The sequence below is a fragment of the Ylistrum balloti genome, unplaced genomic scaffold (assembly GCF_031769215.1).
Source record: "Ylistrum balloti isolate Yb309-2 unplaced genomic scaffold, AGI_CSIRO_Ybal_v1 Utg370632, whole genome shotgun sequence".
Classification (NCBI taxonomy): Eukaryota; Metazoa; Mollusca; class Bivalvia; order Pectinida; family Pectinidae; genus Ylistrum; species Ylistrum balloti.
Genome location: NW_026782386.1, coordinates 164,019 through 308,197, shown reverse-complemented (window position 1 = coordinate 308,197; position 144,179 = coordinate 164,019). Strand labels below are relative to the sequence as shown.

Genomic DNA, 144,179 nt, shown 5'->3' with positions numbered 1-144,179 from the left:
GCAGATAGAGGGAGTGAAATAAAAACGAAGTTGCCGACAGCAAAGGGAAATAGCAAGTCAGTTAACAGACAAAAAAGTAATTCCAGAAAGAAGGGAGATTATAAAAACTACAAAATACCTGAGAACAAAATACAACTTGCAGGTACCCCCAAGTCATGTAAAATTAAAATTCAAAACCAGTGGCTTAGGGCACTTGTAGATTCTGAAGCAGAAGTATCATTAATGCATCGGGGAATTTATAAAACTTTGAAACAGAAACAAAAATTAAGCAAGAAAAGGATTAATCTACAATCAGTTAATGGCAATAGTATTTACATAGACGGACTTGTAAACATGAAATTTCCTATAGGCATGGTGGAGTGTTGTCATTCATTCTTTGTTGTTTCAGGAATTAACTGGAGCATTATTTTAGGTCAGGATTGGTTAGTGAATAACAGTGTCAGACTTTATTATGATTTAGGATGTTTGAGGGTGAAAAATACCTATGTTTCGCTCGAAAATGATATTCATGTGACCTCTGTAAGACAGGCATCAAAAACCATTATAAAACTTCAAACAGCACAAGTGTGCCTGGGCAAATTTAAACTGAGTGCAGGTTTAGATAATAGATATAGGTGAAATTGCTGTAGAACCCGGCTTAATGACATCTAGGTCCGTAGCTAAACTCCAGAGTAACTGTAAAATTCCTATTTTTATTGTTAATAGCACCAACAAAACTTTCCAGTTGAAAAAAGGAACTGTTCTTGCCCTGATAAATTCACTAGATGAACAAAGTGTAGTGACCATTAATGCACGTAGTGTTAGAAACCCTCAGGAGTTGACTCGGTAAACATGACTGAAAATAGGAATACCTGAAAGCAATCATGGTAAAATTCAAAATTTAATAACAAATAATAGAGATTTATTTGCAGAAAAAGATATTAAATTAGGCCATACAGATACAATAGAGATGAAAATTGGCACAGGTGACAATAGGCCAGTTAAGTTTAGACCCTGTAGGACACCACTGACTCCGAGGACAGTTATTGACAAGACAGTTGACGACTTGTTTCAAGCAGGAATAATTAGTAGATCTAAATCACCATGGGTGGAGGAGACGGTCACATGGTTCAGAGTGGTGGTCAGGTTTTTTGTGAGCTCGGCAAAATATCTGGATTTTACTGTGCCTTTATTAGATAGATATCCACCAAATTTGTCATAGATATCAAGTGTTATGTAATCGATCACTATACAGACTTTTCTGTGGAAATTTCGGAGGTAAAATACGTTTTAGGACTATGATTACTCTGGGTATGGCTCGAGTTGACCACAGTGACCGCTACTCACTACGCTACCCAAGCAACATACTTGAGGGAAACTTTACCTTTGTCTCTGACAGTGTTGTCCTTTTATATAATCAAACATTATGCCTGGTACTGGAGCCTCGGCTGGTGCGAAAACCAGAACACAGAGTAGCAGACAAAGTGATATTGGTTCGGAGAAAAAGTCTACTGATGAAAGATGAAATTAGTATGTTGTCTATGATGGTTAACAGAGACTTCATGTAAACGAAGCTACAGGGTTTGAAACGAGACATAGAGCAAGAGAACAAGGTGTTGATAGACAAAATGGAGGGACGTATTTATGTTCTAGAGACGGAGAACGATCACCTTAAGGAAAGAGTATGTCTTCTCCAGAGCCAGATTGACAGAATGGAAGTCAGATTCTGAGAACTAGAATCGAAACATAACTATCTAGAACAACATGGCTGGGAAAATTCTGTATGGATCATAGGGATTCCAGATACTAAGGAAAGTAACACTGTTGAAGAATGCATCGAGAAAGTTGTGAACTTTGTATCCGGAACTCTTAAGGTGCTATTGGTTCCGACGGACGTTGACATTGCTCATAGACTAGGGAGATACATGTCGACCAGACCAAGACCCATCATCGCCAAGTTCAACTACAGAACGAAGAAAATGACTGTCTTACATACACGGAGGAGTTTGAGAAATTCCTTTCTCAGGGACTTTGAGGACCTTACCAAGTCTAACCAGGGGAAATTGAGTGAAGCTGACAAACTGAATTGTGTACAGAACAATTATAGTTTGGATGGCAAACTTTTTGCGATTCTCAAAGACGGGCGGAAACGAAGACTTTTGTATAACACCATCATCATGGATGAGTTTCTGATGAACAATGCTAACTTTCGCTAGTTACATGTGTGTTGATTAGGATATATAGTTCAGCACGGAACTACAGACATCTTATGAGAGTCTAGCTGAACTTATCTCCGTTAAGTTCGTCTGATTGTGAATAGTGTATAGTTGTGGTGCAAATTTCTTAATGAATGTGTGGATATATTTTCGAACGCATGTATTTTTAAGATATTTACTTACTACTGTACTTAAAGGTAAGAATAGCTGCAAACACATGTAATTTGTACATATATATAGATTTACACGTATCTATGCATGATAGATAATTCATTTATGTTCTGTACGTTAAATACGTAATGTAGTTCTAATTTCCTATTTTTAGTTGTGCTTTACGTAAATTGTATTATTAGGTATCTTTCAAAATACTTCTCTATAGATAAAATAATGTATTTCTATCGGCCTGACAGCCAGAGTGTCTGAACGTCTAGATCGTGTCGCTATCACCAGGTATCTTCACTACACAGGTGGTTGATATTGTAAGAATTTAGTGCATACCAGCATACTATACATGTATAATTCAAGTCTGTGATGTAACTTAAAATTACAGGCACTGTGACTCGCAGTATATTATCATTCTTCTAACTATGTATAGTAAGATGTTTGCATTTCATTTGCTGACAGAGATCTCTATGTGCAGTGATTAAAGACAATGTATTTATAAAGCTTGACTTACATTCAAGATGTAAATATGAGTACGAGTCATCTCCCTTTACGTTATATTGCAATTTACAAACTACTAGTGTTATATCATTTAATCACCTTGAAGTTAAAAGGACAAGTTTGTTACGATATAAATTATTTATTAAGATGTACTCATACTATGTATCAGTTAGAAATACGACTTGGATATATCTGAGGGTTTTATGTCTGATTCCGGAAAGCAATTCCGAGTTCCTTTTTTTCCTTTACATATATTGTACTTCCTGCACTTCCGGTATAAGACACGTGTGTTAGTGAAGACTGCCTCAATTAAATGCAAGTCGTTATGCATAAGTATGTTGGGCGTATAGCGAGTGGTGTAGTGTGTTACTCTGTTGACCTTCCTAAATATGTTTTGTTTATGTTTCTTCTATCCTTTCTATCTCCCTTTCCACTATTATGTCCTTCTTGTCGCGAGAGGTACCTTATTATACATTGCTAGATCTATCTCGCATTACAAAATATCATTATGAATGATAATGTCATCAATATATTGTCGGCAGATTGTCAGGGCTTGTGTAATAGATTTAAGAGAAAAGATGTATTTTCGTACTTGAGAGAGAAAAAAATACCGTATTTACTGTTTACAAGACACCCACTTTACTGCTGAACAGTAAAATATTATCAGACATGAGTTGGGGTATTCCATCTATTTTAGTTCTTACTGATCTAACTCTTGTGGGTTGGCAATTCTTTTAAATAATAATTTTGAAGCTAAAGTACATAAGGAAAAGAAAGATCTTGGTGGAAACTTTATTGCTTTGGACATCAATATGGATGGGTCTAGGACAACTCTTATTACACTCTATGGACCTAACCAGGATAGCCCGGACTTTTTAAATCAAGTTATTGAGACAGTATATAGTTTTGGGAAAAGGAATATAATAATTTGTGGGGATTTTAATCTAGTTTTAGATTCGTCAATAGATTACAATAATAACTATAGACCAATCAACAATAGCACAGCTAGAGATAAAGTATTGGAAATTATTCAAAACATAAATCTGATTAATATTTTTAGGGAACTGCATCCAGACACCAGGCACTATACTTGGCGAAGGGTAAACCCAGTAATAGAGGCTAGATAAGACTTCTTTCTCATTTCCTAATCTCTTTTATCTAGTAAGTCTTGGATAGAACCATGATATCGATCTGACAACTCAAGTCCAGTTTTATATAGAAAATAACTCAAGACTTGACTGCTAGTTAAGCTGTTTATTGATAATGCACGAGAAGTCTTCTGTAGCAACAAAAAACGTCTTTGACGTAACGATCTCTTTGGCATAACAGGGGCTACTCACTCTTAAGCAAACTATTGAACATTTAATTGTGACAAGCTAGACTCTGCAACATTAGAGAAGCGAAGTAAAAGTGAACTGTGCTTGACTCCAAAACAGGAGAAATCACTTGACTCTGATGAACAGAGAAGTGACTTGACTCACTGATGCTAGAGAAGCCAGGAATGATAGGGCTAGACTCTGTAAGAGTATAGAGAAGTACTTGACTCTAAGAGATTCAGAAGGTTCTAGAGAAGTGAATTGACTCTGACACTGACTCACAGAGCAGCTAGCAAAATACAAGGACAAACTTGACTTCAGGGTAACCAATGAAAGACTCTGGACTCTGAAACGTTACAGAGCAATGACTTGACTCATGAAAGGACCCTGTCAAGAAGCTTGACCCCATTTACGCACATCCAATATAGTATAGTTATGAATGACATCTATAAAACAAGCTATAAGGAGATTTTCAAATAGGGGGATAAAATTCCTCAGGAATTTAAAAGCCAAAACGAGTGAGTAAATGTGCTTACGAATGAGTGCCCCAAATTTTACATTATATCTTTAACTTTGAATGAATTTAAAAAAGGGAATGGTCTTTGGAAACTTAATAACTCGCTATTATATGAATTTGAGTACTTGGATTTAGTTAAATCTTGCATTAACAATATTAAGCAGCAATATCGTTTACCCATCTATAATTTAAACTCTCTTAACCACATTCCTGATAGTGAACTACAATTCCTGATAAAAGACCAACTTTTCATAGAAACTCTTTTATTAGACATAAGGGGTAAAACTATATCATATGCATCGTTTAGAAAAAAACAAATTAATAAGAGAGAAGACGATATTAAAAAATCTTTTGCTCGGCTAGAGGCTGAAACTGATCCAGATCAGGGACTTTTAGAGGGACTTTGTAATCTATTCAATCAAAAAGCAAAATTAGGTAGTTTAATTCGGTCAAGGGCAAAATGGTTAAAAGAGGGAGAAAAACCTACTAGTTATTTTTTGAAACTTAGAAAAAAGAAATTTTACCTCAAAAATCATCCCAAAAATCCAGAAAGAAAATATTTTGATACCAAAGCAGGAAGATATTCTGTCTGAGGTTAGTTCTTTTTATGAAAATTTGTGTAAGTTTAGAGAGGTTAATGATATTGATTTAGAGGCTCATCAGGGGTAATTAAAATTAAAACGGTGCTAGGTAATGTTATTAGTGAAGACCAGACTGGCTTTTTATCAGGGAGGTACATTAGGGAAAATATTTGAACATTGTATGATACTATGCAGTATGCAGAGGAACAATATATTACAGGTATGTTATTTTTATTTGATTTCGAAAAAGCGTTCGACTCAGTCTCATGGAATTTTATTGATAAAGTAATGGAGTATTTTAACTTTGGCAATGACATTAGGAAATGGGTCAAAACTTTTCATACCAACGTTAGTGCATCTGTTAATCAGGGTGGTAATATCTCTAAGCATATAAGCATTCAGCTTGGTTGTCGTCAAGGGGAATCTATTGTGCAAGGTTTTCCATAATTTTGCCAGTAGTAGGCTGTTTAGTGAAAGTAGGAGGCTGGCCTGCCGTGTACGTGTAGTCGTGTACGGAACATTATTACGGAACTGGATTGGTGTAGGCGGCCAAATGATCAAAGTAGCCGGTCAAATTGGCCGGCGACCCTCTCTTATGGAAAACCCTGATTGTGCCCTACATCTTTATTCTATGTGCAGAGATCCTGTCTGTGGGAATTAAAAATAATATGTTCATTAGAGGGATTGATATTGATAATACAGCTGTTCTAAATGTACAGTATGCAGATGACACAGGGCTGATATTGATATACAGCTGTTCTAAATGTACAGTATGCAGATGACACAGGGCTGATATTGATATACAGCTGTTCTAAATGTACAGTATGCAGATGACACAGGGCTGATATTGATATACAGCTGTTCTAAATGTACAGTATGCAGATGACACAGGGCTGATATTGATAATACAGCTGTTCTAAATGTACAGTATGCAGATGACACAGGGCTGATATTGATATACAGCTGTTCAAAATGTACAGTATGCAGATGACACAGGGCTGATATTGATATACAGCTGTTCTAAATGTACAGTATGCAGATGACACTGGGCTGATATTGATAATACAGCTGTTCTAAATGTACAGTAGGCAGATGACACTGGGCTGATATTGATAATACAGCTGTTCTAAATGTACAGTATGCAGATGACACAGGGCTGATATTGGAGTTAAATGATAACACAATTATTTCTGGTCTTAACATTAACACAAGCAAATCACAAGTAGTCTGGATAGGAAGTATGAAGTATAGTGATACAATATATTTGCCAGAACCTAATCTGGAAAAAAAACATTGGTTCAAGTTTCTGGTTATAGATTTCTCAGTCGATTTAAACGAGATTCCAAAAAAAGAATTTTGATAAAAATAATGTTAAGCTAAAAGCTTTAATTAGCACTTGGAGTAGAAGAGTTTTGACACCATTTGGTAAGATAAATGTTATAAAATCTCTATTAATTTCACAGTTGAATATAGTTACCTTACCAAATCCAACCAAAAAAATTATCTCTCAGTTGAACTCTGTATTATTTGAATTTCTATGGAATTGTAAATCTCATAAAATCTAGAAGGAAGTTGTTATACAGAACTGTATTGAAGGGGGCTTAAGATGGTTGATGTGTTTGTATGAATTCCCTAAAATTAGGATGGGTAAGGAGAACTTTTTATTTCAATAGTAAGTAGGTATTTATTTTGAAATCAATTGTTGGTATTCAAAAGCTTTATAAGTGTGGAAATGAGTACATCTACTACTGTGCATCTAATTATCATAATGTCTTCTGGCGAGATGTTTTCAAGGCTTGGTATATACTTAATAACTGTAATTCTGAGAGTATTTATAGACAGGAATCAATTCTGAAAACACCTTTATGGTATAATAAAGATATCAAGATTAATGGAAGGCATGTTTTCTATTCCCATTGGCTCAATCTATACAGTTAATGATTTACTCAAAAATGTTGATAATAGGAACTTTCTCTCCCTTCTTGAATTTTCACAAAGTTTCCAGATAATTGCTAATTTTCTTCAATACTATGGTCTAGTTTGTGCAGTCAAACAATTTCTTAGAAATTATGTTGTGTTTGAAACTCCTTCTCAGCCTGCCATTCCGCCCCTATTAGAAATCTTTTTTAAAAGTAGAAAAGGGTCAAAAGACTTCTAGAATTGTATCATTCCAGCAGCACCAGAGTTTACTGGGACCAGAAAATGGAATCAGGAATTTGATATTCATGATGAGAAATGGAAGAAAATATTCAAAATACCATTCTTTGTTACCAAAAATTCTAAACTGCAATGGTTCCAGGTTAGAATCATACATCATATTTTGGCAACAAATATTTTTCTCCATAAAATAAACTTAGTTGATAGCCCTTTATGTACCATTTGTAATTGGGAAAATGAAACAATTGTGCACTGTCTCTGGGAGTGCCAAGAGGTCCAGACATTACTTCAGCAATTTGAATCTCTCCTTGATATTTTATTTATTCTGTTTGCGTATAAGAATCGTTTCACTTTGGATTAGTATTGCAAAATTGTACTCCTGTTGACAATGAAATACTGCTTGTTATCAAGTTTTACATATATAAAAGTAGATGTCTTAGTAATTCTCTACACCATAATGCAGTTATCAATGCCATAAAGGACCATTACTGGATTCAAAAATATATCTATAGCAGTAAAACAGATATCCGTATACAGCAGTTTTGAAGTTGATTGGAGTAAATGGAAGCCCATTCTGAAATTTTAGTGAGTCTTTCCAGGAAATTGTTCATCTTCAGTTACAATATATTTTTGTTAAAGCTGTGTATCACTCTCTCTCTCTCTCTCGATCTTGATCTCAATACTATGCTTACAAGGAATTGGGAAAACTACTATCATTATGGGGAAAAGCCTTTCCTTTTCATGAATTGCATTGCGGTATCACTTCCCTTTCAATGATGTTACCACGATTACATACTAACTTTATCTTTTCCAAAACTCTCTTCTGAAAGCAATCTTTTTCGCTATATATGATTATGGGCATACCCTCTCCCAAATCAGTATATGGGGATTTATTCGGAACGCCTCATTTATTCTTATGGTGAATATTATATATATAAATATTACAGCACATATATTATTCCTCATCAAAAAATTGCCCTTTGAAAATAACAATTCTGACACTACTTTAATTTACGATAAATAAGAGATATTTACAAAATTCTCTATGGGAACTTGATCATGTTCGCACAGTCAGAACTGTATATAGTTGTCTTAAATGGAGTCAATAATGTGTTAGGTTCACTCAGGTACATTAAAAAAATACAGTCATAATACTTAACTTCCAAATCATTAAATGCATGTTTATTGTGGCGACATCCTTTATGAACGTAAAACAGAAGTATTGTTTTTCATCATTTATAAACGCCTCAATTGAATATTGTTCAAATTCACTATTTGGTTCATTCCAGTAAATTAGAGATATTACTCACCGTAATCGAGGAGTTATCCTTTAAATAACAGACTTGAAACATTCCTCATCAATTACTCCGCCGAGATAGTATTCCCCGTAAATTGACAACAGAAACATTCCCTATTAACTGTTTAACATATATGAGAGTAGTCGGTATACCCCACAAATAAGAGATGTAATACCCCAGTGTAAATTGATGAGAGAAATATTCCCCATTAACCGTATCAAATATATGAGTAGTCAGTATACCCCACAAATCAGGGATAGTATTCCCCATAATTGACGAGAGAAATATTCCCCATTAACCATTTGAAATATATGAGTAGTCAGTATACCCCACAAATCAGAGATATTATTCCCCATAAATTGACGAGAGAAATATTCCCCATTAACCGTTTGAAATATATGAGTAGTCAGTATACCCCACAAATCAGAGATATTATTCCCCATAAATTGACGAGAGAAATATTCCCCATTAATCATTTCAAATATGAGAGAAGTCAGTATACCCCACAAATCAGAGATATTATTCCCCATAAATTGACGAGAGAAATATTCCCCATTAACCGTTTGAAATATATGAGTAGTCAGTATACCCCACAAATCAGAGATATTATTTGCCATAAATTGACGAGAGAAAAAGTTCCCCATTAATCGTTTCAAATACAGAAGTCAGTATACCCCACAAATCAGAGATATTCTTTCCCATAAATTGACGAGAGAAATATTCCCCATTAATCGTTTTAAATAGGATTGTAGTCAGTATACCCCACAAATCAGAGATATTATTCCCCATAAATTGACGAGAAACATTTTCCCCATTAACCGTTTAAAATATATGAGAGAAGTCAGTATACCCCACAAACCAGAGATATTATTCCCCATAAATTGATGAGAGAATTATTCCCCATTAACCGCATCAAATATATGAGTAGTCAGTATACCCCACAAATCAGAGATAAATTGACGAGAGAAACATTCCCCATTAACTGGTCCATGAAATTCAAACTTCATTTACTGTATAAGTCACGCGAATCGTAATTAAAAAAAAATTGATAACCCACTTTCCTCGGTTTATTTTTAATAGCGACTAACATCTTCAACTGAAACACAGGAACAAGGCTTTTACATGTGAAGTCACCCAAAAGAAAGGAATTTGCCAACAATTCACTCATACATGTTGGAGGTATGGTGTTTTTAGAATAAGATGTTTTGTAGTTGATCTATTGGTGCAATTGGCGATGGAGACAAAATAATATGTATATGCATGTCATTGCAACAAATATGAATGCTAATGTTCTCATTGTTTCAGAGAAAGTGATCAAAACACGATTTATGGTGACGTAGAAGTACATATGCAAAGCCTTAATCTTGCTTTAATTGCATTCCTTCATCATAAGATGAAACAAAAATGAGTTAAACAAAGTACTGTATTCAGGCCAATAAGCGTTCCTCCCCATTTATTGAAAATTTGAATCTTGCACTCCCTTCTGTGGTGCCAATATGACCATCATGTATCTGGTAGATACAATTTGCAGTGTACTCGCCTGTTTACACATGTTTATCAAGGAGATATTCTCCAGAAAACTATATATAACAGTTACTCTCTTGTCGCTTATTGGGTCAAATATGGTAATTACAAATATCAATTCAATAGCTGAAGATTCTACTTTCTTGGTAGTTCGGACCAATTTCAGGAGTACAGATACTGGAAATAACTTCATAATCAAATTGTCCAGATGTTTTTAAAATCTCCGCTATTGAAGACTGAAAATTATAATGAAAAAAGAAAGCAGCAAAATTTGTGAAAAACTTCTGTTTAATGTCTCCACATCAAAAGTAAACAGAACATTCTCATGAGAAGAGTTTAAGTACAGATTGCTGATGTCGAGGACAATCAGATAGTTTAGGACATGTACCGTACATAATATCAAGTGGACATATTTTGTAGAATAATAATATACAAAACTTAAAGAACTGTACCAGAATTTATTCCAGCTTCAATTGTGTCAATCCCCTGATCAGTAAAACAGTTACCGAGTTTAGTTTGTTAAATGAATCTGTTGGTTTTGAAAAGAGTTTTTAATCATTGTTTTATAGTTTTGAAATGATACCAATGCTGTTTCCTGCAATCATCAGTGAATATTTGCAAGAAATTTATTGTGATAATCAGACTGAATTATAATTGCCCTGTATTACATAATTAAATATTATCAAATCTATTCCCCCTTACATCTATTATATGCATAACATCTTTAAAAGAAAATGTTCAAGTATCTCCCAAATACTATCAATTAAGACCAGGATGTTTTTTCCCCAGACAACAGCAAAACCTAGATAAAGTTTGCCATTAGTCTAGACTGGGTCTGAAAAATTCAACACATATAATCCCCTGGGACTTAAATTGAACATAAAGGCTATTGAAACTTTTAATAAAAATAACAGCACAATGTTCATCATCAACCAAACTATATTGTTACATTGTATATTTCTCTAGACCATACAAATCTAGGTCATTCATATCAACTATTTCAATAGAGCAGTTTTCAAAATTGTTCTACAAGCAGCATAAAAATACTAACTACTAGTATCTAGATGATCATCCTTTGCAATTTTCCAAAACCGAATAGAATGTTATATAAGACATCATTTAACTGCATTTTTTCATGGTTACAAAAAAACTAGGGTGCTTAAATTCTAACAAATAATTGTAAAGAAAAAATATGAATTTCCATAAATCAAAATAAAATATCAGCATTTTGAAATTATCTGCCTTCCTACATGGATATCCATTGTTCAAATAAAGAATGAGTTACTACCAAATGTTGCCCAGCTTGATGATATGGTGTTTCTATTTTTATCGTTAGTAAAGGTAATGATATAGATGAAACATTGCAGCAGCAGGATTTGTAGTAATACCCTCTCCCCAAAAACTGAGACTCACAAAATTTAATAAACCGACAAAAGCATTTTACAAATACTGCACGAGTAGTATTTTGTGCATTCTCTGGCATTTTTGGTATTGATTAACAGAATAAGACCTTGTTTTCTAATTTCCCCTTTTCAGGCCTCTACCTTAAGCCTCTGGAGAATAGGAGCCATGCCCCTATAACGTTTCATTCCCTAGTGCCAAAAAATTCAAATTCAACTAGGTCTCAATGTCCTCTATCATGTGTCAAAAATTGAGCATTGGATCTGTTTTAGTTTTTGAGCAAAACTGTTGACAAAATTCGTGGAAATAATAATAAGAAAAAACATGATGAAAACAATAGAGATTTCCATCCGAAATGGAAATCCCTAAATATTTGAACAACATTGTCTACAAATATCATATCTTGTATATTGAAATATTTGAGCAGGTGTAACTTGTAATACAGTTTCTGTGTTAATGAATCAATATGATGTTGTTGGTTTATCTGTGGGTGTTTTTTCATGAAAATGTGAAACTAATAAACATGTCACAAGAATAGCTTTCAATTTATTCTTTTTGACTTTTGTTCATCAGTTTATTGCTTGCTTTAGTGTGTTGTTGCACAAGGTTCCACACATAGAACTTTACGGACTTCCATTCCCTTTCTTCCACCATGTGTTTGATAGATTGGCATTTCCTTGCCTGGAGCAGAACAAAGCTTTTACAGGGTGGAGATTTATGAACAAAATTGTGATGAAATTTGTTCATGAGCAAGGACTTCTCATCTTTTGACCAGGGCTTTCTTGTTCTTACTGTACTTTGCTTCTTTGAATGTCCCTCACACTGTATGCTCTTTGCAGACTTTTTCTCAATCTCCTCATCTGTGTCTTTGAAAAAGAGAAAACAATTATTAAAAACAAAAACAAAATCCTTTAAAACCTCTAGAACTTAAATTATGAGATAGGAAATCCTACTGAAGACTACTGTTTAATAGTCTGAATTTTGTTGTGCCTTCTTGTAAAGGTCAAATTTCAAAAACGTTTTATTTTAATGGAGTAAAGGCCTGGAACTCCCTTCCCGTGGAAATACGTTTGTCTAGCGGGAAACAAAGTTTTAAAAAAGCTGTTCGAGATTTTTTACAAAATACCTCATAATTGGATACATTTTCTGTGATACAATGATATTCCTGCCAAACTTTTAGTTTAAATAGATTTAGGTTCTTTACAAAATATATATTTTATATCAATAATATTTGTGCATTTTGTATTATGTAAGGTCACTGTATTTTATGTTGTATTGTAAAGTTTTTTATGGAAAGGGACCACAGCGGAAATAAGTCTTCGGACTTTACTGTGTTATCCTGGTTCAACAAAATTGTTATTTTACATGTTTGTATGTATGTATTTTAATATTGTGTTTTACCAAATAAAAAAGAAAATGTGTTTACACTCAGAGAAATTAATTGTAAAAGTCGAGGACAGTAACATAATTCTCAACTTTCCCAAAATGTACTAACAAACAAAATGAAGTCACAGTGACCCAGTTTTAGTATGCAACACTCTGCTGTTCCAATATATATATCAGCATACATTTAGTTTGATGATCATTGATAAAATTTCTTCAATCAAGAAGGTATGCTATGTGTTCCGTTCAATTGAGGTCAAAGTTGAAAATTTAAGTCAAATAATTGTTCTTAGTGAGGTGAAAAATCTGTTCTGATGGATATGAATACCTCTTGTTACCAACCTGCTATTTCATACCTGGGGGAGGTATATTTATTTATTTAGTCTTATTGTATTTTGTGTTTTTTTTCCACTTGGAAATTTTGTTACTTGCATTTTCACATAGATAGATATACAATTACATTACAAAGACTCTACTTTCACCCTCACTAACTCACTTCTTGTGCTTTAATTAATTTTTAAGTATTATTGGTGGTAAAGCTATTAAGAAGATGGGTTTGTAAACATAAATTCATTCTTTAATATTCATTCATTTTATTCTGAAGGACAAGTGAGCTTATGCTATGGCACTGCGTCTGTTATCCGTCCGTCAACTTTTACTTTAAAACGCTACTAGTCCTGAATGGCCAAGTAGATTTAGACTAAATTTGGTCTTGAGCATCCTTCGACAGAGGGGACTGAATTTTGCATAAACGATGGGTGTGGCCCCCCTGGGGGCAGAGGGGTGGGGTCCAATAGGCAAAATAGAGTTAAAACCATAAAAATCTTTCTTCTTCTCTACCAAAGGAAGGATTTCAGCCAGAAATGGTCTAAAGCATTCTTGGGCCAAGGGGATTCAATTTTGTATGTAAACAGTAGGCCTGGCTCCCTGGGGGCAGAGGGGCGGGACCCAAAGTGGAAATACAGGTAAAACCTTAAAAGATTTCTTTTTCTGTACCAATGAAGGATTTCAACCAGATTTGGTCGAGATCATGCTTAGCCCGGGGGCAGAAAGATAATGCCTTGCCTTCAGCATCTTCTACTACCTTAGTATCTGTTAATGACAAAAGAAGCTTGTATTGGTATTATAGGGATCTGATGTTATGAGGAAGAAAGTGTTAAAAATATTTTTAAAAGCCCTGGCTAATGGCCTTATATCATAAAACATGTTTGGTTTGTGACAATATCTATACCAAATATATTGTCACTACTGAATACTTAATTTAAGAAAATATTTAGATGTTTTATATGTTGAGTATATCAATGACTTATTTCAAAATATGAACATTTTCAATATCATTTAATAGATGACACTACAAGTGATACTTACCATTTTCAGGCTCATCTATTCCAACTGCAGAATCTTCTATGTGGTAGCTTTCTAAAGTTAAATATGCCAAAATATATGCACGATTATATTTTCTACTTGACCCATAAAATGTATATTTTAGAAAAGGGGAAATACAGGACAGCCTTTGTTTTAAATAATATATACATATTTAGATATTGTTTCTCAGTGACTGGCATATTATAATGCATATTACCTTTCATTGCAACTTCCTACTCAATAAAAAGAGATGTTTTACAGACAAAACTATGTCCAGTATGTGTTAACTAGTGCAGTAATTTATTACTATTTCATATTTTACCTGAAAAATCTGAGAGATTGTCTGTATTGATGGAAAGACTTTTAAATAGTAGTGTATCCCACTAAACTAGTCAGTCCAGTTTATTCCTTATTATCTCCAGTTTGAGAAATGAAAAGGAGACATGCAAAAACATGTTTTAGATACTGTTCCAGCTTTTCGTATTTGGCATGGTTGCCCAAGCTCAAAAAATGGTTGTCCTGCTCACCAGGGCATTTGATTTTTACTTACCATTCTCCTGCCTATCACGTTCATCCCCATCGTTCATTGACACATCATCTATTTCTGAAAAAATTAAAAAGACAGTTTTATAACCTTAATTCTGAGACCTGGAAATGTAGTGACATTTAGATGTAAAGCAATTCTAACTTGATAAAGAGGAAATCAAGCAAAACTAATTATACAAAATGATGCTTTATAATTAATTAGTTTTCACTAATAAATATGTTACGATATTCTTATAAAAAATATATACAAAACACACATCAAACTAGATGTAACTCGAAGGGGGGGCCTTCGCAGATGCCCCCACTTTGGCTTAATGTGAATTGCGTGAAAAAAGGGTCAGAGGTCAACATAGAGGTCACAGTGACCTGGTTATGTTACGCGACACACCACCTTCCATGTATCTATCTACATACCAAGCTTCATTACCATAGATGAAATAGTATGGGAGATATGCTCCAGAAACATTGTGTAGGTCAAAGGTCAACATAGAAGTCACAGTGACCTGGTTATGACACGCGACACACCGCCTCCCACATATCAACCCATAAACTGAGTTTCATAAACATAGGTGAAATAGTGTGGATGAAATGCCTTGGAAACCTTTTAGACACACGGACGGACAGCAGGACAACTCAACCCACAGACTGACGGACGCACTGACAAGGCAAACACTATATACCCCCGACTTTGTTGAAGCGGGGGCATTATAAGTATTTGACATTTTACCTCAAAATCAAGGCTGCAACATATGGTCAATATCCCAAACTAATTAATGTTGATAGGTTATGGAGAAAAGACTTCAGCTGAAATTAAATAATTATAAATAACTGCCAAAAGTAATTTGCTTACTTTTGCAAGCTCAATAGTCTGTTCTTGGAGTCTGTAATATTGCCTGTGAACATGCAAACTATGTCCCATATGTGATGCTAGCCACTCCAACTCCTCCTTAGATCCCATGTCAATAATCTGAAATAAAAAGGTTTTTTTTGATAATCGAGTGAAGGAACATACATACATCAAGCATCTCTGTCGTGCAACAATTTCTTACCAAGAACCAGCAAGAATACTGACACATCAGAAAGGGTCCTGCTATGCCTGACCATTTCTGTTAAATCAACATTATATTGTTGGTTCACATACTCTTGAACAACTTTTTCCACTTGTCTCCTGATCACTTGACCAACAACATAAATTGGGTTACTGATATGATACTACTTTGGTAACTGGCCTTCATCATTCTTCTTATAATTAAAGTCTTAGACACCATCATTATGTACTTATATGGTCAATCAATGAAACATAAAAAGGTCAGTCACTCTTATCACCTGCAATATGAAATCAGTAGCTCTGGTAAGTTAATTAGTCCCAGTGTGAAAATCTTTCCCCTTCAGAAATTGTACTATATACATTGTGCATATACCACATAATATTTTGACAAATTCTTAATGATGTTAACAATTTTTAAAGATTATTGATATGTAATATTTTAAAACAGGTATTTATTTCTATGATGGAAGTTTGGTTTGTAAGCATCAAATTGACATATTATTGTCAAACACACCCTGTTTATGAGAAGTATGGAGTTTTTGTATAATAATCAGAAAAATATTTTTATATCTATGCCATAAAAATAAAAAAATTTAATGAGGTCTTATCAATACAAATACGTTTTCAGTAAAACATATAAATATGTGACATTTTAAAAATGTAAACTTTAACGTAATTTGGAGTGAATAATATGTAAATTTTCATACCTGTGAAACTGTTGCAATGTATTTCCTGAGATTAGTGGTCTTGATTAAGTGTGGCATCTTCAGATCTGGTATTTGTTGACACACAGAACTAAGGGCATCCCAACCTTTGAGATAGCTGTTTGAGGAAGGAGCAGCAAAGAGGTATTTGTTGCTGGTCTGAACTCCAGAAGCCCCCCGACACTTGATGAGACACTTAATCCCCTGAACCATATCTGTAGTTAGAATCACTGGAACTTTCCTGTTTCGTTTGCCCAAAATCTCAACAAGTTCTAACCTGGAATATACATACAGAGGAAATATCTTAGATTAATGTAATAAGACAAAAATTACACAAATGAAGTATGTATGATGATGTTCAAAATGAAAAACAATCACTTTTCTAAAAATAATGTGTTAATCCGTAATTATGGTATATTCTGTCTATTACTGTAAAAATACAATAATTATATAAGAATTCACCAGTTTCAGGCTAATATTACATTTTGTCAAACCTGTGGGAAACATTTTGACCATGCAACTACAGATGAGAGATTTTCTCTCTCATATACCTATTTTTTTTATATTTCCCATGATTAATACACATTTTCAAACAAAGTTGATATCATTGCAACAGCCGCTGATGGTATTGACATGATATAGATGCAGACATGTTGCTTCACATTTAAAACTGATATACATGTACTGAAACTAATTCTAACCAATCATCAAATAAATTGAGCTTAGCGCTATTAAAATAAATTAGTGTCAAAATTGTTAGATTAATAGTCAAGAAATTATGTTTCTCTTCAGATAAATCTGTAAGCAGATAAGCATGGGTTTATTTACCTTAGAAGCTTACAGAGATCACAAAAGGATTTCTGCACTACAGTTGTTACCTTTGCAGTAGCATCTGTTCTATTGGCTTCAATGACGCTATCAGTTCTTGGTTGCCATCAGCTTTACGTCTGTCATTGTAGGAATTCAACAATATTGCTCCAACTTCTCCTCCCCTACGTCTGTTAAATATACAGACTCTACAAAGCACCAGCAAAGCTAGTTGTCTCCACATGCCTACTTCAGGAAACTGTTGCAATCCTTCTATCTTGAGTGGTATTTCTTTCAAGAGATATTTCCGAAGACATACAATATCCTCAGTAAGATACCCTCAGCCAATTCCTGCTCATGAAGTTTTAGGTAATTTTCAGCATCTTTTTGTCCCTTTTCATCTCCCTGCCTAAGGGCTTGACCAATTTTGATTTGAGCAAGTTTTTTCAGTGAATGTCCTAGTTTTAATGCCAGAGAAGGTCGTTCATACTTTTTACATCCTCGAATTGTTTCACCTTGTTCTGAGTTGCAGAGTTTCTTCACAGCTGTCACAATGATGTCAAAGTTCCCAGGAGCAAGATAATGATTATATATCTTTTTCTCGGGTTTCCAGGTGTTTAGCACCATTATGAGTCTCCCAAGTTCACGAAGCTTCTGTCTGACAATTGACTTTCTGTCCTTTCCAACTTTGGTTAACATGGTGGATCCCAAAACGACCAAGAGCTTGTCATGCCTGATGGCTTCAGTAACTTCGTCATTTTTCATGCCATTTAGAATTGTCATCATCTCTTTTTCTTCATCAGAGTTGCAGGTTGAGCCCTTAAGAAGTGTTGCAGCCAGTTTTACAGATTTTTCATCCCTCTCAACAACAAACATTTTTCAGTATGTCTCCAAATGTCTTCCTTTTGTACGAAGGTTAAACAATAAGGGCATGGAAGGAAATCATCTATAACCTTACTTTTTCCTGGCCATCTGTCGACAATGATGTTACCTCTATTTCTGATGGCTTTCAAATTATGCTCAAAATTTCCACGATTTCGTAGTAGTGTCCACATCTGTTTTCGTTTTTTCGCATTTCTTTGGCTTTACTAGTATTTTAGCTACATCAGCTTCATTGTGATGAATATTCTCCAGGTGTTTTGAGATTTTTGAAGAGAGAAAACCACAAAAAAAACAAGCTTGGCATTTATCGTATGACCTTTTGCCTTCCTTCTTGCTGACTGCTGAGACAATCCCTGAAAAAATTTTAAGTAAAGATTGATTAGGGTTTTGAAACAAAAGCATCCTCCTCATATTATCACACTCTTATTCAGACAGAGGTCAATATCACTTTGAAACTCTTTTTGATAAAACAAGAGTCCCCATAGCCACTTTCATTATTGAAGCTGACATACATCTTTACATTCGATGCTTTTATTTTTCATTCGTTTTTTTTTGTCAGCCATGTTGGCCCTACAGTTGCCTTCCTGTGACGATGGGCAATTAACTAATCATAATAGATTAATAACACTAGCTGAAACGTTCAGAAGGATATAGGGTAGAAATAATGAGTAAACATATTTTTTGTGGTAAAAATGAAATAAATACATGTATAAAAACGATAAAATCATCATTTATTTAGAGTTTAATTCATTAAGATGTAAGAATTACCTGTGTTTTTCTTTACTTTTGGATTTGAAGTACACAACTGAAATAAAGAAAATATTTCAAGTCTTTTTTTAGTGTCATTACAAGAATATTGTGAAATCATTACAATTTGCTAGTACCATATGCAATTTTGATGGAATCATAGTATATCATGGTCAATAAAATTCAATCATCTATCCCACAAGTTGAACTTAAAAAGACATTTACAATGTGAAAAAATTGTATGCATGACATGACACACAGCACACGACAGCAGATGAAAATTCTTATGACATTTCTATTGCTTTGTCCTTAAAGGACTGATCGAGACTTATTAAACACATTCCAGTTTGCATAGTGCAAAATTTTATATCACAATAAACCTTATACATATGTCCTACAGTTTGTCCTTTATTTCACTATTTAAAAAAAATTTGACCCAATGCCATTTTCAATATTACCATACCTTCTTATTTTTCAGAATAGCTGATTCTTCCTTGTTGAATTCCTTTCTTTTTAAGGAGTTTGATACATCTGAGTCACTACAAAAAATTAAAATAGGCTATGCAATTGTCTTTCTTAAGTGATTCAAAATCACAAAGTACTGTTCATGTGCAACATCTATTTTATAGGACTTTTATTAGGAACAAACACATTCAACACCTTGTTTTAAAAATGACAATTACTAAATCCCTAATGTACTGTGACATTTTAGCAGTCCAGCTACACCAAAACAAAAGTTCCTACTGGTGACTAGCTAGCAAAACACTTGTAACTATAGCTATTGGTAAGATAACAAGCTCGCAGTAAGCTCACAATAAATTCGCAGAATGGAAGTACTACCTTGCAATTAAAACCAAATGTATTTGTTCTGTTTATTATCTACTGGCAAATTCTGCATTCAAAGTGTAAATATTGATCATGTCTCAAAGAAATTATGTCATATTTGACCAAGAATTGTATGGAAACTATCAGCCAATCAGAGAGTACTATCACAACATATAGATATATATAGTAATTTTTGACTATTTAAAGTTATTCAGCTGAAACCATCAACCAATCAAAGCACAGTATGCTAATCAATTATGCATGGATTTTACCAATCTGTAAACTCAAAATGTGAGCTTGCTAAATCTACTTGCATACCAGGTTTTTTTCAAAACTGAACAATATTTACTACGTTATCATGTGGAAACCACAGTATGGGTATCAACCAATCAAAACACAGTACGCTAATTAAATATGTGTGGATTTTGCTTAAATTCGAACTAAGCCTTAGTTTTCACAAAATAAACATGCATACCATGAGTTTTCATACAAAATTAACAATATTTACTTGAGTTATCGTGCAGAAACCAAAATGGGGACGGATATGCCTCCTCCTCCCCCCAACACCATAATGCATTCCATCAAATGTTTTGGGATGTATAAAACACAATATCCAGTTTTATTTGATAAATTTTAATTGAATATTTCACCAAGTGTACCACAAAGGGGAAGAGTATAAAAACCCAGTGAAATATCTATTGCTGAATATGCCTAAACTACCATGTACTGTTAAAGTGTTATAAAGTACATTTTATCATACCAGGAAAATTATAGCGTTATGTTATTAAAGATGGTTTAATCTTCTAAATATGTAAAAACTTCTTTAATGAACTGAAACATTAAAAATGACTTACAAGTTTTGTTTCGCAGATGCAGCATGATCCAGTAACATGAATATCACAAATAAATTAAACTGGACCATTCATCGCTCTATCATCAGATACATTGCCATCTGCTCATCTGTTTAATTTTTGTCAATGCATATAATCCAGGTTCTTTCTCTCTATAGACTATCTTTACAATATACTATGAAATAACATTTCAGTTTCCAACAGTGGTCACTGTTACCATCATTATATCTTGCATTATAAAGATATTTTTGATAAAATCTTGATAATGATCCTGTAGTGGTGCTGGAACAATGAAGATTTTCTCTTAAGAAGTCCAAGATTAACTGGTCTCCAGTTTCAGCAGATTAAAGAATTAAAGTAATAGCCCAGTAATTGTGTAGAAAATTGCAGTGAAACTATTTTGAATACAAAATTGCTTGCAGCATAGTTGGTCAGAAAGATCATAAAACAAAATGAAATTTGATCCACATATCTGAAGATCAAGGACATCCATGTTTGTATCACTACACAAAGCAAGGATTTCACTAAATTGAAAATCATTTCCAAAAACACCAAATCCACCAGCAGGAAAATCCATGATTCTGTATGTTGTAACTGCACTAAGTCTGCATCAGTTTCAAACATTTTAGTGATACAGATCCCAAAAAGTTGTGTTCCCCATAAACATGTGAAAATGGGAGAAAAGAGAGGGCTTGATATTTCTCACAAACTTAGCACAGAGAGAAAGCTTGATATTCCTCACAAACTTAGCACAGAGAGAAAGCTTGATATTATAAGTTTCACAATTTTTATTTTCTCCATATACTCGAGAGTCTGCAATAACAAAACATTCAGGATGTATTTGAATTCACGATTGAGGTTTCTCCAGAATTTATGGGAAAATTAAGTTCGCGTAAAGTATAAGTATACTACAGTAGGTAAGCTTGGCACACAGCAAACTTGATTTCTCTTCCTACCTCTGTTCCCATCTTATGACATGAAATGACACTGTAACATTTTCCCTTGGTCCTTGCAAAATACACAAATGACAATTTTATGTGTACAATTTATAATAAACATGATAAAAAAATTCCAACCACTGACACATCAAGTTACCACAATGACAATCATTTGCCTGTAATGGGCTACTTCATACAAGCTTCAATGTTACCTTGAATCAAATTCATCGGATGGCTGCTTATAGAGAGGGTCTTTGTAAGAATTACCACTGTAATAACTTTCCTCAAGTGAGCTGCAAAATAAAATAATTAAAATAATTGGATTGTTGTAAAAAGGCAGTTTTCCTTCTTATAATCATCTCTGTCAGAGGTTCCCAAAAGCCACTTAAGCTACTTGTTATCAATTTTGACCAGTACATGTAGAGTTGATTAGAAAACTGGTTCTAATACTTTCCAAGAACTTTAAATGAGGATAAGTTCACTATAGCTTTAGTGTAAATGTAACATATATCAGCTGCAGTGACAGACAATGTCCAATTACTAATCAATACTCACTTGTTAGTTTGTTTTTGTAGCATCTTATTCTTTCCCAAATGAACATCCTGGAATGTGTATGTGTATATATAAATTACCATGAATTCGTTGACTTACATAGTACATGACATGTTTAACTGGAACATTGTGATAATGGAAGCAAGAACATCAGATCTTTAATTTTGAAATATAGCATTTAAGTACAAGCATTAGTTGCATGGAATGGGTGATAAAAGTGCAAATATGATCAGCTATATAAGAGGTATGTGATAAAACAATTTACTGGGAGAAGTTCCAGCTTTTATTCAAGTCATGGAAGCAAAACATACCAAAAAGGGCCAGACTTGTGAGCAGTTGCTGTCCACACTGCAAGAATCTTCCACCCGCAGAAGATCTATATTATCTTTAGCAGCTGTGTAAAAGAAATAATTACAAATATTAATACCATTAATTTACATCAAAAATATAAAACAAAGAAAAAACTAAATAATTTTAACAAAATGGCTAATTGAATATTTTACATAAATAATAAAAATGGTATCAAAAAATGACTTTTTTCATTATTTTCTTTCCCAAATTTATTACTTTTTTTCCCAAAGCAAGTACATGTAATAGCACTATTTGGAAATCCTTTCTCAGAAACCAGTTACTACATGCATCTTAATATGATAGTTTGCAAAATAACTTCTTGTAGATATAATCCTGACCAAAACCTGCCAGCTTTCACCATTTACAAATATACTATTCTCCCCACCTTTCCCCAAATGAAGCACTTGATACACGATACCAACCACTGAAAACTTCTCTTTTTCCCTTCCAGATGGCTATCATTCCATCATCTACCATTCTCTCTTGTTCATTGTCAGCCTTCATTCCATCATCTACTGTCCTCTCCTGTTCATCGTCAGCCTTCATTCGATCATCTACTGTCCTCTCCTGTTCATCGTCTCCCATCATTTCATCATCTACTGTCATCTCTTGTCCATCATCTGCCATCATTCCATCATCTACTGTCTTCTCCTGTTCATCATCTGCCATCATTCCATCATCTACCATCCTGTCCTGTTCATCGTCTGCCATCATTCCATCATCTACTGTCCTCTCCTGTTCATCATCTGCCATCATTCCATCATTTACTGTCCTGTCCTGTTCATCGTCTGCCATCATTCCATCATCTACTGTCATCTCCTGTTCATCGTCAGCCTTCATTCCATCATCTACTGTCTTCTCCTGTTCATCATCTGCCATCATTCCATCATCTACCATCCTGTCCTGTTCATCGTCTGCCATCATTCCATCATCTACTGTCCTCTCCTGTTCATCATCTGCCACCATTCCATCATTTACTGTCCTCTCCTGTTCATCGTCAGCCTTCATTCCATCATCTACTGTCCTCTCCTGTTCATCATCTGCCATCATTCCATCATCTACCATCCTCTCCTGTTCATCGTCAGCCTTCATTCCATCATCTACTGTCCTCTCCTGTTCATCGTCAGCCTTCATTCCATTATCTACTGTCCTCTCCTGTTCATCATCTGCCATCATTCCATCATCTACTGTCCTCTCCTGTTCATCGTCAGCCTTCATTTCATCATCTACTGTCCTCTCCTGTTCATCGTCAGCCTTCATTCCATCATCTACTGTCCTCTCCTGTTCATCGTCAGCCTTCATTCCATCATCTACTGTCCTCTCCTGTTCATCGTCTCCCATCATTTCATCATCTACTGTCATCTCTTGTCCATCATCTGCCATCATTCCATCATCTACTGTCTTCTCCTGTTCATCATCTGCCATCATTCCATCATCTACCATCCTGTCCTGTTCATCGTCTGCCATCATTCCATCATCTACTGTCCTCTCCTGTTCATCATCTGCCATCATTCCATCATTTACTGTCCTGTCCTGTTCATCGTCTGCCATCATTCCATCATCTACTGTCCTCTCCTGTTCATCGTCAGCCTTCATTCCATCATCTACTGTCTTCTCCTGTTCATCATCTGCCATCATTCCATCATCTACCATCCTGTCCTGTTCATCGTCTGCCATCATTCCATCATCTACTGTCCTCTCCTGTTCATCATCTGCCATCATTCCATCATTTACTGTCCTCTCCTGTTCATCGTCAGCCTTCATTCCATCATCTACTGTCCTCTCCTGTTCATCATCTGTCATCATTTCATCATCTACCATCCTCTCCTGTTCATTGTCAGCCTTCATTCCATCATCTACTGTCCTCTCCTGTTCATCGTCAGCCTTCATTCCATTATCTACTGTCCTCTCCTGTTCATCATCTGCCATCATTCCATCATCTACCATCCTGTCCTGTTCATCGTCTGCCATCATTCCATCATCTACTGTCCTCTCCTGTTCATCATCTGCCATCATTCCATCATTTACTGTCCTGTCCTGTTCATCGTCTGCCATCATTCCATCATCTACTGTCCTCTCCTGTTCATCGTCAGCCTTCATTCCATCATCTACTGTCTTCTCCTGTTCATCATCTGCCATCATTCCATCATCTACCATCCTGTCCTGTTCATCGTCTGCCATCATTCCATCATCTACTGTCCTCTCCTGTTCATCATCTGCCATCATTCCATCATTTACTGTCCTCTCCTGTTCATCGTCAGCCTTCATTCCATCATCTACTGTCCTCTCCTGTTCATCATCTGTCATCATTCCAACATCTACCATCCTCTCCTGTTCATCGTCAGCCTTCATTCCATCATCTACTGTCCTCTCCTGTTCATCGTCAGCCTTCATTCCATTATCTACCATCCTCTCCTGTTCATCATCTGCCATCATTCCATCATCTACTGTCCTCTCCTGTTCATCGTCAGCCTTCATTTCATCATCTACTGTCTTCTCCTGTTCATCATCTGCCATCATTCCATCATCTACCATCCTGTCCTGTTCATCGTCTGCCATCATTCCATCATCTACTGTCCTCTCCTGTTCATCGTCAGCCTTCATTCCATCATCTACTGTCCTCTCCTGTTCATCGTCAGCCTTCATTCCATCATCTACTGTCCTCTCCTGTTCATCGTCAGCCTTCATTCCATCATCTACTGTCTTCTCTTGTTCATCGTCAGCCTTCATTCCATCATCTACTGTCTTCTCTTGTTCATCGTCTGCCATCATTTCATCATCTACTGTCGTCTCTTGTTCATCATCTGCCATCGCTCCATCATCTATTGTCCTCTCCTGTTCATCGTCAGCCTTCATTCCATCATCTACTGTCCTCTCCTGTTCATCATCTGCCATCATTCCATCATCTTACATCCTCTCCTGTTCATCGTCAGCCTTCATTCCATCATCTACTGTCCTCTCCTGTTCATCGTCAGCCTTCATTTCATCATCTACTGTCCTCTCCTGTTCATCATCTGCCATCATTCCATCATCTACCATCCTCTCCTGTTCATCGTCAGCCTTCATTCCATCATCTACCATCCTCTCCTGTTCATCATCTGCCGACACTCCATCATCTACTGTCGTCTCTTGTTCATTGTCTACCATCCCTCCATCATCTTTCGCTCTCTCTCCATCATCTACCATCCCTCCACTGTCTACTGTCCATTCCTGTTTGTCGGCCATTCCTTTATCACCAACCATGCTACTTTCTTCATCATCTGCCGTTCCTGCATCATATGCTGTCCTGTCTTGTCTTTTTTCTATCATCTTTCTATCATCTACTTTTCTTTCATGCACTTCATTTTCATTATCTCCATCATGATCATCTTCCATCCCCTTTTGTACATCGTCTTTCTGTAGAAATTAATTTGTGCAACTGCTCAAAGAAAGGTGTAAACTTTGCAATTTTTACTGAACAAAAGAGAAGAAGAACCATTAATACACAGGTTAAGCAATTCATCAAAAATGTAAGTTAGTGTTTCATGGTGCATATTCCGTTTTATTCTCAGGATGAAGTAACAATTGGACAAAGGGTGCTCCCTCATAACATTGTACTGAAACTTGTAATCATTATGTTGTAACATTTTTTAAGTGAAAGCTTGGAATAAGTTGTGGTTTTTAAAATAATGAGTTTTAATTATCAATGTTGATCTTCGTTGTGATAACAATATCAAGATCTTTGGCTGCAGGGTTTTGAGAAATACTTTGTTATGCTAAAAGGTAGTATTGGGATCAGCTTAATTCTTAAAGTGGCTATTACCGTAGATTTCAACAACGGGAAATGGAGAATTCTGCTTATGAATAATAAAATATAGCCATAATAAAGCGACACACGCACCTTTAATGTCAAATTTGTTGTTTTTGTACATATTTTCCGTGTCGGAACATTGTTTATTTCAACTATTGTTTATAAACATGTTCATGCTCGAGCCAAGTGGGTCACATGGCTTGTCAGGTGATGAAGTCATTTACTTCCGCCTCAAAGAAAAAATGGATTACAAGGTTAACAAACGCACACGTCTTGTGTATGACACCTGCTTTTGCGCCTTTCTGCTAATTCTTGTTTGCAGTAAATGATTCTATAGTGTTATATCATTTTTAACAAACAATCTTAGTAATTAGTTTTGTTTTGGCTTTGTCGTATGAGAATTATCTATGTCAATCGTGGGCGCTAATCTAGTGGGGCCCCAAAGAGGGTAATTACAATCAGAAAAGATAAAAAACTCATTGTGCAGAAATGCACAGGAATTGCTACTTGGTCTGTACACATTAATAGATATTGCACTGTTTATAATGAAGGTTATGTTAATCATCACGGTTGTTATTCTTAAAGTAACACCAGTTCCATCGTATTTTCACACTTAGAACTAATACCCCAAATTGGGCCCCACCTTGCAGTCAACAACAAACACACGTTGTCGATAGTAAATTCAAGTGAATAACACAACTATTTTCATTCAACATTCAAACACTGGATATTGGATTATAATCAATGACAGGCAGATACGTTATAATTATTGGGCTAACGTTAAGCTAATCAGTCAAGCAGCAGCTTCGCAAATTCCGAATCCATATTCAGTCCAAGATCCTCCTTCATCTTTTGCCATCTATCAAGCTCCTGTCTAATATAAATTCTTGCCTGTCCTCTTTTCTGGACTGTCCTTCCTCTTACGCTTTCTGACACTTTCTGTAAGGTAACTTTTAGGTCCTCATCGCTTTTTCGTATTTGTGTCCGCCATATTGCTTCTTTCTAGGCTTAACCGTATGTGCAGCATCAGGGTTACCAGCGGTAATTAGATTGAATTAGATTAAGACCACACTGTTTACATTCTTTATTTTTTAAATATCAATAAAAATGATTGCAGTGACTTTTAATTTTAGTACTTAACAGAAAGTCTTGGTTTTGTAACATACTATTGGAAAATAGAATGTTTTATATTGTTTTCTCGTTTTTTAACATTATAGTCACTTTAATCAATCGTCAGTTTTGTCTAACCCATTGATGATCAAATAAAATCAATAAATTTGATAATATTGGGGATGTGGGAGCTGCTGTAACAATTTGGGGCTATGTAATGATGCTTGTCAAAAAATATTGTCTCAAGCCATATTCTATGTGAAACTGCATCATGAGTGTAGAAAATCAAACTTTGATTTACTTAACTGTTATCTAGAAGTGTCATTAATAAATTTACCTTTGATTTTAATATTTCCAAATCATCCAGAAACTTCCTTCTATTTTGACCTTTCAGTTTCCCTGAAAGAATACAATCAATCACCCAACATTACTTAAAACAGAAAACACAGAAAAAGTAAATGGCATAAGATTTCAACTTTTCATTCATTCATTCATTCATCCAACTGAAGCTCTTATTTGCTAAGAAAACAGATTTGAAATATTGAAATCAATACCTAGTGATTTCTTCAGCTGTTCATCACTGACCTCATACTTCCAATTAGATTTGTTGAGTGTTACACTGTAAAACAAAATAAGGTGTCAGAAAGACAAATAGGTTTATTTGTTCAATAGCTAGGGTATGTCTTGAGCATAATTCTCCTTAGTGGAATTAAACACAATTTTGAATGACTTGACTACACAAATCACTGATCAGAAATACCTTAATTCTGATAGTGTGGGTCTCTTTCCTAATATAGGACTCAAAATAATCATTTAGATTTGTTTCTTGGTGAAAATTGTTATTCGATAGTGTTCCATTATACAGCCCTAATGAGAATCTAGATGATGTAAAGTCCAATACAAGCCTTTTAATGTTGAGTAAAGTGAGTTAGAATACATTTTAAATACTTTTCAAACAATAATTAAATAGTACACATACTAATCTTCTTCATCATAAAAGCTCCCTTTGCCATCCTCCTCATATCCAGGCCACTTTACTCCTCTTCCCAGCTTTATGAATATGGAAGATCCTTCTGAAGTGGAGGAAATGAAATCACACATAGAACTTGGGTATTACTTGAGTTAAACAATAAACACTGTTTTAAGACATTGACAAACTGGTGTTGACCATAATTATGTCCAGCATAAATTTATGAAATTAAATATTCACAGTTTACAGCATGCTTTTTTGCATTAGAATAAACTGGGAAAATAAAAATTTCATTGACGTTTTTTTCTCTAAATACAGTTATGTGAGCTAGCATGCATACACAAATTGTACCACTATGGCATGTAGTTTAATATATATACAAATCTATTTCACACAAATTCACTTGAGTCACAATCATTAATGGGGGATATGCAACAAAGATTACCTTGAGGCAGAGATAATCCAACTGTATTGCATTTTTCTGTTCCATGTTGGAAAGTCTGTCAATGAAGAAACTATATTATCTTACATTTATATACATTCCAACTTACATCTAGATCTATAATATAGGTACTTCCAAGTATGTGACAGCATTATAGTACTTTTTACTGTCGGTTTGTGTTTCTCCAGAAGCGGAGGGCTGGTCGGTCTGTGCTGTCGTTGGTTATGTCCTTGGGCAAGACACTTTACCCTAATTGCTTTGGATGATATGCGACGGGCCTCCCACATGTTGTTCAGTGAGGTAGTCACCAACTACTACAAGGAGGTCCCGACTCAAAATGACCCTGGCTGTTCACGGATCGATAAACACAAACAAACAAACAATAACCCAGGTACCAGTCCGGTACTAAAATTTCAGTATCCAGGGCCCAAAATTCTGTAACTGTGACAGCCTTACATCAGATAATAGAAATTTGTATTTCTTATGCACGTTATGTAGACCTACATAGTCACATTTGCCACAAAGCAATTTTGTAAATTAATGACACTCTCTTGTTCTGTTGCAAATGCGTAAAACATACTTGTGTGCTTCTATTTAAATTTGACTTTACTTCATATATCCTGATTCATGGGATAACTTGGAAGTGCTAGCCTATTTATTAAGAGGGATATCGGAGCTGTTCAAATGGTTGTCCAAAGTGTTTCGACTACCTAACCACTGTTTTATTTTTGTCTAGGTCACGGTTGATAGTCAAGATTCCTTCCTATATATAAAAAGTGAAAATTCTGTGACCCGGCCATGCAGGGGTTGGCATTCAGGCAATGTTTTATTTAATTTACAGCACTGCTATACATAAATGATGCATCAATGAAACTAAGAAACATTTTCCGACTAACTTGCATATATACATGATGCATGTGTCAAAGTCAGAAAATGCTTTGAAATAAGTATCCTCATTGATTACTCCCAATGTCTATATTTTCATACATTTTGCAATGGCCGCCATAATGGAATCTCTCTAGATTTGTCTCTAATTAAAACATCAAAAGTTAAGTCTCGTGACATTTGCAACATTAGAAAGTCAGAACCCTTCAGACTACACTATGTACTTAATGATGACCTCTTTGTACATGTGACCTTTGAATTTATTGAGCATTAATTTTTGTTGTCATTTTTTCCTATAAATAAATTCCAGCTTCTTTTGCTGCTGAGGCAGATAACCTGCAATATTAAGCACACTCACTGAGTAATAGTGTTGGGAATTGGTTGAGATTTCATCATCAATGATCAGCTATGATCAGTTAGTGTTAACCAACCAATTTTCGATTATTAATCAGTTACCTAACATCACTGTTTCCTTTTCAAAATGGGTTTTCACCTGGTTTTGAAAGACCTCATTCCATATTGCAGGTTTCAAAATGACAATCCTGAATTGTAAATAGTTGTACTTTTCCCTACTAACTAGAATATAGCCTTAGTTTTGAGTTAAATGACATGAAACTCTACAGTCTTGTTAACGTTCATTGAAAATAAAAGTAAAATATGCAGATTTAATTTCAAACCCAATCATCGATGTTGAAATTTCATAATCAATTATCTATAATCAGTTGCGTTTCCAATTACCCAGGTAGACATTGATTGTAATAACATCAGGACAACTAGTGTTGTTCCAATTAATCAATTTAGTCAATGATTGGTCGTTTGTACCTGAAAATTTATTAATCGATCAGTGTTTACCATGATCGATCATAGTTTGACTAATTTCAGCGTTTTTACCTTCATGTATTTACCTCAAGCACTTCCAATATCCAATGCCATAAGTTTTGTAAAACAAACAGCTAGTCCTAACGATGCATTTGTAACAATGACCCTGGTAGGGTAATACCTCCAGTCTTCTGTCAAACAGAACTTTCATTTCAAAAGTATTATATAATTGCAATGTACTTTCATTTTCGGTGTATTTTCACTATACAGACAAACTTAGTGTATGATCGATCTTTAGTCGATCACAGATCATTTGGTTTGAAGTGATGATCAATCACAGTTTTACAAGTGATTCCCAACACTAGAGACAACACTACTGAGTAATTATTGATTATTTATAGGTAAGCATTTATTTACATTGATAATATTAATACGACTAATTTGATATGAAAATCACAGTAAATTTTTGACCAAGTTGCATCTTAAATTGCTGCAAAACAAGTTTTATGTCTAGTTAACAATTTCCTTTCTCTATAACAAGACATTTTAAAAAGTTCAAGAAAGCACATTGATGATGAAGCTTGGGCACTGGTGCATAGATACTCTAGTAGAAATTTGAACCAAATAACACAAAATATCTTTGTCCTGTGGTTAGTAAATTTTGAATTTTGGTATTAACATCTCTGTTATGAAATAAAACTGAATCAATTACATATTCTTAAATATATATCTTAAGTGTCCTACATCCTGGTCACCACAAAATTTTACTGTGATATTGCAGCAATCTGATATGAAAATTTTGTTTCTTGTTACGTTACTTCTTTATTTTTAATTTCAGTGTAAATATGTAGATTATAAACATGATATCTGCCGCATCTTTGTACAGATTAGTCCCCATTCGGGCATACTGCTTATATCAATATGTACTTCATTGTTGCCGGCACAAACATACGCATCCCCGTTATTCCATACACAATGTGAAATATTTTATGATCTTGCAAGGACAACATCACAATTCTGAAGTCTATATGTTGTTTAAATGTCGCCAGAAATCCGTTTTGGTATTCATTCAAAGAAAATTCATTGGCAAATGCTTTCACAACATCTTTTCCATCCGCATCAACAAAAAAGATCTTACATTGACATTCCAATTCTAAACATACCGATTCATTAACACATTTTCCCCAGAAAACAGCAAGAAATGTTCAGCCGCAGACTTATCTCTGTTTACTTTTTCTCCTTTCTTCACAATGCGATATCACGTGACATTCCGTGCCAAAATTCATAACCCTTTGTACCTACAACTTAAAGGTATTCCGAAGAAATATTTCCCATGATTCTTAAACCCCCAGTTTACGGTGGTGTGAGAAATGGGCGAGAGACGCAATGGGCTAAAAATATTTTTATTTTTCCATTTTATATTAAAGATTTGTGCACCGTGATTACAAAAATATATGGAATGGGATTATGGGGAACTAGGGTAATCCCCATATAACAGATTCTTCCCCACAATGTGAGTCAAAAGCTAGATTTTCTTCCCCACAAGCATAGTATTGTGAGTGCTCTCTCTTTCTCTCTCTCTCTCTCTCTCTCTCTCTTTTGAGCGTTGGTGTATGTACAGTGTGTGTGAGTATGTGTGTATATCTGATTGTGTATGCGTGAGTGTGAGGGTGGGCACATGTGTCACATGGTGTGTGTGTCTTAGGGTGTGTGTCTTGTTATACATTGTAGATAGCTGAACTTATATGGTATGTACATTGTAAAGAAATTAAAGTGGTTAAATTGAGTTATACATATAACAGCATTTACCTGCAAGCCTGATGATATTGATGATGATGATGACTTAACTGCAAGTCTTATGATATTGATGATGATGATGACTTAACTGCAAGTCTTATGATATTGATGATGATGATGACTTAACTGCAAGTCTGATGATATTGATGATGATGATGACTTAACTGCAAGTCTTATGAAATTGATGATGATGATGATGACTTAACTGCAAGCCTGACGATATTGATGATGATGTTGACTTAACTGCAAGCCTGACGATATTGATGATGATGATGACTTAACTGCAAGCCTGATGAAATTGATGATGATGATGATGACTTAACTGCAAGCCTGACGATATTCATGATGATGTTGACTTAACTGCCAGCCTGACGATATTGATGATGCTGATGACTTAACTGCAAGCCTGACGATATTGATGATGATAACTAAAGCTGTAAGTCTGATGGTGGTGATGAATTTGATGATCATGGATGTATTATGTTATTGTTGATGATGATGATGATGATGATGATGATGATGATGATGATGATGATGATGATGATGATGATGAATGGATGATAAATGTATTATGTTGTTGATGATGATGATGATGATGATGATGATGATGATGATGATGATGAATGGATGATAAATGTATTATGTTGTTGTTGATGATGATGATGATGGTGATGATGATGATGATGATGATGATGATGATGATGATGATGATGATGATGATGATGATTGAATGACAATGATGATCAAGTCTGATGGTGTTGTTGAATATGATGATGATGAATGTATTAGTTGATGATGATGATGATGATGATGATGATGATGATGATGATGATGATGATGATGATGAATGGATGATGAATGGATAACAATGAATGGGTGACAATGTTATGACAATGATGATCAAGTCTGATGGTGTCAATGATAATGATGATGATAAATGGATGATGATGATGATGATGATGATGATGATGATGATGATGATGATGATGATGATGATGATGAATGGATGATAATGTTATGACACTGATGATCAAGTCTGATCATAAAGTCTGATGTTCTTGTATCATCAAGTACTAAGTATGATGATGTTGATGACGATGATGATTGGATGATTGTTGTGATGATGTGGATGATGAATGCAGCAGTGTTGTATATCTGTAATGATTTTCTTGTAATTGTATAATTGTTTACAATGTATCGGAAAAGAAAAAAAAATTAATTACAAAGAAAAAATAAATCACCATGGGCATTTCCGATTGTGGTTGTTGATAAGAAGGACAGCTCGAAATGTTTTTGTGTTGATTTTAGAGCTTTGAACAAAATTACAAAACAAAATTCATACCCATTGCCATTGATAGATGACATTTTATTGGGAAATGCAAAATATTTCACAACTCTAGTCTTAAAATCAAGGTATTGACAAATTTTGATGGAAAGAGAAGACAAAGAAAAGACAGGATTTGCTTCTCATAAGGGGCTATTTCTATTTAAGGTAATGCTATTTGGATTGTCAAATGCACCAGCTGTATTTCAAGAACTTATGTCTGAAGTTTTACAGGATTTTAGATCAATTTGCTATAGCTTATTTAGATGACATTTTTATGCTAAGAGTATTTTCAATGCTCTTCAGCATGTTGCTGTCGCCCCTGGTCCCGAGTATCAGTACTTCGTTTTCATTGGCTCACAAATCGAAAGTTTACTCCTACTCGATCTGCCGGACATTACCATAATCAATGGATTATCGCCCCTACAAGTTGCTGATGCTAGTCATTAAATGAAACAACCTTATCGACATTTTCTTCATTACTTGTACATCAAGAAAACGTTTTGTGTTGTGTATTAATGATAATCAGACATCGAAATTTGTAAATACAATGACAAAGACTCACGTTTTATGGTGGTAAATTTTGCGAGGCGATGACAATATGGCGGCTTAACTTTCTTTTCCGCACGATGCATTGTGGGTGTCATATACCTTACTTTTTTTTCTTTTTCGAAAATTTTCATCCCGTAAAATTTTGACGGAAACAGCCGGGGTGCTCTTTGCTGCTGGACCCTGAAAGAAGACGGCGGCAGAAAGAAGATGGCGGGTATTTTATGTAGGTAAGTATCACTATACTGAATCTAAAGTCAATACTTATACTGAACTACTAATTGCATTTTTTGCAAAAATTCATTTGAAATGAGCTATCGCATGTATTGAATTTAGGCTCGACGGCGACGTGCAAGCTGGGCACTGCCGCCATGGCACTTTTTTCAAAATATTTTCAAGACTTTTCCTTTGAAGCAGTATGCATTTGGAAAATGTTATGTAAGCATCTAGCTTATTTTTTGTTGCTTCCGTAAAGTATTTCAGTGTTTTGAAATGAATTTATTTTTGAATGATCGTTTCATAATGGTCTCATCGCAGCCACTTCTGTCAGTGGCCCAACAGATCGGAAATTAAACAGAAAAAATCTTATCCGTAATATTGTACTGTACTACTTACGCTACCGTGAGTAGATCTAGGAATCTATCTGTGTAATATATCGATTTTACTTTAAAATATCGGTCACTGTCTGCGCTATTGTAGATCTAGCTCTTTCAAATTTCTGATCGGAGATAATTTAGAAGTACCTCAAGGCCAGGGTATGAAATCGTACGGGAACTCTACAGCTATGCTTATTGTAAGGTTTACAAGTGAAGTTATAGTTTTAGTTTAAATTTAGTTTTTGTCTTTCTGACATGATGTCTTGTTGATTCTGTTGAAGAGTGATGCATGTGAACGATTGCAATATAAAGATTGGGAATAATGAAGATGTCAATTGACATCTGAATCCCGGAGAGTGTTTTAATAAAGATAAGGATAAACCTAGCAAAGTGTTAGGTCCCAGTGTGAATATGTAAAGTGTTAGGTCCCAGTGTGAATGTGTAAAGTGTAATTGGTACAATTCTTATTATGCCTGAACTTTTGATATATGTACTGTATGTGTTTATCTCAGAAAATTTCAGTATTATGTCAACTGCTTCCACTTTCAGTTCAACACTTGATTCATCAATTTTACACAGCCCTAGGCTCAATATTTGTCATAAATTGTCGACTGTTTTTAAGCGTTTTAGAGTTTTGTTTCCATGGTGAATGGAATGAAATGGGATAAATAGTCTAACCAATACCCCTCGAGAGCTTATCAAGACATTGCAGTATTATCACTTTGGGCCTTATTAAAAGTCAAATTGAAACTTTAAGAAACTCAGGTGACTGTAAGTACAACAATAAGCTGTCGATAATCAATGAAATTGATTAATTGAGAAGACATTTTCTTAGTACAATTAACCAGGCTTTGTAGTGGTTTGTTGAGAACTGTAGTTCTGGTTAAGTAATCATTAATTATGTCCTTTCAGCTACAATGACATACATTTTTGAAATACCTCTACTGTAGCTAAATGTGGCATTTGTAATAGTCATAGCCAAAGTTAATTTTGTGATAGACTTAGCCAAAGTTAATTTTAGGATCAGTTAGGACAGCTACTGTTTGTAACAGGCATGGGTTCAATTACATGATGATGTAATTAATTAAATTAAAATTACATTATGAAAATGGCATTGCCATTACAGGTATTTTCAAAATAATTAAATAACCATTACATGACAGTCCAATGTAATTAATTAAATTACACATTACTTTTCAAGTCAAAATGATTTTTGAAATACAAACGTCAAAATAAATTATCATACTGCACAGATTTATCACACAAATTAAATTTTATGATTCAATCTCTGTATGACCACGGTCAAGATATTATCATTTTGCTAGCTGTCCATCGCTTAATAATTTGACAGTATATTTAATATAGACTCCTATTGGGAAGACTATAAGCTTATACAGAAGTGTATATTTCTTGCACATAATCATAGCAATAATGAAATATAGTTATTTATTTCCCTTACTCTCTTTCAGCAAGTGGATGTCCCTGAAGAAATGAAATCTGGAATGGTAGAAGGTATCTCTATTGATTCTTCTAAGTTGAAATTGGCTATGGTGACCAACAATGGATTTGAGGACCTTATGGTGGAGAAAAATGTCCTTCTTTCCGGCCTCCAATTAGATGTTGAAGATGATTAATCACTTGAGGAGATGCTAACAACCATGTTGCCTTTTAATGTCACAGTACTCTCTAAAGGCGGCAATATATTTACCATCACAAAAGTTTGTGTAGAAAGGATCACTGTATACTGAGTTTGTAGTGTACATAGAAAGGTTTACTTATTTATTTTTTTTCTGAGTTTAGTGTATACAATATATAAAAAAAAAACTTTTTGTGGAAAAGATCACCGCATACTGAGTTTGTTGTTTACAAATGTGTAGAAAAGATCGCTGTATACCGAGTTTATAGTTTACAATTGTCTAGAAAAATCACTGTATACTGAACATAATATGACTTCTGTTTAAAACCTTCATTTAAACTTAGGCATGTAATTTTTTATGTATCTTAAAAGTCTGCCTATAACAATTTTGTGTATGCAATCTTGTACTAGGATATTGACATGACAAGATTACATTGCTGATCAAAGCATGGAAAGAATACTGTATCTAAAAACTGAATAAAACAAGATATAAGCATCTGTATCATGTTTTTTTTTAATTATTATTATTATTATTATTTTTCCATAATGTCTATCCACATGGAATTTGTAAGCACTCTTGTGCATTCTTATACCACCAAAAGGGTGGGTAAACTGGAATCAGGTTGTCTATCAGTCCATCCATCTGTTTGTCTGTCTGTAGACACATCTTGTCTGGACAACTCCAATGAAACTTTTCAGTAATATTCAGGACAATGTGTAGATGTGCATGCACCATTTTCCCTCGAAATATTGATTGCCATGGCAACTGGTCAATATAGACGGGTTTTGCTTGTCATTCAACTTCTAAACCTGTGGACCAATTTCAACAAAACTTTGCAGGAATGTTAGGGAACGTGCACATGCCGCTGTGTTTCAGATGATGTTTCTGTGCAAAAGGTCACCATGGGGAAATAGCTAAGGCTGTGGGTGTTGGGGGTATTAGTTATCAATTGGATTACAGTTTCAGTTATCCCTGGGCAATGTGGAGAGGATATAGTAATGATTTTGAGGATTGAATGTAGAGGTCGAAGTACTTGCATAAGTACTATATGATTACCTTGTAAACGCATTGAGACTAAGTATACCTTAATCAAATTTGGAACATGTATCCCTTATGAGGAGAAGTCGGTTTCTTTAGAAATTCAGGGTCAAATGTCAATGATCAAGGTCACAGTCAAAAAACGGATAGATGCATGGGGGTGTTCTTTGCATTACCCTCATTTTTCTATCAAATTTCACAACCTAAAAGATATTCACATCTTGCAAATTTCAAGGTCACTGTAAGGATGTTAAAAAATGATAATACAAGAGGAATAAAATATCTTGCGACAAGTTTTAGAGAACAAAGAATATATAAACATGTCAACAGAATTGTAGAACCAGCAAAACAAGTGTAAAATTGAAACAAAGACTATATCTACTCAAGATTCCCTGAAAAAGTACAAGGAGAATAAGACCAGGTGTTCCGGAAGAATAGGCATCTTCTATTTTATGTTATGGTGACATATCATATTTGTTTTAGAAAATTGGCACTCTTCTGCAGTCATTTACAGACAATCTGGAAAATGAAGCTGCCCAATATTTGTATGTAGCATGTTACTTGCATGATGGTCTAACTAATGGTCTTAAACCAATAAGATACGCAGTCTTTAAAGTGATAATATGGTGTCCAAGATCAACATTTCCTACAATGTATCCAAAGAAATGGACAACTTCCCTATTATTGCATCTTTGAGCCTACTTGGGACATGTATTGCATAAGTAATACTACTATGCTTGTTATTTCTGATATCTGCTGGTCATTTGTTATGGGCTGCAATGATTTACTGCTTGCATATAGTTGGTTTCAGTATATAGCAAGCTAATAACAAAGAACTTATTTTTTCAATGGTCTTAGCATACCAGTACTTTCAGTACTTTGATTATCAGAAACAGATTAACACATAGCTCACATTGAAAAGGTGTTCTCCAGGTTGAAAAAGCACAAGTTGAAGTTGAAATTGAAAAAGTATCAATTTTTCGAAACAGATACAAAATATCTTGGATTTGTTATTAATCAGAATGGCATACTGCCAGATCTGGACAAAGTTAAAGCTGTTCGAGAAATGGTAGCATCAAATTGTGTTAAAGAAGTTAGAGGGTTTATTGGAATGTGTAGTTGTTACAGAAGATTTAACCAAACTTCTCCAAAATTGCAGAGCCATTAATTACTCTGACAAAGAAATATGCCAAATTTAGCTGGACTCATAGTTGTCAATCAGCCTTTGATCAATTAAGAATGATCTAACAGTAGTTCTACTACTAGCTTTTCCTGATACAACAAAACCTTACGTGTTATACACAGATGCTAGTGATACTTGTATCGGGGCATGTCAACCATGTGAAGAAGAGGAGAACATATTACCTAATGTTAGGAATGAGAAGCCATTATACTATTTGTCTCATTAACTATCAGACACACAAACTAGATGATCTACCATAGAAAAAGAAGCATTTAGGATTCATTATGCACTACAAATACTAGACCATTTTTTGCACAATGCTGAGTTTGTAATCAGGTCACCAATGCAAAATAAGAAAATCCAACTTTGGGTCTTAGGTATAGCGGGATATAACTGTACAAAAGAGTATATAGTGGGAGTTGAAAATACATGTGCAAATTTGTTATCAAGTTTCCCTCTTAAGGAAAACAGATCGAGTGAAGATTTGACACCAGATCTTAGGCTTTGGAAATAAATGCATTGAATTCAAATAAATTCAATCCAAAAGACTTTGCTAGTTGTGAATTTGGTAAACCAGTGATGACAGTGCTGGACGTAGATACGCTAAAGCCAGGAGAATTAGACATGGCAGTAGAACAAAAGAAAGATGCTGAGATTTAGAGTTAAAGAAACAGTTGAATGAAAACAAAGTAAGCAAGTCATTAGATACAGAGCAAGTACTTGATACTGGATGATATATTGTATTATATATCCAATCCAGATGTTTAACCAGTGGTTAGACTCTATGTGCCAGATCCTTTAAGATTTAGATTAGTGGCACAATACCATGAAGAAAACAGACACATGGGTATTGACCAGACATTTGATGCTATTAGGACTAAATAATTTTGGCTTAATATGTATAAACAGCTTTATAAGTATATGTCAAGTTGTGTCCCTTACCAGAGGTGTAGTTTAAGAAAAACAAAGCCTAACCTATATACCAGCGTTTCCTTTTTTCGAAAATTCGGGCTCGATGTCAGTGGTCCTTACGAGAAAAGTATGTCAGGAAATAGATACTTAATCAGTTTTGTAGATTTGTACAGTGGTTGGCCAGAAGGAATTCACTGTTCCTGATAAGTCAGCAGAAACTATTGCCCGCTTACTTTTAGATCATATTGTACCTAGATTAGGGTGTCCCGTACAAATTATAACAGACAATGGGACAGAAAATGTTAACAGGGTAATGGAAGAAACTTTAGAATCACAAAATATTAGTCATGTGACTACTTCATATTACCATCCACAAAGTAATACTACAGTTGAAAGGTTTCACAGCACAATCCATGGTGTTTTGGCAAAGAAATTAGAAAATGACACGACCGCATGGGACGTGTATCTAAATCAAACTTTGGCAGCAGTTCGATTCAATATAAATGAATCATCAAAATTCACTCCATTCTATTTATGATAAACCGTGACATTGTAGTATCAATTGACAACTTATTTCAGTCATGTCAGAAGTATTTTGGGGAGGAACCTCACATGATTGCATTAGAAAAACAACACCAATCATTCACCCTAGTGCACAGATATATGAAGAAATCTAAATAAAAACAAGCAAAATATGCAGATCAGAACAGTAAAGAAACTAAATTTCAAGTAGGAGACCCTGTGTATATAAAGAACCATTTAAGGAAAAATAAGCTGCAAGATAAATGGCGCCCATACTATAGGATAGTAGAGCAAAGGACACCAGTGACGTTTATTGTCAAAAATCAGCTAGATGGTACTACTACAAAATCACATGCTGAACACTTGAAGTTAGCTAATATAAATGACTGGTAGATACCATTCGGTACATTCACCTGTCCAATTAGAAAACCACAGTTTGTAGTACAACCAGAAGATGGTTATGATTGAGATACTAGTTCAGATGATGCTGAGCTACCACCCTTTGGCAGAACAGCATAGAGATTCCGTCAAGAAAGGGATAATTCATCAGATGAAGATGATATTCCTTTAATTGAGTTATCAAAACATTTAAAAGAAAATCTAGATTAGAGTTGCAGGAACAGGGTAGGTCAAGTAACGATATGGAGCAGGATGCTTACCAAAGTGACCTAACAAGTGAAGATAGTTCAGATTATATGTCAGTTGATGAAGAAATTTAAAGTTTTTAAAATTAGTATTTAGCATGTTAATAATAGAAAGTATTAACGGAGTGAAAGAAAGAACTCTCGTAACCAATTGCACAATACTGTACGTGAGATTCAATCTCTTGCTCAATAACAAGAGTGTTTAAAAAGTATATTATGATTTAATTGTGATAAAGATTAATAACAAATTAAGAGCAAGCAAATAAAAATTAAAATAATCCTTTGAGTAAAGCAAAAATGTAACAAAATTTTAACAATTAATTTTTAATGTTATAAATTTTGAAGAACTGAACGCATTAATTTTAATTCATATGAGAATGAAAAGGGTCAGGTAAGCTAATCACTTTGTTGAGTTACTGATGTTGTCGGCTGAAGCTGAGGATGAGAGAACATCTTTAAAGAAGTTACCTCTGCACCAACCATTTGAGATAAGCAGCAATTCATGACGCTAATCAAAAATCACTGAAAGTTCAGGAAGGACACAGAATACTTTTGACATAATTAATCAAGAGTTGTACGAACATTCCATCTGGATGTTAGAAGTGGATTTTTATAAGGATTAAGTTCATAAAGTTCATTTTTTTCTGACAGGAAGTAGTCAACGAGAGACTAACATGTGTTGTTACACATGTACATTTACATGTACATGACAACAGCACACATGATCGGGAATAGGTTTTATAACACGGAAGAGGATTGGAAAGTCCATTTCTCCAACCAGGAAGAGAACTAAAATGACTATTGTGTTGTTCAAATTAAAGACAATAAGCTCATACAAATATGCGACACTTGTAAATAGCTTTGATGCATATTCGATGGATAGTATAATACATTATCTTTGATTGGTTCTGTCAGATGTGACATTTCCAAGACATTCTTTGTTTCTTACATGAATGTGAAAAGGTTAAATGGTTTTTTTTATCAGAACTGTTTAATACTATATCTGTTGTCTTGTATTATAGCAATATTAATGATTTTATAGATAACATGCTAATTACCTGGTATCAATTACGTATATGTGATACATGTATTAACTAGGAGTGTTTTGTTCTGGTGTTAAGTTATGATTTGTATAGTTGATATTTCAGAATTTGTATCATGTTATGATCAATTGTAAGATTTGTAGAGGGGAGACGTAGTACGTTGAAAGTGAATCTTGATCTAGGAAGTAATTTATATGTTACTTAATTGATATATTTTAAAGACATATATGTTGATGTATAATGATTTATCCAAATGAAATTATAAAACTTAGTTTTGGAATTAACCTTAAAAAAGTTGGTAAAATAGTTACTCAAAGAACTTTGATTTCACAATCAAATTTCTTATTGAATAGGGGACAAATGTAACAAAATAGGATTTATATATATTGTTACAAAATGTGGTTTCGATATCAGTGTAACCCAGATACATAAGTCAAGTAATCTTTGGCTGACTTGTTGTCGGATTAATTTGATCAATACGTAATATCTGGTAGACAGGGTGTGAATTATAAATGCACTGAAGTACACCCTGATATGAAACTCAACCAATGGGGCATTAGATCGTGACATCTCCACAATAAGATCTTATAGAGTATGGATAAAAGGAGGGGAGTTTTGGGTGAGAGAGAGAGCTCACTAGCCCTGTGGACAGACAGGTTACACCATGATGAACAGTATGAGGAGTGGGTATTTTAGTATATACCTTAGAAGTACTGTTTTAATATAGGTATAGGTATGCCTGTTTGATTTTGGGACTGATAAAAAAGACAAAATGGCCGACAAGCAGCCATCTTGGACATTTTCTTGGAAAAGAAGAGATGGATCTCTCTCAAATTTCATATGTAGGTTCCCCCTTGGACTGTAAATGTGCCCATGTAATTTTGGGACTGATCTGGAAAATAAAATGGCCAAAAAGTGACGATCATGGATTTTGACTTTTGAAAGTTGGTTTTCACTATTTATTGAGTAGTACTGTACTGGAAGGATCCTTTTTTAAATTTCATATGTAGGTTCCCCTTGATCCCTAGTGGTGCCCATTAGATATTGGGTCTGATCAAAAAGCAGTGGCTGACAGGTGGCCATATTTTATTTTGACTTTGAAAGTTTATTATTGCTATTTCTTAAGTACATGATAGATCTCTCTCAGATTTCATATGTAAGTTCCCCTTTGTCTCTAGTTGTGCCCATTTAATTTTGGGTCTGATCAGAAAAACAAAATGGCTGACAGATGGCCATCTTGGATTTTGACTTTGAAAGTTTGCTATCAATATTTCTTGAGAAGTCCTGCATAGATCTTTCTCAAATTTCAGTGATAGATTCTTTTTGGTCCCTAATTATGCCAGTTTGAGTTTAGAACTAATCAGAAAAACAAAATGCTTGACAGGCAGCCATCTTTGATTTTGCCTAGTAAAGATTGTTATTGCTATGTCTAGATAGTCTTTGCCAGCTCCGGTAATGTTAAATTTGTAAGGTCCACCATCTTTTACTGCAGTCACTGATCCTATCTATGTTAAAATATATTAAAATCTTCACGCAATGTTCAATAACCAAAAGGCCAGGTGTTCTGTTTGATGGGTTGGAGGGCTACCAAGTTTGTTAATGTAAATGACCTTGACCCAATTTTTAGATCACAGGGGTCAAATGTATTGAAATAGTTGAACAACATCTTCACAATTACCAAAAGCTCAGAGTGCTGATAATCATCCGTAGCATGCTGGGATGAATTATGGATTACCAATTTTGTTCATTTGATTGATCTTTTCTCTTTTTAAAAGGTTTTATAGGTTTTTATAGTCAGATGACCCTTAAATCACATCTTCTGCAGATTAATTTTCTTTTTCTAATTGATACATGTATATCAAGTGAAAATGTTGGGACAAAAAGTATTCTAATCCAGCTGTTAAAACAGTGAGGATTAATACATCAAGTTATATATATATTAAATAAAAAGATATTTTCAGTTTTCCCTTGCCAGGAGTTACAACCCTTGTCACTATATAATGTATATTATGGTCTGTGAGGTTGGGATTTCTTGCCAAGTCCCTGTTTACATGTAAATAATTTTATATGTTATTTAGGTCTGGCCAAAACAGTTGTATGAACTAGATACATTATGTAGTATATACTTGACATATTAAGTATTTTCTTATAGTTGCTTCATGAAGTGTAATTTGTAATGTAATTAGTTTAGTAACATGTAAAAACAATGCAAGCACTCTCTTAATGTATTCAAAAATTAAGTTACTAAAGATAAAATAAAAAAATAGTGTTTGTTTAGTAACATGTAAAAACAATGCAAGCACTTTCTAAACGTATTCAAAAATTAAGTTACTAAAGATAAAATAAAAAAATATGTTTGTTATGAAGATTTGGAAATCAATGAACTACATATGTTACCTGGTATTTATGACCAAACTTAACTGCTGGGGCCCATGGAAGGATTGTTGTCTTTCACATGTAAAACATTTTGCCTTGACTTAAATTGACTATTAACTTTTATCTTGGTTTTATTCATACTTCCCGTACCATTTGGTCTACAAATTGGGTATAATACATTTACTTTATTACAAGGTGTCCCATGGTTGATTTCAGATGTTGTAACCTTGACATTGACCTTTGACTTTACTAACTAAAAAATTGCTTGTTGTACTTTATTTCCTATCATCATTTGCCATCCCACTTTTCATGGATATAAAAAATTTGTTACTTAAATCTTATACATTGAAATAAATTATTTTGGCTCAGATTCATATGTTAGGATTAAGATTTAAAAGATTAGAAAAAATGCTTTATTTTAAAAGTATAATACTGTACATTGTTTTGCAGGCATGGCTATGAAGGTATCTTGTGGCAGAGGTATTGTTGTAACTAGTAAGGATTGCTGTGCTCAAGTACTGTACAGATATGGTAGTGCTTTCAATTCTCCTATAAGGCTACAAACATGTGCAACAAAAGTCAGTCACAAGGTGATATATAGGAGTATAAACATGACAAGAGGTAAGATGTCAAGTAATAAGAAAATGAATGAATGACAACTTTAATCTGCCATTGTTAGATGGGTCTTTAGCTCACCTGGTTCTCTCCTTTCAAAAGCCTTAGGAGTGGGGCCCAAAAGGCAAAATTTAACAAATTCTATAAAATCCTAATCATATGGAAAACTCTTGGGTCTTGGCCACCTGGGGTGTGAACTAAAACGGGAAATTGATCCCAAATTTAATCTGAAGCAATCTTAAGGAAACACCATAGGCATTTTAAGCCTCTTGATTGCTCAATGAAAATACCAGGCAATTTTTTTCAAACATTTTTGATTGATGATGTCATGTACTCTGTTCATGTAAATGTCTTTTCTTGGGTCCAGTTTGTATGGCATGTACAGTATGACGCAATAAGCATTGTGCAAGATAGCGGCCTGTTTACATTCACAACCTGAATAGGTCAGATTTGAAATGTGCTTTTTTCTTTTCCAACACAAAACAAAATGAACAGACTTACCAGATATTTTGTCAGATGTTCCTTTAACCTTACAACAATCTTTTGGGTTTGCCATTTACAGGGGTAATTGTTCCAACACCATCCTCATATCATAATGGCTATGCATCATTTACTTGGTTGTCACCAAATTAGGCCTCCAACCCTCCTCTCTTTTACGCCATACATGCACACGAGATTCATGTCCAATAATTACTTTCGACTCATCATAGAAAATGATTTTTTTCTAATAAATCTTTATTGGTAGACATCTCTTTTCCCTGCACCATGACAAATGTTTCTTCCTATTTAGCTCTCTTACAACAACCATTTTCCAGGCATTTGCTATACCCATGTTTATTAAGTAGGAACTGTATGTTTGGAAATGGGTTGGTTTGAATGTCATTTAGTAGATTATGATTTTCAAAAAGCTTTTCCAGTACGTAAACATAAGCAATGAAAACAATTTCAAATTAGAAAAAAAAGACATGATAATGTTTTAAATGATATCCAAAATGTATAAATATTACCATAAACATCTGTCGGATTGTATTCATCATCAGTATGAATGCAATATGAGTGCTGGATAAATCATTGTGATGTCCATAATCTGGCTGACTGTCATTGGTTGAATACTCACTGAATTATTAGGTCACGTAAGTCTCATGGTGACCTATTGCAATCACAGCATTGTGCATCATGCGTTGTGCATTCACAAACAATTTAACATTTTTGACTTCTCAAAAATTCCTGATTCAATTTCAATGAAATTTTGCAGAAACTTGTCGTGGCCTAAGATGAAAGAAAATGGTGAACTGTATGGTTCCCACCTCATAGGGACCTGAGGGGTGGGGCCAAAAGTGGTCAAATTAGCTTAAATTTCCAAAATCATCTTCCCAAGAATTAGATCAGGTAGAATCAAATGCTCTTCATAGATGGAAATGTGTGAAGGTCGTTTACCAAAATTGTGAATTTCATGGCCTCATGCTCTTGCGTTTCCTGGTATGTAAAGTTTTCAATGGGAAAAATAGATTTTTGGAATATAATTTGTTTAATTTCCATCGAAAATATTTCAAACTTGGTTAGAATTATGAATGAAGGATGATAGCTAGATGGTATGTGAATAGATTGATCCTGACTGACACCGTCGGCTGTTGGGCAGAGCCAAAAGGGGTCAAATTGATTTAAATTTAAAAAATCTTCCTTTCAACATCCAGGTATGGTTGAATCATATGCTCTTAAGGTGCTTTAATTACAAAAATGGCTCTCACATTTCTTCCTGGAGAGATGGTTAACTTTACTTTATGTTATATAGAAAAAACACATTTTTGAGCATAACATTGTTTATTTCCACTAGAAATAACTTTGAGTAAGATTTATAAGTACAGGATGACAGTTTTGATGGTATCCATGTAGTGACACTGGCTAACTATCATCAATGAAACTATACTTTTTCATGACAGTTGAAAACTACTTTCCCTTTAACCTTCAAAATTGCTTATCTCAGGTGACTGCCAAAGCTGCTTGGCCTCATCGTTTGAAGACAGGAAAAAGTTAGTTATGATCCATACTTTTGACATTAAGAAAAAATCAAAACAAAGTTTTCACACTGTCCCTATGTGTCACAACACCACAATAAGCTTCAAAGGGAAGGCGACAATGTCAGATGTGAATAAGTGGGTATTAGGTGGGTACTTCACTGTGAGTATGAATACCATGGGTAGCAGGAAGATAAACAAGGACTAAAGGTATGTTTGATGGAGATATTAACCACAACATACTCATACATTACCAGTTAAGTGTGTTTTTTATTCTGTCCACTAGTTAAATTTATCAGTTAAATTTCACTTTGTGTTCAATTTTTACTTCTCTGTTTCATTTTAATTTTAATGTATTCACGTAATGAACTGGTTAAAGATAATAAGTAACGGAAGTTCTGGTCAATTGTCCATTATATCTCAGTTAACATTTTTCTTCCCTGAGAGTACTTCAAGGGGAAAATTTAGATGAATTTTGACCAGATGAAGCCTCTGTGATGGAGGCAAAACTAGTAAACAGCATAAAACCACACTTAACTGGTAACACGTAAGTATGTTGTGATTAATATCTAAATCAAACACCACATTAAGTTGACATCATGTATCTGAGCACGCGTCAGTGCAATTGATTTTACGATTGTAATTGTGCAAATTTCTGTCCTTTTTATAACATTTGTAAATGGTCCTTTTATGAGAGGAATATAATTTGTATGACATACCTCTGCATAAGGCGTCCATTTGTCATCTGTTTTCTACAAATCACTTCTTGGTGGGTCTCTGCTCCTAGGGGCATGATGATGGGGGCAGGGCCCAATATTGGAAATTTCACAACTTCTTTAAAATCCTGTTTCTCTTGTAGAAATTATAGAATTTTGCCAAAATTTGGTCTGAAACTTTTTTTGTTAAAGGGGATTCACTATGGAATAAACAGTGAGTCGTGGCCACCTGGAGCAGAAAGGGTGGGCCCGTTAAGAGAAACAGAGTAAATTTGTCAAAAATCATTCTTCTGTTGGAATGTTTCAATTTTATCCAGATTTTAACTGAAGCATCTTTGGGTGAAGAGAACATAGTAATGTACAAACAATGAATCTAACCCTCTAGGGGAGGAAGAGCAGGAGGGGCTAGTGGAGGTTTTTATCATTGTTCTGATTTCCTTTGTTTCAGTCTAAGATGTATGTTCCATTGATGCTTTAAATATCCTTGTTTCAGCTTCATCATTCTTTGAATCAAAACTGTCAGGATGGAAGGTGACCAAGTCTAGTTATGTTGCAACACGGAACACTGGAACCATGGTATAACTAATTATACCAATTATTTGATTGTAAAGTGGATCCGCAATAATCCGGATTCCAAAAGTCACAATCCAGATGCAAATATTGGGTAAACATTAATCAATTTTACACACCACTCTGGGTATTCAAATAAATTGCTGTTCCAGAAATACTTTCGGGAATAGAATAAATGTTTTATAGTAATATTTGTACAATAATCTGGACATTTTTTGTTTCCATAAAGAAAATTTGTTATGTTTAGTCACCTGTGGCGTAGGTGTACAGCATACCACTAAACACTTTGTGTATTCATAGCAACCACTGCCAGACCATTGCTCAAACTTAGGTTAGAGAGTTAACAGTACATCTAATAATTACAGGATAAGGTATATTGATTTTAAAGAAAGTATCAAAGTCTTGGTTTGGCCTTGCTTTCAAATATTTCACAATTTATATTGAATTATTAATAATATATACATGGCAAATTCTTAAATATGTTTTGTATGATTTTGAATGATGATAGTAACTGGGATAAGACCTATTGTTTTTGTTATGCTTCTTATTATTCTTCTTCCAAATTTGTAGGTTCGTAATCTTTTAAACGGTAAGGGATAGGCATGCAACCTATATATTATGTTCTGGAAGTATATCTGAACTTGTTAATGCCACATTTTGAAGTAGGTCAAAACTCCAATATGGCCACTATGACCCAATTACCAGAAATTTTGAAAACAGCACTAACTCAAAAACCAATCATCCTACAAATTTGCTATAATTATATTTTATGTAGAGGAGGATCATATCTTCATTTTAAGCTCACCTGGTCCAAAGGGTCAAGTGAGCTTATGCCATAGTGCGGCGTCCGTCAACTGTCCGTCCGTCCGTCGTCCGTCCTGCGTCTGTCAACTTTTCATTTAAACAACTTCTTCTGAGATACCAAAAGGCGTAGAGTTATCATATTTGGCTGGAAGGTTCCTTTGATGAAGCACAGCAAAGTTTGCAAAAAGAAATGACCTTGACCCATATTCAAGGTAACAGAGGTCAAATGTGTTAAAACCTTTAAACGACTTCTTCCAAAATACTGGATCGCCTAGAATCATTATATTTTCTGGAAGGTTCCTTTGATAATGCCAAACAAAGTTAGCAAAAAGAAATGACCTTGACCGATATTGAAGGTCAAAGAGGTCAAATATGTTAAAACCTTGAAATGACTTCTCACCAAATATCAGAAGGCCTAGAATCATTATATTAGGCTACTATGTTCCTCTTATGGTGTCCTACAAAGTTTGCTAAAAGAAATGACCTTGACCAATCTTCAAGGTCAAAGAGGTCAAATATGTTAAAACCTTGAAATGACTTCTCCCCAAATACCAGAAGGCCTAGAATCATCATATTAGGCTACTATGTTCCTCTTATGGTGTCCTACAAATTTTGCTAAAAGAAATGACCTTGACCAATCTTCAAGGTCACAGGGGTCAAATGTGTTAAAACGTTTAAACAATTTCTTCTGAAATATCGAAAAGACTAGAATCATTATATTTGGCCAGTATGTTCCTTTTATGAAGTCCAAGAAAGTTTGCAAAAAGAAATTACCTTGACCCCCCATAGTCAAGGTCGCAGGGGACAAATGTGTTAAACCTTTAAATGGCATTTTCTGATTATCCAAAACATCTAGGATAGTGATATTATTCTAAAATAGGTTCTCAATGGGATAGTGATATTATTCTAAAATAGGTTCTCAATGATGCCCAGTAATATTTGAGAACAGAAATGACCTTGACCCATATTCAAGATCACAACAGTCAAACGGTCAAATGTGTTAAAGTTCTGTTTAACCTAAAGGCCTAGGATCATAATATTTGGCAAAAAGGTTCCCTTAATGGTGCCCACATAGTGTATGAAAAAATAGCTTGACCCATAGTGATATTTAAGGTCATTGGGGTTAAATTTGGTAAAATAGTTAAACAACTTCTTCTGATTAACCAAAAAGCCATCATATTTGGCCAGTAAAGGCTTATATACAAATATGTAGAACCTTCCTGACTTAATGAATGGGACATATTTGGCTGGGAGTTTTCTTGGCATGCTTTGGACAAAATTATGTAGACCTTTCACAGCGGCATCACACTGCTCCCAAAAAAAAATAGATTGGGCCACACCCACTGGAGGTCTGGAGGGCATGGGATAGGTAATGTTCTGCTTGGGATTAGTAATGTTACACAGTGAAAAAATATATGTGAGCCAGTTACTAATGTTCTATTCACAGCATTAAAATAAAGGAAACTGTTATTAGTATATCTCCAGTAACCGGGGCTTAACTGACCATGGTGACATCACTAATGATATGCATGGAATGTTTTATTATTGGTTTTGAGTTCGGATTATGGTTTATAATTACATGTACCTTAATTTTTCCTGTCTTTATATTTAATTGTTACTATTTATTGTTGACTTGTGCAAGTCTCCAATGTGTTGTATCTGTGTTTGTAAACAATTATCTAAAGGGCAAGTAAGCTTCTGAAGTCCTCGGCCATCCGTCCAGCTATAACTAAGAGTTTTTCTGCTATATTGTTTGACCATCTTCTTTCCTTGATTTAAAAGAAAGCTATCATTTATATTTAACTGGAAACATGAGACAGTCTCAATTCAACATTGCACAGATGAGGGGGCTGACTACTAAGGGACAGAACCCATATGGAGTAATTTGTCATATTGCTTTAAGCATCTACTGTGGAACATATGCACAGATATTGTACAGTTGTTCATAAAGATCCAGGTGAGTGATACAGGCCCTCTGTGATTTTCAACCTTTGTTGAAAAAACAAATGGCCACCATAACGCCATATTTGATTTCTGCCCAAATGTCAGTATCTCAATAATGACATGACAGTTTGAAATCATCTTTTGATATGTTATGTAGAAATGAAAATAAATGGCACTTCTCAAAGTATATTTTTGTTTAAAACATCAACTTCTTGTTTTCGGTAGGGGTCAAAGTTCAAAAGTGCAATTTAGGGTACCAAACTACCAGAAACTTCTTCTCAAGTTTGGAAAGGTCTAGATGTTCGATATGTCGCATACATAATGCTAATGTAATCGCCAATAAGGTTTGTTTATATGAATGACCTTAAATGATGTTTTCTTACTTTTTAAGAGTAAAATAGTTACATGATTTGGTTAACAACCTCCTGTAGAAACTTGGTTAAGCAAAATTTCCACAAAAGGCCAACTTCTGGTTTTCCAAAGGGGTCAAAGTTCAATACTTAAATGTAGAGTACACATGTATATGAAACGTCTTCTCAACTTTGAGAGGACCTAGAGACTTGATATATGACGGCAATATGATTGTCTATTATTGTTGTTAAAATGGATGACCTTGACCTACTTTTAAGGTCACTGGGGTCAATTATATTTATATTAATAAATGATGTTTTCAAACTTTTAAAGAGAAAAACAATAACATAATTTAGTCAGCAACCTTCTGTGGACATTTACCTATGATTGGTATAAGTAAAACTCCCACAAAAATCCAATCCGGTTTTCCTTAGGGGTCAAATTTCAAAACTTCAATTTAGGGTACCAACGTTTACGAAACTTCTTCTCAAGTTTGGAAAGACCTAGAGATTGATATCTAACACATATAAAGTTAATATAATTGTCTATAATTGTTGTTAATATGGATGAGTTCGATCCACTTTCAAGGTAACAGGGACAATCATATAAAAAATTCCGAAGAATTCATTTTATTTTTTTAGAAGTAAGCAATTGTGACATTTCCTTAAAAACCCCCTGTGGTCCTGTGGATACTTACTATTGATGACAATAAGTAATGTTTTCCAAAAATTCAAATTCTGTTTTTTTCAGTACAGTTCAAAATTAATGTTATTCAGCTAATTTTGGAAATCAGTATGTTCAGTGCTTTGATCTCTTACTAATGATGTCTTCTGTACTTTTATTTCATACAGAGTGCCAATGTATTGCAGGCATTACCTTTAATCACAGGCCATTATAGGTGAAAAGTCTGTCAAAATTGTTTATGACAATTTCTAGTTTAAGTGTAAATGGTTTTGCAATAAATTATAGAAAAAATGTAGTTAATACTTGATAAAAATACTATTATGATTAGACTAATAACTAACGATTTGGCCATTAATTGTCCCTCAATACTTCTCCATATTTATAAAGTAAAAAAATATGGCACAGCTTTCTCTGCTACCATTTGATTGATGCATATAAATGTGAATGGAGAGAAATCAAATATATTCATTTTCAGCTTTTGAATTCGAGTATTTTATTGCTTTCAACTTGTGATCATGTAGGTATGTGCTTATGATGCAGTCAAATGAATGACTCACTTGAATCTGTAGACAACAATCAGTCTTATTTATCAAGTAATTAGCATCCAAATTTTGTCAAAACATACATCAATTCAGAAAGCATCGGTTATTAAAGTCTTTTCAGTAAAACGTCATTGATGATACCAAGCAGACATTCAGTGAATTGTCTGTTATATTAGACTTCAATGAAAATCACTTTGGAAATTTTAATTCATATACAATTACATGTATTTTTGACAATGAAAGACATAAGTGCTTGTATTCACATTATATACTATACACATTCTGAAAATGAACAACAGCATCATACTGACAACTTTATTGTCATATAATCAAGGGAAATAACTCTGGTAGTCTAAAATAAACAGTCTTGAAAACTTTTGATTTGGCTGATTTTGGCAGCAAATGAAGTTGTCTAGCTAATCAAGGGTAAACTGTAATCTGTCTTTGTACCTCTTCTTAATGTTCAGTATTATCGGTTTTTAGCTCAGCTTGCTCTACAGGCAAAGTGATTTCAATATGGTACTTTGTAGAGTCTATTGTCCATCTGTCTGAATTTTCTACAAATGGTTACTTGTCACAAATGACTGAAAGGATTTTTGAGTTACCTTGGACAAAGTCTGATAGAAGGTTTCTGCAAACTTGCATTTGAAAATTTTTAGGTTTTCGATGCATGATCTCCGACATATGGCAATTGGAATAGATCAAAAGATTATAACCCCTCAGAGGCTTGATTGGTGGGGGCCAAAGGGATAAAAATTTCAATAGTCTTCATCTCAGCTCCCAGTTTTTTTTATATTTTTCATGGATGGGAGGGTCTTAAGGAAGTGCTTTACCAAAATTATGATTTTCGTAACTCCAGGGGCTCACATATTACTAAACCCTGCAGAAGAAGAACAATTTATTACAGTTTATATTGAAAAATGACCCTTTGAGCATAATTTCTTTTAATTAAGACATGGTTAGAATCTTTATTAATTAGGATGGCAGTAAGATATTATATTATGCACAATTTTACATTTGCATTACAATGATGTTCAAGCTTTTTACTTTATTAAAAAGATTTTTTGTATAACATGTTAGAGGCATCCTTTGGATAAGAGGAGTTAATTTTTATCAATACAGAACAACCCAACAGCAGGATTAATTCAACAACAGAGGTTTGTGAACTTTTTTCATAATGAATTTTAAGATATGGAATGGCCACAAATATAAGGATTTCAGCTCATTGCCTCTTATTTTAGGGTTCGAAGACCAGCCATGCAACCAATTCTGACAATAGTCTATTGAAAAACTAAACAGCAATGGGCTGCTAAACATTGAAACATGGAGTTGCATCAGTTGCCCAACATGACTACTTTGGTGGTGGGTTCCGTGATAGTATTGGCAAAGGATTCTGAACAACTATCTACTACAGGGATGAGATATTAAATGCACCCTATTGTTAAGCCCATTGCAAGAGCATTCCAATTTTATGATAATGATCATTCTCCCCATGCTCGTAATAAATGAGTTCTTCAAAGGAATGCAATTCAGCTTATGACCAAGAGCTTATGACAACACTGTAAGAGAAATGGCAAAGTATCCCACAGATTAGTCATGGATGATTAATAAGAAGCATGAAAGATGTTGTAGGACAGTTGTCAGGTTCTACGGAGGTTATATTCGCTATTGAACCTGTAGTATCAATTTCTGGATTTCTTATTGTCCCTGTGATCCAAATTCTGTGTTTTTGTGAAGACTTTGATTTATGTGGTATTGTTACTCCTCATTTTCACAAAGGAAATAGGAAATCTGAATGTGTAATGAAAGATTAGTATTTTGACCATATTCAATCAGTAGTATCCGTCGCGAACTGGAACCAGTGTCTTGAAGCCTGAGGGATTGGGTCCAATAGGAGAATAGAAATTTAATGAGAAATTTTCTACTGTTTAGAGGTGCATACGGCCCAGTTTTGGAAATAGATATAAATCTTTCAAATCCATTTTTATTGGTTTTGAAGAAACTTCACCCAAACCAATCCCCCTCTTGGCCCTTGTGTGAAAGATGGCCTTCTTTGGTTTTAAAAGTTACTTTGAGCTATTGCTTCTGGTGCACCAACAATCATATTCATCACATATCCATATGTAAATCATGGTATTCCAGTAGAATATTTCAGCTGAAACTTGCTTGGAATGATCCAGGGGTGATCCTTATCAAGTGTTTTTAGGGTCCAAATGCAAAATCATTGCTCTATGTCTGCACTCTTGTAAAAAAAAAAACCTAACCTAGCTCTTTATCTATTTATCTGTTCATCCTGCCAAATTTCACATGTAGGTTCCTCTAATACATTAGCTATCTTACATTATTGTATATAGTTTGCTTTGAGAATGGCAGGTTTGACCATTCTGAAATTTCATCAAATTATTTTCCTTGGTCCCTTTTGCATTGTTTAACTTTTTTGTCTGATAGGAAAAACATTTTGGGTAACAAGTTTTGCATTACAATATGATTAATTCCTATGCTGATACTGTCAACAGCAAATAATTTGAGAAATTTGAGCAAGGAGGAGGGAAGAAAGGGAATAGATTCAACTGATAGATAATTAGCTAGTACAGATATGGATGGCACTAAGGAAATAAAATGTAGATGTGTGCATCATGAGAAGAGAAATAATTGGAATATTGATGTTTTACTTCAAATACTACATAACCATATGATATTGATACAGACTCTTGAACTTTTTTGTATATAAGTTACCTTTTTAAAGTTTTGCTTGTTATTCCTATAGAATTCGCCAGTTGGACTGTCACTGGGGGAAGCAGTCTGTTTGCAACCAAAAATATCTCACAGCAAGAATGGACAGGAGGTAATCTTAAAGTGGCTTGGTGGGAGAGAATTGAGGTATATATAGCAAGTGTAATAAAAGTGTATATTTAAACTAACATCCAAATTCTTAAGGGTAGAGTATGTAGATAAAACAGTACGCTTTCATCCAACCCAGGGCCCAATATCCACAGGAACTGACATCATATCACGACACTGTCTCGGGTAGCCAGCCAGCAATTCTAACACTTTCAGAAGCTACAACACACCACAACACTGTCACAGCTGTTCAACCCAGTGCAAAAATATTTCTTTGAGCTTACATAACACCACACCACTGTCACAGCACTGTGCCAAACTATTTTCGAAGGTTACATTCTAAAACAGAGTAATATCACAGCCATCCAGTCCAGTGCCAATATTCTCAGGACCTTTCATAAGACCACAACTCTGTCACAGCTATCCAGCCAGTACCAGTATTTTCTCAGGTATCCCTTGACATTAGAAAACTGCAATCAGAACCTCCCCTACAGTCTTTATTTCCTGATTATGTTAAGGTAAAGCCTTAGTGTATATAGTCGCATTGTCACAAATAAGGAACTCAAACCTGTTTCAGCTTTCTGCGGGCCATTCTCAGAAGGGGGTCTATGAAATACATTGCTTTCCATCGACAAAGGTTACACCATCATTTGGACTATAACCATGAGTACCACACCTGTACCTTTCCTTTTGCAATTCCCAGTTGAAATTGAGCACATGTAAAACAGTACTCTACCACATCATTGTTAATGGCTTTCCTGACCTGGTACCTTTTGTTGAGCTATCAATCAAAATGGTTTTTTCTTAGCCTTTCTTAGCCTAGATGCTAGGAACCAATATCTATAGTGAAGACTCTAACATGTCAACCTGATTTTTCCCTACAAAGAAACCCAACAACACATGTCTTCTTCTGCCTCTGTAAATAAGTGGGTTTTTACATTATACCATGATATGTTTCGTGCTGTCATATGAATGGTAAATTATTATAACAAAATGACTGAATTAAAGGGAAAGTGTATAATCGACCATAACAATGTTTTTTATCAATGAGTATTTCATAATCTTTCCAATATGTATTACTATGCTTTTTGACCTATACTTTCCATGGTGTAAGAGGTTTTTTCATGTAAAACCACTTTTCTTGAGATAATACTTACCATAACTTTAGTATGCAACTATGGTACCTACACCCAACTTTGTATCCCAAAAACAAAAGATTAAAAAATCCCGCCCTAGCTCCGATCCATGAGCCATCACGGCAGAAACATAGAGTGATCTCCCTTCCACTAACAACCTGTATGGAGCACCACAGAGGGGCAGTCAGGCAGATAAGAAAGAGTGGAGGATAGTGTTGGACTCCATGAAATTATGGTAAGTATTACCTCATGAAAATTGGTTTTACATGAAAAATCTCAATTTCATTTCAATAATAAGTACCATAACTTTTAGTATGCGAATTTGTCTTACCGTAGTGGTGACTAGATGCCAGACAGCCAATCCAACAAATACAGGCCTTCAGAGTGGGAAGCTAGGGATCACAGATAAAAGTCTGTGAAGGTATCCCTGCCCTGCCAGAAGGTTGCAGACATGACCTCCTGAAAGGAGGACCCTTTCAGGAGGCCCCAGAATGCAGCAAGGGCCTTGACCATGTTTAGATTGTTATCATTATTTTCATGTCACCTGATATTTAAAGTCCCAAATGACCTATTGCAATTGCTTTCATCATGAAATAGCTCACATTTGACCAGTCAGAAAGCTGCATTTCATTACTGCAATAGCGACCCCTGGCCACAGCCTGGACTCATCATTACTTGTCTTATTCATAGTGATTTTAATGAATTTTCCCTGTCCATACTTATGATAAACTTATTTAGACTTTAGAGTTTCACTCCTGATACTTATTTCAAGCTTTGCCAGTTCACTCATTTGGAGGTAGAATTACCATCACAAGATTAACTCATGATTATTTTATTATACCTTTGTCTAATGTCTGTCGAAAACTTCCTTTGTCACACTGCTGCACAGTTCCAAAATCCTGTGGAATTGTGTATGACTGTGCATGATTTTGCACTTACGTTAAACAAGGATATATTGCCCTGAGGTTACCTGATACTAACAAGATAGGTGCTATCGTTTATATTATAATATTTTTGTGAAAGAGAGTGTCATTGGTGTTTCAGGTCTAGGGTTCTTAAATATCAGTATTAGTGTAAAGCTTTGGTATCAATTGGGTAATGTGATTGGAATCTAACATCGATGATGTGCTGTTGATAACTTCACCCTTTTTTGAAAATAGAGGATGAATTACGTTCATTTGAAGGATTGTTAGCCATTGTGTTTCATCTGTTTGCTGTGCGCAATGCACCGTCCGTATTGCATTAACTTTTCATTCAAATGACTTCTTTTCAATAAGACGAAGGTCCAGTGTACTGTTATTGGGCTTGTAGCATGATGGGATGAAGGGCTCGCAAGTTTATTAATATAAATGACCTTGACTTGCTTTCAAGGTCACAGGAGTCAAATATGTTAAAATCTTTAAACTACTTCTTCTCAATAGTGAAAAAGCCTTGGGTGTTGATATTAATTAGGCCAGGAACATGATGTTATAAATAGGTACCAAGTTTTTTATATCAATGACTTTGACCTACTTTCCAAGTCAAAGGTGTCAGGTATGTCAAAATCTTAAAACAACATTTTCTCCTTAATAAAAAAAAGGTCCATGGTACTGATATTGGGCTTTTAGCATGATAGGAAGAAGTGCTACCAAGTTTGTAAATATGAATGACTTAATATATTTTCAAGGTCACAGGGATCAAATGCTTAAGAAAATTCTTCTCAATAACCGAAAGGCCAAGGGTCTTGATATTGGCCTATTTTGCCTCGTTCATATAAAGGTCTTCATAGTCAAATGCCACAGGCCTGGTCCTAGACCTTGGAGCATTGGCTTTTTCAACGTAGCTGCCATATTACCTCACAACTTTATTGTTAGGTTTTTGGACAAAATCAACTCTTCGTGCTGGACATGTATCAATTTCAACTAAAATGTGACATTACTTCATAATTCTTGGACTTAGATATCAACTCATTAATGTTGCTCACTAGTGTTTGGCCTGAGTTAACTGTTATTTGCTTGATGATTTCACCTACTAAGTCAAACAAAGTCATTTATAATAGAAAATATACTGATTTTCACAGAAAAATTGCCCACTGTGTGCGAAATCAAGGAATCAGAACTGAAGATTTGACAATTTGTAATAGATGTTTAAAAGAATATCATCAAAACTGTCGTAGCAACCACTTGTATATAATGACCACTTTTTTGAAAAATTTGAAGAACATTATTGTTTGTTTCTTACAATCATGAATTTTTAATGAATACGAGTGCATCTTGCATACTTCATTTACACATTGTCGATACTGATGAGATAGAAAGCATCAGTCATGGATTACCAGGCTTTGTTGCATTTTTTTTTTACTAGCATAAAATTTTATCCTGCAAAAACATTTCATGTTTTTTACCTTGTAAAAAAAAAGCATGTACAGTAATGTAGATGTAAATATACCTATAATTAGAAACTGCACACAGTGTAGTGAAAGCTTCTTGGTTCCTTGTAATATTAGGACAGGATTGTTGTCAGAAATCTTTTATAACAATTTGACATTGCAATCATATTACTCATTCAAAGCAAGCAATGACCAGGTCAGTTAAATCCTAATTAGCTAAAACTAATTAATGAAGACTGTTAGATGGCAAAAAACAAGATCTTTCTATGATCTTTGATAATATCAAGACAAAAAAAGTTCAAATAATGTCCAAACAGTATATACCAGAATGTGACACTCAAAAGGTGTTGGTTAAGGATGTAATGTTTTGTGCATTAAAGAAATCATGTTTCAAACAGACTAAATATACAAAAAGTATTAAATTTGATGAAAATTGCAGCTTGTTTGTTTTTTGTGTTGCCTAGATTTGCCCTGTGACTTTGGAGTTATGCTGTTGACAGCATGCTCTAGCACTGTTATTTTTGGACTATACAAAAGTTGAAGATTTTAGAGAAAAGCATTGATGACCTTTGACCAAGTGATCTTACAACTTACAAAATCTTTGCATTACCTTCTTAGATCTTTAAAATGTATTTGCCTACACAAGAAGTAGATGGTTTCCAAATTTTTAAGAATTCTATTGCTTTTTCAGTATTTTGGCTGAAAGAGGTCGCAAATTTGGCTATTTTACTCAAGCTACTCTTCGAGACAATAAAACGATATTAAGTACTTGATAAAGAGATAATTTGTTATTCATAAATTTTTAAGAACTCAAAACCTAAGAATGTTAGAATCATATACTGTTCAAGGACAAAATGTTCTTATGGTGCTTTACCAAAAGCATAAATCTCATTACCCTACCTGTGTCACACATTATACACAGTATGATTTAACATGGTTCATAAAATGGAAATAATTTAAACTTTGATAGAAATATGAACATGGGGTGGCAATTAATATTTTACATTTGCATTACAAGTACATTTTAGTTCAAGGCATCTTTATTTTAGATTACTATCATGTATTACAATAACAACAAGGAGAGATTTTTATAGCACTTGAATGGGTGACTGCTTGTTTGATAAGTGAGTTGTAGGTTTCCATGGTGTTGAATGTTGTTCCTCAGATAGATGTTATCTTATGATTTATTTTCCTGTCAATATAACATACAATGGAAAGCAAGAGAAAAGAAGAGAAAACATTTAAATCATTAATAATTAAGATCATATAATGGTGAGTATTGTTAACTTATCAAATTTAGTTTTAATCTTTGGGATATTTGCTTTTTGATATTGCAGGTTCCATGCTGTGTGGTTACGGTATAACTGTCAATGTCCAGAGTGTGTCCAGCCCTATTCTGGGCAGCGACTGTTGGAGGCAGGTGAAGTAAACCCCGACATTACTGTAGAATCAGCATATGTCAGTGGTAAGTTGACTGTAGCATTAGAGAGATCAATTTCATTGACTGGAATTCTTCTCCATCATCATGTTACATTAGATTTGATTTGTCAGATAAATAGTTAGATCACTAAAATAACCACAAATCTTTGAAATGGTAGGAAGTTTATCAGTCACCTCATAACTGAATAATTTTGGTTCAGTAAATTAGAAAAAAATCTTGAAAAATAAGGTAAATTCTTACAAATATGCAATTTGATGTTAGGATGTTGAATATTAAATTTCAGTGACACCAGATCTGTCAGTTCTCTGAGAGAGCTGTGTAATCAATTCTCAATTTTTTTTCTTCTCTTGATCTTTTCCGGTGATGTTCGGATTACTGCAAGGAAAGAAAATGATATTTGAATAAGTTAACAGAAGTCTTTCATTGAATAGTTCCCTAATTCTAAATTGCATTAAATGTTTTTGAATAGATGAGTAAGAACATTTAACATTTACCAGTTATGAGTTACAGATACTTTTTAGAGATGTTTAAGATTTTAATTCTTTGGCTTTGTTAGACTACCAATAGCAGATGTTGGGCTGTTTGAATTGCCTTTTGTCCGGTCCCTCCATTAGTCTGTCTGTCTTTTGATCGTCAGATGAATGTTAAGGGAAATGGCCCTCTTGGTCTTTTAAACGCTTCTTGTCCAGAATACCTGCTTGGATTTTGACTAGTCCAGAACATCCTTGGGCGAAACGGTTACTATTTAAAACATACAGAATTTATAGCTCCATGGGGAAGAGGGGTGTACCCAAAATTTGATATTGTGGTAAACCTTTGAAATCCTGTTGGGATGAAGGAATTCAGATGAGATTTGGCTAGGAGCCATAATTTGGCTTAGGGATATTGTATTAACAGAGGGCCTTCTCCCACCCCACAGTTGTAGAAGAGAGGCAAGGCTATAACAGTAAATAAAAAAAGATTGTTTTTTATTCAGAGGATGGAACAGAGTTGCATTTAAAGTGGGCTGGCAGTTACCATGAAGGACATGTTAGACTTGATTTTCTACGAAAAAACAGTTACCATGGACACAAAGAAACAGTGTCACGACATCAGGTCTGTTGATGTTTTAGAAATTTATTGTAGTTCTCTGGTTTCCTCACAGAGTTTGACCCCTCGTACACTTCCGTCCAGGCCAACAAAAGTGATTGATATAAGTTGGAAGGACTGGCTTCGCAATGGTTGTAAAATAGATAAAGTTTATTAAGTTTAATTCACTGATGTCATGTCAACAATTCAATCCAGTCAATGATGTGAGGCATTGGGACTAACACAAACATGTATGAGTAATAAAACCAGCATTATAACAGAAAAATAATCATTCATTCTCGTGTTGGTGAGATAGGGTGATCTCAACAACACCCTTCTTGAGGCAGGAGGGGCAGAGCTCAATGGAAAATCTATCAATTTCTTAAAAATCTATTTGGTTTTTAGAAATTGCAGGATGTTGTAGGAATTCAGTCTGAAGCATGCTTGGGTGAAGGGAAATCAGTTTTCTATAAATGGTGGGTCTGACTGAAATACACTAGAGGAATAGGAGCAATTTTTAAAAAGAAACATTCTTTTTATGTAGGAGTGCCTGGATTCTGTCCCAATTTTGTCCGAGGCATGCTTGACTGAAGGGGATCAATTTTATTTAACATAGGGCTTGTAGTAATGATTTATTTTTGTCCAGATTTAATCTGAAGCATCCTTGATGAAGAGAACTTAGTTTTGTGCATTTAACCCCCTTTGGGAGGAGAGGCAGAGCCAAATAGGGGAAATAGATACAAGTGAATTTGAATAATTTTCCTCAAGTTTAGATCCATAAATTTCATCAAACTCAACCCATTGAGCAATGTAGGCCTATGGGACTCTTGTTAACTAAATTAGCGGCAGTTTGATTCAACTATGTTTCAAAAAGTATCTTAGTCTTATCCTCCAATTTCTGTCCATTTTAAATTCTTGATAAAGGCAATGCATTCTGATATACTTTTAACTGTTTCTATTTTTAGCCCACCATCATGAGATGGTGGGGTATTCAAATCGCCCTGCGTCCGTGGTCTGTCGTCCGTCCGTCCATCCGTCCATCCGTCCGTCCGTAAACAATTCTTGTTACCGCTATTTCTGGAAAAGTACTGGATGGATCTTTCTCAAATTTCATATGCAGGTTCCCTTTGGTCCCTAGTTGTGCATTGTACCTTTTTTGGATTGATTCGAATTCAAGATGGCCGACAGGTGGCCATCTTGGATTTTGGAAGTAAAAGTTTGTTACCGCTATTTCTTGGAAAGTACTGGATGGATCTTTCTCAAATTTCATATGCAGGTTCCCCTTGGTCCCTAGTTGTGCATTGTACCTTTTTTGGATTGATTCGAATTCAAGATGGCCGAAAGGTGGCCATCTTGGATTTTGGAAGTAAAAGTTTGTTACCGCTATTTCTTGGAAAGTACTGGATGGATCTTTCTCAAATTTCATATGCAGTTTCTCTTTGGTCCCTAGTTGTGCATTGTACCTTTTTTGGACTGATTTGAAATCAAGGTGGCCCACAGGCAGCCATCTTGGATGTCGACAGTAATACAGCACAAGCATATTGTCCATTATCCACCTGTAACTGATTGCTTTCTAATAATACTTTGGGATCTTTTTCAAATGATATTTGCTAATAGGTGCTTAATAAAATTATCTTGTGCCATCATTGAGTACATTCAATGAAGACCAATTCATGAACATTTACAAAACCTGTAACAAACAAACAAAAATAAACAAATCTTCAAGAACTGAAAACAGATCCTCAAATGGTGTGCGCCAAGATCCCTCTGGGATCTCTTGTGTTGTTATATTGTCCATATCTTGAAATCCATGATAGGGATGTATAACCTTCAGTTACTGCCCTCACTTGTTTGTCACTTAATTGTGAATGCCTTATTACAGATAGTAGAATGATGACATAATAAACATGTAAACATGTTAACAAGGATTTTAACAGTTTTACCTGGTTGCAACTTCTTGAGAATCTCTGAATTGTCTGAAATTCTTACATTACAGATGGTAGTCTCTGGTTGTGCATTGAGACTGATTAAAACATTTTGATATGGAGTGTACTTTTTTGTAAATAAAGGCTTACAAGCAGCCTTCAAGGACTTTGACAGTTATAATTTGTTTTATTTCTTTAATTTTCAGCCCACCATTATATTTAAATCATTCTGTGCCCATGGTCAATGGTCCTTCCGCCCGTCTGTCCGTAAACAAATTTTGTGATTGCTATTTCTTGAGAAGTACAGGATGGATCTTTCTCAATTTGCATATCTAAGTTCCCCTTGGTCCCTAGTTGTGCCCGTTTGATTTTGGGGTTTATCAAAAAAAAAAATGGCTGACAGACAGTCATCAGATTTTTTCAATGAGGTTTGTTATGCTTTTTCTTGAAAAGTACTTGATGGATCTTTCTTAATTTCATATGTAGGTTCCACTTGTCCTCTAGTTGTGCCCATGAAATTTGTGACTGATCATAAAAACAAAATGGCAAACAGACGGACATCTAGGATTTTTTTACTTTTGAAAGTTTGTTATCACTATCTCTTGAGAACCACTCTCTAGAGCTTTCTCAAATTTCTTGTGTAGTTTCCTTTAGGTCCTTTCTTGTGCCTGTTTGAGTTTGGGACTGATCAGAAAAACAAAATCGCCAACAGGCAGCCATCTTGGATTTTGCCTAGTAAAGATTGTTATTGCTATTTTTGAAGAAGTACTGAGTAGATTTCTCTCAAATTTCTTACATATGATCATGTTGGTCTCTCCTTGTGCTCGATTTTGGAACTGATCAGAAGAAACGAAATGGCATCCAAATGGCCAGTTTGAATTTGGCATGTGTCATCGCTTTTTATACGAAGGAATGTCCAAATATCTTAATGTTAAGAGCAAAACACAGAGAAGAGAAAAAAGGGAAAAGATCCTATTTTAAAGAGCATATAAAGATCAAACAATGACGGGCACCAAGATCCCTTTGGGATGTGTTGTTTTGCATTGAGAATTACTGGATATGTAATTCTTAAGTATATTGATAATAATAAACTTGATTTATTTTACAACAATTGTAAAGAAGTTTTTCCAATTTATGTTAATTACTCTTGTTGGCCCGGATGGAAGTGCACAAGGGGTCTTATTGTGGGAGGAAACCAGATTCCCTGGGGAAAATCCATGTGGTCGGGCAGGTGACCCCATACCTTTTCACGTCCATTCGAGGAATCAAACCCCAGACGGCTTAGTGAAAGGCGAGTGCGTTACCACTGCGCTGCCCGACCACCCTTGTATGTATGTTTTCTTTTGTCCCTAGAAATGTGTACATTGATTACAAGATGTGTATATTTGATTTTGGAGACAGTTTCAAAGAAAAGAAAAATCACACAATGATGTTGCGAATATCTCTCTCAGGATCTATTAGTGCAGTCAACATATGGTTTAACCTCCAACTAATTGCAACAGAAACGATTCTTGTTGAAATGTAATCAGAATATGTGTAAATAAAACATACTGAAAGTCTAGAAAACTCTAAATAGGGGAACATTCTATATTTTGCGTTTAAAAATTGCAAAAGTATGTTAGTATTCATTTACGCTTATGGGCCGCCGTACATATAAAGGGAGGTCAATCCTGCGCAGAATATGCTTGTTTGCCTACGACAATGGCAACTTTAAAAAACATCTCAAAGCTGTTCTAATCATGGTAAGTGACTTCTGATACACCATTTCCATTGTTATTATGATATTTATGGTATAATGAATTAAGCATCATAAAGAAAATCAGTTTTCTGTGACATATTTGATTTTTATCATTTGACACTCATGACGTCTGCTTGTGACACTGACTCTACAACATGTACGAACCCTACATTTTGTAGATATTGCTATGAAAAATTGTTTTATATGGCACAGTCTGAAAAAGATAACCAATACAATTAATGGTGTTATTTGATCGCGATGAGAAAATGTGATCACATGTAAATGTAAACGACTGGTATTTTTGGTTGAAAAAATCTGTGGAAACCTATAAGCACTCTATTAACCCGCTTCATATATGTTACAACAAATATTGAAATGTAAATGGTAATTTACATGTGTTTTCGAAAGTGTAGTTTTTTGTGCATATACAACTTATTGTTCCATATTTAACCACATTTAAAATCATTCTGTAAAGCTTGACTTCGAACTAGAACATTGGGTAATTTGGAGAGACAGAGGAATGGTTTGAAACCTGGAAATTATTTGATTATCTATTAAGTGGATTTGGCAGATGTTTTACATGTATATAATTGTTAAATATTGAAAAGTAAATCATCATGTCACAGAATACACTGTTTAATAAAAGCAATGTTCAGTGCTGAATAAAATAGATGTTTTTTTTAGAAAACTATCACCTAAGTACATGTAGCAAATTTTTAAAAGCTATGTCTAGACTAATGCTACATATATCACTGAATGACAATGGTTTATATGATCAATCCTATTTCATTTGTACATTTGTTTATTTTGATTTTTTTGTTTGTGTTTTGTTTTATTGAATATATTTTCTTTTTCATTTTAAATCTACACAGATATACTTAAATAGGACCGGATGTCATTGACCACCAAAAACGGAGATCAGTTCTAATTAAAAGGTGGAGTAATTGTCTTATTTGTATATTGTTTATTCTGGTTTTTTTTTTTCCAATTACTACTTAATTTGTTTATTTATTTTATTAAATGCACTTTTATTACGGAGCATATACAAAAAATATATATGTACATCATCATTTGTATATCATGATTTACTTTTTACATTTTTATTGTAGGAAAACATATGTGCCTGTCATAGACGGTGAAGATATGGTCACTTTTACAGAAAAAGGTAGCAGTGGCGTGCACAATGCCAGCAATGTACATGGTGATGTTAACACGGTCAACACACGTACACTTGTGCTAAAGTTCATTGGCGTCAGTATTACAATAAAAACGTTATACAAAGAGACGTTTCAATATACCATGCATAGTCCATAGATAGATATTCAAAACATTGTTCTCTTCATTTGAATGATGATGAGCAACTTCATTTTCGTCAAATGTGTATTTTCTGTGGGAAGCAGGCAATGATTGCAGACAAAAAAAGAAAAAAATGATGTATATCCTGTACGGACTATGGGCTTTCAGACAAGCTTAGCCCAAGCCATCAAGGATCGAGAGGAGGACAATTAGGCATTAGAAATTAGAGCCCGTCTAGAGTGTGTACGTGATGTTCCTGCTACAAATGCCGTTTACCATCAGCAATGTACTGTAAATCTCCGTACCAACAAGCAAGTCCCAAAATAGTTTACAAATGAAGCAAATAAAAGACGCAAATCATTTGGAAGACCTGGTAATTATCTTCATGAGGCTGGGTTTCAACAAATTATCAACTTTTTTTAAACGAACATGCCGATGACCAGATCACTGTTTTAGGACTTGTTGATCACATGAAGAGTTTTAGCGGAGGGGATGCTTATAGTGCCACCCATATGAAGAACAGACTTTTAAAGCACTTTGGCTCAGACATAATCATCACTGAACTAAACGGGAAACCAAACATCATTACATTTAAAGCTACTGCATCTTCATATACTAAGTGTTTTCCAGCAGAGACCATAAGATCAAGACACAAAAGCTGAAAAAAGAAGTATTATTGAAACAGCAGCCAAGTTGATGAAAAGTGACATCAAAACTATGGATAGTACAAAGGATGTCTACCCAGCAGCTTATGATATAGCTTCATATATTGAATATATTCCCAAGAGTTTGCAGATAATGTTGCGCTACCTTTTCAGTGAAGTGGATGCGAACGTGAAGCTAGCATCAATAGGACAGGCGATAGTTCAGGCAACACGCCCAAGGGCCTTCATCACTCCACTTCAGTTAGGTCTCGGTATATAGATGCATCACCAATTTGGATCCTAGTTCCTGATAGATACTTTGCATCAGGTGAGATTTTGCGTATCATATTCTGAGGTACAAAAGTTTGAGACCAGTGCAGCTGCATCGCCAGGAACTGATATTGATGGAATTACCCAGGACCACACCATTCAATACATAGCTGATAACTTGATCATAACCTGAGGACAATAGATGGCCACAATACTTTCCATGGAATGGGAATATTTGCCTGTGTCACGCCAATGACAATTTCCAAGGTGATCTGTGAGTATGGAGGAGATAACTGCTTTGGCAAGAATAGACATAGATTTCTATAGACTTTATAGTAATTTCTAGAACCATTGATGTTCTAAAAAATGACCCTACATATAAACCTTGACCTGCTTTCCAAAGAAGCATGGACTGTACGATCACATACAGGATGGTCTGCGATGATGGAAACAATGCAGGATGGTGATTTCCCTGGGAAATCGTCGTTTGTGTTTCTTCCAATGACCAACATGGACCCCACTGATCTATTCAACTTTAAAGTTTGTGAGCAAGGAAACCTGTCGCCACGATTCTCATCCCATCATAACCTTTGACCAGCCTCTATGTTGGAAGGCTTTGATGGTAATATTAAATGAACCTTCTTCCAGTACTCTACGATCCATTGTACTACGCCTCGGAGGGTTTCACATGGAGATGAGCTTTCTTGGAGGCATTGGCCATTTGATGAATGGTTCCAGTCTACAGGAGTTGCTGGAAACTGTATATGCGCCATCCACTTTAACCCATATAACCAGAGCTGTAAGGGGACACTTTTTAGTAGATGCTGCTTTGAATGCTATCATGTTGTCAACTGTGTTCCATTGCTCACTTCCTAATCATCCATGCGAAGATGACACTGTGTCAGCATTAGATTGTAAAACCCATTGTCATATCAACACTTCTATGGACACAGACGACACTTCAGCATTTACAGAACCTAGAGTTATGCGGGACCCGACAGCAGAACTTCACTGCAGTTCCCTTACAACCTCCACTGTTGACGACAAAGACATTAATCCCATCAGCAAAAAAGACCCTGCAGAAGCAGAACTTTATGACAGGCTTATGAATGAAGATTTACCAACAAGGAAAGTATGCGAGAAGAATGCACTAGACTGCATTCAACATGTACTTGTTGCACACAAAAAGACATGGAGACCACTGGGCACAGCTGGCTTGCGGATGCAATACATGAACATGATTGATATTCTTTGGCAATTTATTAAAACAGAGCGAAAGAGGGGATTGGGCACTTAATTTGCAGACAGTGGAAGAAATGCTGCCATTCTTAGCTGCATCAGGCCATAATCTATATACCAAGTCAGCATATCTGTATCTCCAAACCATGCAGGCTCTTGAGCGTGAACATCCTTTGATCCACACCGCCTTCCAAACGGAACTCTATGTTATACGCATAAGTGATCGGTACTGGGCTGGACTATCCACTTATCTGATAATTGAGCAAGTACTTATGAGAAGTGTAAAAACAGCTGGGGGACTGACAACAGGTCATGGGATGAGCGGGCACAGTGGCTTCTCTCCATGCCATCATGTGCAGAGATGAACAGGTCAATGCAGGAGTTCACTAATGTTATCTACCACACAAGCGAGCAGCACAAAGAGAGTGGCAAGGCAAGAAGGAAAAGAGTTACCAAAGATGCAATGACTTTCCTTAATTTCTTTGAGGAACGAAACCCTTTTTGTGAGGATGCAAATCTGAGAAATATTGAGACGGAAGAAACAGCAAACAACAAAGTCAACACAGACATGGCTCATGAGGTAGAAGAAAATACTACACTCCATGGAAGGTCAGAATATTGCTGAATATGGTTTCAAATGAAGCAACCAGGTAGTGACATTTAGCAGTAAATAGACAGTCAAAGTGAATGGAGAAACCATTTATGTAGATCTACAGATACTGCAAACGGACTTGAGACAGATGCAACAGATATATTTACATATAAATTACCGTATTTTACTGCAAATAAGCCCCCCCCCCCCCACCCAGTTCAAAAAAAGACTGTCTAAAGAGGGGAGGGGGCTTATTTGCGGCAACCCCCCTGTTCACGAGATGTACATGTGTCCGCCATCTTGGATTTTTCGTCATAAGGAATGATAACTTGACCTGTCATCGAAAATAACCCAAAGACGAAAATAGGATCAATAATCTTATTAACAATATAACAAAATATACTAAATAGCTAATCCTCCAGCCCGAATCCTCCGAATAAGAGAGTCTCATCATTGGACTGGTCTGAATCAAATAAGATGTCGTGGGCCTGTGTCGCATCAAGTTCCTGCTGTAGGACCTCATCGATCTCGGGGACATCCATGCCGACATCTTCACCAAGATGTTGCGTCATCCTAGACAGTTACAGGCCATACACCTGCCCAGAATACGACGCACATCATCCATGTTTGGTCCCCACACACGCGTCACCCTGGGGACTTCTCTCCCCTTGGACTGCAGTTGATAATTGGAGATGGCTCGACCCTCAGCGCGTTCCTCGTCAAACCAGTCCAACACAGCGTCATCAATCTTAATGGACCTGGGTGCTGGGTTAGTGTCAAGCTTCTTCTTCTTGGAGTCTGTTCCTTTTCCATGGCCAAGGAGTTTCTCCAAGTCTCTGTCCCACTGTCTGATGAGTTTCCTGTCGACGGAGAATTCTCGTGCTGTCTGATGGAGATTTCGGCCATTGTTCCGGAACCAGTTGACGATATCCAACTTCTCCTTTACTGTGTAACGTCTTCGTGTAGCAGGCATGATGATTTGTGTAATGGTTGGATTTTTCCTCTCTATTTAACGACACTGATATGGCTTGGGACTCAACGTGTCAAAGTCTTCTCAACACATCAAAGCGACACTGTTGTTTTAGCGTGTTTTGAGCGAGGCCCTCTCGCTCAGTCGCTGTGATTGTTAGCTAATTATCACCAGTTGAAATAACAAAAAAGTCACCTGTGAACACTAAAAAAACAGGCCCGTAATAATTACACCTGGCGATTAAATGTAAGTACTATTTTTTATCATCGCACGTGTTGTTTTTTTTTTCAAAGAAAGTGGTGGGGGGCTTATTTGCGGGAGGGGGCTTATTTGCAGTGAAATACAATGATAGTTCAAACAAACAGCTGTTGAGATCTCCCTTGACACTGTAACAGTATTGGTTGTGATGAAAATTCAAATAAACTGCTGACTCATGGTCAGGGAAAATGCAATATAAAAACACATTTCTCTACATCAGTACTGTAGAATCCCCCCCTCATCCAAGTATCACGATGGATGAGAGGGATTCTCTGTAATGAAGCCCTACGGCTTACTAGTTAAATAATATGCACTTGTCAACCTGTTGGGTGCGCGACACTGAAGTTCAAAGTTGAAAATTATCTTATCGATATTGCATTGCACGTGCCTGACCCATGTGAGAGGTCACCATATAAAAAGACATGACCAAGCCTAGACACACGCTTATTTCAAAGAGAAATGTTGGCAGATTGTGTGCAACTATAGGGTGGGAGATCCAAAACTAAACAGCAGAAATAGAAACCCAGAGACTTGGGAGGGTATTTAACTCTCCAGCCTCCGGGCTTCATTACAGAGAATCCCTCTCATCCATCGTGATACTTGGATGAGGAGGGGATTCTCTTCCATTCAGCCCTACGGCTTACTAGTTAAATAATATGCACCTTCAAAGAATCCGCCAACATTCCAGATAACCATGAAAAAGAAAACCAAACTGCAACTCAAGTTCACTCATTCATTAGTATTTCAAAATTACACTACATTTCACAAAGTCTATATCATTGACATCTTATCACTGCCCTGTCTGCAGAACAATGGTTGAAAAGGAACCCGGGTCATCAATATCTCTTAAGTAGAACCTCCTAAAGCTCTCGGCTGATGCCCAGTTTGCCGTTTCCAGTATGTCCCTCAAGGATGTCCCCGCCGTGTATGCTGCCGACACAGACGCTCCTCTAACTGAATGAGGTTTAAACTGTCAATCAATTCCAGCCGCCATCATCACTTCTCTCATCCATCTTGCCACTGTGGAAGTGGACACTTGCAAACCTTTTCTGAAAGAAACTAAAAGTTTATTACTCTTCCGTATGTTTACTGTCTGTGACACATAATATCTTAAGGTTGAAACTACACATAATCTTTCCTGAGAATATTTGTACAATGTTACTTTATAAAATGGCTTTGATGGCTTGGATGTTTTCATAAGTTCTGGGACTGTAAAAACAATATAGTGTCCAAAATCCTGCATATGTTCAAGGTCTAAATTAACCAATGTTTGTGCTCTTTGTGCTGTTGTAAGTGCTATCAAACAAACTAATTTCCTGGTCAATGAATCCACCTCCAGGGCTGTCAAAGGGAACATATCACCCAAATACTTCAGCAAAGGTGCCACATCCCATGTCGATGAATACCTGGGCTTAGGAGGATTAGTGTTGAATACACCCTTCATAAACCTAGAAATTAGGGCATTGTTCATCAATACTGTATGGCCTAGTAATGGCAAAGTCTGGGACAACATACACTTATGTGTATTAATAACACTGTAAGATTTCCCTACATTAAACAAATGAATGAGGTAGGAAATCACTTCCTTGATAGTGGGATGATTGGCACCAACCTGTCGTTCACCACACCAAGAGACCCAGTTATTCCATGCCAAGTCATACTGCTTGGACGTGGACTGTTTCCAGGAGGAGAAGACAAGTGTGGCAGCCTGTCGTGAAAAGCCCTGCTTCTGGAGAGATCTCCTGACACGCAACATGCGATCAGTCTCAGGCTGTTTCTTAAGGGATGCGGCTCCCCCTGTGGGGACAATAGCAAGTCTCGCCACCTCGGCAGGCGTGCGGGCGCATCCACAACAATATTTAATAGAGTAGGTAGCCACGCTTGACTTCTCCATAAGGGAACGATTACTATTGCCATACTTACTTTGTCTTCCTTCACTTTGTGCAGAACACGGCTGATCAGACTGAAAGGAGCAAAAATATACGGTAAGTAGTCTGACCATGACATAGAAAAGGCATCATAAAACCAAGCATCTGGATCAGGATACCACGAGACAAACTTGGTAACCTTAAAATTCAACCTACTTGCAAATAGGTCAACATCTGGATTGAAGAAATGACCACATATTCTGTCAAATATCAGAGGGTGTAATGATCACTCTCCCGAAGACTGCATTGACCGTGATAAGTAATCAGCATCAACATTCAAAACACCCGGTATGTGGCAGGCAGAAATGAAAATATTTCTTTCCGTACACCACTGCCATATCTCTTTTGCTAACTCATTCAGCTCTGTTACATTTCCACCAGGTTTATTAACATATGAAATTGTACAGACGTTATCCGTCACAAGCCTGACATGAGTATCAAACATGTCTGAACAATAAAAATCGTAATGCCAACCAGACAGCTTTTAATTCAAAAAAATTTATGTGATGTTCACGTTCTGCTTTTGACCAAAGACCTTTTGTTATCTGAGAGCCAAACTTTGCTCCCCATCCATCACCAGATGCATCAGTTTCCATAATCACATCTGGATCACTTGGTCTTATCGCCCGACCATTCATACTGTTCACCTTATCTCTCCACCATACTATCTCCGTTTATGCCAACCTAGACAAACTGACCTTGTCGTCATAAGACAAACCATTATGTAGGGCTGCTGTCTTTTCCTTGTCTACCAATCTGTAAAATAGCCCTGACAGCCGAACTGCTCTAAGAGATGACGTAAACAAGCCAATGAGACTAGCAAGTTCCCTTAGAGAAATTGACTTTTGACCTAAGACATGGGAACATGCATCTATGATTTTCTTCACCTTTTGTTCTGGTAAAAAAACTGTAAATGTGATAGAATCTATCAAGTACCCAAGATGAATGACCATCTGACTAGCAGAAAACAAAGATTTTTCGGAACTAATCTGGAACCCAGCAGATTCCAAAACTCCAGCTAACACCCTACAATTCCTTTCACAAACCTCTCTGTCAGCAGCCTTGACCAAAGAGTCATCTACGTAATAGAAAGCATGGATACCCAAGCTGCGAACTTTAGCCATAATTGGCTTCAGTACTTTGGTAAATATCCGAGGGGCACTTGTCAAACCGAAAGGCATAGCCATAAACTCATATAGTATACCTCTCCATTTGAATTTCAGGTATTTCCTATGATGTTTGTTCACTGGTATACTGAAATATGCATCCTTTAGATCAATAGAAGTGAAGAAATCACCTCTCTCTACAGATTCTAGTACAACATCTAAGGTCTCCTGCTTAAAATGGTGGTACACCACAAACTCGTTCAACTTCCTCAAATTAATGACTGGCCTAAATTTACTATTTTTCTTTTGGACCAGGAACAAATTAGAAACAAATTCACCTTTCTCATGAATAGACTGAGTTATTGCCCCTTTGGATACTAAATCATTCACCTCAGAATCAACAATCTCCATCTCTTCCTTACTAAAAGCTACTGGTCCTGGCAATTTATGTTGCACAGGGATTTCTACAAACTCAAGTGTAAGACCACGCACCGTATCCTACACGCTCTCCGATTCTACCAGATGGAACACCCACCTTAGGGGCTATTCTTTTTTCTGTGTCTGGCTCTGGCTTTGACTTTGCTGCATGTATGCGGGTCGCCGTTGTCCCCGGCCCCGCTGGCCCGACCGTAAAAAAGGCCTTGCTGAGCCTCTGTACTGGCTATAGCCCCCTCGCCCTCTCTGGCCGCCACTCCAACCTCCTCGCTGTACCTGTTTTCGTGAAGACAAAACATTGAAAGCCTTATTAGCCTCAGAAATGTCTCTCACCTTCCTTGCAAGATTATCCCCAAATAGATTTGAAGTTATTGGCATGTCTTTCCCACATAAGGCATGATATGATGACGGGAGGGCTTGTCTCATAAGAAACCTACGTTTCACAGACAATGTATGTACTGCATTCCCTAGCATGGACAGAGCATCAATACACAGAGGCCTGAACTTCTCTCGAAAGTCTGGATGACTCATAAGAGCCTCAGTCAGCCTCATCACAGGTACCATACCGTCAGACACCGACTTCTGGGCCTCTTTAAGTTGAAAATCTCTTGCCTGTAAAGGCTTACCAAGTTTACCCCAAATCTCAGGGTTACATCGTGGGACGGTCATATCGCCACAATTTGCCGGTACAGGGTATTTTTCTGCCATTTTAGAAATGTCCGACGTTTTCCTACACGCAGTATTTACCAGTTTGGCAAGTCCCTCGTGAACACTAGGGCCCAACTTTACATCACCATATACATAGTCAGGGATGGCGAACAAGTCCTCCATATGACCTTCCTCTGTGGGTAAAATATCAGAATATATATCATCTAACTCAATGGAAGATTGTTCTGTATCTTGAAGACCCAACGGGTCCGTCATACTAAAAAAATCTGAGTCAAAACTGTCAACAACATAATCATTGCCATACCCACCAGCCGTTTGGTTTCCTGTACGGGAACTCGCCCGGTCCCGCTTAACGTCTGCTAACTGCTCCTCCAGAGCCCTCATACGTTTCGCCATGAGTTGAAACTCGCTACCAGCGGCAGCCTCAGTGCAGACGGGACGTTTCTTACCCCCACGGGGCAAAGGAACAGTCGGGGCATCGCCTCCGACGCCGCCATATTTGTCATTCCGAACAACGTTCGGTGACTGCGGCTGTGCAGAGTCCTTATCACTTGCACAAGCGACAGAGTCGCTTAGACCCGAACTCAAATCAGGAAGGGGTCCCGGAAAGAAATCATCACACCCCTCTGCCTCCGTCTCTCCGGGATGGAGAGAGAGGTCATCGTCAGACTCACAATTATCGAAAGTCACCGACAAAGGCAACCGTTTACCGCGAGCCTGCTTACGACGCATAACCTTACAGCTGATAACCAAATGTAAACAAATGAAATTCGCGGAGCGAAGGAAAGGAATCGATAAAAATAAATTCAAATGGCTGAAAATTTTACCAAGCAAATGCAAATCGCGGACGCGAGACCCGCAAGATATCCTTCCCTTCTGGCTTAATGTCTGTCACGCACCCTGACTGACAAAAAAGCGTGTGTCTAGGCTTGGTCATGTCTTTTTATATGGTGACCTCTCACATGGGTCAGGCACGTGCAATGCAATATCGATAAGATAATTTTCAACTTTGAACTTCAGTGTCGCGCACCCAACAGGTTGACAAGTGCATATTATTTAACTAGTAAGCCGTAGGGCTGAATGGAAGAGAATTTCAATACTACATACACGGTTGTTATGTAGTAGCAATTCCCTGTGTATAACGTATCAATTTGAAATATATAAATAAAAATGTGTGTGTGTGTTTTTTCTTTTTTCATGTATCTTGGGTATTCTAAAGGGCATAGGGGTATATTTTTTTAGCCCACCATCATCAGATGGTGGGGTATTCAAATTGTCCTGCGTCCGTGGTCCGTGGTCCGTCCGTCCGTAAACAATTCTTGTTACCGCTATTTCTGGAAAAGTTCTGGATGGATCTTTCTCAAATTTCATATGCAGGTTCCCCTTGGTCCCTAGTTGTGCATTGTACCTTTTTTGGATTGATTCGAATTCAAGATGGCTGACAGGTGGCCATCTTGGATTTTGGAAGTAATAGTTTGTTACCGCTATTTCTGAGAAAGTACTGGATGGATCTTTTTCAAATTTCATATGCAGTTTCCCCTTGGTCCCTGGTTGTGCATTGTACCTTTATTGAACTGATTCGCATTCAAGATGGCCGACACGTTGCCATCTTGGATTTTGGAAGTAAAAGTTTGTTACTGCTATTTCTTGCAAAGTACTGGATGGATCTTTCTCAAATTTCATATGCAAGTTCCCTTGGTCCCTAGTTGTGCATTGCACCTTTTTGGACTGATCCGAAATCAAGATGGCTGACAGGCAGCCATCTTGGAATTTGAGAGTAAAATCTTGTTACTGCTTTATCTGACGAAGTACTGGATGGATCCTTCTGATATTTCATAGATATTGGTTTCCCTTGGTCCCTATTTGTGCATTGTACCTTTTTTGGATTGATTTGAAATCAAGGTGGCCCACAGGCCGCCATCTTGGATGTCGACAGTAATACAGCACAAACATATTGTCCATTATCTACCTGTAACTGACTGCTATCTAAAAATACTTTGGGATCTTTTTCAAATGATATTTGCTAATAAGTGCTTAATAAAAATATCTTGTGCCATCATTGAGTACATTCAATGAAGACCAGTTCATGAACATTTAAAACACCTGTAACAAACAAAAAAAAATAAACAAATCTTCAAGAACTGAATATAGATCCTCAAATGGTGGGCGCCAAGATCCCTCTGGGATCTCTTATCATTTAACCCCAATTTATTATCAAGAAAGTATGTTAAATTTACATTAAAACTAATAATCAATGATGAGCTTTCCATCGGTACATAATAACAAGGAATTGTGTTTTAAAATAAAGACCACAAACTTAAAAAGGTCAGATAGATGCAAAGTTTCAAAGACAGCAGAAATATGACACTGGGTAAAAAATACCTGCCAAAATTACAATTTTCCCCATTTAGATTTTTCTAGACTATTGATATGTTTTCCCCTGTATATCTGTGTTCAAGAAAAAGGCCAAATAAACTCTGTTGCAATTAGTTGGAGGTTGAGCCTTATTTTGTTGTAGATTGACTGGACTATATTGTTTAGCTCATCTGGCACTGGCATAACACATCATCCACCTGTCAACTTGGTGAACTTGAACATACCCTAGTTGTTGTTAATTTTTTTGCTTAAATCAACCAATTGTTTTAATATTTTAATTCCATATGTACATGTATATAGATATGTTCAGTTAGACCTACCTACCTTAGATAAGCAAATGCATCATAGATTAATGTTTAAGGTTGCTTTTTGAAATCAATTTCACCTAAATTTTGTATTGAATGCAAGCTTATAATGTCATCGATGATGATGATAATTGTTATGTATAGAAAATATCTTTTCCTGGTAATTTCCACTGGAGGATAGATTTATTATTTTTACACTTCTTAAAGTTATATTCTGATTACCACTTATTTTATTTCTTTATTTCACTACATGATGCACAGCATCTTTAAGTGCTATTAACACTTTGATTCCAATTAGTCATATACTCAGAGAGTTTAGTGTGCAAAGTTACAGTATGACATTTACTTCAAGAACTAAATGCTTATATTTTAATCTTGCTGATAATACAACACAATGTGTTCATGTTTATGTGACCAGCTCATCATTTCTAACATGGGAGCATTGTTCTAGACTCAAGCACATAGTTTGTACCATGCGTATATGTTGTTTATGATTCTAGCATATCATTCCCTTGACTGGAACTGTTCAGCTTTGATGTTTAGTTTTACCAGTCCTTTTGTCTGATGGCTTGCCATGTTGCTGTTACCAATCAATCTGCCATAACAGCGTTCATCAGTGCCAATCATGGTTGCAATATATATGAGGACTTATCTATGTCTTTTATTACACCAACATTATTTCATATCATTCTTGATCATTATATTGTTTATTAGTTGTCATTAAATCTTAGAACAACAAATATGCAAAATAAAATTTCTATTATTTATAACTATGAACCTGATAGATAAGGTGTATGTGGGGCTAAGAACCATGAAAAGGAGCCATGGAAAACCACAAATGCTTTTTGCTGAAGAAAGCAAGAGAAGTGGAAACACTAACATGTACAAAGTTAAAGGAGTGGTTGTCTCGGGAAAAGTGACATCAGGTGACAAGAGTCTGCAGAAAATATCTTTCAAATTACAGCATATAGAGACATATTTGGAAAATTTGACGAATTGCAGGAAATCAAATACTGCATTCGGCAACACAAAAGTGAAGCGTCTTCAGATTAACATATACCATTTGTTCATATGCATCTTAAACAGTGAATGTTTCGAAGTTTCACTTTGTTATGTGAGGGAATGGCAAAGTTATAACAAGCATTGATTCAGTATCAACACCTTAGCAAATGTATTCAAATCGCCTTAGGTCCATGGTCCATCTGTCTTTCTGTCCATCATATGTCTGTCTGCAAACAATTATTGTTGTCGCTATTTCTTTAGAAGTACTGGATGGATCTTTCTCAAATTTCATATGTAGGTTCCTCATGTTCCCTAGTTGGGCCTATTTGATTTTAGGACTGGTCAAAAAAACAAAATGGCTGACAGGTGGCCATTTCTTATTTTGATTTTGCAAGTTTGTTATTGTTATGCCTCGTTTAGAGCAGAGGTACATTGTCCTGAATGTCAGACTTGGAGATCCGATCCTCAGGCAGATCATGCCTGATATAGACGTATCGTAGCTAATGCTACATGGTGTCATATTGTGTTATGTTTCAGGTAACTCAAATGCCGAGTATTAGCTATGAGGAGGTGATGAGTGGAAAAAGAGGACTGCTAAGGTAGGGACATAATGATCAGTCACCTTTAGTGTCAAACACATCAGAGTCTCTCTTATATGTAGCTGTTCTAGTCTCATGGTAACCTATTCTAATAACCATCATCAGACGTGATGCGTTTGTAAACAATTTTTACTTCCTCACGAAAACCTCTGATCTGATTTACAAGAAATTTTGCAGAAACCTTCCCTGGCCTATGCTGAAGCAAAATTGGAATTATGCAGTTCCCATGTCCCAGGGGCCTGATGGGTATGGTGAAAAGGGTGTCAAATTGGCTCAGATTTCAAAAATCCTCTTGAGACCAAGATTTAGTAGAGTCAAATACTAATCATGAATGAAAGCATCATTTTGGACCTGACTGACCCCTATGGACTGATGGGCATGATCAAAAGGGGTCAAATTGACTTCAATTTCTATAATCTTCATCCCAACACCCAAATATGATAAAGTCAAATGCTCTGCATACATGATAGCATCTTAAGGTGTTTTACAAAAATTGTGAATTTCATGCCCCTAGGGTCTCTGATTTCCCTATGGGACGGAAGTAAATTTTACTATAGTTTTTATAGGAAAAGTAGATTTTTGAGCATTATTTGTTTAATTTCCATTGGAAATATTTCAGACTTGGTTAGAATTATGAGCATAAGGTGACAGCTTAATAGTATGCCCATATTGGTCCTGGCTGACCCCAAAGGTGCTGATGGGTAGGGCCAGAAGGGGTCAAATTGACTTGAATTTCAGAAATCTTCTCATCACCCAGATATGGTAGAATCAAATGGTCTTCATGAATAGAAGCATCTTAAGGTTCTTTAATTTCCAAAATGAGTCTCGCATTTCTTCCAGGGGAAGAGTATTTTTTTAAACGTTATCGAAACTTTCATAGAAAAATTGCATTTTTTAGCATCATATTGGTTATTTCCCACTGGAAATAACTTTGTGTAAGACTTATTAGTACAGGATGGCAGTTTTGATGGTATGCATGTATTGACACTGACTTACTATATTCAGTGTCACATTTCTGTTTCTGTTACAACTATCCTTTATATTCAATATTGCTTATCTCAAGTGACCATCAAGGCCACTATGTCTCTTGTTTTGTGTAATTTTAGCACTGGTGGTAGGATAATGTAACTCTGCTGCACATTGTCAAAAAGTTTATCAAAAGTCTCTATTTGGTAAATTTAGACCTTTGATGAAGTCAATAACCTTTGATGTTGAAGGTGGTTACAACATATTAACAAAGATGGAATGTGTCTGGTTAAAGGTGCACCAACAGATTTGAATTCACTGATAAAGGTAAGGATATATTGATTTAATTCCTGATTTTATGCTTAAGTGATCGAATATAGGCAGCCTATTTTATTTGGTCAGTCTGTTATTTGTATAGCCATGGTGCTTCGTTGTGAGCTGTCCGTTGCAGGTCGTGCATAAACTTTTTCATACCATGATGAATTTCAACCAAATTTGGCCTGTTTCATCAGGTATTGTACAATTTTTTTCTTATATTCAGAAATTTGATTCCACCCCAAGGGGAAATAAAACAATATTTTGCTTCAAAATGTTAATCCTTTTTAATGCTGTGTAGATTTCAACTAAATTAGATCTGAAACAATATTGCAGGTGAGTGATCATTTCTTAAATTCAGAAAGTTGATTCAATCTGTAGGGACCTGGGGGTGGGGCACCAAATAAGAAAGTTAGTCAATATTTTTCTTCAAATGCTCCTCATCTTTAATACTTAAATGGATTTCGTTATTTTATCTGAAACATATGTAGATGTGGGAAGTTCAAGTTCAGAAAGTTGATATGCCTGCTAGGGACTTAGGGCAGGGTCCCAAAAAGGGAAGTTAGATAATATTTTGCTTCAATAATTTTGTGCACAAAAAAAAATTGAGACTATGGCATGATTTCTCAGAAAGTTGATGTGCCCCTACGGGTGGGTAGAGCTGGTAGAAGTAACACATCTGCTAATCATTAAATTATACAGGTCCTTGCAGCCTTTTGTCCAATTCATAAAAACTGCAATATTAATAGGAACTAATGGATAAATTATTACTCGTTATCAAAGTCACTATTAGATTTCTGTAAGTAAGCTCTAATAGCCAAAATTTTCCCTTGATATTCAAGAAAATTAGTTCTAACTCTGTACATCTCAGCAAATTCTCCAAAAGTGTAGAAAGACAACGTATTTTGTTCTTTTACCAAATCATTAACGATTGTTACACCATTGTTATACCACTCTTTGTAAAATACTGGCTTTTTTCCTTTAGTGAAATTTTTATTATACCACAGTGGCATTTTTAAAAAGAACTTTTCTTGCATTTTCTTACCCCTGTCAGAATCATTTAGTCTTAGCCAAACTTTAAACACATCTTTCCAAAAATTAGTTTTACACTTATTTAGACACTCTTGAATGTACCCACTTCCACATACTAACATTTTATTAAAGTCAAATAATGATTTGAAAATTGATGTCCACTTTGATGACTTATGTAACAGTCTTCTTATCCAACTTAATTTCAGGGAATCAATAAATATCCTAATATTAACCATTTTGAGCCCCCTGTGATAATAATTTTGAGTTATTACATATCTTTTTATTTTATCTACCTTACTGTTCCATAAAAATTTAAAGAGAATGGAGTTAATATGTTGCAATATATGTTCACTCGGGTTTGGTATAGATATAAATAAATAATTAAGTTGTGAAATGAGGAGAGAGTTAATCAGAACTATTTTTCCTAAAGGCGTAAGACATCTTTTACTCCAAGTTTTAATAAGTGTTTTAAGTTTAATCAATTTTTTATCAAAGTTTAATTTTGGAATCTCATGCAGATTGACACTAAAATCATTTCCTAGTAGAGTAAATTTACTTTGCCCCCACTGTAATTTTAATTCAGGTAAAAAAGTATTGTTACTATAGATTTCACTCCAAATCCAAATAACTTGGGTTTTGTCAATATTAAGTTTCAAACCAGATATTTTTGCAAACTTATTCAATTCAACAACAGATTCTTTTAAGGAAATTTCTGAGCCGTCTAATATAAGAGTGGTGTCATCAGCATATTGTGTAATAAGAACTGGGAAATTGTTAACATCCATACCCTTAATTCTATTATTGTTTCTAAATCTGATCCCAAGTATTTCTCCACAGAGAATAAATGTATATTGCGCTATCGAATGGCCTTGACAACAGCCTCTTTTGATATCAAGAAAGGATGACAGATTACCTCCCTGGTTTACAGTAGCTGAGACATTAGTATGTAATACCTTAACCCATTTTCGAATCTCAGGACCGAAATTAAAAAATGTAAATACCTTATCAACATATTTCCATGAGACAGAGTCAAAAGCTTTCTCAAAATCTAACATTAAAAGCATTCCAGGCAAGTTTCTATCCTCTGCAAATTGCATGATATCATAAACAAGTCTGATATTATCTTATCAAAAACTGTCCTAATCCTATAAGCTATACAACCTGAAGCGATTTTATAGATAATATTTAGTAGAGTAATAGGTCTCCAGTTTTTCAAGAATTGCCTAGGTTTATCTCCCTTAGGAATGCAAGTGATAACGCCTTGTCTTTGAGTTACAGAAAGTTAATTGAACCCGAAGGGTCTTGGGGGCGTGCCACAAAAAGGGCAAGTTAGTGAATTATTTTACAGCAAAATGATACTCTTCCTTAGTGCTTGGATGGATGTTAACCAAATTCTGTTTGAAACATCATGGAGAATAGGGAATCATTCCTCAAATTCAAAATGTCAACTTGACCCCTAGGGTTTTTTGGCCAAGGCCCCAAAAGGGGAAGTTAGTCAATATTTTGCTTCAAATGCTCTTTCTTAATGTTTGATGGATATTAACTAAATTTATTCTGAGACATCAATGAGAATGGCAATCATTTCTTAAATTCAGAAGGTTGAATTGACACCTAGGGACTTGGGGGAGTCCCAAATGGAAAGTTAAGTCAATATTTTGCTTTAAAATGCTACTCTTTCTTAATGCTTAATCTTTTTCATACATCATTTGAGTTCCCCTTGTTCCATAGATGTGCATAATAGCAGAAAGCTTTCTGTGTTTCCAAACAAATTTGATAATGAAAACTGATTATTGATGGAAAGTTATATACATAGATTCAGGTAAGCATTGGGCAGCTTTTTACTAAGCCGCGGGTTGGACGTTAGTAAATCTGACTTGTGACCTAAGTTTGTTCATAAGGGACGTTAGTTGGGTAAAAGGTAGATTTTTGAAAGGTTTCAAGTGGCCTTTCAAGGTAGCCTCAAATGATTTCCAAGGGACATTATCATTGATTGTTGACCACACAACTGAATTAATTTTGCCATTTTTATTTCACTGAGTATTTGTATTAATTATTGTTACAGGTGGTACAAAGAATAGGTCCAGTACAGGAGACAATCTATGGCAAGGTATTCAGTTTTCTTAATCACAAGTTATTTTGACCAGGTGTCAATGTTTAGTGCTCTGTTAATCTATCTTCTAACTACCTTTGTTTCATTTGCAAGTTATTGGCAGCAAGCACCATAACCCTTGACATGCAACATTTACAGGTGAATGGCCTTTGGACTAGCTCATTTAGATGTGATTTTTCATTTGTTACAAATTTTCATGCAGAATAATGCTTTGAAAGAAAGTTTGATATATATGGAGATCACCTGGGTGAAAGTAAGTAATCCAGATCAGATATAATCCTCTGAAGTCATCTATTGATTTTAAATTGGTGGTTAAGTTCTTGCTTCAGTCAAAATAACTTATATGTGTTCAGCTTCCAGTTTGCAAGATGTTTATCATAAGCCATTTATCAATACAAATGTAATGTATTGTAACCTGACTGGGTGAATTTATCCAGTAGTAATTTGAAACACATCTCAACAGTTAAAGTTCTATTTACAAATCTTTTTGCACTATACAACACATTTAACATTCCCTATTAGTCTTGAGAATCCCTTCTCAAATTGACCTCTGCTAAGTATTTTGAAAGCCTGCTTGCCATGGTGGTAATACCTTTTATACCCCTGCCACACTCTTGACTTCCCCTATCACACATATGATTAATAGGTATACCCATTAATCTTATGTAAAACTCCCTTAGCCTTAGCTGGTAGTAATGTGTCAGTCTGTCTGCTTACAGCCATGGCCCTCTTGTTGTCAATTAAACCTGCACTAAATAAACAAGAGGACCAAAACCAAGAATATTTGGTGAAACACAAACGATCATATTTGCAAATGCTAAATGGTTGCAATAAATGGAAAGTGCAAGTGCTAAATTCTGAACGATTTAAAATAAACACAAATGCAAAACGGAAAACAAAAAAAATTATAATATAAATTATATAGGTCTTAGTTTTAGTTAGGAGATGCACCACAGCTCATGCAGATGTTGCATTTTCCGTGATGGACAGCTCTGTCCACTCTCCTGACTACTGCATGGACAACTGTCCACGGTATATTGCCGTCCCTGACAGATCAGCGCATTATTTGGACACCCACAATATAAGGCAATCTATCCAGGACTGTGAAATAGACCACTAGGTCCACATGTCATGGACTAAATTTCAATCTGTCCATGAACGTGTAAAAGTTATACAATCTGCATGCACTTTATTGGCCATAATTCCCAGAGCACCAACTGAAACTAGGTAGCTAATGAATGAATGCTGACTTAAATCATGGTCAAGATGATTTATGCGTTAGAAATTGGACTTTTTGTTTGTTTCAATTTCAATTTGTTTCATAAAACTTAACCTAGCAACTGACTTAAGACTTTTGACACTAATATGGGATAGGATCAGCATTAATGTTCATATGTTTTCCATTAAACCTACCAATCCTTTTGAATTGTATAAATTGTTGTCAAAAAGGTTACACATTTTGTTTTGTAAAATAATTGTTTTGCAATAAGGTTACCAAGTTACCATGTTGCTAGAGTAAGACTAGGGAATGTCTATCCATCACATCCCTCCTAACCTCCGACCCAGGGGCAGGAAAATATCACATTATTTTCATTTAACTATTTTCATCTCACTCAATCAAAGGACAAACATGTTCAAACCCTCCCAGCAAATCTTTTGTCTATTCCCCACTCCAGCAATACTTTTTTACACCTGTCTAAAATGTAATCCCCAATATACTTTTTATACACCAGTCTAAAATGTAACCTCCAATAAATTTTTTATACACCTGTCAAAAATGTAACCCCCAATATACTTTTTATACACCTGTCTAAAATGTAACCCCCCAATATACTTTTTATACACCTGTCTAAAATGTAACCACCAATATACTTTTTATACACCTGTCTAAAATGTAACCCCCAATATACTTTTTTACACCTGTCTAAAATGTAACCCCTCTAACAAAAATCTATTGCCAAGTACCCTTGCAAGTTACCATATGGCTAGAATAAGACCAGGGAATGTCTGTCCATCCCAACCCTCCTAATCCCCACCCCTGGTGCAAGAATTTAAACAAGTGTTTGTCCTAACTGTGAGAGATGTGAAAATAGTTAAAAACAATTTACCAGCAATTTTCCTGCTCTTAATGCAGGGAATAGGAGGGTTGGAATGAATAGACTTTCCCCATTCAGGCTTAAAAATTGTTTTGTTAACATAGAATTGAAAATAAAAAATTGAGATCATTCGATACGGGGGTACATTTTATGCCAGGGGGTACATTTACAGTTTTCATACTTCCATTTTGCGATTTTATAAGGACACAGGGTCAAATTTAAAACAAGTCTTCTCATGAACTAAAAGGCCTAGAGGCACTGAAGACCAACATAGTTTGCAAAAAATGAATGACCATGACTAATATTCAAGATCACAGGGGTGATATTAATTAAAACATTTAAAAACTTCTTCTCATGAACTAAAAGGTGTAGAGGCATGATATTTGGTTGGTATGTTCCTAGGATGCAGCCTGACAAATTTCAGAAAATAAAATTACCTTGACCTATCTTAAAAGTCAAATTTGTCAAAACATTTGAACGACTTCTTCTCATGAACTGAAAGGCCAAGAGGCATGATATTTGGCTGGCATATATATACCAAGTAAGAACTGCAGGACTATTGGGCATCTTTTTATATGCAATTCAGAAGCTGTATGATGCTTCTCAATAAATATTTTATCATTACACATATAACCATAATTGAAAATTGAATAAAAATTAACATATCATGGAAATGTGAGGAAATTGCAAAAATTGATAAAAAATGGGTCACACTGATTGAAATTTCATAGATGTCCTTGTGTTCCTGGATGGACGATTTTATATAGGAAAATTCAAATCTTGAGTGTAATTTTTTTCTAATTCAAATTTGGTTAGAAGTCTTAGCATGTGACAGCAGTTAATGTATATGCAATTGCATTTGCATTATGTGTAAAATAAAGTTAAAGTCATCTAACTTTTTTAACAAAATCATTTCATTCATTCACTTATCTACCTATCCAATTATCGTTTGTTTGCAATATCCGATGTGAAAAAAATACAATTTTCTTAACAGTTGAACATGTTTCATTGCCTGATAACATTATAATCGATATATTTTCATTGTCCCAAACAGGCCAGTCTTTGACGATGATTAGTTTTCTGTCTTGCTAGTTGCTATCTCATTTGCAAACGCCTTGTCCAGATTTTGCATGATGTTGACTCAGATAGTTTGCATTGATATACAGTCAAACTTCGATGTTTCCAAGTTCAAGGGACTACCAAAAAAACTGATACATCAAGACTTTAAATCATGCCAAAATACCAAAACACAAGATTAAATGAAAAGATGCATTTTTATCTTTAAACAAAACATTTTCATTCATGAAAAAAAAAAACATAACTTTAAATAAACATCAACAGGAAACCAATCAGTCATGTCACACAACATATGCATTTTATGAGTCGTTTTTAAATGAAACTACGTGCAGCATTAAAGTGGTCTTCACGTGTTACAGTAATTATTTTAAGACAAATACATCAACGCCATAGGCACTAATGAATTTCAAATAAAAGGAAATTAATATCATAATGTATTCTGTCAAGCAACAACAGCATTAATATTACATATCTTGGTCCATAGAAATAACAGGAGTGTTTGCTGATGTTTTTTGACAACATCTAACCTGAATCTATCAAAGACTGCATGATAGACAAATAAATCACTGTGATTCTCTTGTATTCATGCCTAAAACTAAAACGCCATGCTTTGGAATGAGTGAAATCATCAAACAAGTGATAGGATTTCCTCCGATTGTTTTCAAAATTCTGTAAATTAGACCGAAGTTCCATCACCACAATGGATCATTACTTGTAAGTAAACAATTGAATTTAAATCTGTGTCTAGTCATTAATTAACCCTGTAACACAGAGCTAATGATAGTGGGCAATCATAATCCCATTGTCAGGTAGCATTCTTCATTGAAATGTGTGAAATATTGCGTCGGGCAAAAATACCTTTACAGTACTGGTAACTGTTTTGTTGGAATCATGAGGTGTTAGTTACTATGTTATCATAGATTATGGTCTGTGTAAAAAACTTTGATACATCAAAAAGTTTGATTTATTAAACTTAGATTCATAAGGGGATAAGTTAGTAGTAAAATATAGGAATAAAATTTTGGACCGGACAAAAACTTTGATGCATCGAGAAATTTGAATGATCAAAGTTTGATTTATAGTTTTTTATGTATGTTATCTTCAGTGAAGATTTTCTGGTGACTCCTTTATTGGATTGTCTATGTGCTGTAACAACTTTATTACTTAGTTCAAGTCTGAAGCTTCATTCTTTATTACAGTTATTTGGTGTTGAGAGTACTCCAAATCCGATCAATGTAGCATACTCATCTGTGAAGCTTGATTACCACATGGACCTGGTGTACTACGAATCCCCTCCAGGGCTACAGTTTTTACACTGCATCAGGTTGGTCAACAAAATATTCTGTCTTTCTCAAGTTTCTCTTTATATTTGGATAATACTTTTATAAAGTGTTCCCCAATTCCATGTCTTCAACATCATCAAAGGATTACATAGAAATGAATGATTTTAATCTTTCCTGGTAGCTTAGCACTGGTAGACCCTAAGCCATCAAAAAAGTCCTCAAACTGTTTAGTTATATGTTTGTGTTAATACTGAATGTACCATTGTAAAATTTTGAAATTAAGTGTTTATATGAAAAATCAGTGATCACTTTCATAATTCACCCTTATTTTTTTTCTCTTTTGAAATTGCTTCAATGCAGCATGTGCTGCTGCTATGTTTCTTTGAAAGCTTGCATTATGCAGCAAACTTGACAGCATTGTTGCAGTACATACTGTATTGCTGCATGTGAGTATGCTGAAAAGCAGCATGATCTGCCACTCTGCATATATTTGTGAGACAAAAATTGCAGCATTGATGCAGTATACTCAACAAAAAAAGAAAGGTTAACATGTTTCCTTGGCAAATACCTGTAAATGAGTGAAAACAAAATGACGTTTGTGCAATATTAGAAAATGGTAATGTTTTACATTACAAAATCCATGGGGGTTACCAAAATCATTCAAGCGTGAAAGTCTCTATTAGCAAAAGAGCTGCACAAGGTTTTCTGCGACTAACTTGTATCTTCACTTGAATTTCATAAACATTCAAACTGACAACTGTTCCTTAGATCCTAAGGACTTAGAAATCACCGAATCGTGCTATCTATCAACTTAATCATTATGCCCCGGCTGTCAGAAGTACAGAGAGAAAGGGCTGTAGGCATGATCTAGGCTGGGGAGTCTCACTGTCGAGTTGCACGGCATTTTGGTTGCAGTGTTAAGACAATTTGCCAGTTGGTAAGTCGTTTAAACCAAACTGAGTCAACATCCAATCGTCCCCGAAGCAGCCGACCCCGTAAAACGACCACCAGGGATGACCGTCGTATACGATTGATACACTTGCGCAATCGATTCGTTACCGCAGTAGAGACTACAAGAACATTGTTTTGGCGTCGTGTGTCTCCCAAAACAGTCCGCAACAGGTTGAGGGCCTACCAATTGAAAGCGCGGAGGCGACGAGGGAAGCGTTTTGCGAACTGCTGCGTCGCAGAACGGGACCGCTTTGGCGGCGGAAGTGTAATGGTTTGGGGTGGTATTTGTGGGGGGACTCATACCAGGCTTGTTGTGTTAAATAGCAATTCAACCGGCATTCGATATCGGGACGAAATTTTAAGACCAGTGGTTCTGCCATTCTTAAGACGCCATGGCGTTGGAGCCATTTTTCAACAGGATTTGCACCAGCGCACACCAGTCGCGTCAGCAGAACTTTCTTGCAGCAGAATAACGTACAGGTGTTAGATTGGCCATCTAAATCACCTGATTTGTCACCGATTGAGTATGTCTGGGACGTTCTTGGGCGACGCGTGAGAGAATGTCAAAATCAGCCGTCAAACTTGCAGGAGCTGGCCCAAGCCTTGATCACTGAATGGAACAACATCTCTCCTCGAATTATCCGCTGGTTTATGAGTTCCATGCGACGACGCTGCAATGCTGTTTACTTCGCAAACGGTGGCCATACCCGTTACTAATGGTGTTACCTTTGAAATTGACCCCAAAGTCCTTTACAGTCGAATATAATCAACTGAACGCAAAGTTTTATAATGAACCATGACTGCAGTTTTATCAGAATTGATCAATTACTTTATTCGTACATGATTGGTAAGGATTTATGAAAGGGTTAATTAATTAATCACAGAATAAAGTAGTGTTACCTTTCTTTTTTTGTTTAGTATAGATGTTGTATTGCAGTATGATGGCAGACTGCAATGCAGCATGTGCTGCTATCAAGCATCAGTATATGATTTTCTGATAACCTTTGTACTATAATTGTGGGTATGATCAGAAAAACAAAATGGTCAACATGCGACCATCTTTAATTTTGATTTTGCAAGTTTGTTATTGCTATTTCTTGAGAATTTCTTGATGGATCTTTCTTTTAAATTTCAGAAGTAGGTTCCTTTTTGTCCCTTGTTGTGCCCATTTATTTTCAGCTTTATCAGATAAATGAAATGGCTGACAGGCGGCCATCTTGGATTTTGACTTTGAAACTTTATTATCGCTATTTCATGTGCACTACAGCATAGATTTTTCTCAAATTTCATGTATTTTTCCATTAATCCCTTGTGCCTGTTTGATTTTGGTACTGATCAGATAATGAAAATGACCTCTTGGATTTTCACTTTGAAAGCTTGTTATTGTTATTTCTTGAGGGATGCTTTATAGATCTTTCTCTGATTTCTTGTATACATTTATTGTGGTCCCTAGTTGTACCTGTTTAAATTTGATACGGATCAGTAAAACAAAATGCCTCTCAGGCACCCATCTTGGATTTTGCCTAGTAAAGATTATCATCACTATTTCTGCAATGGAATGTTCAAATTTCTTATCATTAAGAGCAAAATCTGAGAAGAGAAAAGAAGGGAAAAGATCAAACTTTCAAAGAGCAAATAAGATCCAACAGTGGTGGGTGCCAAGATCCCTCACAGATCTCTTGTAAAAATCATACTCCTCCTGCAAGAATAAATGGATGTTACTGGAATTTGATCTTAAGTATTCTTTGATGACCGGAGCTAAGTTCTGTATAAAATGTGCACCCCACAGCCATTGGGTGGGAGGTTTTGGCCACATTGGGGAAAAGGAAGTTCTTAAAAGTCTTTTTTTCCATACAAGGATATTGTAAAAGTTTGGTCTGAAGCAATTTTTATCAATAGTGAATCCTACAAGATCAAGCCAAGCTGGATTTTTTAAATGAATAATTTCAACAGATACTCCAAGTTCAGCCACATTAATTTTCCACATTGGCATTGATTTCGCTATTGACCAAGATGCCACACTTAATGCAAATTCAAAGGGGTAGAGCAATTGCGATGTTGATGGATGGTCATAGCCAAACTGCTACCGCGCTGCAGTTTGGCGTTGCCCTGTGCAAAATTAGCCATCTCTATACAGTTGTAACGACCGCACAACAAGACAGGGCAATTTGATTGTCGCACTTGCACAACAGATTCAAGTCTGCTGTAGAGACTGTGTCACATACCTTAGGTACTCATGGTAGACCCATTAGTGCTCAAACTGACAGGAACCACTTGCCTGCTGAGAGAATCATTGCACGCTGACCTTATGTCAGTCCACTTCTGACACCACAGAGGCAGTAAGTGTGTCTTGACTGGATGCACAGATATGACCTGAATAGGATTGGGATGTGTCAATGGAGGCATGTGATGTTCACTGACAAGTCTAGACTATGTCTGTATTGCTCAGATAGAAAAAAAATGGTATGTCGCAGACGCAGTGAGTGTTTTCACTAACGCATGTGTGGTTGAATGCGATAGATTCGATGGGATATATGTCATAGTTTGAGGAGGCATCGCCTATGGAGTAAAATCCTCCTTCGTGTTCTCATGAATTCAATGCATAGGAGAATCTGTGCAAGGATTTGTGCAAGAGATACCCACACCAGGTAATGAAGTGTCATTTTGTTTTTCTAGGGGGATCCCACTTTGTGTAACTACTGATGACAAAAGTGACATCACAAAGACGTTTCTTGTACAGTATTATAAAATATAGACTTTTCCCTTCACAGTGATATAAAATTTTGTGCAAATTTCCCAAAATATCATTTCCTTTTTTGTTGAGTATATTTGACCACAATGGCAGGACCCAATAGGAAAATTATATCAGACATTGTTTGTCATATTTGAAATTCTTTATCAAATGGCTGAATAGCTAAATTAGCCAGGTGAGCAATGCAGGCCCCTTGGGTATGTTGCTTTTAACAAGATAACTTCAAAGAAGTTTTCCTTGTTTATGGTTTCACAACCCAAAAATTTTGTACAAAACAACCAATTCAAATGCCCTTTTTGTGTCATCTGTAAGTATTTCAAGCATACCAAGATATCCGAAATATGTTGATTTTTAACCCATTTCAAGCTAAAAAAGCTTGGTCACATTTTATTAATGAGTCCATCTGATCTGGTTTCTTTAACCAATCAGGAAAGGCCAAATTATTTTACCTCTCTGCAGTTCCGTACAACATAGAATACAACAATGAAGAGTGATAATAAAGAAGAAATAATGGATTATTGAAATGTTAACTGTATTCAGAAAAATTGTCAAATGAAAGATAAGTTATAATTTAAGAAAAAGAAACTAATCAGACACATTTGTACAATTTCAGTGTATCAACCTGAAAAATAATCTTCTGATATTCATCCTTGTCACTCAAAAGAAACATGCTGATAATGAAATTGTACTTGCCAAGATGAACTGTAAAAAAAGCTGTTATTTTGGAATCAATAATCAGCACTATTAAATCTGGAATGCTATCAGTTCTATAACATAACATGTTGTGCATGTTAATTCATCCAATCTGTTAATATGTCGAAACATGTGATGTCATCGGTTGTTTACAATTTTCCTGCTGACAACTGAGGCAGAGATGGCACTGGCAGCAGCACATACAAGGTACTTATATTTACATGTTAGTAGTTGTGTATTATGTATTAATGCTTCATATAACTGTTTGTAATTTCTCCTTTGCTTGTAATATGAAACAATATTTAATTCAGAATGTTATTCTAGTGATAGTTACTGTAAAAGTGGTGTCAATATGTCATAACTTGATCTTTCCCACCATTTTACATGCTCTTCCATTCTCACTATTCGTCATTTCCACACTGATTTACTTCGCTTACACTTCACCCAACATAGAAATCCTTCACCAAACATTCAAAGTTATTCACAACATCATTCATGGCATAGTTTGAAAGTCCCTCTTTCTGATGTTGTTTTAAATTGGTTATTTCTTTCAGGATGAAGCCATGCTGTCATGATACATAAACAGCATCAGGTCATATATCAGGCTGTCTTCATAAATGATATTGGGGAGTACATGAAAGCCTATTACTCAGATGTCAGCTTCCCCTACTGTACTGTCCACATATAGCTACTACCTCAAAGTACAGCTGCATTCATCCAGAAGTAGAGGAAAGTAAGTAGATTAATTAGTGAAAGTGTCTATCTTTAGATAATTGGCACATTGTTGCTTCACGTTGACTTGTCTAAGATAATCTCAATTTCAATTACATTACCAAATATGTTTTATTTTGCAGGGGAGAAAAAACTCTTTTATTGCCATCCAGAGTATCATCCCATGAAACAGCATATCCGAAGTTTTTCTACTTAGCATCACAGACCATTTCAACCCCTCTTTTCATCGTCAAAGAGGGCCTGATTACACTGTGTGACTGCAAAGATTTTCTCTGCTGACAATCAAGGTCCAGAACAGCAAAGATTCTCAAGTTTAAGTACTCTCGCTCACTTGTAACATAGATGTCTTCATGCAGTGAAAACTGCTTGATGTCATGTACCATTTGTTAAAAGATAATGTGCTATGAACTGGAATGTTCATTAACTACCAAAGTATTTTCAGGCATCTTACCTTGAATGTGGACTGTGTGATGCAACAGACTGACTTGTTTGTTTCAGAATTGTTTGAAAGCACAATATTTCCTTTTGCCTGGGTTGGTGTGTCATAAACTTTAAGCATTTTTTACAAACCTGTAAAAAGCACATTTCTGTTTTGGCAGAAGTTAGCATTGCCATATCAGTATGTGAAGGGTGGATTGAGACTTAACATGGATATGGATTAATGTTTGTTAAAATCTATATAATTCTTTAAATTACAATCATGTCTTTACAGGATGATCTTATCAAAATGTGAAGTGAAGCAATGTTGTTCTTTGACAAAACACTTGCCAACATTCCATGGTCTGTATATATTAACCGATCACTTAGCTTGTAAGTTGGGACACAATTTTGCAGCAAGATGTGCAAGAAACTGCACTACACATCAATGCTGATTAAGTGACATGTATGTGTATAATCTGATGCTGTCAGTTGCTTACAATGGTAATTTATAGAGCCAGAGGTTCATTGTATGTATCTCAAAAATTGTTATATAATTCATAATTTTATGTTATATGTCCTTGAAATGTTAGCATATTTAGTTTCATTATGTTCATGATGTGTATATCTTATTAAGCTTCTTCAAACACTTAGTAATGGCCCCAAGCAACCATTTTGAATTGTTACATTTGAAAACATGTGCCCAACTTGTGCATCAGTTACATTACAAACACTATTGATGAGCATTAGAGAGAGAGATATATAGAGAGAGTAGACTATTGATCAGCATTAAAGAGATATATCGAGAGAGTAGACTATTGATCAACATTAGGAGAGAGAGATGTATGGAGAGAGTAGACTATTGATAAGCATTAGAGATATATATATATAGAGAGAGTAGACTATTGATAAGCATTAGAGAGAGATATGGAGAGAGTAGACTATTGATAAGCATCAGAGAGAGATATATATATGGAGAGAGTAGACTATTGATAAGCATTAGAGAGAGATATCGAGAGAGTAGACTACTGATAAGCATTAGAGAGAGTTGTATCGAGAGAGTAGACTATTCATAAGCATTAGAGAGAGATATATGGAGAGAGTAGACTATTGATGAGCATTAGAGAGAGATATCGAGAGAGTAGACTATTGATAAGCATTAGAGAAAAAGATATATATGGAGAGAGTAGACTATTGATAAGCATTAGAGAGAGAGAGAGATATATGGAGAGAGTAGACTATTGATAAGCATTAGAGAGATCTACGGAGAGAGTAGACTATTGATAAGCATTAGAGAGGGAGAGAGATATGTGATGACAGTAGACTATTGATAAGCATTAGAGAGAGAGATATATGGAGAGAGTAGACTATTAATAAGCATTAGAGTGACATGGAGAGAGTAGACTATTGATAAGCAGTAGAGAGAGAAAGATATATGGAGACTGTACTATTGATATGCATTAGAGAGAGAGATATATATGGAGAGAGTAGACTATTGATAAGCATTAGAGAGATCTACGGAGAGAGTAGACTATTGATAAGCATTAGAGAGAGATATATGAAGAGAGTAAACTATTGATCAGCATTGAGAGAGAGATATATATAGAGAGATTAGACTATTGATAAGCATTAGAGAGAGAGAGATATATGGAGAGATTAGACTACTGATGAGCAATAGAGAGTGATATATGATGAGAGTAGACTATTGATAAGCATTTGAGAGAGTGATATATGGAGAGAGTAGACTATTGATAAGCATTAGCGAGAATATATTGAGAGAGTAGACTATTCATCAGCATTTGAGAGAGAGAGATATATGGAGAGAGTAGACTATTGATAAGCATTCGAGAGAGATATATGGAGAGAGTAGACTATTGATAAGCATTAGAGAGAGAGATATATATATAGAGAGATTAGACTATTGATAAGCATTAGAGAGAGAGATATATGGAGAGATTAGACTATTGATGAGCAATAGAGAGAGAGATATGGAGAGAGTAGACTATTGATAGCATCAGAGAGAGATATGGAGAGAGTAGACTATTGATAAGCATCAGAGAGAGATATGGAGAGAGTAGACTATTGATAATCATTAGAGAGGAAGAGAGATATACGAAGAGAGTAAACTATTGATAAGCATTAGAGAGAGATATATGAAGAGAGTAAACTATTGATCAGCATTGAGAGAGAGATATATATATGGAGAGAGTAGACTATTGATCAGCATTAGAGAGAGATATAAATATGGAGAGAGTAGACTATTGATAAGCATTAGAGAGAGATATATATGTAGATTAGACTATTGATAAACATTAGGAGAGAGAGAGATATATGGAGAGAGGAGACTATTGATCAGCATTAGATAGTGATATGGAGAGAGTTGACTGGATAAGCATTAGATTGAAATATGGAGAGAGTAGACTATTGATAAGCATTTGAGAGAGTGATATATGAAGAGAGTAAACTATTGATAAGCATTAGAGAGAGATATATGGAGAGAGTAGACTATTGATCAGCATTAGAGATATATATATATATAGAGAGAGAGAGTAGACTATTGATCAGCATTGAGAGAGAGATATATATATGGAGAGAGTAGACTATTGATCAGCATTAGAGAGAGATATAAATATGGAGAGAGTAGACTATTGATAAGCATTAGAGAGAGATATATATGTAGATTAGACTATTGATAAACATTAGGAGAGAGAGAGATATATGGAGAGAGGAGGCTATTGATCAGCATTAGATAGTGATATGGAGAGAGTTGACTGGATAAGCATTAGATTGAAATATGGAGAGAGTAGACTATTGATAAGCATTAGAGAGATATATGGAAAGAGTAGACTATTCATAAGCATTACTGAAACTTGTCACGAAATGGACAGAGGCTTTGGCAAAGATACCATCTTTGAGCGCAAGTGTGAAGACAATCAGCCAGGTTTATCCGTTGAAGATCGCGAGTTCCTCCAGATCATGGATGATGAGTGTTACAGAGATAAAGACGGTCATTGGACAGCGCCATTACCATTCAGGAAAGACAGGTATCGCTTACCTAATAATCGTGACCAAGCTGTAAAGAGGATGCAATCACTTATTTCTTCCTTCCAGAAAAATCCTATCAAGCAAGACCACGCGATAGCCTTTTTGCAACGTATGCTGAAAAATGGACATGCTGAAAAGGCCCCACTTCTAGAGGACAGAGAGGAATGCTGGTTTTTACCAATATTTGGTGTCTACCATTTCCGCAAACCAGCCCAGATCCGTATGGTATTTGACACCTCAGCCTCTTTCGAAGGAATGTCGCTCATTTCCACTCTGTTACCTGGACCGAACATGATGAACAGTTTAATGGGAATTCTATTAAGATTTCGTAAGGAGCGTGTTGCCGTCATAGGTGACATTGAGCAGATGTTTCATGCCTTCAGGATCGGAAAGGACCATAGGAACTTTGTACGCTTTGTCTGGTTTGAGGAAAATGATCCCCAGAAACCCTTGACGGACTACCGAATGTGTGTCCATTTATTTGGAAATTCCCCATCTCCAGCAGCGGCAACATACTGCCTAAGAAAGTGTGTCAATGAGGTATCATGTGATACAGATATTTTTGACTTTGTTACCCGCAACTTTTACGTGGACGATGGTTGGGCTTCATTCTCTACGGCAGAAGAGGCTCTAGATGTTCTTGCACATACTGAGGCAACGCTCATGGAACAAGGAAAGCTAAGGTTCCACAAATTTGCCTCCAATGATCAGGATGTTATAGATGCTATCCTGCCCACTGACAGAACTAAGGATCTCAGTGAAGTAGACCTTGATCTTAGTTCTGCTCCAACTCAGCGTAGCCTTGGTCTCAATTGGAATCTTCAATTAGACTGTTTCACATTCCAATTCTCGCCTAAGGATGTTCCCGTAACAAAACGTGTGATACTCTTGTGTTTGAACAGACTTTATGATCCTCTGGGATTCATGTCTCCGGTGATTCTTCAGGGAAGATTCATCTTTCGTGACATTGTCAATACAACCACTGGATGGGATGAAGTCGTTCCTCAAGAAATAGAAACCAGATGGAGAAATTGGTGTTGTTCTCTCTATCACCTGTCAGATGTGAAAATACCAAGACCATTTGTACAAGCCTCACTTAAGGAGAATGACAGAGTTGAGCTGCGCGTGTTTTCAGATGCCTCAGAGAAGGCTATCTCAGCAGTTGCTTATCTGAGGGTCATCTGCTGTGGCGACACCTTCGTTGGATTCGCGTTAGGAAAGTCGAAACTAGCTCCTCATCATGGCCATACGATGCCACGCTTAGAACTTTGTGCAGCAGTGCTAGCTACGGAAGTTGCCACAATTATTACCAAAGAATTGGATCTGAATATGGATGAAGTGAAATTCTACACAGATAGCCGGGTGGTACTTGGTTATCTCTACAACAGAACTAAGCGCTTCCACACCTACGTATCAAATCGTGTCCATCGGATTCATTTGGTATCTTGTGCAGAACAGTGGCATCATGTGTCATCGAATCAGAATCCGGCAGATATTGGAACACGGTCATGTATGGCCAATGAACTATATGAAGGAATATGGCTCACTAGACCCACCTTCCTGTGTGAAAATGCTAGTCCAAGAGAAGACTCCTGTTATCCGCTGCAAAATCCAGATGACGACAAAGAAATTAGGTCAGACACGGTCAAAACTTCACTCACTTGCTCATTAGGTCTATCGAGATTTGACAGCTTTTCATCATGGGCATCAGCCGTTCGAGCCCTTTCCATGCTGCAATGTTACATTATAAGGAAACAAGGGCGCTCGCCAGAAGACAGTTCGGGGTCGTACCGGTCTAGTGAGGTACGCCTTGTAAACATTCTTCAGCAGGAAAAATTTGGACAGGAAATTGCTAACCTCAGCAGTGAAAGGTCGGTCCCAAAAGACAGTCTGTTGCGGTTCTTGAACCCTTACCTAGATGAGAACGCAGTTATTCGTGTTAGTGGCAGACTTAACACTGGAGATGGCTTATCTGGAAATCATGGACCAATGATTGTTCCAGGGAAAACACATCTGTCGCGACTGATTGTTCTTCACCACCATAAAAAGGTGAGACATCAACGGAGAAACATCACCGAGGAAGCGATTAGAACAGCAGGATTTTGGATAATTGGAGTCAAGAGATATGTGACATCCATCATCCATTCATGCGTTATATGCAGAAAACTTCGTAGTAAGTTGGAGTGCCAAAAAATGGCTGACTTACCAAAGTTTCGTATACAGTAAACACCACCTTTTACGTACGTCGGTGTTGACACCTTTGGCCCGTGGGAGGTTTCAACAAGGAGGACACGAGGAGGTGCAGCTCACTCCAAGAGATGAGCAATACTCTTTACATGTATGACCAGTAGAGCAGTTCACATTGAGTTGGTAGAGGAGATGACATTCGCTTCATTTATTAATGCTCTAAGACGCTTCGTATCAATACGAGGTAAGGTCACAGAATTTCACTCTGATCGCGGAACCAATTTTGTTGGCAGCACCGATGCACTTGGTATAAACTCTGTGAACGTTGAGTTTCCCACAATGAAGAAGTTTTTGAGGGACAATGGATGCACTTGGGTGTTTAACCCACCTCATGCATCTCATATGGGAGGCATGTGGGAGAGAGTCATTGGAACTGCAAGGCGTATCCTCGAAGGGATTATTGTGACAGAGTCCAAGAAGAAGTTGACTCACGACGTTCTAAATACTTTCATGTGTGAAGTGTGTGCAATTATCAACAGTCGCCCTATAGTTCCTGTGTCTGTGGACCCTACACAGCCATCGGTGCTCTCGCCTTCTGTACTGCTAACTCAGAAGATGGCTACGGACATAGGATCATTCAAAGAGATTGACATAAAAGATGCCTACCGTTCGTGTTGGAAACATACCCAGGTTCTTGCAAACCAGTTTTAGAGGAGGTGGCAAAATGGCAAAATCTTCAGACACTTCAGACAACACGGAAGTGGAAGGATTCGAAAAACAACATCAAGGCTGGAGATGTGGTTCTGATGAAAGAGGACAGTACAGTCAGATACGACTGGCCCATTGGCGTAGTTTTGCGATGTTTCCCAAGTGGGGATGGAAGAGTTCGCAAAGTGGAACTCCATGTCATTAGGAATGGACAGAAAGTAGTTTATGAGACCAGTGACACAACTTGTGCATTTATTTTCACCATAGAAATTTGTGACATCTAGGATGTCAGGCGGGGAGTGTTATGCCGCCAGAGTCGCTTAAATCCGGGATTCTTGTTCAGTATTTTGGTCCGGACATTAGTTTTACCCGCCGGAAGTGGTTTCGTTTTGATAACGTTTTGCAGACATGTGTTGTCGTCTGCCAGCTACAATGTATGCATGCCAAGTGACAATGAAACGTCTGGTACGATAGTCACTTCTACCTTACGGCACCTGGGATGCTCTATACACAATCCAGAATACCACGACAGTGTAGGTTTGTGTGTTTGATAATTTGCTTGCTGAAAATTGTAGCGTAACATAACACGTGGTTCTGTCTGTGTGTCGAAATGTCAGATATGTAAATTCTAATGTGTGATTATTTGTTATTTCTGTTTTGTAGTTGTTTACAGCTATCCATGGCAATAAAGAATAGCAAGGTTATTCGGAGTTGAAGTTATAAATTGTTGTAGAGGCGTAACAATGACGGTTCTAGCTTGTTTGTATTTCAGTTTAATCATTTGTTCATTGTAAATGAATGTAAAAATAAAAAGTTTCCTGTTACCTAATTCATTGTTTTTGGGATGATTCAGGTTTGATGACTGCGTTGTTGGAGGTGAGAATTTCATGCTGAATGTAATGGCAGTGGCTGAGCTCTTCAGACAACAACATCCTGCTGACTTTGAAATACTCACTAAAGTCCCTGCCACATTCCAGAAAGTCCACTTTGCACGCAGTGAACCAGTCTTGATGAAATATCAGCGACCTCACATCAACCTCAATCATAGGGGCGAGGTAGTGTCAAATTGTTCAACTTGATTTTGCACTATTAGGCACTGTTTGTTGCCAGTCTATTGAAGTGATGCTTATTATAACTTCAGCTTCTGTTACAAACTTCAACCGTTATAGTATGGTACTGTCTGTCCATCCATTTGTCTTTCTGTTAGTTATTTGACCATCATCCTCCTATACGTTTTAACCAATATCTTTCAAACTTGGAAGCCTTACCACCATAAAATTGATAAAAATTCATACCCCTGTCATATTCAAGGTGGCAGCTGTCTTAAAAACAATTTGTTATCACTCACTAACTTAACCTGTCTGGTTTAATTGTAAGCTAACCTGGACAAGGACCAATGGAGCTTATCGCATGATGCAACAGCCAGCATCCATCCACATCAGTTCCTTCCTTTATCAACAGGTTTGGTCTCTATCCCTGAGATGAACTCTCAAGTGAATCTTGTAAACTTGTGTCAAGTGAATTGAAATTAGGCGATACCATGCTACTATGGTTGCCACCAGTTGTCCAATCTCATGTATTGTTTGTCCACTCAAGTTCTTTCAGAATGATAACATTATTGCAGTAAAAGTACAATGTAGTTCTTGTTAATTTACTTATCATCAAGATGATCTCTATGGCATTCCTCAAAAATGGTATTTTATAGAACTCTACAAACTTTTGCAATGCTGTCCATTTTACAAGATTTCATGAGATTAAGAATGATCATTCAGATTAAAAGCTATGAGTGCTAAGACAAATCTCTGAGATTTAAACTGGTCTTCGCTCTATGCTTTGCTTGCTTTGTGAGCAAGATGTGAGGGGATATATTTTTGAGTCTCAGACGTTTTTCTGTAGGATAGTAAAACACAGCACCTAATATACATCCTTATCTTAACTACCAATATTTAGGTCACTTGAAACAAAGTCTCCAGTGACCTGTTGTAATGGCCTTTTGTCCGGCGTCATACTTCGTGTGTCGTCCATTCTCCATCATAAACATTTCATATTTTTTACTTCCTCTTGATAACAAATAGGCCCAGAGTGCTGATATTGAGCCTCCTCTATGCTGGAATGAAGGGCTAACAAGTTTGTTCATATTGTTGACATTGAACCACTTTAAAAGTCACATGTATCAAATATGTTAAAATCTTTGAAATACTTCTTCTCAATAACCAAAAAAAGGCCAAGGGTGCTGATATTCAGCCAATAGCTTGCTGGGATGAATGGCTCTCATGTATGTTCAAATGATCTTGACCTTCATTCAAGGATACAGGAGTCAAATATGCTAAACAAGAACAACAGAGAGTGTTATCAGTTCCATTTGAAAATTAAGCCTTCAAACTTTTCAACAATAGAAATATTGTAAGTATGCATATATCAGTTCTGTTCTGTCTGTTTCAATGCTTGAACTGATGGACAGATTCTAAAACTGTCCAAAAACCTGAAGACATCATGTGACCGTTAAGGTCCATAGGCCTCTTGTATGTCTTATTGCTGGCGAATACAACATATTGTTTCTGAGACATACACTATGTATCTTCATATGATAGAGAATCAGTTTGTGTGACTGATAACAATGGTTAATCTCTGTCAGACCATGAAAACCATGTTTCTACAATTCTTGATTACTTGAAACATGAAGACATGTAATAATCATCAGGGGTCAAGGTGACACTGTCCTTCAGGGTCTCAGAGACACTGTCCTTCAGGGGTGACACTGTCCCTATTTACCAGTTCTGACTTGATGAAGTAGGTGATGAATGTTACTTCCTTTCATCTATCGTGGCGGGAACAAGGGCATATCTGCTGAAATGATGAGGACAGAGTAAGGAACTTTATATAAATTATTAGTGATTGACTGTAATTAGATAGTTCACCATGTGTTCAACAACTGAGATATAACAGAACAGAAATAGGATTTGTGAAAATTGCGTTCAAAGTCTTTCTGCATATAGGATAGATTTCCTGGCAGTGTATTAAGATCAATATCATAAAAACCTTTATATATGAGCTTGATAAAAATAAGATTTTGACATGAAGGGTCAAAGTGACCTACTGCTATCATACACTGCTGTTGACCTTTCATAAACCTTTACTTAAAAACACTACTCCTGCTGATGAACACCTTTGCAGATTTCAACAAAATTTGGTCTGAAACATCATTTGGATTGAGCAATCATTTCTTATACTTAGAAAGTTAATTTGATCTTTTGGACCTGAGGATTGGGCTCCAAAAGGGATATTAGACAATACTTTGCTTCAAAATGCTACTCTTCCTTAAGACTTGAAAGCACTTTGTTCAAATTTGGTCTGAAACATCTGTAGACTTGGGCAATTGATTTTTAAATTTAGAAAATTGATTTGACCCCTGGGGACTTAGGGATGGGGCCCATATGGAGGGACTTAGGGATGGGGCCCAAATTGTGGGACTTAGGGATTGGGCCCAAATGGAGGGACTTAGGGATGGGGCCCAAATGGAGAAGTTGGTTGGTATGTTGCATCAGAACTCTATGATTCCTTAATGCTTGAATGGATTTCAATCAATGTAGTCTGAAACATCAATTAGGGTGGAGAATTATATTCAGACAGTTAATTTGACTCTAAGTGACTTTGGAACGAGGTACCAAAAGGGGATTTAAGACAATATTTTGCTTCAAAACGCTAACCCTTGTTAATGCCTAGGTAGATTTCAACCAGATCTGAACTATAACATTGTTGCAGGTGGGTTATCATTTCTTAATTCAGAAAATTGATTTGACCTAGGGAAGTCAGTCAGATTTTTTGCCTCAAAACGCTTCTCTTCCTTAATGCTTGAACAGATTTCAACCAAATGTGGTCTGAAATATCATTGTGGGAATTTATCAGATTTGTCAGACCATCATCTGAAAATTCTGTGGTTTGTGCATCCCATCATCAATTGTTAGGTAAACATCAAGGGCCATGGCCCTCTTGTATTATATACCAGGTAAATAAAGATGGCATGAAATTAAAATCTCATCGAACATTTATACAATGGGAGAGCAAACATGCAAGGCACTAGTTCATAGATATGCATGAAATCTATATGTAGCACCTGTGAACAACCCCAAACCAGGTAAACCAGGAAATATTAGCTTTACAAAATTAAACAACTACAGTTGTCTGTGTAAATCTTTATTTTCTGATGTTGGTTTAAAGCTGATGTTTATATCAGTGTTTGAATGAGGATGTCAATTTGGCAGCAACAACAATATATATACTTTTTGTCACACAAAATATTTATTGTTTTTGGTTGTTAGTCAGAACAAGACAGAAGTCAAAAATGTATCCTTTTGGAACAGGAACTACAAGCATAATACATGTTGATATGTGGATCCACATTTCGACTCGATTAGAGAAAGTTTATCAGTTAGATTTCATGATAATGGAGAGATCACCATCAGATGAAAAACACTGTTCAATGATAGCAAACACTGAGGTTGCATAGAAAATAAAAGATATGTATTCTTGGAAAACACAACTTCCAATAACCATTGGTCAATTAACTTTGGAAGAGTATCTATAATCCTTCTTCCATCTGTTGGAATGACTTTAGTAAATTTTTGAAAATTCTTCTGATGATGAATGAGAATTTTAGATTTTAGTATGAAGTATCCTTGGATATATGATTGGTCTGACACCCTTGAAGGCATAGGAGAAGAGCCAAATAAAGGAAATAGATGAAAATCTCCAAACAACTTCTCAATAACCAAAAGACCAAGGGTACTGATATTGGGCCTGTAGTATGCTAAGATTAAGGGCTATCAAGTTTGTTCAAATAAATGACTCTCAGTTTACTATTATATTGGTTGAGATTGATCCTAGGGGGTAAATGGATGAGACAAAAATGGGTCAAATTTAATGAAAATTTCATAAATCTTCTCAATACCCAGAAACTATGGAAACAAGTTCTCTTATGGAGTCGTCTAAGGTTCTTTACAAAAGTTGTGAATTTTATGATAATGGGGTCCTACATTTCCCCTGGGGAGGTATGAATTAACTGTAGTTTATACATGTTAAGGGAAATCATTATTGAGTATGATTTGTCTAATTGCCATTACACGACAAATTGGTCGGAATTATCAATGGGGATGTCACTTGATGGTATGTACATATTGACCCTGACCTACAGAAGCTGAAGGGCAAAGCAATAATTGGTCATATTTAAGGGAGAGCATAAACCATGGTAGTTACCTCTGTGTTCGTGCATCATAATTTTGTCCAAAGTATAACACAAAAACAATAAGAATTATCAACATAAAACAAGGAGAAGTGCGCCAGAACCATCACTCTCTTTGACATAATAAGTTATTGCCCTTTGTTATTTTTCATACTTAGATTTTGTCCGAAGCATTACACTAAAACTAAAAGGGGGTATGAACATGAAACATTATAGGTAAATATCAGTGTCAAGAAGGGCAGTGCAAAAGAACCATAGCTCACTTATTGCCCTTTATTACTTTTCATACTGAAATTTTGTCCCATCCAGAGATCATAACTCATCTCTGACAACCATTGTTAAGATATTTTATAAAGCAAGAGAATCTAAATGCTCACTGGCCTCTTGTTAGTCACTCACTGGAAACTGTTCGGGGGACATCCTCTTGCTATCCTATTATTTTAAGCTTCTAAACAGCAAATCATAGAATCTTGGTAAGAAATTGTGTCATGTTTCAAAAGTAGGTCACTCTGACGTACATTTGGACCTTTGTCCTACATTAAAGGTAAAGTTTGTTCTGGCCCTATCTTTACTAGCAATGGGAATTTTATACTTACATTTTGTTTCTGGTATAACTTCACCTTTGAGGCAGTGTGTCATGTGTCAAAAGTGGGTAACTCTGAACAAAATTTTGACTTTTGACCTACAAACAACTTTGAAAAAAAAATTGTCCTTGCTCTATTTTCTACACGCCTAGTCATACATTGTAATTTACCAAATAATGTTGTTTGTTTGAGTCTCATTTGTTTTGCATTTCACTTTCTCATTTTTTGTTCTTTCAGATTGTGAATGTAATCTGGTCACCACAGTTTGAGGGACCTCTCTTTGCTGAATATGTAAGAATTTCTACTAAAAAGGATGCATAATGCTATGAACATTGTTTATCGTGACCAAATTAAAGGTTACTAAAAACTGCTTCTTTATGCATTGTATACAGTTGGCTTTGAATGCCTCTAATGGGAGGGCAGAATCCATTATAGGGGAAATGCCATACCACAAGTTCTTATAAAATCCTTCTGTAGGAATGGCAGGATTTTGTCACAATTTAGGGTGAAGGGGAATCAACTTCATGTAAACGGTGAGTCTCGGGGCTCTGTTCATAGTTATTAGGTCAACTGACCTGAAAGGATGACCTATAACCATCGTGTCCATCGCCATATGCTGTGCGACAGCTTCTGTACAGATTAATTCTTCTCAATAAACAAAAGGCCTAGGCCTAGAGTGCATTTATTGGGATAAAGTGCTTCTAGGTTTGCTTATATTATTGACCCTGACCAACTTTCAAATTCAGAGGTGCCAAATGTGTTGAAGTCTTTAAACAACTCTTTCTCAATAACCAAGAGGCCCATGGTGCTGATATTGGGCTGGTAGCGTGCTGGGATGAAGGACTACCAAATTTGTTGAAATGAATTACCTAGACCCACTTCCAAGATCACGGGTTAAATGTGGCGAAATCTTGAAAACAACTTCTTCTCAAGAATCAAAAGGCCCAAGGTGCTGATGTTGGGCCAGTATTATGCTGACATAAAGAGCTATTAAGTTTGTTCATATTATTGACCTTGACCCACTTTCATGGTCACTGGTACAAAATAAGTCATAATATTTAAATGACCTCTTCTCAATAACCATGGAAGAATGGTGAAACTGGGCCTGTGACAACCTATCATCAAGGGCAACACCAAGTTTGTGAAAGTGAATGGCCTTGACATACTTTGAAGGTCACAGGAATCAAATATATTTAAATAATTTCTTCTCAATAAACAAAAGTCACATGATGCTGATATTGATCCAGTAGTTTTTTGGGATGAAGCAATAAAGTGCTACCAAGTTTTTTTATATTATTGACCTTGACCTACTTTCAAGGTCGCAGGTATCAAGTATGTAAATGACTTCTCCTCAATAGCCGAGAGACCAAGAGTGCTGATATTTGGCCTGTAGCATGCTAGATGAAGGGTTACCAATTTTGTTCATGTGATTGACCTTCTTCTCAATGATATAATGGTTGAGGCTGTTTACATTGGTTCTTTAACATAATCAGTGGATGAAGCACTTCCAAATGTTATCAAATGATTGACCTTGATCTATATTCAAAGCCTGTTGGGTCAAATAAGTTGAGATCTTTAAATATCTTTTCAACAAGCAATAGGTCTTGAGTAATGATGTTTATATTGATAATATGAATGATTTCATGTTTGCAGAAAATGTTTTTTATAAACAAACAATGACTTGTGTAAGCTGTAGCGTAGTTGAGCAATTTGTTAATTAGGCCTATTTGGCCACTTCTATATATAGGTCTTTATAGTCAGATAGCCCTTAAGATCAATGAGCCTCTTGTTACACTTGATGGTGGAATGTTGAAAATTTTTTAAAATGTTGTGAATTAACACCTTGACTGTTGAATTCCTTTTGAATTATTTTGAACATTGATGGTTCATGTCAGATTTTGTTGGTCAATGATTTTTGAAACATCATCTGTTCTATCATAAACCAATGTCTACATTTAGTCCACCATCATCAGGGAGTACTGGATGATATTTGTAAAATGTAATATGTATGTTCCCCTGGGTCCCTACTTGTGTGCTTTCAATTTTGGGAGTGATAAGAATAAGAAAATGAAACAGCTAACAGGCAGTCGTCTTAGATTTTGCTTAGTCAAGTATGTAATACTGATCAGATAAATATTGCTAAGAGGTTGCCATCTTGGATCAGTTATTTGCTATATTTTTTCAGAGGAATATTCAAATTTCATATTACTAAGAGCAAAAACAAAGGATCAAATAATGGTGGGTACCAAGATCCCTCTGGGATCTCTTATTGGCAACACACAGTCAATTACTCTCATGTTGATCTATTGCGGTGCATTTGTAAACTTCTTCCGGAAAATCCCTGAATTGATTTCAATGTGTAGGATGCCAATTCAATGTTATGCACATATTGTCATTTGCTGAGTTCAAGGGGCTGATAGGTGTGTCCATAAACAGTAATATTTACTGAAAAGCTTCTTCTCAATACTCCAAAATAGTAAAATCAAATACTCTCTATATAAAGAAGGGTCTGAAGGTGCTTTACTAAAATTGTAAAGTTTACTATAGTTTATATGAGAATATTACATTTTGAAAAATAGTATGTAAGTTTTCTTATGGAAATAGATTAGCCTTGGTTAGAATTGTTAGTATAGGATTGACTGAAATTCCAAAACTCTCCTCAATATCTAGATATTTTAGAATCAAATACTCTTCATAGATGGATGGGTATTAAAGTAACTTTTTTGTCCTGGTACAAAAAGCATTTCTCATTTTCTGTTCTCCATATTACTCTTTCATTCCATTTTGTTTCAGTTTGTGAGTTCACAGGTAGCTGGTTAGGTCCCTGGGCCTCTTGTTCAATTTACTTTTTCTAACACTAGAGGTCAAAATTGCTTTTCACAGGAGATCACCTGACCAGTTATTTCAGCCAACCAGAATTAGTATAAAACATTTGATATAAGTAATCCTTATCAATGAAGATTCATTAAATTCTACAGTATGTTGACCCTCTTCTGTCTTCATCATTACCAGGATGATGTGCTGCCATACTACCAGGCATACCACAAGTTTTCCAAGGCAATACAAAACAGCCAAAACTGTGTAAGTGATTTATTTTGTGCTTTTCGTTTGACAGGCGTAATATGGGATGCCATCTATTTTCATCTACCAGTCAGGTAATTTTATTGATTGAAGATATCATTTTAAAGTTATGTGCCATTGTCAATATTCTATGTTTTGTAGATTTTTTACCAGGTATATAAATATAGGTTGGAGTACAGGTTGTGAAAATGATTTTGATTTGAACCTTTTTCTGTCACAATATTGAGGTTTAAGATTCAGTGCAATTTTTTTTAAAGGCCTTACAAATCAGATAAAAATAATGCTATGATGTTGAATATTTGTATTTTAATGTTCTGATGAAACTGTGATACTATGGTTTAATTAATGAAAATATTTCGGGGAATTTTGATCATGTTTATCACTTCAATTTTATTAGGTCATCTGAAAGATCAGATACCCTTTAGCCATCATGATTCATCTATCATTGTGCACTGTGCATAAACTTTTCATTCAAATTAGTTGATGCCATGGTGTGACATCTGTTGTCTTTGTGTGTCTGGCTTCAACTTCTTCCTTTAAACAACTTCTTCTAAAAATTTCTTTGCAAAAATAAATGACCATGATTTATGTTTAAGGCTACAAGGGTCAAATTTTCAAAGTCATAGACGTCAAAAGTGTTAAAATCTTTTAAACATCTTTTCTTAATAATCAAAAGACCAAGGTTGCTTATGAGAGCAAGGCATTAAGATGCAGATGTCTTAAGTTATCCATCTTGTTCATCTGTCTGTCTTTTTGTCCATTTTTGTAGTCAGATTCTCTCCATATTTGGTATGTAGCTTTGTATATTTGCAAGAGTTATGGGACTTTGAATGACGAAAAGTTAATATTTTATTACTTTCCATGTGGTACCTTGCATATTTATATTCTGATGTTCTCAAAATTTGGTATATGGATTCATATTGCATGGGTTCTCTATTCAATGATATGTGATAAAATTTGCAAGAGTAATTGCACTTACTTAAGTTATGGAACTTTGAATGCTGAAAATATACAATTTTATGTCTTTCCACTGATTTCATATTTGCAGACAGATCTTCACCAAACTTAAGAGTTTAAGGTTTGAGTTAGCAAGATCCACCAACCCCTATAATCTGGAAACCTTTATAATTAAGAAAATGATTTGTGAATATAGCATTACAGTAGTAGTGAAACTTAGACAATGTCAATAACTTCTGCAAACTTATTGACATTGCCCTTAAAATTAAGGTCACATGGATCAAATGTGCTCAAATATTAAAATTACTTCTTTTCAATAACAGAATAACCCAGGGTCATGATATTAAGCCAGTAGCCTGCTGGGATGAAGGGCTACCAAGTTTGTTCAAATGACTGACTGACCCATTTTCAAGGTCACATGGGTCATATGTGTCAAAACATTTGAACTACTTCTCAACAACCAAATGACTCCAGGGTCATGATATTTGACCATTGATATAGCCTGATAGGATGAATGGCTATCAGTTTTGTTCAAATGAATAATCTTGACCTTCATACAAGGTTACAGGAGTCAATAACCAAGAGGTCCAGTGACTTGATTACTGGCTCTTTAGTATGCTGGAATGAAAGGTTAACAAGTTTCATAACATGAGTGACTTTGACTTTCAAGGGTTTTTTTAAAGGTCACATGTGTCAAATACATGAAAACTAATTCAACAAATTCTCAATAACCTCAGGTGACTGTTAAGGCCCAGGGGCCTATTGTTTCTTTTTAAATGTTACAGGGGTCATATGTGTTAAAACCTTCACATGACGTCTTCTCAATAATAAAATGATCGAGGCTGTTGATATTGATTCTTTTACATACATCGATGAAGGGCCTTGACATATATTCAAAGTCTCTTGAGTCAAATGAGTTGAGATCTTAAAATATCTTTTTTAGCAAGCATTAGGTCTGGAGTAGTGACATTTGTGTATGTTCAGAATATAAGTTTGCAGAGAATGTTTTATGACTCAACAATGTTTTCTTTTTAAGCTGTTGAGTAGTTGAGCAATGTTTTGGCCAATTTGGCCACTTGAATGTATAGGTCTTTATAGTCAGATGACAAGTATATTTTCTTTCAGAAATCGTTAAAACTTGTTAGAATTATTAGTATAAGATGACAATTTGATGAGATGCACATGTTGATCTTTGCTGACCACAGGTTAAAAAATGGATCAAATGATTTAGTAGTAGTGGAAATAATGTACTAAAAGTGAAATTTGGACAGTTGGTTGTTAATTGAGTTAAATGGCTGGAAGGTTCTCTTATTTCCAACTGAAAGGTTCTCTTATTTCCAGGTGAAACTGAGGCTAAAGCCAGGAGAAATACTGACCTTTAACAACAGAACAATTTTACACGCCAGAACATCCTTTGAACTTAATGGAGGGGAACGAAAATTGCAGGTAAACAAAAAGTAATGGATTTTTCAGGTAAAATGATGAGTTTAGTTTAGTTTCTTGTTGCTTAACATTCTATTAACAACAAGTGCCATTGGGTGGTTTAGGAAGGGAGGAGTACCTGGAGAAAAACCACTGACATGCGGCAGGTACCTGTCAACTGCCCCACATAGGGCTCTAACCAGCCACCTAGAGATGATGGGCTAGTCATGAAGATGGTCAGACATCTAAACCACTCGGCCACCAAAATGCAGACATTGTATAGTAAATGGGCAAATCATGATCAATATAAGGTCACAAATTTAATTTGTATTCTGTTCAATGCAAGAATTTCTTTTGTTTTTGTTACGATTTCTGCTGTCACTCATTGATAAGCTTATTTTTAACCCATCACCATCAGATGGTGGGCTATTCAAGTTGCTCTGTGTCCCTGGCCCATAGTCCATCCGTCCGTTGTCCATTAACAGTTTTTGTTATCACTACTTCTCGAGAAGTCTTAAATGGATCTCTCTCAGATTGCATATGTAGGTTTCCCATGGTCCCTAGTGATGCCCATTCGATTTTGGGACTGACCAAGAAAGCAAAATGGCCAACAGGTAGTCATCTTGGATTTGTTCAATGAAGTTTGTTATCACTATTTCTTGAAAACTGAGAGATGGATCTCTCTCAAATTTCATATGTAAGTTCCCCTATGTCCTTAGCTTTGCCCATTTATTATTTGGGGCTGATCAGGAAATAAAATGGCCAAAAGGCGGTCAACTTGGATTTTGGCATTGTAAGTTTGTTATCGCTATTTCTTGAGAACTACTGTATAGATATTTCTGAAATTTTCATGTATAGACTACTTTAGGTCTCTAGTTTTGCCTATTTGAGTTTGGGACTGATCAGAAAAACAAAATGGCTAACTGGCAGCCATCTTGAATTTTGCTTAGTAAAGATTGTTATTGCTATTTTTGAAGAAGTACTGAATGGATATCTCTCAAATTTCATACATACATTCTCTTTGGTCTCTCCTTGTGCTCCTTTGCTTTTGACATTGATCAGAAGAAATCAATGGCTTCTAGGTGGCCATTTTGGATTTGGCAGGTAAAGATTATCTCTTCAAAGGAATGTTGAAATGTCTTATCATTAAGAGCAAAAACAGAGAGAAAAAGAAAACAGAATTAAGAACCAACTTTCAAATAGCATGTAAAGATCATACATTGGTGTACACCAAGATTCCTCTAGGATCTTTTCTTTATAGTCTGTCAGTAATAAGCTTATTAGACCCTTGCCAGTGAAACCGAAAGACACTATAGTGTTTGTCTGGATCTGTCAGTCCATCCATCTATCTGTAAGCAATTTTTGTTTCATTACTATTTTTTGAGGAATAGATCTTTCTTTAATTTCATATGTAGATGCCCCTTGGTCCTTAGCTGTGCCTCTTTAAGGTCTGATCTGAATAATAAAATGACCGAAAGGCAGCCATTGAGGATTTTTATCGCTATTTCTTTCTCTTTCTCTTCCTCAAATTTATGTGGATGTTTCCTTGATCCGTAGTTGTGCCTGTAGAAAAAGAAAATGGACTACAGGTGGCCATCGTGGATTTTTAATTTGAAAGTTTGTTATCGCTTTTTCTTGAGAAATAATTCATAGCTCTTTCTCAAATTTCATGTATTGATTCCTCTTGGTCCCTAGTTGTGAATGTTTGATTTTGGGACTTATCAAACAAAAAAGGGCAGACAGCAATCTTGGATTTTGACAAGTAAAATCTGTTATCCATATTTCGTAAGAAGTGCTGAAAAGATCTCTCAAATTTCATACATCGAACAGAAAGAAAAATTGGACGATAAGCGTCCATCTTAGATTTCACAAATTAAAATTTGTTATTGCTATTGCTTGAGAAGATCTGGGTTGATCTTTCTTAGATTTCATATATAGGTGCTCCTTGGTCCCTAGCTGTGCTTATTTGGTTTTAGGTCTGATCAAAATAACGAAAAGGCCGAAAGGTATCATCTTGGATTTTGATTTTGAAATCTTGTTTTCGCTAAAAAAAACAGGAAGAAAAAGGGTATATCGCAGACGTGGTAAACGTTGTGCCAATGCATGTGTGGTTGAACGAGATAGAATCCCCCTTAGCGGTCCTCAAACCTCAATGCCTTTTGATAGAAAGATCAGATACTCCAACCACTTTTCCTTCCATTTCTCAGACATCATAACCTAATTTTTCCAGCAAGGCAATGCTCAACTGCATGTTGCCGGAGTCGGTTGTGATTTACTCACAGGAAACAATTTTCAGTCTCGGGGATTTGTGCAAAAGTTGCAAGCACCAGGTACTGAAGTGTCATTTTGGTTTTTGCAGATATCCCACTTTGAGAAGCACAAACTCTTCTTCTACATTATTGTAAAGAGTAGACTTCACATTGATATAAAATTTTGTACAAATCTCCCAAAATATCAGAGGCTATCGATTGCATAATTTAATGGATGAAAGGAAATCAGTGTTGTACAAACCTCCCTAGGGCGGTATCCAATCGGAGAATTAGAGTAAGTCATTTGTAATGCTACTCCTCCTGTCGAAATGAATGTATTTTGCCCAAATATGATCTTAAACATCCTTAGGTGAATGGGAAATTGTTTTGTATGAACCAAGTAAAAATATTGTGTGTTGTCTTCTTGGACATTTAGAATTCTTTTTCCTTTAGTTTGGACTAAGCAATTTTAGACAATCAAGCCAGTTGAGTAGTAGGCCCTATGACCTCTTGCTTTTATAAATACACTGGAGATAAGATAATGAATTTTGGTTTTAAAATGACAAACCTTATTGTGTTTCCATGCATAAAAACAAGCATACTGTCTCCTTAGTATCGGATTGTTAGAAGATATTTTTAGGAGAAATTTGTTACCTTTTCATGTGATAAATCTGTTGTAAACTTTTGTTAACATTCTCATTTGATTGTTTTTAACAATGATATATTGTTGATACATATCGTTAGATCTGATAAAAAAAACTTCACTTATGCATGTAGGAGTTGTAATGATAAAGATGACTTAGCATTGCAGCTTGCATTGAACATATCTTTTGGGAATATGAATGAAAAGAAACTGTTTGTGTGAGTTCCGCTCAAGGGATAAAGAAACGCAGGGTGACATTATTTGCAATATCTTGCGAATGCATTTTTCAAAAACAATGAAAATCAGTCAGGCAAATCTCTAAGTTACTGTGCACATGGTCCTGTATCAAATGTTGCATTATTGTATTACCTGACATCTTCCGAGGAAAGCACGAAGTGGTAAAATTTCTTACACAGCAGTGTGACATTGAGCTAGATTGCTTGTCATACCATTAGTTAGTCTTCATTTTCCAATATTTCCGTTATTATTTTATGATCAAACAATGGAATGGCTGACAGAAGTTGAAAGGGGTCAGGCCAAGCATCAAACAATGGCACGACTGACAGAAGTTCAGAGGGGTCTGGCCAAGCAACAAACAATGGCACGGCTGACGGAAGTTCAGAGGGGTCAGGCCATTGCAATGAATATGCAAGGTCAAAGATAAATACAGGTTGCCAGATATTTTGGTGTCTATTTTTGCACTATAGAACATCTTCTTAGATGTCTTAGGAAAATAGGGCGGGTTGCTTACAGACCTAGGTCTGATCGTCTGCGCGTGACGTCACAACGTCAGGACTGGTTATTCATCTCACGCATTTGGGCAATTGACACCTTACTGTCACTGAATCTGCCCTTCATACAATAGGTATTCATAACCGTCATATTCATGCAAAAACTGTAAGGAAATGATTGTGGAAGTAGGTCTACGGCCACGTCACCCGTTTGTAGATCGGCACCTTGCAGCTGCTTGTGACCAGAGTCGTATGGCTTAGATGGTGGCACATGGCCCCAGAATACTCTCATTGAGGCAGGGGAGGCAGGTCTTGTTTACTGATGAGTCCTGCTTCACCTTGTTTCGAGAAGATGTTCGACGTCTTGTATACCGATGTCGTGGAGAACATTTTACCAACTGCCTTGTAGTAGAAACAAATAAGTTTGGCGTGGATCAGTTATGGTGTGGGGAGGAATCTCACATGCAATTAAATCACCACTGGTTGTGGTAGCCGGTAATTTAACTGTCACTAGGCATAGAGATGAAATCTTCTGACCCAATGTTGTCCCATTATTGCAGCAAAATAACCTCACATACCAGCAGGATAATGCTCGGCCCCATGTAGCTAGGATCCGTCACGACTTTCTCACTAACAACAATATTCACCCACTGGATTGGACGCCATACAGTCCAAACCTATCCCCTATTCAGCACTTGTGGGACTTGTGCAGTTTGTTCTGTATGGATTAATCTTCATTCTTACTTTAAAATATCAAACATCATACTCAATGTCTTGCCTAAAGTTATCTTCAAAGTTTACACTGCGTTTCTTTATCCCTTGAGTATAGTAAAATTTGCCCATAAAAGTTTGTTTTGTATTGCAGGGTTGTTATCTCAACATTGATGAATACAAATCTAAGCTAGCAGTTCTTGCCCATCTCCTAGAAGACAATCAACCAGTGAAGCATGTTGGTAATCAGTGCTGGTTTTAGTTAAAGCTGAGGATGAATCCTGTACTTAAATTGGATGATGGCATGGGGCAAATAAACCCTTTTGTTTAAAAATGCCAGCAATATGTACTACTTTAAAATTATACAAAACTTAAACATAATGACTTATACATGTGTATCTAAATAATAAGATGTAATATTCAAGTTTAAGCTCACTTTACACAAAGTCAGATGATTCCACTGGGCAGTGTCCATCTGAATCCACATACATTGTATAAACATTTAAAGCTAAGGAAATAGGAATAAATTTTGTGTAAATAGTGGATTTCTGACCCAAGGGGCCTAAGGGGTGGGGCCAAAAGTGGAAATTTTAAAATCTTACTCCTTCTGCAGGAAAGATAGTATTTTACCAAATTTGGTCTGAAGAATTCTTTAATGAAAGGGAATCAATTTGTATAAATGGTAGGTCTTGGCCTCATGGGCAAGAGGGGCTAGGTCACTCAGAGGAAATAGAGCAAATTACTTAAAGTCCTATTCCTTCTGCAGTAAAAGATTGGATTTTGCGAAAAGTTTGGTCTGAAGCATTCTTAGGTGATGAGGAATCATTTTTCAGTTCATCTGCCTTGGGCAGGAGGGGCAGGTTTTAATATGGGAAATAAAGCAAAGCCTTTAAAATCTTACTCCTCCTGTAGGAATGATTATATATTGTCTAAATTTGGTCTGAAGTATCATCGGGTGAACGATTGAAAGGGAATCAATTGTGTATTAATGGTGGGTCTCAGGCTCACTATGGCATGAGGAATGGGACCCAATTGGGGGAAATAGTGCAAATTCTTTAAAATCCTTCTCCTGTAGGAAAGATAAGATTTTGCACAAATTTGGTTTGAAGCGTTCTTGTGTGACAATTAATCATTTTTTAGTTCAAAACAGTGAATCCCATCTGTCTTGGACAGGGGAAGTACAGCAAAGTCTTTAAAATCTTACCCCTCTTGTAGGAATGATTAGATTTTGTCTAAATTTGGTCTGAGGTATCATTGGGTGAAAGATTGAAAGGGAATCAATTTTATATTAATGGTGGGTCTCAGGTCCCTTATGGCATAAGGGGTCGGACCCAATAGGGGAAATAGAGCAAATTCTTTAAAAAAAATAGCCCAAATTTGGTTTGAAGTATTCTTGGTTGAAGGCAAATCTTGATTTGCATAAACAGTGAGTCTTCGCCCCTGAGGCAGGAGGGATGGGCACCAATATTGGAAATCATAAAGAAAAATTATTTAAAATGCTACATCTCCTGTTGAAGTTATTTGGTCTGAAGTATGAATGGTTTTGCTGACAGAAAGTCGTGGCCCAGTAGGAAAATAGATATGCTGTGTGCTTAGATATTTATAGTTCCTTTTCCTTTAGTTTTTATTTCAAAAGACTGAAAGCAGGTGTGTTTTGTTTGCAAGCTCACATGAAATTATTTGGCATAAAACATTTTCTTATTGCACTTAAGGTATGTAGAAAATGGAGATACTTTTCACCATGTAACATGTACAATGGAAGCCTCCATTGCTACTCAGTATCATTATGTGTGAACATAGACTTTATAAGCACTTTCTTTACACCAGGTAAAATGCTAGAACATTTCACTTTCATTCCAAAATATTATCTAACAAAGTTTTTAGTAGTTTTCTGTGTTATCAAACATTTCACAAGTGATCACGCTGGTATACATCTTGTCACACTTAACTAGCACTACCAAACAGGTTACCATCAACTTGCCATGACCATAGCCCATTAATAAACCATGAATGCCAACCCTCAATTTGCCATTAAAATATTATTAAAATATTATTAAGATTTGAGTGTGACTTCAGGGTCACCTTCAACAGACCAGCTCTTGTATCGAGTGTACTAGCACTGACGTACGTAGTATAAGAGATGGTACGGAATCAACCAACTTTTTCGACAGTACTATAAGGCTATGTACACTAAGGTCGAAAATAGTGTGAAGAGATGGTAAACAGATTATATACCAAAAAATACACCAGATGGTAACAATGTACTGTTATCAATTCGGCTATGCTTTGTTTGTCATAGATGTGCGAGAGTATGTACCTCCCCTCCCTCCACATCACTATTAAGTACTGGCCCGCTACGGCGTATCCAGATGGCTTTTATAGCCAATCATCTGGAAAGGTTGTTTTCCCTGTTAAGCTAAGTATGGACGAAACGTTGTCAAAGATGTGAGAAAGCTTGGGGACCTTGGAAAGAAATTAGCGAGACACAGAAATCACGCTAAAATGTAGGGATTTAAAAATAACACCTACAAGTCTCAATTTCAAATGCCCAATTAATACCATCAATGTCCAAAATATCATTAGCAAAGTGCAGAAAGATCTAGTGAGAGAAAGAATACATTATTAACAAGATTGACGCATTGAAAAGCGAGAAAAAAACTACTCACCAAGCTAAGCTGATCGAGCGGTTATCAAGTGACACTCTCGAGGACATGAACACACATGTGAAGGGCAGAGGGGAAACAGTGTTCAGCACGACCATAGAATGCCATTTGACGAAGTTGAAACATCTAATAAGGAAATCTACTTATAACAACAGACAAGAATCTCAATGAAAGCATGCTAAATAAGTGGGTAATTAACATATCTAAAAAAAAAACAGCTAAAAGATGGCAACAAAACACTACTAGCTAAGGGTTTGAATTATACCATCATCTCAGACGAAATTTCGGTTGATGATTTTATTATAGTCACAGAACGAGCATGTAGGAACTTGAGTTAGACTAAGATCACAAATTACGAGTGTCTTAAAATCTACAAAATTACCAGTAAACAACATATCCCAGGAAGAATGCATTGCAGGTAACCTAGTGTCTCCAATAGTGGCCAACTTATTCATGGAACGCTTGGAGAAAGAGGCTATAGCCACATTCCTCTTAGAATGCAATCCCAGTCTGTCGCATTTATTGGCATATGCCAAAAAAAAGAATGCTCCAAGTTAATCTGAAAAAATTAATTTGAATTTACCTTTTTGCGCACCATTCGCAATAAATGAAAACAAAAACAAAAATAGCATGAAAAATTTCCAAAATAGCAGAAAAACTGCAAAACAAAGTTTCTTAATTTTGCAATTTTCCGCATCTATGGACACATAACCAAATAGGAAAAGAATTCTTAAAATCAATTGATAGTGCTTCAAACGGTTTTAAAAACACCACGTGGCATGAAAAACGCCAAAAATAGCAGAAAAAAATGCAAAAATGAGCAAACATTTAAGTTTTAAAATGTTACGCATCTATGGGCATATGCACAAACAGACTGCTATAAATTAATCGAAAATGCTTCAAACTGTTTTAAACTGGTTTTTTTTTTTAACTCAATAATACATGAAGAACACCAAAAATAGCAAAAATAGAAAAACTGCGAAAATTATCATATTTCTGAATTTTTCAATTTTACGTACCTATTAGCAAATGCTCAAGAATGAAAAAGAATGCTTCATGTTGATGGCGACTCCTTCCAACGAATTTTAAAACACACTAAAAATAGCTGAAAATAAACTGGAAAAATTAGCCTAATCTGAATTTACCAATTTACACAAAAAACATATCACATAAAACAACTAAAATAGCAGGAAATCTGCAAAAATTACTGAATTTCCCAATTTTGCGCATCTATTGGCAAATACGAAAAAATAATGCTTCAGGTTAACAAAAAAACATTCAAACTGTTTTTAAATCACCATAATAAATGAAAACACCAAAATAGCTGAAAAATTTCAAAAAAAAATCACGTTTTTTAATTTTGCAATTTTCCGCATATATGGACACATAACCAAAAAGAAAAAAGATCTTCACATCAATTGATAGTGCTTCAAACGGTTTTAAAAACACTATGTTGCATGAAAAACGCCAAAAATAGCAGAAAATATGTAAAAATGAGCAAACATTTAAGTTTTAAAATGTTACGCATCTATGGGCATATGCACAAACAGACTGCTATAAATCAATTAAACTGATTTAAAATAGAGCTTCAAATTTTTTAAATCTATGGGTTTTTTTCAAATATCTTTTAAACTGGTTTTTTAATAATAATAAAGCATGAAGAACACCAAAAATAGCAGAAAAACTGAGAAAATTATCATATTTCTGAATTTTGCAATTTTACGTACCTATTAGCAAATGCTCAAGAATGAAAAAGAATGCTTCATGTTGATGGCAAATCCTTCAAACGAATTTTAAAACACACTAAAAATAGCTGAAAAAAAAACTGGAAAAATTAGCCTAATCTGAATTTACCAATTTGCACAAAAAAGCACAAGAATGCTTCAACTTCATGGAAAATCTTCATACGGTTTTAAACATATCACATAAAACAACTAAAATAGCAGGAAATCTGCAAAAATTACCAAATTTCTGAATTTCCCAATTTTGCGCATCTATTGGCATATGCGAAAAAAAAAGAATAATAAGCTAAAATTTTACGCATCTATGGACACATGCGAAAAAAAAAAACATCAAACTGTTTTTAAAACACCATAATAAATGAAAACACCAAAATAGCTGAAAAATTTGCAAAAACAATCACGTTTTTTAATTTTGCAATTTTCCGCATATATGGACACATAACCAAAAAGAAAAAAGATCTTCACATCAATTGATAGTGCTTCAAACGGTTTTAAAAACACTATGTTGCATGAAAAACGCCAAAAATAGCAGAAAATATGTAAAAATGAGCAAACATTTAAGTTTTAAAATGTTACGCATCTATGGGCATATGCACAAACAGACTGCTATAAATTAATCGAAAATGCTTCAAACCGTTTTAAACTGGGTTTTTTTTAACGCAATAATACATGAAGAACACCAAAAATAGCAGCAAAACTGCGAAAATTATCATATTTCTGAATTTTTCAATTTTACGTACCTATTAGCAAATGCTCAAGCAAATGCTCAAGAATAGAATGCATCATGTTGATGGCGACTCCTTCCAACGAATTTTAAAACACACTAAAAATAGCTGAAAATAAACTGGAAAAATTAGCCTAATCTGAATTTACCAATTTACACAAAAAACATATCACATAAAACAACTAAAATAGCAGGAAATCTGCAAAAATTACTGAATTTCCCAATTTTGCGCATCTATTGGCAAATACGAAAAAAAAGAATGCTTCAGGTTAACAGAAAAACATTCAAACTGTTTTTAAAACACCATAATAAATGAAAACACCAAAATAGCTGAAAAATTTCCAAAAAAAATCACGTTTTTTAATTTTGCAATTTTCCGCATATATGGACACATAACCAAAAAGAAAAAAGATCTTCACATCAGTTGATAGTGCTTCAAACGGTTTTAAAAACACCATGTTGCATGAAAAACGCCAAAAATAGCAGAAAATATGCAAAAATGAGCAAACATTTAAGTTTTAAAATGTTACGCATCTATGGGCATATGCACAAACAGACTGCTATAAATTAATCGAAAATGCTTCAAACTGTTTTAAACTGGGTTTTTTTAACTCAATAATACATGAAGAACACCAAAAATAGAAAAACTGCGAAAATTATCATATTTCTGAATTTTTCAATTTTACGTACCTATTAGCAAATGCTCAAGAATGAAAAAGAATGCTTCATGTTGATGGCGAATCCTTCCAACGAATTTTAAAACACACTAAAAATAGCTGAAAATAAACTGGAAAAATTAGCCTAATCTGAATTTACCAATTTACACAAAAAACATATCACATAAAACAACTAAAATAGCAGGAAATCTGCAAAAATTACTGAATTTCCCAATTTTGCGCATCTATTGGCAAATACGAAAAAATAAATGCTTCAGGTTAACAAAAAAAACATTCAAACTGTTTTTAAAACACCATAATAAATGAAAACACCAAAATAGCTGAAAAATTTGCAAAAAACAAGCACGTTTTTTAATTTTGCAATTTTCCGCATATATGGACACATAACCAAAAAGAAAAAAGATCTTCACATCAATTGATAGTGCTTCAAACGGTTTTTAAAACACCATGTTGCATGAAAAACGCCAAAAATATGCAAAAATAAGCATGCTTTTAAGTTTTAAAATGTTACGCATCTATGGACACATGCGCAAAAAGAATGCATCATATTAATGGAAAATCCTTCAAATTGATTTAAAAACATCATAATCAAAAAACAAACAAAAATAGCAGAAAAACTGCAAAAATTATCATGTTTCTTAATTTTGCAATTTTCCGCATCTATGGGTACATAATAAAAAGGGGAAAAGAATTCTTCAAATACACTGATATTGCTTCAAACGGTTTTAAAAACGCCAAAAATAGCAGAAAAAATGCAAAAATGAGCAAAATTAAGCATGCTTTTAAGTTTTAAAATTTTACGCATCTATGGACACATGCGCAAAAAGAATGCATCATATTAATGGAAAATCCTTCAAATTGATTTTAAAACATCAATCAAAAAACAAACAAAAATAGCAGAAAAACTGCAAAAATTATCATGTTTCTTAATTTTGCAATTTTCCGCATCTATGGGTACATAATAAAAAGGGGAAAAGAATTCTTCAAATATACTTATATTGCTTCAAACGGTTTTAAAAGCACCATGTTGCATGAAAAACGCCAAAAATAGCAGAAAATATGTAAAAATGAGCAAACATTTAAGTTTTAAAATGTTACGCATCTATGGGCATATGCACAAACAGACTGCTATAAATTAATCGAAAATGCTTCAAACCGTTTTAAACTGGGTTTTTTTTAACGCAATAATACATGAAGAACACCAAAAATAGCAGCAAAACTGCGAAAATTATCATATTTCTGAATTTTTCAATTTTACGTACCTATTAGCAAATGCTCAAGAATGAAAAAGAATGCTTCATGTTGATGGCGACTCCTTCCAACGAATTTTAAAACACACTAAAAATAGCTGAAAATAAACTGGAAAAATTAGCCTAATCTGAATTTACCAATTTACACAAAAAACATATCACATAAAACAACTAAAATAGCAGGAAATCTGCAAAAATTACTGAATTTCCCAATTTTGCGCATCTATTGGCAAATACGAAAAAAAAGAATGCTTCAGGTTAACAGAAAAACATTCAAACTGTTTTTAAAACACCATAATAAATGAAAACACCAAAATAGCTGAAAAATTTCCAAAAAAAATCACGTTTTTTAATTTTGCAATTTTCCGCATATATGGACACATAACCAAAAAGAAAAAAGATCTTCACATCAGTTGATAGTGCTTCAAACGGTTTTAAAAACACCATGTTGCATGAAAAACGCCAAAAATAGCAGAAAATATGCAAAAATGAGCAAACATTTAAGTTTTAAAATGTTACGCATCTATGGGCATATGCACAAACAGACTGCTATAAATTAATCGAAAATGCTTCAAACTGTTTTAAACTGGGTTTTTTTAACTGAATAATACATGAAGAACACCAAAAATAGCAGAAAAACTGCGAAAATTATCATATTTCTGAATTTTTCAATTTTACGTACCTATTAGCAAATGCTCAAGAATGAAAAAGAATGCTTCATGTTGATGGCGAAATCCTTCCAACGAATTTTAAAACACACTAAAAATAGCTGAAAATAAACTGGAAAAATTAGCCTAATCTGAATTTACCAATTTACACAAAAAACATATCACATAAAACAACTAAAATAGCAGGAAATCTGCAAAAATTACTGAATTTCCCAATTTTGCGCATCTATTGGCAAATACGAAAAAAATAATGCTTCAGGTTAACAAAAAAACATTCAAACTGTTTTTAAATCACCATAATAAATGAAAACACCAAAATAGCTGAAAAATTTGCAAAAAACAAGCACGTTTTTTAATTTTGCAATTTTCCGCATATATGGACACATAACCAAAAAGAAAAAAGATCTTCACATCAATTGATAGTGCTTCAAACGGTTTTAAAAACACCATGTTGCATGAAAAACGCCAAAATATGCAAAAATAAGCATGCTTTTAAGTTTTAAAATTTTACGCATCTATGGACACATGCGCAAAAAGAATGCATCATATTAATGGAAAATCCTTCAAATTGATTTAAAAACATCATAATCAAAAAACAAACAAAAATAGCAGAAAAACTGCAAAAATTATCATGTTTCTTAATTTTGCAATTTTCCGCATCTATGGGTACATAATAGAAAAGGGAAAAGAATTCTTCAAATACACTGATATTGCTTCAAACGGTTTTAAAAACGCCAAAAATAGCAGAAAAAATGCAAAAATGAGCAAAATTAAGCATGCTTTTAAGTTTTAAAATTTTCAAAAAAAGAATGCATCATCAAATTGATTTTAAAACATCAATCAAAAAACAAACCAAAATAGCAGAACAACAGCAAAAATTATCATGTTTCTTAATTTTGCAATTTTCCGCAACTATGGGTACATAATAAAAAGGGGAAAAGAATTCTTCAAATATACTTATAGTGCTTCAAACGGTTTTAAAAGCACCATGTTGCATGAAAAACGCCAAAAATAGCAGAAAATATGTAAAAATGAGCAAACATTTAAGTTTTAAAATGTTACGCATCTATGGGCATATGCACAAACAGACTGCTATAAATTAATCGAAAATGCTTCAAACCGTTTTAAACTGGGTTTTTTTTAACGCAATAATACATGAAGAACACCAAAAATAGCAGCAAAACTGCGAAAATTATCATATTTCTGAATTTTTCAATTTTACGTACCTATTAGCAAATGCTCAAGAATGAAAAAGAATGCTTCATGTTGATGGCGACTCCTTCCAACGAATTTTAAAACACACTAAAAATAGCTGAAAATAAACTGGAAAAATTAGCCTAATCTGAATTTACCAATTTACACAAAAAACATATCACATAAAACAACTAAAATAGCAGGAAATCTGCAAAAATTACTGAATTTCCCAATTTTGCGCATCTATTGGCAAATACGAAAAAAAAAGAATGCTTCAGGTTAACAGAAAAACATTCAAACTGTTTTTAAAACACCATAATAAATGAAAACACCAAAATAGCTGAAAAATTTCCAAAAAAAATCACGTTTTTTAATTTTGCAATTTTCCGCATATATGGACACATAACCAAAAAGAAAAAAGATCTTCACATCAGTTGATAGTGCTTCAAACGGTTTTAAAAACACCATGTTGCATGAAAAACGCCAAAAATAGCAGAAAATATGCAAAAATGAGCAAACATTTAAGTTTTAAAATGTTACGCATCTATGGGCATATGCACAAACAGACTGCTATAAATTAATCGAAAATGCTTCAAACCGTTTTAAACTGGGTTTTTTTAACGCAATAATACATGAAGAACACCAAAAATAGCAGCAAAACTGCGAAAATTATCATATTTCTGAATTTTTCAATTTTACGTACCTATTAGCAAATGCTCAAGAATGAAAAAGAATGCTTCATGTTGATGGCGAATCCTTCAACGAATTTTAAAACACACTAAAAATAGCTGAAAATAAACTGGAAAAATTAGCCTAATCTGAATTTACCAATTTACACAAAAAACATATCACATAAAACAACTAAAATAGCAGGAAATCTGCAAAAATTACTGAATTTCCCAATTTTGCGCATCTATTGGCAAATACGAAAAAATAATGCTTCAGGTTAACAAAAAAAACATTCAAACTGTTTTTAAAACACCATAATAAATGAAAACACCAAAATAGCTGAAAAATTTGCAAAAAACAAGCACGTTTTTTAATTTTGCAATTTTCCGCATATATGGACACATAACCAAAAAGAAAAAAGATCTTCACATCAATTGATAGTGCTTCAAACGGTTTTAAAAACACCACGTTGCATGAAAAACGCCAAAAATATGCAAAAATAAGCATGCTTTTAAGTTTTAAAATTTTACGCATCTATGGACACATGCGCAAAAAGAATGCATCATATTAATGGAAAATCCTTCAAATTGATTTTAAAACATCAATCAAAAAACAAACAAAAATAGCAGAAAAACTGCAAAAATTATCATGTTTCTTAATTTTGCAATTTTCCGCATCTATGGGTACATAATAAAAAGGGGAAAAGAATTCTTCAAATATACTTATATTGCTTCAAACGGTTTTAAAAGCACCATGTTGCATGAAAAACGCCAAAAATAGCAGAAAATATGTAAAAATGAGCAAACATTTAAGTTTTAAAATGTTACGCATCTATGGGCATATGCACAAACAGACTGCTATAAATTAATCGAAAATGCTTCAAACCGTTTTAAACTGGGTTTTTTTTAACGCAATAATACATGAAGAACACCAAAAATAGCAGCAAAACTGCGAAAATTATCATATTTCTGAATTTTTCAATTTTACGTACCTATTAGCAAATGCTCAAGAATGAAAAAGAATGCTTCATGTTGATGGCGACTCCTTCCAACGAATTTTAAAACACACTAAAAATAGCTGAAAATAAACTGGAAAAATTAGCCTAATCTGAATTTACCAATTTACACAAAAAACATATCACATAAAACAACTAAAATAGCAGGAAATCTGCAAAAATTACTGAATTTCCCAATTTTGCGCATCTATTGGCAAATACGAAAAAAAAGAATGCTTCAGGTTAACAGAAAAACATTCAAACTGTTTTTAAAACACCATAATAAATGAAAACACCAAAATAGCTGAAAAATTTCCAAAAAAAATCACGTTTTTTAATTTTGCAATTTTCCGCATATATGGACACATAACCAAAAAGAAAAAAGATCTTCACATCAGTTGATAGTGCTTCAAACGGTTTTAAAAACACCATGTTGCATGAAAAACGCCAAAAATAGCAGAAAATATGCAAAAATGAGCAAACATTTAAGTTTTAAAATGTTACGCATCTATGGGCATATGCACAAACAGACTGCTATAAATTAATCGAAAATGCTTCAAACTGTTTTAAACTGGGTTTTTTTAACTCGATAATACATGAAGAACACCAAAAATAGAAAAACTGCGAAAATTATCATATTTCTGAATTTTTCAATTTTACGTACCTATTAGCAAATGCTCAAGAATGAAAAAGAATGCTTCATGTTGATGGCGAATCCTTCCAACGAATTTTAAAACACACTAAAAATAGCTGAAAATAAACTGGAAAAATTAGCCTAATCTGAATTTACCAATTTACACAAAAAACATATCACATAAAACAACTAAAATAGCAGGAAATCTGCAAAAATTACTGAATTTCCCAATTTTGCGCATCTATTGGCAAACACGAAAAAAATAATGCTTCAGGTTAACAAAAAACATTCAAACTGTTTTTAAAACACCATAATAAATGAAAACACCAAAATAGCTGAAAAATTTGCAAAAAACAAGCACGTTTTTTAATTTTGCAATTTTCCGCATATATGGACACATAACCAAAAAGAAAAAAGATCTTCACATCAATTGATAGTGCTTCAAACGGTTTTTAAAACACCATGTTGCATGAAAAACGCCAAAAATATGCAAAAATAAGCATGCTTTTAAGTTTTAAAATTTTACGCATCTATGGACACATGCGCAAAAAGAATGCATCATATTAATGGAAAATCCTTCAAATTGATTTAAAAACATCATAATCAAAAAACAAACAAAAATAGCAGAAAAACTGCAAAAATTATCATGTTTCTTAATTTTGCAATTTTCCGCATCTATGGGTACATAATAAAAAGGGGAAAAGAATTCTTCAAATATACTTATATTGCTTCAAACGGTTTTAAAAACACCACGTTTCACGAAAAACGCCAAAAATAGCAGAAAAAATGCAAAAATGAGCAAACATTTAAGTTTTAAAATGTTACGCATCTATGGGCATATGCACAAACAGACTGCTATAAATTAATCGAAAATGCTTCAAACCGTTTTAAACTGGGTTTTTTTTAACGCAATAATACATGAAGAACACCAAAAATAGCAGAAAAACTGCGAAAATTATCATATTTCTGAATTTTCAATTTTACGTACCTATTAGCAAATGCTCAAGAATGAAAAAGAATGCTTCATGTTGATGGCAAATCCTTCAAACGAATTTTAAAACACACTAAAAATAGCTGAAAATAAACTGGAAAAATTAGCCTAATCTGAATTTACCAATTTACACAAAAAACATATCACATAAAACAACTAAAATAGCAGGAAATCTGCAAAAATTACCAAATTTCTGAATTTCCCAATTTTGCGCATCTATTGGCATATGCGAAAAAAAAGAATTCTTCAAGTTAACGAAAAAGCATTCAAACTGTTTTTAAAACACCATAATAAATGAAAACACCAAAATAGCTGAAAAATTTGCAAAAACAATCACGTTTTTTAATTTTGCAATTTTCCGCATATATGGACACATAACCAAAAAGAAAAAAGATCTTCACATCAATTGATAGTGCTTCAAACGGTTTTAAAAACACCATGTTGCATGAAAAACGCCAAAAATAGCAGAAAATATGTAAAAATGAGCAACCATTTAAGTTTTAAAATGTTACGCATCTATGGGCATATGCACAAACAGACTGCTATAAATTAATCGAAAATGCTTCAAACCGTTTTAAACTGGGTTTTTTTTAACGCAATAATACATGAAGAACACCAAAAATAGCAGCAAAACTGCGAAAATTATCATATTTCTGAATTTTTCAATTTTACGTACCTATTAGCAAATGCTCAAGAATGAAAAAGAATGCTTCATGTTGATGGCGACTCCTTCCAACGAATTTTAAAACACACTAAAAATAGCTGAAAATAAACTGGAAAAATTAGCCTAATCTGAATTTACCAATTTACACAAAAAACATATCACATAAAACAACTAAAATAGCAGGAAATCTGCAAAAATTACTGAATTTCCCAATTTTGCGCATCTATTGGCAAATACGAAAAAAAAGAATGCTTCAGGTTAACAGAAAAACATTCAAACTGTTTTTAAAACACCATAATAAATGAAAACACCAAAATAGCTGAAATTTCCAAAAAAAATCACGTTTTTTAATTTTGCAATTTTCCGCATATATGGACACATAACCAAAAAGAAAAAAGATCTTCACATCAATTGATAGTGCTTCAAACGGTTTTAAAAACACCATGTTGCATGAAAAACGCCAAAAATAGCAGAAAATATGCAAAAATGAGCAAACATTTAAGTTTTAAAATGTTACGCATCTATGGGCATATGCACAAACAGACTGCTATAAATTAATCGAAAATGCTTCAAACTGTTTTAAACTGGGTTTTTTTAACTCAATAATACATGAAGAACACCAAAAATAGAAAAACTGCGAAAATTATCATATTTCTGAATTTTTCAATTTTACGTACCTATTAGCAAATGCTCAAGAATGAAAAAGAATGCTTCATGTTGATGGCGAATCCTTCAAACGAATTTTAAAACACACTAAAAATAGCTGAAAATAAACTGGAAAAATTAGCCTAATCTGAATTTACCAATTTACACAAAAAACATATCACATAAAACAACTAAAATAGCAGGAAATCTGCAAAAATTACTGAATTTCCCAATTTTGCGCATCTATTGGCAAATACGAAAAAAAAAATAATGCTTCAGGTTAACAAAAAAAACATTCAAACTGTTTTTAAAACACCATAATAAATGAAAACACCAAAATAGCTGAAAAATTTGCAAAAAACAAGCACGTTTTTTAATTTTGCAATTTTCCGCATATATGGACACATAACCAAAAAGAAAAAAGATCTTCACATCAATTGATAGTGCTTCAAACGGTTTTTAAAACACCATGTTGCATGAAAAACGCCAAAAATATGCAAAAATAAGCATGCTTTTAAGTTTTAAAATTTTACGCATCTATGGACACATGCGCAAAAAGAATGCATCATATTAATGGAAAATCCTTCAAATTGATTTTAAAACATCATAATCAAAAAACAAACAAAAATAGCAGAAAAACTGCAAAAATTATCATGTTTCTTAATTTTGCAATTTTCCGCATCTATGGGTACATAATAAAAAGGGGAAAAGAATTCTTCAAATATACTTATATTGCTTCAAACGGTTTTAAAAGCACCATGTTGCATGAAAAACGCCAAAAATAGCAGAAAATATGTAAAAATGAGCAAACATTTAAGTTTTAAAATGTTACGCATCTATGGGCATATGCACAAACAGACTGCTATAAATTAATCGAAAATGCTTCAAACCGTTTTAAACTGGGTTTTTTTTAACGCAATAATACATGAAGAACACCAAAAATAGCAGAAAAACTGCGAAAATTATCATATTTCTGAATTTTTCAATTTTACGTACCTATTAGCAAATGCTCAAGAATGAAAAAGAATGCTTCATGTTGATGGCAAATCCTTCAAACGAATTTTAAAACACACTAAAAATAGCTGAAAATAAACTGGAAAAATTAGCCTAATCTGAATTTACCAATTTACACAAAAAACATATCACATAAAACAACTAAAATAGCAGGAAATCTGCAAAATTACTGAATTTCCCATTATTGAATTTCCCAATTTTGCGCATCTATTGGCAAATACGAAAAAAAAGAATGCTTCAGGTTAACAGAAAAACATTCAAACTGTTTTTAAAACACCATAATAAATGAAAACACCAAAATAGCTGAAAAATTTCCAAAAAAAATCACGTTTTTTAATTTTGCAATTTTCCGCATATATGGACACATAACCAAAAAGAAAAAAGATCTTCACATCAGTTGATAGTGCTTCAAACGGTTTTAAAAACACCATGTTGCATGAAAAACGCCAAAAATAGCAGAAAATATGTAAAAATGAGCAAACATTTAAGTTTTAAAATGTTACGCATCTATGGGCATATGCACAAACAGACTGCTATAAATTAATCGAAAATGCTTCAAACCGTTTTAAACTGGGTTTTTTTTAACTCGATAATACATGAAGAACACCAAAAATAGCAGCAAAACTGCGAAAATTATCATATTTCTGAATTTTTCAATTTTACGTACCTATTAGCAAATGCTCAAGAATGAAAAAGAATGCTTCATGTTGATGGCGACTCCTTCCAACGAATTTTAAAACACACTAAAAATAGCTGAAAATAAACTGGAAAAATTAGCCTAATCTGAATTTACCAATTTACACAAAAAACATATCACATAAAACAACTAAAATAGCAGGAAATCTGCAAAAATTACTGAATTTCCCAATTTTGCGCATCTATTGGCAAATACGAAAAAAAAGAATGCTTCAGGTTAACAGAAAAACATTCAAACTGTTTTTAAAACACCATAATAAATGAAAACACCAAAATAGCTGAAAAATTTCCAAAAAAAATCACGTTTTTTAATTTTGCAATTTTCCGCATATATGGACACATAACCAAAAAGAAAAAAGATCTTCACATCAATTGATAGTGCTTCAAACGGTTTTAAAAACACCATGTTGCATGAAAAACGCCAAAAATAGCAGAAAATATGCAAAAATGAGCAAACATTTAAGTTTTAAAATGTTACGCATCTATGGGCATATGCACAAACAGACTGCTATAAATTAATCGAAAATGCTTCAAACTGTTTTAAACTGGGTTTTTTTAACTCAATAATACATGAAGAACACCAAAAATAGAAAAACTGCGAAAATTATCATATTTCTGAATTTTTCAATTTTACGTACCTATTAGCAAATGCTCAAGAATGAAAAAGAATGCTTCATGTTGATGGCGAATCCTTCAAACGAATTTTAAAACACACTAAAAATAGCTGAAAATAAACTGGAAAAATTAGCCTAATCTGAATTTACCAATTTACACAAAAAACATATCACATAAAACAACTAAAATAGCAGGAAATCTGCAAAAATTACTGAATTTCCCAATTTTGCGCATCTATTGGCAAATACGAAAAAAAAAAGAATGCTTCAGGTTAACAAAAAAAACATTCAAACTGTTTTTAAAACACCATAATAAATGAAAACACCAAAATAGCTGAAAAATTTGCAAAAAACAAGCACGTTTTTTAATTTTGCAATTTTCCGCATATATGGACACATAACCAAAAAGAAAAAAGATCTTCACATCAATTGATAGTGCTTCAAACGGTTTTTAAAACACCATGTTGCATGAAAAACGCCAAAAATATGCAAAAATAAGCATGCTTTTAAGTTTTAAAATTTTACGCATCTATGGACACATGCGCAAAAAGAATGCATCATATTAATGGAAAATCCTTCAAATTGATTTAAAAACATCATAATCAAAAAACAAACAAAAATAGCAGAAAAACTGCAAAAATTATCATGTTTCTTAATTTTGCAATTTTCCGCATCTATGGGTACATAATAAAAAGGGGAAAAGAATTCTTCAAATATACTTATATTGCTTCAAACGGTTTTAAAAACACCACGTTTCACGAAAAACGCCAAAAATAGCAGAAAAAATGCAAAAATGAGCAAACATTTAAGTTTTAAAATTTTAAAACATCATCTATGGGCATATGCACAAAATTAATCGAAAATGCTTCAAATGTTTTAAACTAGTTTTTTTTAACTAGCAGAAAAATGGGCATTTAAGTTTTAAAATGTTACGCATCTATGGGCATATGCACAAACAGACTGCTATAAATTAATCGAAAATGCTTCAAACCGTTTTAAACTGGGTTTTTTTTAACGCAATAATACATGAAGAACACCAAAAATAGCAGCAAAACTGCGAAAATTATCATATTTCTGAATTTTTCAATTTTACGTACCTATTAGCAAATGCTCAAGAATGAAAAAGAATGCATCATGTTGATGGCGACTCCTTCCAACGAATTTTAAAACACACTAAAAATAGCTGAAAATAAACTGGAAAAATTAGCCTAATCTGAATTTACCAATTTACACAAAAAACATATCACATAAAACAACTAAAATAGCAGGAAATCTGCAAAAATTACTGAATTTCCCAATTTTGCGCATCTATTGGCAAATACGAAAAAAAAGAATGCTTCAGGTTAACAGAAAAACATTCAAACTGTTTTTAAAACACCATAATAAATGAAAACACCAAAATAGCTGAAAAATTTCCAAAAAAAATCACGTTTTTTAATTTTGCAATTTTCCGCATATATGGACACATAACCAAAAAGAAAAAAGATCTTCACATCAGTTGATAGTGCTTCAAACGGTTTTAAAAACACCATGTTGCATGAAAAACGCCAAAAATAGCAGAAAATATGCAAAAATGAGCAAACATTTAAGTTTTAAAATGTTACGCATCTATGGGCATATGCACAAACAGACTGCTATAAATTAATCGAAAATGCTTCAAACTGTTTTAAACTGGGTTTTTTTTAACTCAATAATACATGAAGAACACCAAAAATAGCAGCAAAACTGCGAAAATTATCATATTTCTGAATTTTTCAATTTTACGTACCTATTAGCAAATGCTCAAGAATGAAAAAGAATGCTTCATGTTGATGGCGAATCCTTCCAACGAATTTTAAAACACACTAAAAATAGCTGAAAATAAACTGGAAAAATTAGCCTAATCTGAATTTACCAATTTACACAAAAAACATATCACATAAAACAACTAAAATAGCAGAAAATCTGCAAAAATTACTGATTTCCCAATTTTGCACATCTATTGGCAAATACGAAAAAATAATGCTTCAGGTTAACAAAAAAACATTCAAACTGTTTTTAAATCACCATAATAAATGAAAACACCAAAATAGCTGAAAAATTTGCAAAAAACAAGCACGTTTTTTAATTTTGCAATTTTCCGCATATATGGACACATAACCAAAAAGAAAAAAGATCTTCACATCAATTGATAGTGCTTCAAACGGTTTTAAAAACACCATGTTGCATGAAAAACGCCAAAAATAGAAGAAAATATGCATGCTTTTAAGTTTTAAAATTTTACGCATCTATGGACACATGCGCAAAAAGAATGCATCATATTAATGGAAAATCAATTGATTTAAAAACATCATAATCAAAAAACAAACAAAAATAGCAGAAAAACTGCAAAAATTATCATGTTTCTTAATTTTGCAATTTTCCGCATCTATGGGTACATAATAAAAAGGGGAAAAGAATTCTTCAAATATATTGATAGTGCTTCAAACGGTTTTAAAAACACCACGTGGCATGAAAAACGCCAAAAATAGCAGAAAAAAATGCAAAAATGAGCAAACTTTTAAGTTTTAAAATTCTACTCATCTATGGGCATATGCACAAACAGACTGCTATAAATTAATCGAAAATGCTTCAAATGTTTTAAACTAGTTTTTTTTAACTCAATAATACATGAACACCAAAAATAGCAGAAAAACTGAGAAAATTATCATATTTCTGAATTTTGCAATTTTACGTACCTATTAGCAAATGCTCAAGAATGAAAAAGAATGCTTCATGTTGATGGCAAATCCTTCAAACGAACCACAATACATTTCAACACACTAAAAATAGCTGAAAATAAAACTGAAAAAATTAGCCTAATCTGAATTCACCAATTTGCTCATGTACGGACACATGCGCAGAAAGAATGCTTGAAATTGATGGAAAATACTTCAAACTGTTTCAAAAACACCATGATACAATAAAAACACCAAAAATATCAGAAAAACTGCAAAAATTAGCAAATTTCTGAATTTTCCAATTTGCGCATATATGGGCACATGCGCAAAAGGAATGTTTCATATTATTAAAAAATCCTTCAAACTGAATTAAAAACAACATAATAGAAAAATACCAAAAATAGCAGAAAAACTGCGAAAATTATCATATTTCTGATTTTTTCCAATTTTACACATCTATAAGCATATGATCAAGAATGAAAAAGAATGTTTCAAGTTGATGTAAAATCCTTCAAACGAATTTAAAAACACCATAATACATAAAAAAAAAAACAAAAACAAAAGTAGCAGGAAAGAATGCAAAAATTAGCATTATCTGAATTTCCCCATTTGCGCATATATGGGCACATGCGCAAAAAGAATGCTTCGTATTAATGGAAAATCCTTCAAACTGATTTTAAAACAGCATAATACATGGAAAAACACCAAAAATAGCAGGAAAACTGCAAAAATTAGCAAATTAATTTTGCTAATATAAGGACACATAAGAAAAAAAAATTCTTCAAATAAATTGATAGTGCACCAAAAATAGCAGCAAACTGCAAACAAAAAAGAGCAAATTTTGAAATTTACACATCAGTAGGCATATGAACATAAAGAATGAGTTAGAAATAATGGAAAATGCTTCAAACTGTTTTTAAAACACTATTATACATAACAAAATCACACACAAAAAAACAAAAACAAAAAAAAAGTGAAAAAAATAATTAGCGTTATCTGAATTTCCGAATGTCTAATGTACGCACACATGCGCTAAAAGAATGCTTCAAATTAATTAATTAACCGTTTAAAAACACAATGATATATGAAACGGATAAAAAATGGCAGAAAACTACAATAATTAGTAAATTTATGACTGAAGACTTTAACAAATCTTTGAAATATGCTCAAAAAGTTAAAAAGAATGCTTCAAATTAATGGAAAAAGCTTCAAACTGTTTTTAAAAAACCATAATACATAAAAACACCAAAAATAGCGGGAAAATTGCAAAACTTAGCATTATCTGAATTTTGTAATTTTGCGAAACTATTGGATATGCACAGAAAGAAAAAGAATGCTTCACTTGATGGGAATTGCTTCGAACGTTTTTTAATAGAAAACACATAATACATGAAACACATCAAAAATAGCAGAAAAACTGCAATAATTAGCAAATTTTTGAATGAAGCAATTTTGCTCATCTATCAAAACATGCGGAAGAACAAAAAGAATGCTTCAAATTAATGGAAAATTCTTCAAACTGTTTCTTTTTAAACACAATAATACATGAAGTGCGAAAATTATCAAATTTCTGAATTTTGCATTTTTACGCTAAAAGCAAAAAGACCCAATGTTAGCTATTAATCCATGCCTTCAATTCTAGCTATTATCACATGTCTCCAATTCTAGCCAATAAAAGAGGCCACCAATGTTAGATAAAACCACTTGTTTCCAATGTTAGCTAACACCATATACGTCTAGCTAATAACACGGGCTTCTGATGCTAGCTAATACCACATGTCTCTAATGCTTGTTAAACCAGATACCTCTAATACCAGCTTATACCACAGGCCTGCAAAGCTAGCTAATGCCGCAGGATTTCATTCCTAGCTAATACCACATGTCTCCAGTTCTAGCTTATAAAACAGACCTCTAATTTTAGATAATCACACAGGCCTTCAATGCTAGCTAATGCCGCAGGTCTCCAATGCTAGCCAATACCACAGGCATCTGATGTTAGCTTCTAACACAGGTCTTCAATACTAGCTAATACTTCAGGCCTCGAATGCTAGTTATTACCATATGCCTCCAATACTAGCTTTTACCTCAAGCCTGCTATGCTAGCTAATACCATATGTCTTCAATCCTAGCCAATACCATAGACCTCTGATGCTAGCTAATACCACAAGACTCAAAGGCTAGCTAATGCTACAGGTCTTCAATGCTAGCTAATACCACATACCTCCAATGCTAGTTATTACCACATGTCACTAATGCTAGCTAAACCCCCAGGCCTCCAATGCTAACTAATAACACGGACCTCTGATGCTGGTAAATACTACGAGCCTCTGATCCTAGCTAATACCACATGTCTCCAATACTAGCTAATACCACATGCGTCAAATGCTAGCTAACGCCAAAGGCCTTGAATTCTAGATAGTATAACAAGCCTCTCATTCTAGCTAATACCACTGACCTTCAATGTAAGCTAATACCACATGCATATAATGCTAGCTAATACCATATGTCTCCAATTCTGGCTAATAAAACAGGCCTCCAATGTTAGCGTATACCACTGGCCTCTGATGCTATCTAATATCATAGGTCTTCAATTTTAGATAATGCCACGGGCCTCTGAAGCTAGCTAATACCACAGGCTTTCAGCCTACCTGATACCACTGGCCTCCAATGATAGCTAATATCAGATACCTCCAATGTTAGATAAAACTAGAGGCCATCGATGCTAGCAAATATCATGTCTTCAATGCTAGATAATACCATGGTCCTCTGATGCTAGCTAATATCATAGGTCTCCAATCCTAGCCAATACTACAAGCCTCCGATGCTAGCTGATACCAGAGACATCCATGCTAGCTAATACTTCTAGCCTGTATTGCTAGCTAATGTCAATGCCAAAGACCTCGGCTGCTAACCAATGCCACAGACTTCGGATGCTAGCAAATACCATATACCTTCAATGGCAGTTAATACCACAGGCTTCCAATTCTAGCTAACAATACGGGCCAACAATGGTAAATAACACCTTAGACCTCTTCTGCTAGATAATACCACATGCCTCTGATGCTAGCTAATACCAGATGCCTCCAATACTAGCCAATACCACAGGCTTCTGGTGCTAGCTAATACCACAGGCTTTCAATGGCAGCTGTTACCACAGGCCTCCAATTCTAGCTAATAATACGGACCTCTAATGGTAGCTAAAATCACACGCCTGCAATGCTAGCTAATACCACCTTATAGATACTGCTGATGATACAACGTATGTTACGGGTATAGATACCACTGAGTGTGAAGTGTGATTTGTCATATAAAAGAAATATAAGTGATCAACTGTTTCTTGAATTGTGAAGTACGTTATTGACCTATAATATCGTTGGTACGATCAATTCCTTTTTTTAAATTGTTTGGTGTTCTGGAACGGTTAGTCACTTCTGTTTAATCGACGACACCCTCCATGTATATCTTGGTCAATAATAATAGGAAATTATGTCACCTTCTCAAACGGAATCTGGATTGTAATAATAATAATAATAAATTCTTTATTTAGACAGGGTTACATATTTAAACATTCGTCTAGTTTACAATATGCCATGCAATCAGTCATAAGTGTAACAGACTACCATCGACTAAAGGGAGGTAATCCTATTTCTTGGTGTTATTTCACCCTTTCTGTTGAATGGTGGAGCGACAGGTCAGTGAATAAAAACTGTAATGTCATCAGTGGCATAGAGTCGTGCTTTGCATCTACCCAAATGTGTAAAGTATTTTCTCCATCGTGAATATATCAACATATTGTTTCATATATACATGTATTACACAAATTGTCACTTATCGTCTGTTGTAACCGAACACATTATCATTAAAACAAATTATTAATTCACTTCGATACTCTCCGTGTGTGTAAGGAAGAAATGTATTTCAATCAGATCGTAACATCAACAAAGAGAAGATCAACCCAAAACAAGGCAGTAGTTTATTTTTTGTAAATGTCACCTATTATGGTTCGATTGACTGTTGCTGAAACGTCAGACATCAGCTTTTTATGAAGCCTGATTGTAATATTTACCAGCTTGAAGAAACATAACTGAGACCCCGGCAACTCCTGGGCCAATTATTAAAACTAACGGTATTCTATTACACCATGGCAGTGAGACATGATACTAGACAATGGGTGATAATACCATCCAATCATTGCAATAACAAGAGTTACCTCCCGTATGACAGTAAAGACCACTCACATCTACATTAACGGTAAGTATACAGTTTACGTATATGTCAACGCTGAAACCACGTGTTTTACATGTGTGACTTGGTTCATATATTTTAACAGTGATAAACGGGGTGAGGTTATTATCTCTAGTCCGACAGATGGTTATAATGTCGCTAAACGTATATCACCTCATGATAACCAGCCGTTTGACGGAATTGTATGTTAATTAATGCCAGTTATAACCACTTGTATTACAATGCTGAAGTTGAGTTATGATTTTTGAATAGCCTTTATATAGAATATTTTGTAGATCTATCAACATGATTACATCGTGTTAAGTCTAGTTACGAGTATATAATGTATATAAAACTAAATTGGTAGAAATTTTTAATCGACTTATTCTACCAGTAGTATCTCATTAGTAAATTCATTTCAACGTATTGCATATGTTCAATAAAACACGGGCACAAGTTATCACAAAATAGAAACGTTTCTCCTAAAAAAATCAATTTTACATGCATCTAACATATCTCCAATGTATCACACTATCATCAAATTAGGTTTGCTTCGTGTATATGTTAAAGAAAAAGAAAGTTGACGCTATGGTATATTTTGTCAATCTGATTGACGCATATGGCGTTTTTGTCCTTGTGTATTAATGCAATGGTGTATTGTATCCTTCTGTGTTGACGCTTTGGTATATTATGTCATTATATGTTGACGCTGTGGTATATTTTGTTCTTTTGTGTTGACGATATGGGATAGTGTGTCCTTGTGTATTGAAATTGTTGTATATTGTATCCTGTGATAACGATATGGTATATAAGGCCTTCTGTGTTGACGCATATCGTGTATTGTATCCTTGTGTGTTAACGCTATGGTGTATTGTGTTCTTTTGTGTTAACGCTATGGTGTATTGTGTTCTTGTGTGTTGACACTATGGCATTTTTGTCCTTGTGTGCTGACAGTATGGTATATTTTGTTGACGTTTTGGCATGTTTTGTTTTTTGTGCTGACAATTTAGTATATTGTGTCCATTTGCGTTGACGCTATGGTATATTGTATCCTTCTGTGTTGACGCTATGGTATATTGTACCTTCTGTGTTGACGCTATGGTATATTGTATCCTTCTGCGTTGACGCTATGGTAGATTGTATCCTTGTGTGTTGACGCTATGGTATATTGTGTCCTTCTGTGTTGACGCTCTAGTATATTTTGTCCTTCTGTGTTGACGCTATGGTATATTGTATCCTTATGTGTTGACGCTATGTTGTATTGTATCCTTCTGTGTTGACGCTCTAGTATATTGTGTCCTTGTGTGTTGACGCTCTGGTATATTGTGTCCTTCTGTGTTGACGCTATGGTATATTTTGTTCTTGTTTAAATCTTGGTATGTTGTAACTTGTGTTTTTTGTATTTTGTCCTTCTGTGGTGAAAATTATGGTGTATTGTGTCCTAATGTATTAACGCTATGGTGTATTGTCTCCTTCTGTGTTGACGCTATGGTATATTTTATTCTTATATGTTGACCCTATGATAAATTCTGTCCTTGCGTATCGAAATTGTGGTATATTGTGTGTTAACTTTATATATATTTAGTCCTTCTTGACATTATAGTTTATTTCATCCTAGTGTGTTGACGCTGTGGTATATTGTGTCCTTGTGTGTTAAAATTATGCTATTTTTTGCCCTTGTGTGTTTACGGTATGGTATATTGTGTCCTTTTGTGCTGATGCTATGGTAAATGTATCCTTCTGTGTTGACGCTTGGTGTATTGTGTCCTTGTGTGTTGACCCTATGCTATATTTTGTCGTTGTGTGTTGACACTATGATATATTATATCCTTGTGTGTTGAAATTGTGGTATATTGTGTATTGTGTTGACGCTATGGTTTCTATCCCTCTGAGTTCACTATATTTGTGTTAACGCTATGAAATATCTTGTCCTTCTATGTTGACGCTATGATATATTTGTCATTCTGTTGTATTTTGTCCTTTTCTGTTAACGCTATGGTATATTGTGTCATTCTATATTGACGCTTTGGTATATTTTGTCCTTGTTTGTTGACCCTATGGTGTATTTTGTCCCTGTGTGTTGACCCTGTAGTATTTTTGTCCAGATGTGATCACGCTATGGTAGATTGTGTCCTTGTGTGTTGACGCTATGGTATATTGTGTCCTTGTGTGTTGACGCTGTTGTATATTGTGTCCTTGTGTGTTGACGCTGTTGTATATTGTGTCCTTGTGTGTTGACGCTGTTGTATATTGTGTCCTTGTGTGTTGACGCTGTTGTATGTTATGGCCTTTTTACAATTGTTTTTTAATTGTATTTTTGTTTGTTTGTTTTGTTTGTTTCTTTTTTCATATATATATATATATATATATATAAATTCGTGTCTCGAAATGAAATACAGGTGAATTTCTGGCTTTCTACATTGAATTGTACTTTTCTTTAATTTTCTGTGTAGTTTACATGGTAGATAAGTGAAATGTTAAGATTTATCTGATGGTAACAGAGACAGTCCTGCTGAAATAAAAATATGTTGAACAAAAACTAATTTGATGTGTTGTTCCCTGGAGTGTGAGAACTAAATTAATACTTGCTGTTCCAAATCTATTTAATTGTATGCAATTATGAATTCAGTTATGTTGATGCCAAGTGATAAGATTTTACTTACGCACCAAAACCATACTGCACAATTCTTGCTGTGTTGTTTGATACATTAACTATCAGTTACACTAGCTAGTATATTTACTGTTCTATGTGTTATGAACTGTATTGTTATGATGAAAAAATCCATATTAAAGGAAAAATTAGTTTTTGCAACACATAAGACCTTCGATATATGATGATAATAAAAACAAAAACACAATATTATCGTACAGCAATCTATCATTTCTAAATCTCTGACTTTTCATTGTAATTGGTTTCTAAGAATGTTTTCTACACCGATAAACCTTAAATGAAAGCCGCTAGAAACAGCCGATAATCGGATCTAGATTGATTACATTAGCTGAATTATCACATAGTTTCCCGGAACACAGAATCTCGCTATATCGATATTCGTCAGTATTTCTAATCATTGGCTTCGCTATTGTTTCCATAACGACTGATTTGGCGAGGGATCTTGTCTGTATTAATCAACTGGTAAGAGTATATTTCTAACAATTTTATATGATTAACCAGTTTTTAAAATGTTTGATTGATCGAAATAATATTATCGCTTTGTTTAGATGCCTTTGTACAAATTTTAGACAAACTATAAAGTATTTGTAAATTAATGATGAAATAAAACTTAGTTGAATTACCTGTCGCGGTAATGTTTTTGTACTTTTTGATTATTTCATCCTAAGTTAAAGTCTCGGGAGTCTATATTGTATTCCTTGTATACTTGTATCTGTCAATCAATATCACGTAACATGTATAGAAATCAGTCTCGTTGGATCCTATAGAGATACAGGAAATCCAATATTATCGTAGCTATTTGTTTTATATTGAAGTTAAAGTTATCACGTTATTAAGATAAAATGAACTATACAGTAATTTAAATAATCTCCGACAGCTGCTTGACCGTGTATTGGAGTATAGGATCAAGACACGTCAATGATTTGTTAAGTCCTGCCAGTTTGCTTGAGCCTTGTTAACACCGTGTTCTACACATAGGTAAATCATGCTAGAGTACTATGCGGTAACTCAACACTTAACACTATCAAAAGGCTACTAGCATTGTATGTGTACACACTCAATGGCTCTATCGAATGATCACCATCACTACTGCAAATCATCCCGTTGTTCTGATCTATCCATTATCACACATTATACCAAGCCCCTTGTAATCGAGAACTTCGCATAATTGACTGCATCCATAACACTCATAATAAACTCATATTACCCAGTTCCGTCTTTTTGAAACAGCTTGAGGATTTCATCGATGTACTATATATCTCCGTATAAAAACGCCTTGTCATCGCACAAAGACAATTATTGGGCTCATTTGTATTTATATGATCACTAAATAAAATATCATTTTCTTTACATCTTTTATGTGAGAAATTTAAATCAACATGTTCATTATTTGGAAGAAGTCCCTGCGAAGCTATGCGAACGCCGGTAGCCATTGTGAGTTTGTGTGCAGTGCGTAGATTAGCCGGAGTTTGAAGAGGCAGACGATACTGAACTTTGTTATTTACTTTTCACGCTTCCGAAAATAGGACAATGGCATATTTTGCTGCAATTCAATTGACAATGTGAACGATTGGGAGAAGGATTGAATCCAAATAGTCTATGTCAACAAAAGAAAACTTTCCCATCAACGTCAGGGGAAGAATATTGACTGGGTTATTGATGATATTGACTCAGATAGCCCAGGGAGACACAGTTGATCGGACGTGAACTTCCAGATATCCTCTAATCACTCGACACTACACCATGGAAAACAAAGCCTAAAAATTAGAACTCACTCGATGGCAATACTCCCCGGAGTATGTATAAATAACGCCATTATTGCAGCTTGTTTTCCCGGTGGCAAATTCGAAATTGTTTGTGTTGAGACAAGAAGGACTGTCAAAAGATTTTTATCGAACTTTGTCTATTTATGTCGTTAAGGTGTCTTTTGAATCATTTATAATATAAAATTCTTTAACCATGTTTTGATATTCAGTATCCTTGCTGTTATGCATGTGTACTCTTACTCATTTAAGAAAGTCTGTGAATTTATTCGTCCCTAGATTAGCATTTAGAAATCTATATTTCTTCATTTACAAGTATATATATTTTCCGTTATGATAAATTCCATACACAATTTATGACTTAGATGTAATAAATATTGATTTTAGTTAGATACATTTTCTCTTGTTTCATCAACATGCATTTTTATTAACTAATATTTATTCCGGCATAGATACAAGCTTTTTGGGTTGTCCTGCGGACCAGAATATTGAATTTTCATACCACCAAACCTCTTTAATTGTTGAATATACTACTGGAAAATTCTGAAAGTCTCGGATTTCTTCCGGCGAAAGATTAAAAATAAAAATGCAAAACTTAATGATATCCTACCTAATGTCGTCAGTTTAAGGTCAATATGTAAAATGTAATAAATTTGATTTGTGGTTTTAGGTTCCCGAACAAATATCCGTTCTACACCTACTCAGGATGTCAAACTTGTGTGGTGAATAGTATTAGCCGCTTTCTGCGGACCCATTAAGTTAGCTGACACTTTGACATTTGTGGTCAGTTTGTTTAAACGTGTATATAGTAATCGCTATCGCCCCACCAGCAACATCTATAGCAATACAACCATGAATATAACCTACCTGATTCTTGTTTGCCATTCAGCTCAATTTTCCGAGGAAATCAGAGTTTTGTTAACACTGGTCATTCCGCTGGACTTGTGACGGACAGCTCTGGGATGTTTGTCACTAATTTCGACTTGTCACTATTTTGATGTAGTTATTACTTGAACTTTTATTCTTATATCTAGTAACTAAATAGGTAAACCGGAAGTATATACTTGCATTTGATGACAGACGTGGTCTGTTTCTTATACTGCTTACTTTGCTATATCTGTTCTCATATTCTAAATATTTTACTTTTATTGATTTACAACAATTCAGAGATCTATTGTCGCAAATTATAAACTGGTATTGATGATCATATCAATTTTTGGATTAACACTGAAAAATACTTTGTAAAAACAAACTACTATAAGACTGTTACTTTGGAGTTATATTCCGAGAAAAAAAATAGCAAAAACTGGAAAAAAAACATAATAAAGAAATCCACTGGTCAGTTTTATGGCAAATGCATTTCCGTTTTGTCAAAGCCTTTGAAAAACGCTGAAATCGAAACCATCGAAAATAGCATTATATTAATTAGTCGTAAATATTTCAATGGGTTAAATCGTGACAATGTGTTGATGTTTTCTTCTTTTTGAAACCTAAACCGCTCATTATCACATTTATTGACGTTGGGGCATTGTTTGGTTTTAAATTATTTTTTTGATCGTCTAAACTAAATGTGGTTAAATGACGTGTTTGTTTAAATATACAGCGAAACAAAGGGAAACAAGTTACTGCCAATAAAACTTCTATATTAAATAGATAAATACATATGAAATCATTATAGAATGTGCAGTTTTTAATTTATTGAGATTTAATCGCTTAAGACGACTAATTCTAAGTGAATTGTGTATTGTAGACCTTTATTCTGAAACAACTTCCCATTACGTGATGAAAACAATATGTCTATATATATATAGACATATTGTTTTCATTTAATTATGATGGCAAGAATGAAAATAAATGTATATCAAACCGTAGAAGCTTTCATATGTAATAAATGATCTATTTATAAACTTAATAGACTTATAGGAGCGTCTGTTAATTATCTAATTAAAACTTTTATATTGCAGCCTCTCTACGTATATATTTAAGTTTTATATCACCCTCACAGTGATGACACGCCCAGTAGTTTGACATTAAAACAACATTTGTTGTGATAAAATGTCACATTGCATGGTCCAATGTCTCGAAGAAGGAACAATCAAAATGTGTTGTTGTTTTTCTTTATCAAATACCAATTACAGAAATCATTAAACAAAACAAATGTCGGCCAAACTTGTACAACAAAAGCGGCATATGCATAACAGAAGGCAATTATATATTTTTTGCATAAAAAAACTTTTTGTGGTTGTTAAACGATGTCACAAAGAATA

At 34.9% G+C, this 144,179-nt stretch overlaps 1 protein-coding gene across 1 annotated transcript; it reads left to right on the top strand.

The window, feature by feature from the left end:
* Positions 1-41,684: 41,684 nt before the first annotated feature.
* On the top strand, positions 41,685-116,780 carry LOC132557149 (gamma-butyrobetaine dioxygenase-like). Its single transcript, XM_060221640.1, has 15 exons — positions 41,685-41,720; positions 44,739-44,909; positions 48,128-48,210; positions 55,297-55,409; positions 60,212-60,339; positions 61,292-61,410; positions 78,674-78,735; positions 79,953-80,028; positions 83,111-83,155; positions 87,531-87,655; positions 99,953-100,154; positions 105,160-105,213; positions 107,935-108,003; positions 110,302-110,406; positions 114,871-116,780. Exons 2-15 carry the CDS (start codon positions 44,741-44,743, stop codon positions 114,976-114,978), a joined length of 1,458 nt encoding a protein of 485 aa, XP_060077623.1. The 5' UTR covers positions 41,685-41,720; positions 44,739-44,740; the 3' UTR covers positions 114,979-116,780.
* Positions 116,781-144,179: the final 27,399 nt, after the last annotated feature.

Excerpts from the sequence above, each read along its gene's own strand:
- LOC132557149 (XM_060221640.1), top strand. The coding sequence starts at position 44,741 with ATGGCTATGAAGGTATCTTGTGGCAGAGGTATTGTTGTAACTAGTAAG. Across the intron at positions 80,029-83,110 it reads ATTTGAATTCACTGATAAAG|GTGGTACAAAGAATAGGTCC; the intron begins GTAAGGATATAT and ends TTATTGTTACAG. Across the intron at positions 110,407-114,870 it reads GAGGGGAACGAAAATTGCAG|GGTTGTTATCTCAACATTGA; the intron begins GTAAACAAAAAG and ends TTTGTATTGCAG.